The 144179-nt window shown below is 37.7% G+C and overlaps 1 protein-coding gene and 1 non-coding gene across 5 annotated transcripts; one reads left to right on the top strand and one right to left on the bottom strand.

The window, feature by feature from the left end:
- Positions 1-83944: 83944 nt before the first annotated feature.
- Positions 83945-84054, top strand: LOC123570093 (U6 spliceosomal RNA). Its single transcript, XR_006694103.1, has one exon. It is a non-coding gene; the product is annotated as a U6 spliceosomal RNA (small nuclear RNA).
- Positions 84055-90052: 5998 nt separating this feature from the next.
- DSC3 (desmocollin 3) lies at positions 90053-142883 on the bottom strand. 4 transcript variants are annotated; one of them, XM_074022195.1, is made up of 17 exons: positions 142689-142883; positions 132211-132295; positions 130976-131175; positions 129513-129632; positions 125669-125824; positions 124261-124405; positions 122224-122390; positions 118209-118343; positions 117607-117792; positions 107746-108002; positions 107491-107633; positions 106253-106477; positions 103486-103710; positions 100974-101095; positions 96681-96938; positions 94325-94367; positions 90053-94242 (listed from the first exon to the last, which is right to left on the bottom strand). In XM_074022195.1, the coding sequence occupies exons 1-16, from the start codon at positions 142755-142757 to the stop codon at positions 94341-94343; spliced, it is 2520 nt and encodes an 839-aa protein (XP_073878296.1). In that variant the 5' UTR covers positions 142758-142883; the 3' UTR covers positions 90053-94242; positions 94325-94340. The 4 variants fall into 4 exon arrangements, with proteins under 4 accessions (XP_073878296.1, XP_005587034.2, XP_065390022.1 ...); XM_065533951.2 differs by having other exon boundaries at positions 90925-94242; positions 142533-142772; XM_005586977.5 differs by lacking the exon at positions 94325-94367 and having other exon boundaries at positions 90235-94242.
- Positions 142884-144179: the final 1296 nt, after the last annotated feature.

The raw sequence follows: 144179 nt of genomic DNA, 5'->3' as shown, positions 1-144179 counted from the left end.
TACTGCACCAAGCCATGAGGGATCCTCTTCCACAGCCCAAACACTTCCCACCAGCTCCCACCTCCAGCACTGGGGATTACAATTCAACACGCGACGTGGTGGAAACATATATTCAAACTATGTCAATACTACATCAACAAAGTTTCAAAGGTAGTACACTGATGTGATGGCTAGGACAGAGACGAAATGACATTAGAGGAAGTGGTAAGAAACCAGGCTCATGGGAATCAGAGAGATTACAGACACAAGACATAAATTCAAGCAAGGCACACATTCTTATTTCCTAGCTGCTGTTTACCTCCTCTCACTTTTCTTTCTCTGCACTGAGCAACTTGTTTGAAGAGAAAACTAAAAATTTAGAAGATATTTAAATGGCAATTTGGGCTGAACTGACTTAAAGAATTTTGCATACCCTGTGACCTCTTTATTAATTTATAAGTGCATGCATTCTATTGTGCTGTCTAGAGAGAAACTTTGACTTAAAAGTACAATTTAAAAAAAATATTTATATATTTGGAGAGTACGATTGAAGATTTCTTGATGCATATATTTTGTAGTGGTGAGGTCTGGCCTTTTAGTGTGCCGATTACCCAAATGGTGAATATTGTTTCCAATAGATAATTTTTCAACCCTCATCCCACTCCCACTCTCCCACCTCTTAGAGTCTCCAATGTCTATTATTCCATTTGGCATATCCATGTGTATCCACTGTTTAGATCCCACTTACGAGTGAGAAGATGTGGTATTTGACTTTCTGTTTCTCAGTTATTTCACTTAGGAGAATAGCATCCAGTTCTATCCATGTTGTTGCAAAATACATGATCATTATTTTTTATGGCTGAAGAATCTTCCATGGTGTGTGTATATATCTCTATATCTAAGTGTCCGTCACTAAAGGACTGGATAAAGATATGTATACACCACATTTTCTTTATCCAATCCTCCAGTGACGGACACTTAGGTTGATTTCTTATCTATGTTATTGACACTTAGGCTGATTTCATATCTTTGCTATTGCAAATAATGCTGTGAGAAACATACGAATGCAGGTATTTTTTGATACAGTGATTTATTTCCCTTTGAGTATACACCCAGTAGTGAAATTGCTGGATCAAATTTTAAACATCAATAAGGTTGATCATCAAATAATATTATGCTTATACGCAATCTTCAGAATCCAGTCTAACAGTTAACAATCAAACGTATTTAATCCAATTATTTTAAAATCTAACTATAATCATCAATTTTAATAAAAATGTAAAGATTAAAATGAACAAAAAAAAAGAAAATGTGTTTCTATCAATGTTAGGATTGTATTAAAAACCAGAAAAGAAAAGAAAACTGTGCTAATGTCATTTTAAGCTTTTAGTTCAAAATCATTCATCTCTGTGTGTAAATTCAACCATTACATCTCTCTGTCAGCTAGCTGAACACTCCAAAAGTGCTGAAAATATTAAGAAATGATAAAACGTGTCTTAAATTTTTTCTTAAATATTTTCCAAAGCTCTCTATTGTACTTCATTATGTACATTTATGGTGATCATGATGACTTTGTTACCATTGATGCATATTTTATAATTTTACTTATAAAAGTGTGATAATTTTCTACAAGTATAATATGCTTATTTAAAATATTCTAGCATATGACACTGATTATACATATAATCAATTTAAATATCACCACATACTTTCATTTGCCCAAGATGGGCTTATCATTCTCCTCAAATTGACTAAACTTTAGACAGGCTTCTTCCTGGCTCTCAACTCCTGGCTTCCTGTATCTTACAGCATTTACTTAAGAAAATTATAAGTTTGTCTCTGTTCCTTTGAGCAGTAAATCTTCTATTAGTTTTACAACTCAGGAAATGTCTTTCTCAAGGACCTGGGCACCTTTCCTTTGAAATGTAATCATCGAGAAAGACAGTGCCCCTGTCTCCCAGTCTCTATGGGATAAGTGACAATTAGCTCTTCCATAACTGACAATTAGCAAACACAGATGTCGTAATCACATTGACCAACCTTCTCCCTAATGTCCACCAGTACTTTTCCACTAGCTCACCCAGTGCCTAAAAACCATCCCACTTTGTGTTTCAGTGAACATTAGTTCACTCCCTCTCTTCCATTGCAAGAGTCTTGAGTAAAGAGTTTCTTGCCTCTAGCTTGTGTTTGTGCAACTTTTCTTTGACATATTGCACTCAGTATCATTTCAATAGTGAGAAAGAGCACGTTCTCTAAAGAAGTTATGTTTTTTGTTTTTGTGTGTGTGTGTTTTGTTTTTGTTTTTGTTTTTGTTTGTTTGTTTGAGATGGAGTCTCACTCTGTTGCCCAGGCTGGAGTGCAGTGGCACAATCTCGGCTCACTGCAACCTCTGCCTCCTGGGTTCAAGTAACTCTCCTGCCTCAGCCTCCCTAGTAACTGGGATTACAGGCATGAGCCACCACGCCTGGTTAAGAAGTGATGTTTTAACATAATTTTTTTGTAGTTACATTTTATGTGCCAATTTTTATGATTATGATGAAAGATGACAGAAAAAAAAAACAATGTGGAAGCAAGACTGTGTGATTCATAGGGAACGCTCTTGATGTGCTCATTGTCACACCTAGATCTGGCCTGCACTGTACAGCGAGCTCATATGCTTGTCCCTGATGTTAGCATCTGACTATGCCTCTGTGTACACCAGAGCTCACGTGTTACTTGCTGGCAGAATCCAGCTAGGAGTCATTTTGGTTTAGACTGCATGTGAATCTGAATGCCACAGAGTTCACCATTACCCACATTTCTTACACACACTCAGCTTCATTTGTTCACATTATCTTTCTGACTTCATTTAAAATATTACACTCTTTAATATATGGCACCTTTAAAATTGAGGTGGAGCCTTTTAGTGAAAGAATCTGTTTTCCTAAAATAGAAATAACTTTCATATTTAATAACTTCAGGTTTATACACTCCTTTTTTTTTTCAAAATGTAGAATTTTGAGGATTTTTTTTTACTTATCAAAGTAACTTCAGAAGTTTTGTTTAAGGTGGTAGAGCGAGCGCATGTATTATCACCAATCATACCAAAAGTTTATTGACATGGAACTTAGAAATTACATTAAAAGATAAATAAAACAGCACTGAAAACCACAAGCAGAATGGGAAGAGGGATTTGCAGATTAGAGATTTTGGGAAGTTTTTAGAAAAACAGGTAAATCGTATTAAAAAGCAAAATGGAGAGGAAGAGCCTAAATTTAGAACATTTCCTGCAGATGGTTACAAAATATATACGATAACTTCTCGCTGGCTGCATCGTAGAAAATATCTTAGCTTATAGTTACCAAAGAACAGAATAGTTGTGGTAATTACTTTCTATCACCTTTCAAATACTCAAAGTAGGAGGTACCAGAAGTATCTCTTAAGATATGTCTATTGCTCAAGAAATTGAACAATATGCGTAAGGCTTCTGGTGAACTATGGTTAATGATGGTAAATTGAGCACACATGTTTCATTCCAGAACCCCCAAAACAAAAACAGTACCTCTAACACGGACTGTCATACTTTATTTAGCTAGTGTCTTTTTAATGAATATTCAGACTGTTTTGAACTATTTCATATTTGATACAATTTTTTAGAAAATATCATTGTATATACTTATGGTTGTTCTTTGAGATTAAATTGACAAATTCAAAATATTTCAGTAAATATTTGATTGGAAACTTTACATACTTAGATTAATTTGGAAATTGCCTATATATTTGTAAATAGGGTGTTTTGAAGTGGGGATTATCATTTGTATATTGATTTGTGAGAGCTCCAGTCCCTAAAATTAAAATGTACTGATGTTGGTGGAGAAAGGAAGGCCTTTGCTCTCTGTATATGTTATACACCAATAGTTTGAGTGGGAAACAGAACAAAGCCATATAGATAGGGGGAAAAAAACAGCACCGTAGAGCATAATTAACTGCTGAATACCTGCAATAAAATTAAAATTATGAGACTCATATATCTGCTGCCCAATAATATATCTGAGTATATAATGTTCCCTTTCCTAAGGTAGAGAGAAGACAAAAGTGTGGGAAAGAGAAACCAGCCTCTTATTTAACAAATACTGAGTCAGAAGTGAACTTTACCTTAAACAAAAGTAAACAGAGAAAAAGAAACACAAAACCAATAAGATGTGTTTTTAAGTTCTCCATTTATAAAAAGGGAAAACAATCTAAAAAAATTAAGAAAAGGATTGCCATTTGAATCATATTATTCCAGGATCCAAAGACAATGGCAGAAAACTGGTAACCATAGATTATAAATTATAGCTTCTCTGAGAAGGCAACAAGATGAAAAGGAATGTTGACAGAATGAGAAGAAAATGAGGTGAATGAAATAAGAAAGGAATACAAATAAAAGAATTAAAAGTACTTTAGAGGCTGAAAAGTTCAGAGGATATGAAGTCCCATATTCGGAACTCAATAAGTATGTGTTAAATAAATCAATCAATAAAAAATAAATCTGTGAGTGGTACATGTGTGCTTTCTTGAAATACAAAAATAAGCAGATAAAGATAATGGGAGAAAAGGTGATAGGTAGGTAGACTAAAGAATGGAAATTCTATTTACTTGCTGGTAAATTTCCTTAAGAAGAGACCAAAACAAATGACATGGAAGAAAAATTAAAGGCATTTTTTTAAAAAAAGACATTTCCTAAAGAAAAGAGACCTGAATGTGATTATTTTAAAAATTCAGCAAGTTCAAAGCAAAAAAGTATGCAAGGAAACTTAGTTTTACACATTGTTAAAATGTAATAATAACAACTAAGTTATTTCCATCAGCCAGACAGATAAGGGGAAAAAATGCAACAAACAAGTTATTCACACACAAAAAAATAGAAAGTGGCATTGAAAAAGAATGTTGATAAAAATCAATCTTCACAAATCACATAAAACTGAAACTTCATATATATACACTTTCAGGAGAAGGGCCAATAAATCGATAAAATAAATGTTTTACAAACTAAAATGTGGTTGAAACTTAAAATCTGATATTAAGTAATATAAGGGGGAGATAATTTTTGCATATCTCAGAAAAGCACAATGAATATTATCTTGTTTAATCAAATATGCATTAGATAAATATATCTTTAAATATAAAAAATTAGTAGACATAAATATGGGGATAATTGTTAACACTGAAGAGAGGATAGTGTGAAGAGTGGGATATAGCATAAAACAAGTATATATAATATTTATATATACTTATAGGTATATATTTATATATTTTATATTATATTATATATACTTATATATATATAAGTAGTCCCCAGCCTTTTTGGCACCAAGGATTGATTTCCTAGAAGACAATTGTCCCACGGACTGGGGTAGATTGGGGATGGTTTCGGGGTGAAGCTGTTCCACCTCAGATCATCAAGCATTAGTTAGATTCTCATAAGGAGCTACAACCTAGGTCCCTCACTTGCACCATTCACAATAGGGTTCACACTCCTATGAGAATCAAACGCCTCTGCTGATCTGACAGGAGGTGGAGCTTTATAATTCACATATAAATTGCATATATCTGTATGTCCCAAATATAATATTTTTAAAAATAAAGAGAAGAAACTTCCACTTCAAACAAGATGAGTAATAAGGACTGGTTTTACCCTTCCATCTAATCTAAAGTACTGAAAGACCAGATAAAATTCAAATAGCAATGATTTTCAGGATACTGGAATTAGACGAAAATAAAAGGTAGTTTCTAAGATACGGAAAACAAATGAGGTAATTCTTATGATTGCTCTAGCTTACAACCTTAAGAAAGTTTTCTGGCTGTGGTACTGAAAGGAGAACACAGATCGACAATGGAAAAGGATGGTTAGATCTCTCAGGGCAGAATACTGGAGAAGAGAAAACTGCACAGAACATGATAGCCAGAGAGTTTACCTTGGGATTCTGCAGAGTAATAATAATCAGTGCATCTGTGTGACGAAATGAACCATGGCCAGGAAGAGAATCACCTAAAAGGATTAGGGGAAACAGTACTCAGGAACTATACAGGGCAAGCAAGTTTGTCCTATTACCAAAAGTCAGACTGGGAAACTTTCTAAATCATGGGAAACTGGGTATAATGTTCAGACAAGCCTTGCCTGAGTGGTGGAGAATAATTAGCTCTAGACTAATGACTGCTCTGATCCTGCATAAGGAACCTTAAAAACAGCTACCTGATGTAACTGTTTCCAAGTAACATAGTTGTATCCCAGAACAAAGCTCAAAAGTGTTTATAGGAATACAAAAAGATCAAGCACCCAACAAGGTAAAACTCACAATAAAACACTAGCAGACATGTAAAGAAGCTTTAAAAGATTATGCAAAACAAGGAAAAAAAAAAACAGTCAAATTCAACACAAAACCTACACAGGTGTTAAAATGATCAGACAGGGATGTTGAAACAATTGTTATGAGTGAATTCATTAAATGAAATTAATGACAGACAAAACACCACAAAAGAAAAGATTAGCAAACCTGAAGACATAGCCATAAAAATGATGCAAAATGACATGCAGAGGGAAAAATGTCTGAAAAAAAAATAAACAAAGCATCAGTGAACTACAGAGAAACTTCAAGCTATCTAATAGGCAGGTAATTGAAGTCCTCAGTGGAGAGCAGTAGGGAATATTAAATATACATGTTATGTTATATATGTGTGTGTACATGTGTGTTATGTATGTATATATGTATATATGAGACACATATATAACTATATGTATATATAGAGAGAGAAAAGTCCAGACCCCTATTGTTTTATTGGTAGCTTCTACCAAACCTTTAAGGAAGAAATGACAATATGCTACACAAACTCGGTGGCACTATTGCAAAGGGAATACTCAAGTCATTCTATAAGGCCAGTGTTACCTTGACACCAAAATTGGACAAAGACATTCCCAAAGCAAACAAACAAAAACTACAACCTAAAATATCTTATGAACATATATGGAAAATTCTAAATCGAATACAATATATAAAAGTAGTAGCACGTCATGATCAAGCTCAATTTACTTCAGAAATGCAAGATTGGCTTAACATTAAGAAATCAAGCCATGTAATTCGCCATGTTAACAAGCTAAAAAAAAAACATATGATCATCTCAGCAGTCACAGGATAAGCATTTGACAAAATTCGACACCCATTCCTAAGTTTTAAAAACTCTTTCAGCACCCTGGAAATAGAAGGGAGAAATTTCAACTTAAAAAGGGGCATCGACAAACAAACAACAGCTCTCAGACATAATTGTGAAAGACTGAATGTTCTCGTGCTATGGCAACGAATAAGGCAAGAATATATTTTCTCCCTAATTCTATTTAACATGCTGGAGGTTCTAGCTAGTGGTCTCAGGGAATAAAAAGAAGTAAACATTACCCAGCTTAGAAAGGCAGAAATAATCTTTGAAATTCCCAGATGACATAGTTATCTGGTAAAATATATGATGTAATCTACTAAAAATCTGCTACAACTATTAGTGAGTTAAGTAAGATGAAAGAAGAGTAAAAGGTGGTATAAAATGAATTGTATAGTTCAATACTAGTAATAAACAACTGGAAGTTGAAATTAAAAGGTAATTTCAAAGTAAAAAGTAATTAAAAAGTGGTATTAAAATACCACTTACAAGAACATCAAATATATGTAATCCTTTAATATAGATCTGACAAAATATGTATAAGAACTATATGCTAAAAATACAAAATATTAAGAAAAATTAAAAATGCAAATAAATCAAGGCATATATGTATATCAATGGGAAGACTACATTATTAGATTATCAATTCTTCCCAAATTGATCTATAAACTCAACAAACTCTCAGTTAAAATATCAACCACCTACAACCATCTGATCTTCATCAAAGCTGCCAAAAAAAGCAATGGGGAAAGAACTCCTTATTCAATAAATGGTACTGGGATAATTAGCCATATGCAAAAGACTAAACCTGGAACTCTTACTTACACCATATACAAAAATCAACTCAAAGTGGATTAAAGACTTAAAGCTAAAATCCCAAACTACAAAAATCCTGGAAGACAACCTAGGCAATATCGTTCTGGACATAGGAACTGGCCAAGATTTTGTAATGACGACAAAAGCAATTGCAACAAAAGCAAAAATGGACAAATGAGATCTAATTAAACTTGAGCGCTTCTGCACAGCAAAGGAAACTGTCAACAGAGTAAACAGATAGACTAAAGAATGGGAGACAATATTTGCAAACTGTTCATCTGGCAAAGGTCTAATATCCAGCATCTATAAGGAACTTAAACAAATTTACAAGAAAGAATCAATCCCATTAATAAGTGGGCAAAGGATATGAACTTTTCAAAAGAAGACATACATGCAGCCAACAAGCATATGAAAACAGCTCACATCACTGATCATTAGAGAAATGCAAATCAAAACCACAATGAGATACCATCTCACAGCAGTTGAATCGCTAAAAAAAGTCAAAAAAATAACATTAATTATATTAATGTTATTAATATTTTTAATATTTTAAATATTAATATATTTAATATTATTAATAATATTAAAAAGTCAAAAAAATAACAAATGCTGGCAAGGTTGTGGAGAAAAGGGAGTGCTTATACACTGTTGGTGTGGGAGTGTAAATTAGTTCAACAATTGTGGAAAGCAGTGAGGCAATTCCTCAAAGCGCTAAAAATAGAACTACCATTTGACCCAGCAATCCTATTACTAGGTATTTACTCTAAGGAATAGAAATAGTTCTATCATAAAGACTCACGTATGCATATGTTTATTGCAGCACTATTCACAATAGCAAAGACATGGAATCAACTTAAATTCCCATCAATGATACAATGGATAATGAAATGTGTTACATATACAAATTATCATACCACGGAATAGTATGCAGACATAAAAAGAAATGAGAGCATGTCCTTTGCAGAAACATGGATGGAGAAACTAACATGGGAACAGAAAACCAAATGCCACTTGTTCTTACTTATAAGTAGGTGCTAAATGATGAGAGCACATAGACACGTAGAGGGGAACAACAGACACTAGGACCTATTTGAGGGTGGAAGGTGGGAGAAGGAAGAGGATCAGAAAAAGTAATGATTGTGTACTAGGCTTAGTACCTGGGTGATGAAACAATCTGTACAACAAATCTCCATGACACGAGTTTACCTATATAGCACATATACTACTGAACCTAAAAGTTTTTTTAAACATAAAATCTCAGCTTTTTTTTTTTTTTTTTTAGACGGAGTCCCACTCTGTCACCCAGGTGGGAGTGCAGTGGCACGATCTTGGCTCACTGCAACCTTTGCCTCTTGGGTTCAAGTGATTCTCCTGCCTCAGCCTCCCAAGCAGCTGGGATTACAGGCACGTGTCATCTATTTTTTTGTATTTTTTGTATTTTTAGTAGAGACAGAGTTTCACCATATTGGCAGGCTCGTCTCAAGCTCCTGACCTCAAGTGATCTGCCCGCCCCTGCCTCCCAAAGTGCTGGGATTACAGGCGTCAGCCACCGGGCCCAACCAGCATAATTTATTTTATAGGAATGGAAAAGTTGATTCTAAAGTTCATATGGGAAAGCAAATAACCTAGAAAGAATAAAATAACTCTGAAATAGAATGAAAAGTCGGAGGGCTAACACTACTAACAGAAATGACTACATTATTTGTGGATCCTGTGCAAAATGAAAATGCAGAGCCCTTGTTCACCTTGTGGTTCTACCAGAATTCTAATGTTCATGGGACATTGTGAATGCCATATGCAAACTGGGTAGCAAGGATCACCAGACACATATATTGCATGTACCTCCTCTGCTTATGTGCTTCCTCCATTGTCCCATCAGACTTCACCTACAATACACAAAGTTCAAAGGTAACATCGTTAAGAATTTAAGATAGCAACAGGAGAGCATTAATCCAAGCATGGGACCTTATGGGGCCCTGTGTGACTGCACAGGTTGTATGTCTATAATTTTGTCCCTGTTACCTAATTTTGACATATTATAAACCTACCCTAATCAAGATGGTTGATGATGGCATAAATATAGAGAAACTCATCAACTGAACAGAATATAGAGACCAGAATTAGATCCATGCATATACGGACAATTGATTTTTGACAAAGGTATGAAGTCAATTGAAAGGAAAAGCATATTATTTTTAACAACTGACGCTGGAAAATTGTATCTCTTACGTAAAAATAAAAGCAGCTTGATTTATAACTCACACCATATACAAAATGAAGTAAAAATGGGTCATAGATCTAAATGCAAAACCTAACACTGCAAAATCTCTGGGGAAAAAAGCACTGAAAAAAAAGCTTTATGATCTAGGATAAGATTAAGATGTCTTAGATACAACACCAAAAGTGTAGACCATAAAAGAAAAATAATAAATCAGATTGTAAAGTACTGTGAAGGGTCTGAATTTCTATCTACCTTGAAAACTAGCAGATTAGCCTGCTACAGATTTGTAGATGCTGAAAGAAGACACAAGACTAAAATGACTAAAATGACTTACTGAAGACACAAATGACAGCATGAGCTTTGTGTTTACATCAATTCTCTTTGCCACCCAAGTCCCATGGAGGCTACCCAGCACAGTCCAGGTAGCATATTGTGTGGGTTTGCAATACAACTGCAGAACAGTGTGCTTTGGAAACCCCAGTCTTTTAAAAGGGGCTGAAAGTAAACTTGCCCAACTTTTGGTCTAGAAGAGGACATTATCTCTGTGTTCTAAGGCTGTTTGTTATACAAACATCTTTGAAATTATAATCTAGATAAAAAGTTGTCAATGTGTCTGCTGAGATGTACAGATGCAAAAGAATAATAGAAAAAGTTTTATCAACATAGATTTTATCAAAATTTTGAACATTTCTGCTCGTTGAAGACACTGTTAGGAAAGTAAAATGACTAGCCACAGAAAATATATACATACACACACATATATATACACACACACATATATACACATATATATAATAAAGTCTTGTATTCAGAATATAAAAATCATTCACAACTAGGTAATAAAATAACACAATTTTTAAATGAGCAAAAGATTTAAACAGACACTTCACCAAATAAGTATATTAAAAGACCCCCAAGTTGTGTTATTAGAGAAACACACATTAAAACCACAATGAGATACCACTACATTATCCACTAAAATTGCTAAAATTAAAAAGATTGACCATCCTAAGTGTTGGTGAGAATGTGGAAGAACTAAAACCCTCGTGTACTGCTGGTAGAAACAAAAAATGCTAAAGACATTTGGGAAAACAGTTAACATACACCTACATGTTATTCAGCCACTCCACTCCTGGGAATTTACCCAAGACATATTAAAGCATTTGTCTCATACAAAGACTTATACACAAATATTCTTAGAAGCTTTATTTGTAATGCCCAGAAATCAGAACAACTCAAATGTCAATTAACATGTAAATGAATAGACAAATTATAGGATATCCACACAATGGAATACTACTCAGGAGTAAAAAAATAATAAACTATTGATGCATATGGATGAATCTCAAAAATCATGATGACTTGGTGAACTTCAAAAAGATGAGTTGAGGAAGAGAAACCAAGCAAAAAGAGTGCAGAGTGTATGATTCCTTTAATATATAATTCTAGAAAAAGCAAACAAACATGTAGTGAGAAAAAGACAGCCAGCAATTGTGTGGAGGCAGAAGAGGGTAGAAAGTATGAAAGGGCGAAATAAAAGGATCAAAGAAGCAGACAGAAACCTAGAAGGTGATGGCTCTGTTTATTATCTTGAGTGTGATGAGGTTTTCTCACACAGACACATATTATATAAATAAATATATATATATATATATAAAGTTAAGAAAGTATATGTTTCATACATGTGCATTTATTGCATGTCAGTTTACCTCAATTAAACTATAAAAAATAAAGCAAAATAAAAGAACATCCATTCATGATAAAAGCTCCCAGTTAACCATGAATTGAAAAATGCCTCAACTTGTTGAAGATCATATACAAAAAAACCTGCAGCTAACAACATAATAAGACAGAATTCTTTCCCACTAATATCTGAGAAAAGGCAAGGATGTCCACTGTTACCACTTTTATTCAATATAGGACTGAAGTGTCTACCTACTGAATAGGCAAGAAAAAGAATAACAAGCATAAATAAGGGAAAAGAAAAAAAAACCTGTCTCTTTGCAGATCATGATTGTGTATGTTGAAAATTCCAAGGAACGTGTAAAAAGATTCCTAGAACTGATAGGTGAGTTAGCAGGGTTGCAGAATATAAGATCAACACCTAAAAATCAATCACATTTCTATATACTAGAAATGCATATATAGAGACCAAAACTTAAAACATGATGCCATTTTGAGGGATGTCCCCAATGACAGTGAAATACTTGGGAATAAACTTGATAAGACAGTTATAAATCTATATGCTGATAATTTTAAAATACTGATGAAAAAAATCAAAGAAGACCTAAATAAGTGGAGAGACGTACATAAATTGGAAGACAATATAGTCAAGATGTCAATTTTCTCAAATCAGTCTTCGTTGTAATTCTTACTAAAATACCTGTAATGATTTTTGTCAACATTGACAAAATAAAGTGAGAGGAGTCACTGTACATGATACTAAGTCTTCCTATGTATCTACAGTAATCAAGGCATGTGGTATTGGTGGAGAAACAGATCAATGGATCAGAATAGAGTACCAAAAAATAGGCCCACACAAACATGCCTGATTATTGAAATGTGAAAAACCAACACAATAGAGTAAGGATAGATTTTTAAATAAATGATGCTGGGTTAATCTATAGGCAATTAATGAATCTTGACCTAAACTCAAAAGGAATGATGGGCATAAGTGTGAATTTGAAAATTATAAAACTTTTTTCATATATAAGAAAAATCTTTAAAATCTAGGGCTAGACAAGGAATTTTTAGACTTGACAGCAAAAGCACAATAAAAGGAAAAATTAATAAAAATGTGTATCATCAAAATGATAATTTTTTTCTGTTAAAGTTTATGTGAATTGTATAAAAATACAAGCTATAGACTTGGAGAAAATATTTGCAGACCATATATCTGACAAATAGCCGATATCTAGAATACATAAAGAACTATCAAAACTCAACAGTAATAAGATATGCAGTCCAGTTCGAAAGTGGGCAAAAGACGTGAACAGATAATTCAACGAAGAGGTTACACTGATGGCAAATAAGCAGTAGGGGGCAGGGGGAAAGGCTTGATGTCATCAGTCTTTACGGAAATGCGGATTAAAACTACAGTGAGATATCAGTATTCACCTATCAGTATGGCTAAGAAGAAAAATAGTAACAACACCAAATGCTGGTGAGGATGCAGAGAAACTGGATCTCACATATATTGCTGATGGGAATGTAAAATGGTACAACCTTTCTGTGAAACAGTCTGGCAGTTTCTTATAAAACTAAGTATGTAATTACCACATGAGCCAATGGTTGCACTTTTGGGCATTCATACCAGAGACATACAAACTTATGTTCAGACAAAAACCTATACAGGAATGTTTAAAGCAGCCTTATTCATAATAGCCCAAACTGAAAACAATCCAAATGTCCTTCAACAAGTTAATGATTAAACTGTGGTGTATTATACTATGAAAAATGTCTCAGCAATAAAAGGAAAATTCCACTGATACACCCAATATTCCTGATGAATCTCCAGAGAATTATGCTATAATAATTATTCTTACATTATAACATAATAATTATACCTATTAGAAGGATACATACTATATGATTCCATCTCTATAACCTTCTTGAAATGACAAAATGATAGAAATGGAGAACATATTTTTGGTTGCCAGAGTTAAGGAGAGTTGGTGTGACTATAAAAGGGGCAGCATGAAGGATCCTTGCAGTGATGGAAATACTGTTTACCTTGTCTGTATCAATGTCAGTATCCTTGTTGTAATTACAATCTATAGTTTTAGAAGATGTCATCATTGGAGGAAACAGGATAAATTGTACAGAGGATCATTCTGTAGCTTTTTTTTTTTTTTTTTTTTTTTTTTTTTTTTTTTTTTTTTTTTTTTTTTTTTGAGACGGAGTCTGGCTCTGTCGCCTGGGCTGGAGTGCAGTGGCCAGATCTCAGCTCACTGCAAGCTCCGCCTCCCGGGTTCACGCCATTCTCCTGCCTCAGCCTCCCGAGTAGCTGGGACTACAGGCGCCCGCCACCTCGCCCGGCTAGTTTTTTGTATTTTTAGTAGAGACGGGGTTTCACCGTATTAGCCAGGATGGTCTCGATCTCCTGACCTCGTGATCCGCCCGTCTCGGCCTCCCAAAGTGCTGGGACTACAGGCTTGAGCCACCGCGCCCGGCCTTCTGTAGCATTTTTTACAAGTGTTGTGAATCTACAATAAGCTCAAAACCTCAAGTTTAAAAACAAAGGAACAAAGTTTATGATCTGCATATTTCAGACTATTTGAAGTTATATCAAGTGTAAAACAATAACAAGAACAAAACTGTAAAAATATTTTTAAAATACTTGAAGATATATCAACTTCAGACAAAAAATATGAAGTAAAATTAAACTCTCAAGGATAGAAAATTCAGGATATTTTTAAAAAGTGATAAACTCTGAAATCAGTGAAACAAATACACCAGTCTAAATAAATTCTACACATCTGGTTACAAAATTGATATGTAAATATTGTAAGTTACCTTTACAAAGAAGGAATATAAATAAAAATAATTTTAACGAAAGTAACTTATTTTTAAAACAACAAATGTCCTTTTAAAAGTCAAAATACTAAAGGAGGGACACTTCAATAGCTTCTGCTCCACATTTAATTTTAAAAATAAGAGAAATGTGTATTTTACAAATTGTGGTGTTACCATAACAACTTTTAAGCCTAGGATATTTATTTTTCTTTCTTAGCCTTCTCACAATTTCTCTAAATAAGCAGCAAGCTCAGATAAAAACCAAATTACGTATCTATGTTTATTTCATTAAGTATCTGCTTAAAGTTAAGAAGAATGTTTGCAATATTTAGTTTAACTTCTGCATCCAAATATTAATCACAAGTTCATCTAGGTGACTAAGCTCAAGAAAGCATCACCTTCAATACACAACATTTATTTATGGTTGGCACTATGTGCTATTGTTTGATTCTCTTATTTGTTTATGGTTTTGCATCAGGTGCTGTGTAAAAAGTGATACATAACTCAGGTGGCATGGTGCTATGACGAACACATAAAAGCAGAGTAGTTAATTTCTTAGTTCTTCATTGTAATGCTTGCTTAAAGTGTCTATACATTATATAATAATATATAAAATTATTGTGACTTTGGCACTTGATATATTACAAGCACACATTTAAAAAACTGGTAGATGTTTTTAAATCATTTGAAGATTTTTATCAAATAATTTTTTTTAAATCCCACTATTGAAAAAATAAATATCCACAATTTAAAAAAATGCTTAGGTTTCAGGCCCTAGGTGTCTGAATACCACACCGAAGTGATAGCTGTAAAAAATGTCTTTAATTTAAAGAGAAAGAGATGAAATGGAAAAATTCAAGCCATATGTACTGTATTTGGATATGGAGGGAAACGTTGAAATAAAGCTCTGAGGTAAAGTCTAAATCCCACAACACCGTTACCAGCATTAATTGTCTCAACTATTCATGCTTTGGTAGATGTCCCTTAGTTTATACACAGCCTTTCTTTGGATTTTTAACATTCACAGTCAGAATAATCTTTTTCTTACAGCAAAGTTTCCGTAATTAATTTTCAGAGCTGAAAATAAGCCTATGAATTGACCTAAAGAAAATCTTGATTTTGTCCATTTTCTACTATGCATTTTCTATGCTGTCTTTATTTTAAAAGCTGCTCTTAGGAATGTTATACTATATCCCACAGTGTTTCCTTAGCAACTTCTATAGTGCCCTTGGGCTACAGATCTTAATTCCACCACACGTCGTAAGTACTTTTTAAAAGTATAACATGTTTAAAGCTTAAGCTTTCATATATACAAAATTCAGCACATTTTCGGGTTTTCCTGTGGGTTTTTATAATAGCATCTGTTAGTGGCTGTACACAGAAGTGAGCCAAGCTCCAAAAAAGACAATGAATGGCATGATTTCATAAGAATAACTGAATTATGGTTCTTCAGAATTTAACATCTGAAATCCTCTTAAAAAGATCCACTATGTTGGATCCACATTTAAATCTTGTTTCTGTGCTTGGTCCAAATGAAGAATTACTGTTATCTGAACAGCTTTGAGTACACTGCCTATAGATAACCCAAGGATATTGCTTTCTGAGCCCCTTAATCCCAAACCATATGAACGTTTTTGTATTTAAAGTGAGTCCAAATGTTTTCAAGCTTTAATGCGTACAGTTATGTAACAATGATTTTGCACCATTTTTGTTTAATTCAATTTCTATTCATTGCATTTCAAAAAGAAAGTGGAAAAATGCACCGAACTTTCCACTATATTATTAATGTATCATTTTGTTTATATTAATGTTATCACCTATTTTCTCCATAAAAGCAAAAGGTGTTTTATCATATTAGCAACTCAGTAGGAGTAACTGTGATAACAATAATACATTTATGTTGCCCTTCTAGTTCTTATATTAAATGTTTTTATTCTATATAAACAGAATCATTTTTAATTCTGTATAGGAGATGCTAGATGATGAAATAGAAAAATCCCAGGCTGGACACTCCAAAAAAAGTGAATTCAAATTCCAATGTCAGGCTTTACCAACCTTCTTTTTTTGGTAAATTACTTAATCTCTCGTCATCTAATGTTTCAATAGTATAACTGAGTAGTGTAAATATGTAAATATGGAGTATGTGAAATATATCTACTTCAAAAGACTAGGGGTTTTTTTTTAAAGACTTTTTTTTACATGTTATCTACAAAGATCAAGCATTGTTATTATTGGAGTAGATGTCTAGGATAATCTATTCAAGGAACACCAATTAGTCCAAATTGATGAAGCCTGTATCTCCTGCAAAGGAAGCACTAATTCCACAGATATGCAATAATCAGCAGTAATTATTGAGGCTGTATTTCCAGATCAGAATATTCCATGTAAGCAGATATAAAAAGAACATTTGCCACAATGTGGATGAACCTAAGGATGTTTACGCTAAGTCTGGCCAGGTATAGAAAAAAAAAACTATATGATTTCACTTACATGTAGAATCTGAAAACATTGACAGAGAGGCAGACAGTGGAATGGTGCTTGCCAGGGGCTGCGGTAGCCAGAGAGACAGAGAATGGAGGGATGTTGGACAAAGGGTACAAAATTCCAGTAAACAGTCTTGGAGATCTATTGTACAACATGATAACTATAGGTAATAATGATATATTCTTAAAACAATCTTGGCATGGTGTGGTGCCAATCAAAAAAAGAAAATATATATATTCTTGAAAATTGCTGAGAGTAGATTTTAAGTGTTCTCATCACACACACAAAAATATGTCGGGTGATAGATATGTTAATTTAATCATTCCACAATGTACACATATATAAAAAGATCACACTGTATACCATGTATATATATACATACACAATTTTTCAAAAAATCATGTTGTACACCATATATGTGTATATATACAATTATATATAAATATTGTGCATATATATATGAACCAAGGCTGAATTTTCATGGAGGTGATGGTGACCAGTGGAGCAAATTGTGACCCATCTTGATATCAAGGACATAAAAAGGGAAGGGATCAAGCACTGTTTTGAGAGTTAAATGAAAGAATATAATTTTTATAAGTAGCGCTATCTATAACATAGAATAGATACTTAGAATGTTAGTTGTCCTTTGCTTTGCCGCTTGAATTTTCAAATAACATCTTCTGAAAAAAATAATATTGCAAATGGGAATATTTTCTAAATTGTACCAAATATTATATACACATTTAAATAGATAGAAACAGAGACAATAAGCAGGTAATCAGATAGCTAGTAGTAGATGTTTATTCAGCACCCACCCCTGTGAAGAAATCTTTACATTAATCCTCAAAATAACCTTATTAGTGGGTACTATTACCTCACTTTACAGATGAGTAAACTAATTTCTTTTTGTATGTGGCTACAAAAGGTGAAACCAGGACTAGATACCAGCTGTCTCCAGAGCCCATTGCCTAGCAAATACCAGTAACAAACCACAGAACTATGACAACAAATTGTTTGTTTGTTTGTTTGTTTGTTTTTTGAGATGGAGTCTCGGTCTGTCACCCAGACTGGAGTGCAGTGGTGCAATCTCGGCTTACTGCAACCTCCACCTCCCGGGTTCAAACAATTCTCCTGCTTCAGCCTCCAGCGTAGCTGCGATTACAGGCACCCGCCACCATGCCCAGCTAATTTTTGTATTTTAAGTAGAGACGTTTCACCATGTTGGCCAGACTGGTCTCGAACTCCTGACATCAGGTGATCCACCCACCTCGGCCTCCCAAAGTGCTGGGATTACAAAACAGTTGTTTTTAAATATATACAGATTAAACACATATGACTCTTCAACATCTAATTTTAAATTTATTTCACAATCCTAGTGCTGATTACATAGCTGTCATAAAATTCACGTCATACTTTTAATGAAACAGAAAATATTCTGATTCAAATCCCATTTCTTTTCCTCACAGATTTTTAGTTGGAATTTACAGATTTTGTCAGGCAATAAATTGATAGGATCACAGACTACAAATATGAAAAAAAAATCTGCTTAAAAAACTTCTGGAATTATCAAATACCTACTATTAATCCCACCTCCAGATATAAACACTGACTTTTTAAAAAGTTGTACACTAGATTCTCAGAAAGATTAGGTCTCTATTGGGAAAGACAGCCTGTCTTAGAAGTCAACCCCAAACTATCTAACTCTACAGGAGATAAATGGAGATTTGCCTGGAGAGGGAAGTAAAATATTGCCATGAATCACCTTCCTCACAGCAGTTCTGAAGCTTTTAATTTTCAGCATTGCTGGTCTCCAGGTATGTGCAGTCGATTAACAGTCAACAGAAATTGAATCACCTCCATGCGGAGTCCTGGATATTAGTGTGCAACACTCTTTTAAACAGCTTCTTTCTTTCTCCTCTTTTCCTAAATCCATGCTTATTTTTCTTGTTTCATTTTCTTTAAAAGAAAATATGTGCACTATTTATCTGTCACATGGGTATCACAAATGTATTCCAGACAAATTAAGAAATTACTATATGTCAGAGTTATTGTTTAAACCCTCTTTTTCTTCTTCTTCCACTGTCACGGTCCTCTTTCCTGGACCTTATAAGGAAACTGATCAGATCTCTGAGAAATGACTCATGATAATACATGCATGCCACTGATGAGAATATTCTCTATTTTCTCTTCCTCTCCTTTGTTTCTTGTTCAGTTTTTACTTATCATTCTAGTTCCTCTTATATCAATTATCCTATCCTGTATCTGCTTCTGGTATTTGGCTTTGATAGCATTCAACAAATACTGAATGCTCAGATTTTCCAGAATTTACACTTACAGGATTTTCCCCCAAAATTGTCTTGTTTGTGTTTGTAGACAGCATAAAATGTATTAATTTTCTCTCTCTCTTTTATTTTAATTCAACTGTACAGATTTTATGAAATGCTTCTCATATATGTGGAGATCATTGCATAAATATGTTTAAGTAATTCATCGGCAACTCAAAAATTGTAGTAACAAGGATTATCTCTTAGGTGTCAGTCTTATCTCAATCCAGAAATTTCTTGGATAATAAGTCTTCTGAGCAGTCTAATACCTATTATGCTATTAACATTTATACAGTGAGAAAGAAAAATATTATTCAGAAGACAGCACCAGCACCAAATTAGGAAAACAACTATGGGAAGTAAAAGTATTATATAATAATCATTTCTCAATTGGCTGGGTGTGGTGGCTCATGCCTGTAATTTCAGCACTTTGGGAGGCCAAGATGGGTGGATCATCTGAAGTCAGGAGTTTGAGACCAGCCTGGCCAACATGGCAAAACCCCGTCTCTACGAAAAATACAAAAATTAACCAGGCATGTGGTTGGTGTCTGTAATCCCAGCTACTCAGAAGGCTGAGGCGCAAGAATAGCTTAAACCCAGGAGGTGGATGTTGCAGTGAGCTGAGATTGTGCCACTGCATTCCAGCCTGGGTGACAGAGTGAGACTCTATCTCAAAAAGATATAATAACAATAATTATTATTATTTAATAATTAATTATTATTAATAATAATTATTATTTTATTATAATTAATAATTATAATAATATTAATATTTAATAATTATAATAATTAATAATTATAATAATATTAATATATAATAATTAATAATTATAATGATTATAATTAATAATTATTAATTATTATAATAATTAATTATTATTATTATTATTATTTCTCAGTATCAATGATAAGCTGTAGGGAGAATAAAACAACATGTACATAGGGTGAGTACCTGTTCTTTGTATTCTGAATACCATACTAAACACAGGCACCGAATCTCTGTTCTCAGCCCAGACTTCCATTGTGAACCTGTTTCTGTGCCCTGCTATCTCTGTAATTCGGCTTCCTCATTGGTGGCTGTGTTGGTGATTTCTAAAGCACTGCCACCTGCTCCCATGTCTTCTTTACAGGTTGTCAATTTTTGTGTCCTTTCTTCTTTTTCATCTCTAAGGGTTGGTCATGGCCATTCCACAGAGACCAATGCTGCCTCCATTTCTCCTTGGTGGAAAGCTAAGAACTGGTCCCTCTACCTTCTGCAATAAGTTTAGCTCTTACACCAAACAACCAAAACCTAGAAAGAAGATGGGAAAAGATCCAGGAGCTGTTCTGTTTTTATACATACCCTCTCTTTGCTACATACCCCATTGACCTAATCTTTCCCAAGCCACTGTCACTCCTCTCACAGCATTTCCTTACTTACCCCTGAAGTGGGCAAAACTTGACCATCATAATGAGTCCCTTTTAACTCCCTTCAGCACAACTAGAGTTGACGCTCAAATGTTTGGTACTAGTTTATATAGCTGGAAGATAAATTCCCTTCCTCCAATATCTCAAACTATTTTATATTTGCAGCCCAATGTACAAATTCTTAAGTTAATGCATGTTAAAACCAGTGAACAAAAGGCTAAATTGTATGTACATTGGCAATGCTTTAAAACCCAGTATTATTCATTACTAACGTTTTATGTGTTAAATTTCAATTATGTGCTTTTATATGCCTAAACATTCTCTCTAATATTAATTTCTTAAGAAGGTGATTTGGAGTTAATTGCATGGCAAATGAATTTTGGTGTTGCATAATTAAGAAACCTCAAGCCATTTTCTTCCTGGGATCAATAGATATTTGACATATAATAGCTACATTTTGTAATCTAATTAAAGGATTATTTGACATATTATAGCTTTGGCACATGGAGTCAAGTCTTTCTGACAGAGAGCACTGATGTTGATTGTTTATTTTGTCAGGAAATCCTTACTTATTACACTGAGGACTTGCTTCATAATAAAAGACCTCATGTGTAACATGAACAATAATTTGTATCTTGAAGTGTATTAAATAATTTCTAGATTGCTCAATATTATGAATGTGGTAGAGATTGTATCATATGAAAAAGGAGAATCAACAATTCCACTTAAATCTGAAGATTTAAAAACCTTTTGAGGAAAAAAGGAAGTAATAGAAAAAAATTGCTTTAAGATTGCAATTTAGGTCACTTCCAGCTCTTCCAGTTAGTGTTTGATTTTGTATAATCAAACTTTATGCCCTATTTCTCATTAGCCATAATCTTTTTAATATGATTGGCTCAAATTAGAATAATAGTTATATTATTTTCAGGCTTGTTATTATTTTCGTGTCTTTTATTTGCATGTTGTTTTATAGAATACAAAGTTTAATAGTATAATTACTACTTATGATGTATATTGGATGAATCTACTTTTACAAATAGTGAAATCAAGGTTCAGATAGCTTCTCTTAGGTTACATAGCAAATAAGTGTTAGAGTTGGGACAGGAATAAAATCTTCTGACTTCAATGCAAATATTCATGACATCTCATATCCTCCTATTGTACTCTCAAAGGAAGCTTAACAGCACTAAGAGGATGAAAGACCAGTAAGAAAATATGATCATGAAGAGTTATCAACTCTTCCAGTGCTCCATTTCTTGGACATTCTTTGCAAATTGTTTTGGAGTGTTCTGAATTAAATCCTGAGGGCACTCCCAGAGATCACAAATAGATGAATACGATTTTGAAAATACTAAGTTTTTTGACTTTGAGAATTTTTTTACTTGCCAGTCATATAACTCAATCAATCACCAAATTCCTTCATTTATAATTATTAATAAGCACAGTGAGAGTAGCTACTATTTACTATCCATTCGTTCATTTATTCATTCAGCAAATATGATATTCAGAGGGAACCTACAATGTGTCAAATACTTCTCCAAGAAGGTAATGCACAGCAGTGATAAAAACAGGGCACTATAGTCATTTACATTGAATTATCTCAATCTATCAGAGATGAGATTGAGATAATTGAAAAAACCAAAGCTCAGAGTTGTTACTCCCTTAAGGTCACATATGCTTCTGTAAGGAAAGAATGTAAATCCAAATAATATGCCTCACCTAAAACAAAACTCTCTCTTTTCCTTCCTTCATGACTGTCACATCTTTGATCTCATCTTTTGACCACTGATACCAGCCATATTTAGTTCTCACTATGTCACAAATTGATTATTCATCAATTTTCCATCTGACCAGTTGGCTTCCAGCTTCCTTCTATATGAATCTATTTAACCCACCATAGTCAGATCAATCTTCTTAGGACAGCAGTTTCAGCATTTTATTCATCCAGTCAACACCCAACATTCTCTTCAGCAGGTGAAATCCAAACTGCTTAGTCAAGTATTCTAGATCCTATGCATTCAGTTACAGCATACCTACCTAAACTATTCTCTTTTGCTACTTCTTATTATAAACCATACCTTCTACCCTCTCTCTATACTACTCCTGTCCTTCAACCATATGACAGTCATTGTTGGCTTCTAGAATTTACTATGTTTTTTCTCCCACATACAGTTTGCTTCCCCTCACTTTCAGTTTTCCGTAATTTATTTCAAAGGTCATCAGAAATCCCAGTTTATTTGCTTTGGTTTTTTTCACCATTTTTAGTGCATAGTGGTGTCCCTCTTCTAAAATCTTAATGCACTTGTTTTTATCAATCTTTTTTATTGTATTCTGCCTACATATTTACTTACTTGCATCATGTCTCTATTGACTATGTTACTAAATTGTAACTCCTGGAAATCAGAAACCCTGTCTTAACATTGTATTTTAACTGCTCCTCAGCACTATATACTTAATATACATTATTAACTTAATCTATTAATATATTAGCTACAGTTCATATGCTATTGACTAGTATCTTTCTCATTAAACTAAGAATTAAAAACACACTCTATAATTTGGATAGGAGATTTTCTCTGTTATCATGCATGACATCATGCTAGTATTGAATTTGATTGAAAAGAAAATGATACTATCATTTTACCCATATCTTTGCTTTCTATTCCATTAGGTTACTGGATATTTCCTTTAAATTACCACATTTTTAATATTTTCATTTGCAATATATTTTGTATTATCTTTCCATTCACATAATTATCGCTCTAGTCTGATCCCTCTTCGTTTTATTTCTGAACTATATTTACAAATATCTGTGAGATAATGGTCTCCCTTATTAACAAAAGAAACAATTGATAAAAGCAATAGAAAACTCTCCAAAGTTCAAGCAATTAAGGGATGCGAAGTATTCCAAGAGCTTACTACAATTATTAAAAATAGTCAAATAAAATAAGCATATAATTACAATACAGGTATAATAACATATCTATAGAAGAAACATCAAAGTCAAAGTGGGTAGTGGGTAAAGAGAGTTAGAAAGTGAGATAGAAGGTTCAGAAAAGTGTAAGAGCAGAATTATTGGAGGAAGAGATGCTCAGGCTGAGTCTAGAAGGATTGCTAGGCTAATAATGGGATTGTGAAAAGATGCAGGGGAAGCATTCTGGGAAGAAATAATAGTACAAATATTCTTCTATTGTATTTAGGTTGTTTTCAGAGCCTATCTAAGGTTACACCGGGTCATTACTGAGCCATTCAGGGTCCTGGCAGAACACAGCATGCTCAAAGATGATAGGTGACTATTTACAAAGCCATGGTCAGGATTAAAAGAAACCAACAAGGAATAGTGCATTCCAGGACTAACAACAGTGGAAACTGTCACAGTCCTAAGCCTGAAGGAACAAGGGAAGGGAACAGCTACAGAAATTTAGCTCTGCAGAGAGTGTCGTCTGAAAGGAACTCTGGCCTTCTGCAGGGAAATGCAGACAGCCTGTTGCACCCAAGCACAGAAGCAGCCAGAGTTATACAAATCTTGGTATTAATTTATTCTCAATTTTTTATTTTCTCATGATATCCACCATGGCTGTATCCAAATGGAAGTCAACAAGCAAGAATTGCTGCCATTCATAGGTCTGCTTCCTGGAGTAGACAACAGAGAGGAATAATGGCAAAGTAGATCTAGAGGGGCAAAAAGTAAATACCCAATTCAGTTCTTTAATTTCTCACATCACAGAAAAAAACAAGCTATAACATTTTATATATTTTACAAAGCACTTGAGGATCTCAGCAACAACAATAAAAATCCTCAGAATTTTTTACAACTGTGTTACAGAAACATTTTTCCTGGAGCTAAAAGATATTGATCATCTTCAAGGACTGCTTAGACAGCTGTCTTTCTAACTTAGAAAGTGTTCTTTCCCCACCTTGTTCCCAACTTGTTTTCCTGTAACAGAGGTACGCTGTATTTCCCTAGTGCCCAGGAAGGCTCCAGCACATCTAGACCCTCCAGAGTCCAGCCCTAAAAGAAGAAGACCTGTGTCCCTGAGGCTTATTTACTCTCATGGGACCGCTCTTTCCACCATGACTAAAGTTAAAAATATGCACTTACTTTAGCAGATGTTTTCCCTTCTGTCTGTTACTTGAGCCTACGATCCTTGCAAAATAACAATATATCAATGAAATCGCCCAATTTCTGTACAAAGGGTAAAGTAGCCAAAGGGTAATTTCATCACAATTAACATTTTTGAATTATCAAAAGAAGGTGTAACTTTTTCTGTTTTATATTCCTCGATGTTTGAGTTATTCAACTTCAATTAACTTTGGATGTGTCCTCATTAATACCACCATTTTGAGTTTCACAAAGCAAAACAGTTGGTGGTTCCGCCCTCAAAATAAGATAAATAACATAAAGGACATGACTAATTCCTTCCTCCAGTTAGTAGGTCTCACTTTCAGGCTCTTCCAAGCTGCCTCTTAACCAAAATTATGTATCTCCAAAAACAAGCAACAATTTGCAATCACACTCTAATTAAAATCTATTTTTAAGATAGTTTTCACAGAGGAAACATTATATAGAGATGCAATTCTGCTTACATCGCAAAAACGTTATACATTGTTATTCAGGGTAATTTACCTTACGGATACAGCTTCCTACACATCTCCATTTTTGCTTGTGATGGGGGTCCCCAAGATCACCCTCAGATTTGATGATACACGCAGATTCACAGAACTCAGAAAAGTTATTATGTTGAAGATTACAGTTTATTACAAAGATAAAATACAATTTAAAATGAGCAAAGAAAAAAAGGTTTGTAACATGAAGTAAAGGAGAAATCAGGCACAAACTTCCATTTGTCCTTTCTCAATGGAACTGTACAGACAGAACTTAATTCTTCCAGCATGATGTACAACACAACATTAAAAGTGTTGCCAACTAGAGAGGCTCACTAAGGCTTGGTGTCCAAGGTTTTTATTAAGGCTCAACCATCTCTTCATGGAGCACCCACATGACTGACCTTGCTACTCTCAGTTTCCAGTGCCCCCGGAGGTCAAACCGTAATAGCACATGGCAGGACCCTAAACAAACAAAAATACACATCTGTCCTATCACACTGTTAACCTAAACTGTGTGGTCCAAGGTGCCACACAGTTTACAAAGATACTTTTATTAGGCTGAATATTCCAAGAGCTCTGAGGTTGTCTTTCAAGATTCAGCCAATGCCCAATCCTGAAGGCTTTTGGAATGTGTAGGGTTTGGACAACTTAGGCCTGCTGAGTTCACCCTTTAATGCATGCTGCTGATAGACTTTTAAAAATATATTTGCTTAAGGAAACAGTCCATTGCTTTGTTCTGTCCATTATAAAAACTATCAGCATGAAAAGTGTCTTCAGAGCTCTGTTTATAAGACAGAAAACTGTGGTAGCTTTAAAAAAAATACTTCTCTGGTATCTATTACTCCCACTCCACAGGATTTCAAAATTCTCAAGGCCATATTTTAGCCACTTTATACTTTCCTTTCCCCCAGTGTTATTAAAAGAAGAAAACATCTACCAAATATCTGCCTAGAAATATGTGTTCATATCTGGAAAAGAAAAGTTGAGCCCTTTGCATGCTGCTTTGCAGATCTTTGCCTTTTCAACTTTTAGAAGCTGAACTCTGTCTAGTCTCCATTTAGATCCAGGCAGTCAAGTGCATTCTCTTATAGAAAGCAAACAACAATATCACACCAAAGTAATAATAGGAAATCCACGTAAGCCAAAAGAGGGAGCAATTGAAAAAATACAAATAAAATTCAACACTTTTAATATTAAAAATAAGTTATATGTCAGTAGTAAACTATGGTCAATTCTTTATTATTTTGTGTTTCATAAGTATTCTTTTTGGTAAATGCTATTTTCTTTCCTACATTTATTATTATACTTATTATATTGAATACACATTGACTTTTATTGAAACTTATTTCTGAAATATTCATTTTGTAGACAAATTATTATTGAACTAAATGGCTATATAAAAAAGATGTAGCATATTAATAATTCAGTCTTTGAATTATATTCTACTGACCATAGTAAGCCATCTGTTTTTATAAACAAAACAACAACAAAAAGTAATTCAATGATTTAATGGAATGTTTCTAACAATTGAAAGAAATTTAAAGGAAAAAAAGTAAAATAGAATATAATTAAAGATAAGTGAAAGAGTCTTTAAAGAATGCCCATTCTTACATCTTTTATTTGGTGGTGGTATAGCAAAACATAATAGCATTGTATACTTTAAAAAGCAAAACTTAAGGATCACATGTAAGCACTTGGACAAAAGTAACTTATGTATGAATCTCACAAGTGCTTCAACTATCAGGTTTAGCCAGACACTGCTAGAACTGGAAATTGGCCAATAAAAGTATAAATTCAATTACATTACTTTGAAGCAATTAAACTTGCCTGATCACTTTGACTGTGATAGAGAAAACATTAGCTGTAGTAATATTAGATCAGTGAGAGGCAAGACAGTGCAGCAAGAGGTAAAAGACCGATTTAAATTTTGCCTCGAGGTCTAGAGGGACTTGCTTTCATTTGCTAGAAATAAGCAAAACACAAGAAGGTTTAGTGTCACATATAAACAGTTATCAATCAAGATCTCTAGCTAATGCCAATAGACCTTAGGGGCAAGTTAAATGGCTTGTATGCAACACAAAACCACAGCATGATAGAAAAAATAATATTTCATTTTTATTGAACCATTTATTGTAAATGATAAAATAATAGCAAAGATTTAATAGGAAAAAAAGTCTGTTGTTTGAATCAACGAATTTATCTTTCTTCTTTCAAGAAAACATAAGAAGTGTACATTTATCCTAACATTCTGAGCTCCAAAAAAGCATGTGGTCAAGTGTTTTTGGTCGAATGTCTTGGCCTGAGCTATTAGGAAATTAATTTGATAATTTATTTTTAATGATGCTTCACTAACCTGAATGCCTTTGTGCTTGGATGAACCAACATATTTCTACAAATTGAACACAGCATGATTTCCTTTTCAGATTTCCCTATATAATAACTATTTGAAAAGGTTTTTAACTCTCAATGCTTTAGCCAATGTAATGTGTAAATTATTTGACTAATTTTTCATTTTAGCATTATTATAGGTTCCTCCTCTTCTGTGAAACAATTTATTCTCCCAGTTCACTAATATCTTCACAAATGCAGCATTGACACTAAGCAAAACTGATCCCCTTGAAACAAAATCCTTCCTTCTCTGGGCTTTCACAGGAGTACTTTTGTCAAGTATTCTCCTCTTACTTAACATATTCCTTTTTACCTCTTATCCTACTTCTCTCTCTCGTCACCTTATAAAACAGTATTCTCCGCATTCTAAGACCATTCTTCTACTCTTTATTTCTCTTAGTAATGTCACAATTTTCATTTTGTGAGAATGAAAGTCAATGCCCCTATCCCACTTGCCTCCCTCATGCTTCCACGTTCCCTCTCCCAATGCCTGATAGACATTTGTCAGGAGATGGTCCTCTGGAACCTCTACTAACTAAATCATAAGCAAATTCCATTCCTAGTCCATAGCTCTTCCCTTCATTACTTCATTACTGAAGTTTGACCCCACCCCATAGGTGCTCAGTCCTGAGGCATGGTGCATTCCTTGACGTCCATCTCTCTTGCTCACACCTGGTCAGCCTCACCTTTGCAGTATGTCTAGACTCTGACCACTTCCCCCACCCCTACTGCTGTGCCTCTTCCCAGCCACTGCCATCTCCCACCCCCTCACTGGGTGGATAAAGACTCCAGTATCTCTGTCCTGTAGCCTCACAGGGGGCACTTTTTTTTTTTAAGTGTTTGTATTGTTTTTATTTTATTTTGCACAGTTCTTTTTATCCTTAAGTTATATGTCATTAAGGATATAATATCTAATGACTATTTTAAAAATTTGATTGTGGCAAAATACGTGTAATATTTTTCATCTTAACCATTGTTATATTTGGTAGTGTTAAGTACATAAACATTGTTGTGCAACCAAACTCCAGAATTCTTTTCTTTTGAGACAGAGTCTTACTCTGTGACACCCAGGCCGAAGTGCAGTGTCATGATCTCTGCTCATTACAGCCTCTGCCTCCCCGGTTCAAGCAATTCTCCCACCTCAGCCTCCCAAGAAGCTGGAGTTACAGGCATGCACCACCATGCTTGGCTAATTTTTGTGTTTTTTGGGTTTCACCATGTCGGTCAGGCTTGAACTCCAAGTCTAAATGCAAAATGTATTTATGTTTCATATATACCTCATATCATGGCCTAAAGGTAACTTTACACAATATTTTAAATAATTTTGTGCATGAAATAAAGTGTGTGTATGTTGAACCATCAGAAAGCAAAAGTGTCACTATCTCAGTCACCCATGTGAACAATTGGTGTGGTATTTTTGGTATCACCATCATTCCTGACTCTAATCATTTTATATGCTACCAAGAAGCAATTATTTTTCTCACCCTTATCTAAACATAAGCACTTAACAATGAAAAATATTGACCGGGCGTGGTGGCTCATGCCTGTAATCCCAGCACTCTGGGAGGCCGAGGCAGGTGGACAGGGTAGTATAGACACGGGTCCCTCTAGATAGACAGGGTAGTATAGACACATGTCTCTCTAGATGTACACAGTAGTATAGACACAGGTCTGTCTAGAAATACATGGTCATATAGACACAGGTCTCTCTAGACATACACAGTAATATAGACATGGGTCTCTCCAAAAATACATGACAGTATAGACAGAGGTCTCTATAGACATACACGGTAGTACAGACATGGGCCTCTCGTTAGTTGTACACAGTGACCTCTTCATCAGCCATCTGACTGTTAACTTTCTTCTGGGTCTTTTGATGACACAGAATCAGCCCTTAATGGTGATGTCTATATATTCATCCATATTTTCAACTTATAATTTGTGCTTTTAGAATGTGTCTAAGAAGCTGTCCCCTAGCATTGAGTCATGACAATATGCACCTAGATGACTTTGGATTTAGAGATTTGGGGATAACTGACACCTTTTTAATGTTAAGTGACCCATCCATTCCTGAAGTCCAGAAAAAGAAAAACAATGTTTTTAGTTGAGGGTAAGGAAGTGATAAATGATACTATAGCTGCCTCATGTGAGCGGATCAGACCGGTTCAAACCGGATCAGACTGGATGAAACCGGTTCAGACCGGATCAAACCGGATGGAACCGGATCAAACCGGATGGAACCCGATCAAACCAGCTCAAACCGGTTCAGACCGGATCAAACCGTATGGAACCGGATCAAACCGGATCAACCTGGTTCAAACCGGATCAAACCGGTTCAAACCGGCTCAAACTGGATCAAACCGGTTCCAACCGACTCAAGCCAGTTCACACCGGATCAAACCGGATGGAACCGGATCAAACCGGATGGAACCAGATCAAACAAGCTCAAACTGGTTCAAAACGGATCAAACCGGATCAAGCCGGTTCAAACCGGATCAAGCCGGATCAAACCGGTTCCAACCGGCTCAAGCCGGTACAAACCGGATCAAACCGGATCAAACCGGATCAAACTAGATCAAACCGGCTCAAAACTGATCAAACCGGATGGAACCAGATCAAACCAGCTCAAACTGGTTCAAACCGGATCAAACCGGCTCCAACCGGTTCCAACCGGCTCAAGCCGGTTTAAACCGGATCAAACTGGTTCCAACCGGATCAAACCGGTTCAAACCGGTTCAGACTGGATCAAACCGTTTCCAACCGGCTCAAGCCGGTTCCAACCGGATCAAACCGGATGGAACCGGATCAAACCGGATGGAACCCGATCAAACCAGCTCAAACCGGTTCAAACCAGATCAAACCGGCTCAAACCGGTTCAAACCGGATCAGACCGGATGAAACCGGTTAACACCGGATACAACCGGATCAAACCGGCTCAAACTGGTTCAAAGCGGTTCAAACCAGATCAAACCGGCTCAAACCGGATGTAACCGGATCTGACCGGTTCAGACCGGATCAAACCGGTTCAGACCGGCTTCAACCGGATCAAGCCGGATCGAACGGGATCAAACCGGATCAAACCGGATCAAACCGGATCAAACCCGATCAAACCGGCTCAAACCGGATCAAGCCAGATCAAACCGGTTCAGACCGGATCAAACCGGATGGAACCGGATCAAACCGGATCAAACTGGTTCAAACCGGATCAAACCGGTTCAAACCGGTTCAGACTGGATCAAGCCGGTTCCAACCGGATCAAACCGGATGGAACCGGATAAACCGGATGGAACCCGATCAAACCAGCTCAAACCGGTTCAAACCGGATCAGACCGGATGAAACTGGTTAAAACCGGATGGAACAGGATCAAACCGGCTCAAACTGGTTCAAAGCGGTTCAAACCGGGTCAAACCGGTTCAAACCGGATGTAACAGGATCTAACCGGTTCAGACTGGATCAAACCGGTTCACACCGGCTCCAACCGGATCAAGCCGGATCGAACGGGATCAAACCGGATCAAACCGGCTCGAACCGGATCAAACCAGGTCAAACCGGTTCAGATCAGGTCACACCGGTTCAGACCGGATCAAACCGGAACAAACCGGATCAGAATGGATGGAACCGGATCAAACCAGCTCCAACTGGTTCAAACCGGATCAATCCGGATCAAGCCAGTTCAAACCGGATCAAAACGGCTCAAACCGGTTCCACCGACTCAAGCCGGTTCAAACCGGATGAAACCGGATGAAACGGGCTCAAACCGCATCAAACCGGATCAAACCGGTTCAGACCGGTTCAAACCGGCTCAAACCGGTTCAAACCGGATCAAACCCGATCAAACCGGCTCAAATCGGATCAAGCCAGATCAAACCGGTTCAGACCGGATCAAACCGGATCAAACCGGATGGAACCCGATTAAACTAGCTCAAACTGGTTCAAAACGGATCAAACCGGCTCAAACCGGTTCAAACAGGATCAGACCGGATGACACCGGTTCAGACCGGATCAAACCCGATGGAATCGGATCAAACCGGATCAAACCGGATGGAACCCGATCAAACCAGCTCAAACTGGTTCAAACCGGATCAAACCGGCTCAAACCGGATCAGACTGGATGAAACCGGTTAAAACCGGATGCAACCGGATCAAACCGGCTCAAACTGGTTCAAACCGGATCAAACCGGTTCAGACTGGATCAAGCCGGTTCCAACCGGATCAAACCGGTTCAAACCGGATCAAACCGGATCAAACTAGTTCAAACCGGATCAAACCGGTACAAACCGGTTCAGACTAGATCAAGCCGGTTCCAACCGGATGGAACCGGATCAAACCGGCTCAAACTGGATCAAACCGGTTCCAACCGGATCAAACCGGATGGAACCGGAACAAACCGGATGGAACCCGATAAAACCAGCTCAAACTGCTTCAAACCGGATCAAACCGGCTCAAACCGGTTCAAACCGGATCAGGCCGGATGAAACCGGTTAAAACCGGATGCAACCGGATCAAACCGGCTCAAACTGGTTCCAACCGGATCGAACCGGATCAAACCGGCTCAAACCGGATCAAACCAGATCAAACCGGTTCAGACCGGATCAAACCGTATGGAACCGGATCAAACCGGATCAAACTGGTTCAAACCGGATCAAACCGGCTCAAACCAGTTCAAACAGGATCAAACCGGATCAAACCAGATCAAACCGGTTCAGACCGGATCAAACCGGACGGAACCGGATCAAACCGGTTCAAAGGTTCAAACCGGTTCAGACTGGATCAAACCGGTTCCAACCGGCTCAACCCGGTTCCAACCGGATCAAACCGGATGGAACCGGATCAAACCGGCTCAAACTGGATCAAACCGGTTCCAACCGGATCAAACCGGATGAAACCGGTTAAAACCGGATGCAACCGGATCAAACCGGCTCAAACTGGATGGAACCGGATCTAACCGGTTCAGACTGGATCAAACCGGTTCAGACCGGCTCCAACCGGATCAAGCCGGATCCAACGGGATCAAACCGGATCAAACCGGCTCAAACCGGATCAAACCAGGTCAAACGGGTTCAGATCAGGTCAAACCGGTTCAGACCGGATCAAACCGGAACAAACCGGATCAGAATGGATGGAACCGGATCAAACCAGCTCCAACTGGTTCAAACCGGATCAAACCGGATCAAGCCGGTTCAAACCGGATCAAAACGGCTCAAACCGGTTCCAACCGACTCAAGCCGGTTCAAACCGGATCAAACCGGATGAAAGGGGCTCAAACCGCATCAAACCGGATCAAGCAGGTTCAGACAGGTTCCATCCGGCTCAAGCCCGTTCAAACCGGATCAAACCGGTTCAAACCGAATCAAACCCGATCAAACCGGCTCAAACCGGATCAAGCCAGATCAAACCGGTTCAGACCGCATCAAACCGGATGGAACCGGATCAAACCGGATCAAACCGGATGGAACCCGATTAAACCAGCTCAAACGGGTTCAAAACGGATCAAACCGGATCAAACCGGTTCAAACAGGATCACACCGGTTGAAACCGGTTCAGACCGGATCAAACTGCATGGAACCGGATCAAACCGGATCAAACAGGCTCAACCCGATCAAACTGGCTCCAACCGGTTCTAACCGGATCAAACCGGATGGAACCGGATAAAAACGGCTCAAACTGGATCAAACCGGTTCCAACCGGATCAAACCGGATGGAACCGGATCAAACCGGTGGGAACCCGATCAAACCAGCTCAAACGGGTTCAAACCGGATCAAACCGACTCAAACCGGTTCAAACCGGATCAGACCGGATGAAACCTGTTAACACCAGATGCAACCGGATCAAACCGGCTCAAACTGGATGTAACCGGATATAACCGGTTCAGACTGGATCAAACCGGTTCCAACCGGCTCAAGCCGGTTCCAACCGGATCAAACCGGATGGAACCGGATCAAACCGGCTCAAACTGGATCAAACCGGATCAGACCGGATGAAACCGGTTAAAACCGGATGGAACCGGATCAAACCGGTTCCAACCGGATCAAACCGGATCAGACCGGATGAAACCGGTTAAAACCGGATGGAACCGGATCGAACCGGTTCAAACCGGCCCAGACCGGATGAAACCGGTTAAAACCGGATGGAACCGGATCAAACCGGCTCAAACTGGATGTAACCGGATCTAACCGGTTCAGACTGGATCAAACCGGTTCAGACCGGCTCCAACCGGATCAAGCCGGATCGAACGGGATCAAACCGGATCAAACTGGCTCAAAATGGTTCAAACCGGATGAAACCGGCTCAAACCGGTTCAAACAGGATCAGACTGGATCAAACCGGTTCAGACCGGATCAAACGGGATGGAACCGGATCAAACCGGAGCAAACTAGTTCAAACCGGATCGAACCGGTACAAACCGGTGCAGACTGGATCAAGCCGGTTCCAACCGGATCAAACCGGATGGAACCGGATCAAACCGGATGGAACCCGATCAAACCAGCTCAAACTGGTTCAAACTGGATCAAACCGGCTCAAACCGGTTCAAACCGGATCAGACCGGATGAAACCGGTTCAGACTGGATCAAAGCGGTTCAGACCGGTTCCAACCGTCTCAAGCCGGTTTAAACCATATCAAACCGGATAAAAACGGTTCAGACCTGTTCCAACCGGCTAAGGCGGTTCGAATCGGATCAAACCGGATCCAACCGGCTCAAACCGGTTCAAACTGGATCAGACCGGATGAAACCGGTTCAGACCGGATCAAACCGGATGGAACCGGATCAAACCGGCTCAAACTGGTTCAAACCGGATCAAACCGGCTCAAACCGGTTCAAACAGGATCAAACCGGATGAAACCGGTTCAGACCGGATCAAACCGGATGGAACCGGATCAAACCGGATCAAACTGGTTGAAACCAGATCAAACCGGTTCAAACCGGTTCAGACTGGATCAAACCGGTTCCAACCGGCTCAAGCCGGTTCCAACCGGATCAAACCGGATGGAACCGTATCAAACCGGACGGAACCCGATCAAACCAGCTCAAACTGGTTCAAACCGGATCAAACCGGTTCCAAACGGATCAAACCGGATCAGCCCGAATGAAACCGGTTACAACCGGATGGAACCGGATCAAACCGGTTCAAACCGGACCAGACCGGATGAAACCGGTTAAAACGGGATGGAACCGGATCAAACCGGCTCAAACTGGATGTAACCGGATCTAACCGGTTCAGACTGGATCAAACCGGTTCAGACCGGCTCCAACCGGATCAAGCCGGATCGAACGGGTTCAAAACGTATCAAACCGGCTCAAACTGGTTCAAACCGCATCAAACCGGCTCAAACCATTTCAAACAGGATCAGACCGGATGAAACCGGTTCAGACCGGATCAAACCGGATGGAACCGGATCAAACCGGATCAAACTAGTTCAAACCGGATCAAACCGGTTCAAACCGGTTCAGACTGGATCAAACCGGTTCAGACTGGATCAAGCCGGTTCCAACCGGATCAAACCGGATGGAACCGAATCAAACCGGATGGAACCCGATCAAACCAACTCAAACTGGCTCAAACCGGATCAAACTGGCTCAAACCGGTTCAAACCGGATCAGACCGGATGAAACCGGTTAAAACCGGATGGAACCGGATCAAACCGGCCCAAACTGGTTCAAACCGGATCAAACCGGCTCAAACCGGTTCAAACAGGATCAGACCGGATGAAACCGGTTCAGACTGGATCAAACCGGATGGAACCGGATCAAACTGGATCAAACAGGTTCAACCCGATCAAACTGGCTCCAACCGGTTCTAACCGGATCAAACCGGATGGAACCGGATAAAAACGGCTCAAACTGGATCAAACAGGTTCCAACCGGATCAAACCAGATGGAACCGGATCAAACCGGTGGGAACCCGATCAAACCAGCTCAAACTGGTTCAAACCGGATCAAACCGGCTCAAACCGGTTCGAACCGGATCAGACCGGATGAAACCTGTTAACACCGGATGCAACCGGATCAAACCGGCTCAAACTGGATGTAACCGGATCTAACCGGTTCAGACTGGATCAAACCGGTTCAGACCGGCTCCACCCGGATCAAGCCGGAGCGAACGGGATCAAACCGGGTCAAACCGGCTCAAACTGGTTTAAACCGCATCAAACCGGCTCAAACCAGTTCAAACAGGATCAGACCGGATGAAACCGGTTCAGACCGGATCAAACCGGATGGAACCGGATCAAACCGGATCAACCTGGTTCAAACCGGATCGAACCGGATCAAACCGGTTCCAACCGGATCAAACCGGATCAGACCGGATGAAACCGGCTCAAACTGGATCAAACCGGTTCCAACCGGATCAAACCGTACCAGACCGGATGAAACCGGTTTAAACCGGATGGAACCGGATCAAACCGGCTCAAACTGGATGTATCCGGATCTAACCGGTTCAGACTGGATCAAACCGGTTCAGACCGGCTCCAACCGGATCAAGCCGGATCGAACGGGATCAAACCGGATCAAACCGGCTCAAACCGGATCAAACCAGGTCAAACGGGTTCAGATCAGGTCAAACCGGTTCAGACCGGATCAAACCGGAACAAACCGGATCAGACCGGATGGAACCGGATCAAACCAGCTCAAACTGGTTCAAACCGGATCAAACCGGATCAAGCCGGTTCAAACCGGATCAAAACGGCTCATACCGGTTCCAACCGACTCAAGCCGGTTCAAACCGGATCAAACCGGATGAAAGGGGCTCAAACCGCATCAAACCGCATCAAACCTGTTCAGACCGGTTCCAAACGGCTCAAGCCCGTTCAAACCGGATCAAACCGGTTCAAACCGGATCAAACCCGATCAAACCGGATCAAGCCTGATCAAACCGGTTCAGACCGGATCAAACCGGATGGAACCGGATCAAACCGGATCAAACCGGCTCCAACCGGTTCAGACCGGATCAAACTGGTTCAAAACGGATCAAACCGGCTCAAACCGGTTCAAACAGGATCACACCGGATGAAACCGGTTCAGACCGGATGAAACCGGATGGAACCGGATCAAACCAGATCAAAAAGGTTCAACGCGATCAAACTGGCTCCAACCGGTTCTAACCGGATCAAACCGGATGGAACCGGATCAAGCCGGCTCAAACTGGTCAAACCGGTTCCAACCGACTCAAGCCGGTTCCATACGGATCAAAGTGGCTCAAACCGGATCAAACCGGATGGAACCGGATCACACCAGCTCAAACTGGTTCAAACCGGATCAAACCGGATCAAACCGGCTCAAACTGGATCAAACCAGATCAAACCGGTTCTGACCGGATCAAAACGGATGGAACCGGATCAAACCGGATCAAACTGGTTCAAACCGGATCAAACCGGATAAAACAGGTTCAAACCGGATGTAAACGGATCTAACCTGTCCAGACTGGATCAAACCGGTTCAGACCAGCTCCAACCGGATCAAACCAGCTCAAACCGGCTCAAACCGGATGGAACCGGATCAAACCGGTTCAGACCGGTTCCAACCAGATCAAGCCGGTTCAGACCAGGTCAAACCGGTACAGACCATGTCAAACAGGTTCAGACCGGATCAAACCGGATGGAACCGGATCAAACCGGCTCAAACCAGATCAAACCGGTTCAGACCAGGTCAAACCGGTACAGACCAGGTCAAACCGGTTCAGACCGGATGAAACCGGTTAAAACCGGAAGCAACCGGATCAAACCAGCTCAAACTGGATGTAACCGGATCTAACCGGTTCAGACTGGATCAAACCGGTTCAGACCGGCTCCAACCGGATCAAGCCGGATCGAACGGGATCAAACCGGATCAAACCGGCTCAAACTGGTTCAAACAGGATAAGACCGGATCAAACCGGTTAAAACTGGATGGAACCGGATCAAACCGGCTCAAACCGGTTCAGACCGGATCAAACCGGATGGAACCGGATCAAACCGGATCAAACTAGTTCAAACCGGATCGAACCGGTTCAAACCGGTTCAGAATGGATCAAGCCGGTTCCAACCGGATCAAACCGGATGGAACCGGATCAAACCGGATGGAACCCGATCAAACCAGCTCAAACTGGTTCAAACCGGATTAAACCGGCTCAAACCGGTTCAAACCGGATCAGACCGGATGAAACCGGTTAATACCGGATGGAACCGGATCAAACCGGCTCAAACTGGTTCAAACCGGATCAAACTGGCTCAAACCGGTTCAAACAAGATCAAACCGGATGAAGCCGGTTCAGACCGGATCAAACCGGATGGAACCGGATCAAACCGGATCAAACTGGTTCAAACCGGATCAAACCGGTTCTAACCGGTTCAGACTGGATCAAACCGGTTCAGACCGGCTCCAACCGGATCAAGCCGGATCGAACGGGATCAAACCGGATCAAACCGGCTCAAACTGGTTCAAACCGGATCAAACCGGCTCAAACCAGTTCAAACAGGATCAGACCGGATCAAACCGGTTAAAACTGGATGGAACCGGATCAAACCGGCTCAAACCGGATCAAACCAGATCAAACCGGTTCAGACCGGATCAAACCGGATGGAACCGGATCAAACCGGATCAAACTAGTTCAAACCGGATCGAACCGGTTCAAACCGGTTCAGACTGGATCAAGCGGGTTCCAACCGGATCAAACCGGAGGGAACCGGATCAAACCGGATGTAACCGGATCAAACCGGTTCAGACTGGATCAAAGCGGTTCAGACCGGTTCCAACCGTCTCAAGCCGGTTTAAACCATATCAAACCGGATAAAAACGGTTCAGACCTGTTCCAACCGGCTAAGGCGGTTCGAATCGGATCAAACCGGATCCAACCGGCTCAAACCGGTTCAAACTGGATCAGACCGGATGAAACCGGTTCAGACCGGATCAAACCAGATGGAACCGGATCAAACCGGCTCAAACTGGTTCAAACCCCATCAAACTGGCTCCAACCGGTTCAAACCGGACCAAACCGGATGAAACCGGATGTAACCGGATCAAACTGGTTCAGACTGTATCAAACCTGTTCAGACCGGTTCCAACCGGATCAAGCCGGTTCAAACCGGATCAAACCGGATCAAGCCTGTTCAAACCGGATCAAACCAGCTCAAACCGGATCGAACCGGATGGAACCGGATCAAGCCAGCTCAAACTGGTTCAAACCGGATCAAACCGGATCAAACCGGTTCAAACCGCATCAAACCGGTTCAGACCGGATCAGACCGGATGAGACCGGATCAGACCGGATGAAACCGGTTCAGACCGCATCAAACTGGTTGGTGCCAGATCAAACCGGTTCAAACCGGATGAAACCGGATCAAACCGGTTCAGACTGGATCAGACAGGATCAAGCCGGATGGAACCGGCTCCAACCGGATGGGACCGGATCAAACCGGATCAAACCGGTTCCAACCGGATCAAACTGGATGGAACCGGATCAAACCGGATCGAACCGGTTCACACCAGATCAAACCGGATCAGACCGGATTGAACCGGATCAAACCGGTTCAGACTGGATCAAACCGGATGGAACCGGATCAAAAAACCGGATCAAACCGAACGAACCGGCTGAAGCCGGATCAAACCGGATCGAACCAGAAGAAACTGGATCGAACCGGATCGAACCGAATGAATCAGAATCAAACCGGATCCAAATGGTACTAACCGGATTAAACCGGATCAAACCGGATCGGACCGGATCGAACCGGATCGAACCAGATGAAACCAGATCGAACCGGATGAAACCGGATCGAACCGGATGGAACCGGATCAAACCGGCTCGAACTGGATAAAACCGGATCGGACCGGATCGAACCGAACCAAACCCGACCAGACCAGACGAGACCAGATCAGACCAGAGCAGACCAGACCAAAACTGACTAGACTAGACGAGACCAGATCAGACCACACTGAACCGGACCAGACAAGACGAGATCAGACGAGACCAAATCAGACCAGACCAGACCAAACCGGACCAGTCCAGATGAGACCAGATCAGACCAAACCAGACCAGACCAGACTAATCCGGACCAGATCAGACTAGACCAAACCGGACCAGACCAGACCAGACCAAATCGGACCAGACCAGACCAAATCGGACCAGACCGGATAAAACCGGATCAAACCGGATCAAACCGGATCAAACCGGACCGGACCAAACCGGATCAGACTGGTCAAACCGGATAAAACTGGATCTGACCGGACCAAAACGGATGAAACCAGACCAGACTGGACCAAACCGGATAAAACCGGATCAAACTGGATAAAACCGGACCAGACAGGATCCAACTGGATCAGACCGGATCGAACTGGATCGGACAGGATAAAACCGGATCGGACCGGATAAAACCGGATCAAACCGGACCGAGCCGGACCAAACCGGATCGGACCAGATCAAACCAGATAAAACCGGATAAAAGCGGACCAAACCGGATAAAACCGGACTAAACCGGGTAAAACCGGATCAAACTGGATAAAACCGGACCAGACAGGATCGAACCGGATCAGACCGGATAAAACCAGATAAAACCGGATCAGACCAGATGAGACCAGACCAAACCAGACCACACCGGAACAGACCAGACCAAACCGGACCAAACCGGACCAAACCGGGCCACGCCGGACCAGACCAGACCAAACCGGACCAAACCGGATCAGACCAAACCGGACCAAACCAAACCGGACCAGACCAGACCAGATCAGACTAGACCAAACCGGATCAGACCAGACCAGACTAGACCAGATCAGCCTAGACCAAACCGGACCAGACCAGACCAAACCAGACCAGACTAGACCAGACCAAATCTGAGCAAAACAGACCAGATTACACCACACCAGACTGGACTAAACCAGATCAGACCAGAGCAGACTAGTCCAGACCAGATCATGCCAGACTAGACTAGACCAGACCAGACCAGGCTAGATCAGACCAGACCATACTAAATCATATTAGACCAGACCAGAGTCCCTTCTACTTAGCTCTTAGAGCCTGTGATAAGGTGCAGGACTCAGGGCAAAATCAGACCCTACATCATCATCATTATTGAACTATTGCCAATATTTACAAATCAGATTTTACCCCCAAATCTAATTTTCTAACTTCTCTAGAAACAGGAAGCCCTGGAAAAACTGAGCCCACATTTCCCCATGACAAGCATCGGCCTTAGCTGGGCAGCTGCTGTCCCTCAGCAGGCCACACTCTCTATTTCATCCTAGCCCCCGCTATTCCCTGCTGTCTGGAACCAGCTTGCTTCACTGGTCCCCACCAGCCCCCGTGGGCATGTGACATGGGGCTTCTTGCTGAAGTCAAAAGATGGATGAGAGACCCAGTAGTTCTGCTACTTCCCACTCATCATTTCAACTGCCTCTGGAAACACTCATGTGAGCCAATCCAGGTGGAACATGAGGCACCTGTGAAAATGTGAGTTGCAGGAGAAGGTGTGAACCCAGAATCCAGCCTCAAAGGCATCGGGAAAAAGCCCAGGAGCCAGGGATGGCCCAGGGTCTCCACTCCACTTGCCTCTGCTTGGGCGCACCTCTTGTGGACACATTCACCTGCCTCAAAGGCACAAAGCCAGGTCATCTCCCTCCAGGGAACCCCTTCCTCTCCTGTCACTGTCCAGAGTCATCCTTTCTCCACCTGGCTGAGCAGGGCTGGGAGGTAGGAGTGCATGGGGTGACATGGGGCTTTCTCCACCCAGTGCACTCTGTGCAGAAGGCCCACAGACAACTGTCACTTCATCAAAAGCCTCACACCTCTCCTTCCATGGACCCAGCCCCATTTTCTCCCACAAACAGCCTTTGCTCACCTGAGACCCTAGGCAGGCAGTGGCACAGGACTCTTCCCTCCTGGAAGGTGGAGGCTGCTGTTATTAGTGTGCCAGGGACTCTTCTGCTGGAAAGGGTGCCAGGTCCAGTTGGATCAAGCCCAAGCCTCCTGATCCCAGACCCCTCCCAACTGAAATCCCCTCGCCCACCAGCTGACAGCCTGTGGATCAACAGAAGGTTTGAGAATTATCCCCTGACAGCACTTCAGCTTCATAGCCACCATTACAGAGCAATGGGGAGAGCCTCCCTGTGCACGGATTTCATAACCAGTCATTGGGTTAGAGCAAATCAGTGATTTAAATATTTGGCCCTGCTGGCACTGGGAAGTGTGTGTGTCCATGGAAAACTCCATGGTAAACCCACAAAGGCTGTGGGGACCAAGCTTTGCCGCTGAGGGCTGCGAACTGGGGAGTGGAAAAGCCTGACCTGCCTGGGGAGGGCCCTAGCATTTTCTGACCTGCACCTGAACCCACAAATGATCACCCAGCATGCTGGCACAGTACCCTCACGTGTGGCCAGTGTCTGAGGGTTCAGGGCAAGGCGGGCACAGGACTGTGGGTGGGATGGCTGGGCAACAGCCACCTACATAAGAAAAAAAGCGAAAGAAAATTCATCATTTCCATCAGGCAGTGGTCAGGCCAGTTGAGTTTAGTGAATAAAAGAAGGTTTTTACCTTAAGCATCAATGTTTGTGTTTCTTTCAACACTCTTCTATATTGTGGTTTAAATTACATTTCTTTTTCAAAAGCTGTAATGATTGAATTAGTCAGTGTCATTTTGTTTGCATGTGACAGAATCCCCACTTGAACTTGCTCAGGAAAGAGGATGGCTGTTAGACTGAGGATGTTATGCTGAGTGCAATGAGGCAGCCTCCAAAGGACAAACAATGCCCAGCTCCACCGTACGAAGCACTAGCATAGCCAAACTCACAGGGACACACAGTGGAAGAGTGGGTGCCAGGGGCTGGGGAGAGGGCATGGGGAGTTTAATGGGGACAGAATTTCAGGTTTGCAAGATGAAAAGAGTTATGGAGCTAAACGGTGGTGATGTTTGCACAACAGCGTGAATGCACTAAGTGCCACTGAACTGCACACTTAAAAATTAAGATGGTGAATTTTATGTTATATGTATTTTGTGATACATGTTTTTTTTTTTTGAGACGAAATCTTGCTCCGTCACCCAAGCTGGAATGCAATGGTGCGTTCTCAGCTCACTGCAAACTCCGCCTAGTGAGTTCAAGCGATTCTCCTGCCTCAGCCTCCCGAGTGGCTGGGATTACAGGTACCCACAACCACACCCAGCTAATTTTTATATTTTTAGTAGAGACAGAGTTTCACCATGTTGGCCAGGCTGGTCTCAAACTCCTGACCTCAGGTAATCCACCTGCCTTGGCCTCCCAAAGTGCTGGGATTACAGGTGTGCACCACCACGCCCAGCCTATCACAATTTTTAAAAATTAAAAAATAAATAAGGCCAGGTTCAGTGGCTCACACCTATAATTCCAGCACTTTGTTGCTGTCGTTGTTGGGTTTTTAATTACTGACTCAACCTTATTACTTGTTACTGACCAGTTTGTATTTTCTATTTTTCATAAATCAATTTTGGTAGATAATATGTTTCTAGGACTTTATCTATTTTTTTCTGGTTAAGCAATGTGTTGTCATATAACTGTTCCAGAAGTCTAAGACCCTTTGTATTTGGGGAGTATCAGTTGTAAAATCTCCTTTTTATTTATAATTTTATCTATTTGAATCTTTTCTGTTTTTCATACACTTACTAATGATTTGTCAATTTTTTTATCTTAAAAAAAAAAAATTCTTGGCCGGGCATGGTGGCTCACACCTATACTCCCAGCAATTTGGGAGGCCAAAATGGGCAGATCACAAGGTCAAGAGATCAAGACCATCCTGGCTAATATGGTGAAACCCCGTCTCTAGGAAAAATACAAAAAATTAGCAGGGCGTTGTGGTGGGCACCTGTAGTCCCAGTTACTTGGTAGGCTGAGACAGGAGAATGGTGTGAATCCGGGAGGTGGAACTTGAAGTGAACCAAGATCGAGCCACTGCACTCTAGCCTGGGCGACAGAGCAAGACACCGTCTCAAAAAAAAAAAAACACAAAAAAAAACTCTTAGTTTTGTTAATCTTTTCTACTATTTTTCTAGCCTCTTTTCTTTGGTTTTGCTCTGCTGTTTATTATTATTTTCCTTCTGTTAATATTGGAATTAGAATGTTCCTTTTCTAGTTCCTTGGGGTAAAATAATAGGTTATTTCAGTTATTTCTTTTTTTCTTAATGTAGTCATTTATTGCTACAAAATTCCTTCTTAGTACTGATTTTACTGCATTCCCTAAGTTTTGATATGTTGTGTTTCTGTTTTCATTTGTCTCCAGTTTTTTTTTAAATTTCTTTTGTATTTCTACTTTGATTCATTTGTTCTTCAGGAGTGCATTCTTTAATTTTCACATATTTGTGAACTTTCTATTTTTCTCCTGTTATTTATTTCTAGTTTCATAGCATTGTAATTATAAGAGATACTTGATAGGATTTCAATCTTCTTAAATTGTTAAAACTTGCTGTGATCTATCACCTGGATTCCTTAGCTTTTGTGAAGGATTTTTCATGCATAAATGGTTATTCAAATTGATGGTTCTGTTAGGGAATGAGCACTGGAGAGTTTTATTCTGCCGTCTTCCTGTCACTCCAAAATCTCTTCAATTTCTCAATAATGTTTTAACAAAAGGCTCAATATTTGTATTTTATGATGAAACATGCAAATTATATAGCCAGTCCTGTCTGTGAAAGTCCTGGAGTTCTAGCCCCACCATTCAGCATACACTATTTGCATCACAACTCCTTTTATTAACGTTGCAAAGCACTTGCCTTCTATGTTTCATATTAGTCGTTTCTTTATGTTCTCCCTATGACATTAATGTTCACCAAGTTTTCACTCTGCTGTCAGATTTTATCTTTATTCTTTTGGAGAAGTCATGATACCTATCATTATTTTATTTTTAGTTCACAGACCAAGCTGATACATAACCTGAAATAGTTTGGCAACTTTATTTTTGACTTTGAGATACAGACTCTTTGGACATTTTTTAAAAGTACTCTAGCTTAGAACAAAGGCTCTCATAGTAGAAGTTTTGATCAAATATACCTTGATATTGTAAAGGTCCCTGAGGCAAAAAAAAAAAAAAAAAAAAAAAGGTGTGTAATTTCCAAGTGGAAAAGATTTCTAGCTTATAAATTTCTTTCCTATCCTAAAAAGCATCTAGTACCTTTTAGCTTTAGGAAGCACACCATTTTGTCCACAATGTATAGACATACCTCACTTCCAGAGAAGGTGCCTGCTTCAGAGTAAGTGTAGGATAATTGAAAGTTTACAAATTAGCACATTTCATTGCTTTAAAGTGTCAACTCAGACATAGGAGGTAGAATACCATAAGAAATAATTTAAACTTAATTATTTAAAAGAAGACATAATTCTACAAGTTTTTTAAAACCTTTAGACCCATGTCTCAAGATTTAATCTTCTATTTAATTTATCTGCCAACAATGCTATAGTAGAAGTGAAATAAGCCAGTTTTTAAAACTAGTGAAACTGTTCACATTAGGGGATATTTTAGACACATTAAAATCAGATTCACATTTTCTGGTCTAAAAACAAAACAAAATCCAACAGAATACTAGAAGAATTGTGAGGAAATAGTAGACATATTGTGTATTTCATAATTAGCTTAAAGTTTGCTTTAACATTTTAAGGTGTGTTTTTTTCTTTCTTCACAACATTCATTGACTCTATTTAGCCAACATTTAATACAATTATTTCAAGTTTATCAGGCAATAAACTTTGGTGAAGTTTCTTTGAATTTGAAATAAGTGAGTAAAAAATGGAGCATTAAATATGTATTATTTGTCATCTAGACTTAGAAAAACATGGAATCCTTTACTACTGGTTTTCAAATTAGACCTCTGCTAAGTAACTTCTATCAACTTGTTTTAAAACAGTGTGTAGACCTGTAAAACTTCCAAAACACTTTACTGAAAAAAAAATGAATGGAGTTACTGTTTGGGCAAACTGACCTCTTTGGTTAAACAATTAAATCCAACTTCTAGGAGTCTCTTGAATATTATAATTTTTTAAAAAATTAAGTCCATAAAATTTCACTTCAGAGTGCTTAAATTCTGCAGCCCTGAGTTAGGATCTGAAGATTAATGAGATAGTTTATCGTCACTAACTAGCCCACAAGAGAATGAATACTAATTAATTCATCATCAACAAAACTACCCCAAATGAGGACAGCCATAGAGAAAACACGTAGCTGTACTATTACCTAAAATATTAAGACAGTATAATTGAGTGTTTTCAATATTGACTGCACATCAGAGTAACCTACATATGTGTGCAGAGGTTATGGGTGTGAAGACCAGGGGTGAAAAATTACCAGTGCATGAGGAGTCCTACCCTCAGAATTTCTGATTTATTTGGTTCTGGTGGAGCTGGGAACTGGGTATATTGAAAGCATCCCAAGTATTTTTAATTGGCGCTTTGGTGGATAAAATTATTTTTTTCAATTTATCACCAAGAATGTTAATACAGCCTCAGACAAATGAGTAATGGATTCATTGTAGCTGCACCTATAGATTTGCATGAAAAGTCTCAGTATCATTTTTCCATGTGAAAGAAGTTTTGTTTTACGCTAAAATAAATGTGGGGCACTTTCCTTAAAACAGAGCCCTGAATTGTGGTGGTGAAGGTTCTGTTTGCTTTGTTTCACTTTGTGTTTCATCCGTGGGCATGATAATTACAGCTGAGTCCCAGCAGCATATGGCAGTGGGCTGGGGAGTAGAAAACCAAATGAGGACAAAAGCACAAATACAAAAATAAACATAAGTCAAGTTTGTGCTGCTGGATAGTTTTCTTTCATCTTTCTGTGAGGTTAATTAACTGCACAGTATGTCTTTGCCACTCTGATGCATCCAAAGCATCCCAGAAGGCTCCTCCTCCACAATCTAAATTATAATGATGCCTGACGGTTGCAGAATTTTTAGTTTAACTAGAATGTACCGAATCATTCTGGACAATGCAAAAGTGAACCTTAACCATTATCCATATTATAAACTGAATTTCCATTGCAGGATCTTACTGAGGCCAAGAGCTGGTGCTGACAGATTCAACAACACACGTTCTGCACTCCGGCTGTGAGAGGTCCTACCCCACACTATATCAAACCTACCAAACACCCCCATCAACCACATTAAAATTGCTTCAAAAGTTTTTACAAGGAGTATTATAAATTTGCTTTTAAAACTATCTGCCTGTGAGCCCTTCATTTCATTATAATTGACCATATTTATCTTCAACTTTGAAGAATTGAAAAAAAAATTATCCCATAGATTGTTTTCAAATTATGAAGATGAGAAGTTACCTTTTGTGAACACCTAACTAAACATTATTTGGTTTCTTTAGAGTTTTGTCCTTCCGTTTTACATCAAACATTTCTTTTCTAGTCCAAGATATTAGATATTATCATAGTCCTCTAACATCTCTTAAGCCCTAGACTTGTGCCTAAGTGTCTGATGAATAAATAAGACCTTGGTGCCTCAACTCGAAGATTCCAATGAGAGACTGAATCCACAAAAGGAGAGTGGACGGAACATATGTGACAACAGAACTCTGAGCTACAATTCCTGCAACAGCCAGCCCAGAGCAGACAGGACTAGTCATGGCCTGCCAGCTACTCTATTCCTCCTTTCCCTCCAATCAGAACTTGCTTCAAGCCTTCCCTTTTTCCTCTGTAAAGCTTATTTCCCTATCTGCCTTTGAGTCTCTGCCAAACGCCAGTGATTGTGGCTGATTCCCTTGCTACAGCAAGTACTGAGTCAATAGCTTTGCTTATTTTCATTCAACTAGTCTTCCTTTATTTCCATGCCAGCAAGGAAATATGGGAAAGGAGCTGATGACTGACTCCACATCTGACTTCTAATGATGTCTTTCATTCCAGCTTGCATTTAGAGGTCTACATGACATTATACACCTAATGAAGAGAGAGGGAATCAGCAGTTTACACTGCAGAGACTAAAGAATTTGGTAATTCAATACCATAGCAGTATAGTCCATTCTGATTGATAAAATATTGGTACAATTTTAAAATAATAAAGTTTTTAATAATCATTTTTAGAAGCAGACTAATCTGCAAAGAGGTGGCCTTTATGCAAAAGGCCACATAAGCCCTGGTCAAAGGTAAGAATCATTTAGGATCATTCAAATCCAACTAGGAGTAGCAATACAAGGAGATTTCTGTTAGTCTCATGGGTGTCAAAATTATTTCTCTTTCTTGAGAATATAAAAAAAAAAACCCTAGAGCTACAATAAGTTATGTTAGTGAACATAATTAAATAAAACTGTACAATATTGACTCCCAATAGCCTTACCTTTATTTGCTACCTTCAGCTGTAGAGTTTTTCTCTTTCCTTCACAGACGTCAACAGCATAATATAGGAAATCAGCAATTTAAAAATAGTCCATTTTATTATTGATGCAAAGACAAACCAGTGAGGACAGAAACATATATCTGAATTTCAAGTATGCAAAGCTCTCTAATTAAAATTCAAGATCATACTTAATCATCCAGATTTCCCAATTGTGTAAGTAGTGCTCTAGAATTAGGGCAGTCTCGACTCACTATAGCATCTTTTACTGTTCTCATTGGATGACTGAAATACTATGGCCAGAAACAAACAGAGGAAAATGAGTGTATGTGTATGTGTATGGATGTATGTTTGTGTGTATTCCGAAGAACCGTATTCCTATTGTTTCTACATGCCCTGATCTTAAGTGTTCTCATCTCTCTCTCTCTCTCTCACACACACACGTACACATGCACATACACACACACATGCACACACACACACAACTATAGGAGGTGATGATTATGTGAATTAGCTTGATTGTAGTAATTATTTCACAATATATATATACATCAAAACATCATGTTGAATATCTTAAATTTTTTACAATTTCAGTTTGTCAGTTGTACCTCAATAAAGCTCAGAAAAAATAAAATAAATTTATTAATATTATAAATATATGGCAGTAAAATATATAGACTATTTTCATGTATGATAAATATATATTTTAACATTTAATCATTGATAAAACATTAATAATAAATAAAGTTATGAATGAGACTGAAATAGCTACAGTCTATAAAATACAGTTTTCAATGCTACCATGTAGTTTTTAGGCAAAATTTCTATGAAGTATGCTCAAGTGTGTTAGCCAACTGCCAAGATGGCCCTCCAAGATTCACATATTCTGGAATGTACTTCCAGTTGTATGCTTTCACACATTTTACTGGGGTTGGCCTGTGTGACCAATAGAATAAGGCAGAAGTAATGAAGAATGATGATGTGTCACACCCAAGATTAAGTATGAAAGTCACTGTGATTCTCTCTCATCAATTGATGTGGGGAAAGCCAGCTGCCATGTCCTGAACATTACTATGGAGAGTTCCATTTAGCAAGAAACGGAGGCCATGATTGAGTAGTGTTGGAGATAATTTGGCAGGGTCCTAATACCAGGACTATGTTTACATTCAAGTTAAACCAAATTAATTAAATTTTATTTCTTCAAAGTAGGGATCCTTTTGTGTAAGAAAATAATTGAAATTTCTACTTATGTAAAATTTAAGTTTCTACACTTAAAACTCCTATCTTGACCATGCTAATAAGGATGCTGAATATTGGATCAACATTTTTCCCTTTTGAGTAGCACTATGTATTTATCCTTTGATTAACTTTCCCATCATTCATGTTTAATTCTAATGTCAAAATTAAAAGTATATATCTGTATGCAAAACAGAGACTATAAATCTAATTTTCATTATGATTACCAAAGTTATCTGAAACTTTTTAAAAGGAGGAGACAAATTTGTACAGTCAAAGAAAAACCCCTTCTCCAAATACACCTCTCTTCCCGCAGCCACTGTTGATACCTCCACTAAAACATGCAAATCTTCCTTAATGTCAAGTGTGATGGTGATTTGTCAGCTTTGATCTCAGCTGATCCCTTTGCAACACTGACCCCCTGACTACTCCTTAGAAAATGTTTGCTCTTTCAGCTACATTGCCTGTGCTTTCTGCAGTTTCTCCACTTATATTTTTATCTCTTCTAGATCAGTCCTCTTAGCTGGTTTCTTTTTTCTTTATCACTCACAAATTGAGTTGCTCCACAGATCTGCCTTCATCTGACATTTCTTTCCAACCTTTACTGTATAACCTCATTCCATAATTTCGACTCATTTTTGCTGGTCACCTCCATGTTTCTATCTTCCAGGATATGTTAATTATCTCCTGTGCCCCATCCTCCTCTCCTCACTCAGCAAATTTCTAGGGTTATTATCTTTGAAGGGATATCTGCTGCACATTTATAACGCCATAACCCACAAGAACTTAAATTCAGCATATCAAGCACGATCTCATTTTCATACCATACCTGTAGCATCTCCTCATCAGGAGTGTCCTGTTTTAATAAATCATGATGCCTCTTACCTAGTTACTAAATATTGAGGTTTTCTGTGTTTCTCCTCTCCCTGCACTCTCTGAATAAGAGACTATTCTGGCACTCTACTTGCTAGCATTTCTTCAAGTTATTCTCATTTTTTGCCATTGTACTTTCCTTAGTTTGTAATTTATTATTTCTTGCCAAGATCTCTAAATTAACTTTGCAGTTAGAGTCCCTACCTCCAATTAGTGTCATGGTAGGCAGAATAATGGCCCTCCAAAGATGCCCATGACCTATTTCTTGTAACTTGTGGATATGTTACCTTATATAAGAAAAGGACTTTGCCGGTGTGATTAAGGCTAAAGACTTCAGAATAAGGAGATTATCATGGATTTTCTGGATAGACTCAATCAAATCCCATGAGTCCTGAGTTTAAGCAGCAACATTTCCTGGATGCAATCAAAAGAGTTGTGAGAACATAAGAAGGGTCACGGAGATGAAATTTTGCTGTCATTGAAGAGGGAGGAAGGGGCAAGAAGCCAAGGACCATAGCTGCCTCCTAGGAGCTGGAAGTCAAGGAAGCAGATTTTTCCATAGAGCTTCCAGAAAGAAACACAGTCTGCTGACACCTTGATTTTAGCCCAGTGAGTCCTGTGTCCATCTTCTGATCTATAGAATTAAATAATAAACATAAATAAATAAAATATTTTCATATGTAATGTATATGAAATATATATACCATATTTTTAGTAAAAAATAATAAATGTGTATATTTTTAAGCAAATGAGTTTGTGGTAATTTGTTAGGGAAACAGAGAAAACTAATATATCTCTATGAATAACTTTCATTTCAAGAATAGACAATCTTTCTAAAATACCATTATGTTCATGAAAATATGTTTATAAATTTTTATGCTGTATAACAAATTACAACAAACTTAGCAGCTAAAAAAAATACATACTTTATTATCTCACAGTTTCCATGGATCAGGCACACCTTAGCTAAGTTTTCTGCTCAAGATGTCAGCAGGAGTGGTGATCTCATTTAAAGTTCATTTCCTCTCCCAAACTCACTGGTTGTTGACAGAAATTTGCTCCTCTTCCCTGTAGGACAGAAGGCTTTAGCACCTAGAAGACACTGGCAGTTCTCTTCCAGGTTCCCTTTCCACACATGGCAGATCATTTCTTCAGAGTCAACAGGAAAGCAACTCTTACTGCTTCTCCTTTCTGTGACCTCAAGACCTTCTTGTGAAGGGCTCAACTGATTAGTTTGCATCGCGATACCCAGGATAATCTCACTTTTGATTAACAGCATCCATTTATAAAGGAGCTTAATTACATTTGTAATCCTTCATTTTGCCATATAACATAATTACAGGACTAGCCTCCCATTGCATTGGTTATAAGCATGTTACAGGTTCTACCTACACTCAACAGGAGGCTCTTACAAGTGTGTGGGTCCCTTGATCACCTTAGAATTTGGCCTACTATATATGCTACCTAAAAATTCTGGCCCCTGTATTTCTTCTCTCACCTCTATGCTTTTCTACTTGTTGTCCTTCTAGAATGTCCTCCTGGAATGCATTCAACACCCCTACCAACCTTTGAGATGCTACCTCCAATCCTGTGTTTACCTCTGGCACAGCACCACTCAAATTTAACTGACATAGTAAATTATCACACTCAAAAATATTTTTTCTGAAAATAGATCTAATGCATTATAATACTGTGTGTGAGTGTGTGTGTGTAAATCCATTGGATTTCTTAAATTAATAACCCAAGAAAGCTGAGTATAGCTAACTGTACCCTTCCATTCTGTCAATGTTACAAACGTTTTCAAACAACAAATCTTCTATGATTCTGCCTGAGGTGACTGCGTTCTTCCCTGTGTGTTGTGGTCATTAATTTTATACTTTGGGAAATGGTTTTGATCCATAATTGCTGACAAAAGTTGTACAAATAATAGTGTTAGCCCTGTCACAAAGTATCAGGGAAAGACAGTCATGATGAATATTAAAATGCAAATTTTCTGTAGGAAATTGTAGTGCAAGATAAAGAATAAAAATCATCAGGCAATTAGGTAGTGACAGAAGCCATTTGATACTGTGGCAGTCACTGTGCATATCATTGTGTGAACTGGATGGAACATATCTGGAGGACCTTGATCTTAGGAGCTGAGGCCTGTCTTAACTGCAAAGGGGTTTTAGACACATTGAAGAAGCAGGATAAACCTGCACCCCAAATTTAGTTTGAATGTCAAGAATGATGTCACATACACCAAGAAAGTGCAAAAACATTTATTATTCGGCCAGGCGCGGTGGCTCACACCTGTAATCCCATCACTTTGAGAGGCCAAGGAGGGCAGACCACGTGGTCAGGAGATTGAGACCATTCTGGCTAACACGGTGAAACCCCGTCTCTACTAAAAATGCAAAACATTAGCCGGGCATGGTGGCGGGTGCCTGTAGTCCCAGCTACTCAGGAGACTGAGGCAGGAGAATGGCATGAACCCTGGAGGCGGAGTTTGCAGTGAGCCGAGATGGTGCCACTGCACTCCAGCCTGGGCAACAGAGCAAGACTCCGTCTCAAAAAAAAAAAAAAAGTTATTATTCATATAATGAGACTTTCAGGGAGAGAGTAAAGTAGGCCTCCCTCACTAGTTTGAAATGTCTTCAGAGAGTAAGGAAAGTAGCCTGGGTTGAGTTTTTATTGTAGGTAAGAGGCAGGGCCAGGGTGCGGGGTCCCACATTCAGAAAAGGACATGTGTGGTTTAGACTTCCTACTACTACCAAAAGAGGGAGAATCTGGGCTTTTCTTCCCCTGGTGTAGAGAGGAAAATGGAGGCATAAAACTTAAAAACTATTAGCATCAAACAAAAATGATAGACTTAGATTATTTATTACAAAGAAATTTGAGAGATTTGAGAAAGATTGCCAAAAATGATGCTGGGAATGCATTCGCATAGGAATATTATCATGACTTCATAGCTGAATTATTTCATGCACCATATCCAGGTCTGTAGTGCCCACCCTACTCCCAAGGGCACGCAGGAACACAAGTAATTGACTGTCGAACATCCAGATATCGCAGCAATAGATTTTGAACAACCTGAGAACAGGAAGCATATTTTACATGTCTTCATATTCCCAGACTTGAACATGGTACTCGAACGTGGAACTAGCGTACAGTAAATGTTCAATAAATGTTTACGGAATAAATGAATCTATACACTCTAATATATTTTTTAAATTTATTTTAAAATATTTGAGTGTAAATAGTGTGGTAGCAGGTATGATAATTCCTTTTGGGCAGTTAGATAAAATGTGTACTGCTTTAATCAGTATTACACACTCCAAGATGGTTGGTTATCATTTTAAATACCCTTACCAGGGATCCTCATTCCAGATGCAGCTTCTACAAAGGCTTACATTATATGTATTTATCATGAACGTAATCGAGTATGAATTGACATAGGGACTCCAGTGATAAAATAAGTAGTGTCCCAGGTATGTGGATTGACTAGAAATGCTGTGTAGCCCTTTGACCCTGGCATGAGCACGGTCTAAGAATCTAATAAGCCAAATAATCCATCTCCTCAGGAGTGATGCCAATAGTTTAGGGCTCCGTTCAGGCTTCTGCTCAGAAATATACGGAGGAGTCTGAACCCCAGGGTTCTTGAATACAACCCAAAATGGCCAAAGCCCATGAGCCAAGCCTCTCTGGTCTTGGGGTAACCTCATTCCTTCACCACAGTTGTATCAGTTGCCAAGGGTGTCAAACGATTTTTTTAAACATTGGGAGATGATACTCTATAATTTGTTTGTATCAGCCTCTTATAAGAGTTTTTAAAAATAGTGAGAGCTGACACCTCAGAGAGCTTACAAGAAAAACATACGTGGTTATACTTTTTTGCCTGTTCTCTAATATGTGCTTTTACATATTCAGAATTGTGTATGCAGAATTGGGTCTGTCTTTATCTCACCATCTTCTTAGAAGGACATATTACTCCGGTATGACCTCATATTAATTATATCCACACTGTAATTAAAAATAAAGTCACATTCTAAGGTACTGGGAGAGAGAACTTCAACATATGTGTTTCAATATAAAATCAGGCAGTGAGATTGTGTAGGAAGTCTATAGCCATAACTCACCGCCATTCATCAAAGGCTACTAATATCTGCAGCAAGAAATATCAGTGTTGGCCGGGCCCGGTGGCTCAAGCCTGTAATCCCAGCACTTTGGGAGTTCGAGGGGGGTGGATCACGAGGTCAGCAGATCAAGACCATCTGGCTAATATGGTGAAACCCCATCACTACTAAAAATACAAAAAAATTAGCCAGACATGGTGGTGGGCGCCTGTAGTCCTAGCTACAGGAGAGGCTGAGGCAGGAGAATGGGGTGAACCCGGGAGGCAGAGCTTGCAGTGAGCCGAGATCGCACCACTGCACTCCAGCCTGGGTGACAGAGCCAGACTCCGTCTCAAAAAAAAAAAAAAAAAGAAATATAATCAGTGTAAACCACTAAGCTGGTTTAGGTAGGTTCACAATAATCCCTAGTTATCATGGTTAAAAGAAAGATTCTTCAAGACTTCTTCAGACTTATAATTAAGAAATATTTCATGTGGAAGGTCTTATACTTTCCTGGGACTACCATAACAAAGTATTGCAAACCACACCGCATAAAACAACAGAAATGTATTGTTCTACAGTATTGGCGGCTACAAGCTTGAAATCAAGGTATTGGCAGGGCTGCACTCCCTCTGAAACTTGTAGGGGAGAGAGTCCTTCTTGCCTCTTCCTAGACCCTGGTAGTTGCTGGTGGTCTTTGGCATTTTTTGTCTTGTAGATGCGGCACTTTAACATTGTCCTCAGAGACTGTCACAAGGTATTTTCCCTGTGTTTCTCTTTATCCGGCCATCTTCTTAGAAGGACACCAGTCACATTAGATTAGGGGCCCATATTACTCCAGTATGGCCTCATCTTAACTAACTATATCTACAGTGTAATTAAAAACAAAGTCACATTGTAAGACACTGAGGCATAGAACTTCAACATATTTTGGGGAGAGAGATATAATTCAACCCAGAATAGAGTCTATTTATTAACTTGCACATCTGAGACCAAACGAGAGCTGTTGTTTAATTATTCATCCAAGAGATATTTGTTTAGTTTATCTTGTGTGTGAAATACTAAAATTTCAGTCCTTGTTCTCAGTCTAATGGTGTGGTAAAAGCAAGTAGATGCTGTGAAGCCACTGTTCCAATGGTGGGTTAGGCCTCATTATGGGGAAGCATAGAATTTGAGAGAGGAAAATAATTATAACAGATTCAGTTACCATTCTACTGAAAGTTTAGAAAGCAAACACACACATTCATTCTAAATTCTAAAATGTTCTAAGCTCCCATTAGGAACCTTCATTACTTCTGAAAAAAAAAGGAAAATTTTTAAATATCTTATAGAAAGAAAAGCTAATAGCATAACAAGATGATTTGGCAACTGAGAAAGCAGTTTGGGATGCAGAAAACCAGCATCCATTCATCAGCTTCTGCATTTCTTGTCTTATCAGAACTAACCAGTGCTGTCAGCCTCAAAGCAGAAAATATGACAATAGTGTTTTTGTTTTCACCAACAGGTGAAATCATTTTTCAATCCCTTCCCTGACAAAGCATTTTTGCTTTGAAATATAATAAGTTTAATACTTATGTAACTCCTTCGTTATACACTTCACATCAGAGAGTCAGAACAGCATGTCTATTTCCTGTAAAGAAACAACAACAACAACAGCAAACCTCAATTTTGCTTCTCAGTAGCACAGAAATAGGTCCAGAAAAGGATTCAGAAAAGCTCTTAACCCCAGGCTCATGTCATTGGTTACACATGTACGACATCCTCCCTAGACACAGAAATTTTGCAACTCACCCACCTGGCCTTCAACTGGTGAGCAGGCCTGGTTGTCATCCCTCAAGTGTCCTGGGTTCTCTGTAACACCCTCCCCATTGGTCTCTGAAGCTCACACTCTTTCTCTCTCTGCTTCCCGCCCACCCTTCAAGGTTCTTCCTCTTCTCTCAGCCTCTTTTTACCTTCTCTGATGCTGAAGAGGGCTTTAGATGCTTGTACTGGAGCAATTTCTTCTGTACATTGTGTTAAGTTGTCTGTCTTTCTGTTCCAAATGACATTCAGGGGCAAAAAGGCTTCTCCTCCCTTACTGTTTCTAACCTGTAAACTGCCTGATGCCAGAATTAGAATTGGCACATACCATGCCCCAGCTACGGGACGGGGTGGGAGAAAAAAATATCCTTCCATATTTAAATTTGGGGAAAAATTTAATGTCGTTAATCTTAGACAGGAGGACATAAAGAGATTCTGACCATATGCATATATACTGTAACATACTCTTAAACATGTCACAAGAAGAGGTAATGTGAAAAAGAAAGAAAAAGAAGGAAGGAAAAGGAAGGAAGGAAGGAAGGAAGGAAGGAAGGAAGGAAGGAAGGAAGGAAGGAAGGAAGGGAGGGGAAAGAGAGAGGGAGAAAGGGAGCAAGAAAAAGAGGGAAAGAGAGAAAAAGAGGAAGGGAGAAGGGAGGATGGGAGGAAGAGGAGAAAAGAAAGAAGAAAAGTACAGAAAAATAAAATTATCCCCTGAGAATGTAACAAAAAGGTCGTTACTTGTATTGATATTTTGAAGGATGGGATAAGGACAGAAATTTACTCTATGAAGTTAAGGCTTAAACTCGAAAGACTAATGATGATAGCGATAATCTTTTCCCTTTGAACCATTCATGGAGAAATTAATATGTATCATTTTTAAAATATAATAATAGATTGGGTATGTTATATTTATTTTTAGGTAACACAAACAAAAAATCCTTAAGTTACTATGTTTTCAATTCTGTAAGTATCTTCTAATACTCTAAATGTCTTCCCAACATTCTAAATACCTTCTAATTCTAAGAGGCATAAAAAACATATAAAAATTCAATTCTTTCTTGTCCTCTTACCTTAAATGACATTTTTTTCCAGAATGACTATAATTTCATAATAAAGTACACGGTCCTTACACTTGCGTTGTTTTGTATAGTAAATTTTATATGTGTGATATGACTCTAACATTTGATTATAAAACAAGTTCTCTCAGTCTGGTGAATGTAAGCTGATAGAGACTTGCCCCAGACAGATGGTGCTTGGTTGAATGCATTTGTCTGCTAGCAGGAACCTTGCATGGTAAAGCTCTAAATTCATGCTGGACAAAATATGCAAACCACAGAACCATAGAGTATAGTGATCACATTTATTCAGGTTTTCATTCATTAAAAATACCAGTTGAATTGTATCACTCCAAATAGGATATTGTACTGCCAGACATGGAGTCAGCAGCCATTCTTCCAAAACTAAAATGCATTTTTTTAATTTCAATGTGAGTGTGGTAGGCAAAATAGCGGTCCCCCACGGATGCCAATCCACAGAACCTGTGGTTATGCTACTTTATATGGTAAAATGGACTTTGCTGGTGCAACTAAATTAAGGCTCTTGAGATAAGGAGATTTTACTGGATTATGTGGGTGGACAAACTGTAATCTCAAGGGTCCTTCTAAGAAGGAGGCAAGAGGGTCATGTCAGAGAAGGAGAAGGAACACAGAAACAGAGGAATTTGGCAGCCTGTAGAAGATAGAAAGAGCAAGGAATGGATGCTCCCCTGTATCCTCCAGAAGGAACTCAGCCTCTGATTTCAACCTTATAGGACCTATTTTAGATTTCTGACCTGCAGACTCTAAAATAATAAATTTGCATTGTTTTAATCCACTAAATCTGTAGGAATTTTTTACAGCAGCTATAAGAAACAAATGCAGTGGGTCCTATTACTTGGTATAAGAGAATCAAGAAAGTGCAATATTGAAGAGCTTTGGCTCTGAGTGCAGGCACACCTGTCAGAATATGCTGCTCTGACTCTTGTGTAATAGTAGGCTAGATAATTAACACCCTGAAGACTAAATGTTTCTTATTTGTAGAATGGATATGAAAAATAGGGTTTTTATAATGATCAAAGGTGATATTTGCAATGCACTTTAAAAGGTGTCTAATTCTTGCGACAAATATTAGTCACTGTTATCACATATTAGCACATATCTTTACCAAAAATTCAGAAGTGTTTTTTACTATAATATTATCAGAGGAACACTGGAACAACCCTGTCTTGGGTAGATATTATCCTCCCCTCATTGCTGCCAGTAAAATGAAACTTTGACAGTTGAATTGAATAAAGTTATCCAGAGCCACGCTCAGAATTTTATGGTTGAATATGAAGCAGAATGTAGAAGTGCTCAATCTGGGAAATATGATCCATCTATAACTTCACAAAATGGAAGGAAGAACCAAAGATTAGATTGTAACTTGGATCACAATTTTTTAAAATATTCTCTTTTGGAAACAAAAGCATAATCAGGCAATTTGTAGTCAGCTTTCTATTATAGATACCAAATCATACTCTTGGAAAACTTGAAAGTAATTGACTTTTTATTTATTTTTAAATACCTGGAGCCATAACTTTAACCTACCTTATAAAACAAATGTGGCTTTTTATTTTCACATCAGGATATTTTTAAAAAGTTAGTGTGAAGTGGCTATAAATATGTGAAGATTTCAACAGCTAAGACAAACATCTCAGTAAATAACTTAATTGAGCTGTGAATATTTAGTGATTGAAATCCGATTACTTTGTGGCTTAATTTGTGTACTGCTTGACTGCTCTGCAGTTTCAGGCAATTTAACAATGTAGACAGCATATGAAGATGGAATGTTAAATAGCAACTGAGACTCTCAAAGTAAAAATGTCTGAGTTGTGTTCGTTTTCCTAAGCATGCCATTGGGTGAGATTGCAGCCTGGATTCAAAGACTCCTAATGGGCAGAACATATAAGTCACCGAAAGCACAGATTCTTTCCCCCCACATCTTTGGATAATTAGTTTTACTCTCTTGCTGAATTTTGATGCTCATTGGGCTCATAAAGATTAATAGCATAACATGAAAAATCACCTTCACCTCTGTAAAATACAGTTCTCTCTATGATAATAATTAAGTAGGGTCAGTGAGTTCTCGTGATGACCTTATGCTTTTAGAAGACATTTAAGGTAGAGGCTCTTCTGATGGATGTTTTTGATATTCTAAAATCCAACTAAGGAATTTCTGATATTTTGCAATGCTGTATACTTAGACACACTGAGCTTTAAGAGATTCATAGTAAGCTGGGTCAATAGAGAGAGCAAACTTGGACACTGCGTGCTGAACGAACTGTTTTCCTCGGTCTATCTTTCTATAAGTACATTTCGGATTAGTGTTTATATAAAGATTCTCCAAAGAAACAGAAGCAATAGGCTGTTTATATGTGTTTGTGTGTGTATAAAATGTATTATATCTAGGGAATTGGCTCTCATGATCATGGAGGCCAGAAAGTCCCAAGGTCTGCAGGGTGCGTCGGCAAGCTGGAGACCCAGAAAGTCAATGGGTTAATTTCAGCCCACAGCTTAGAAAGCCCAAGGTCCAGGAAGAATTGATGTTAAGTCTAAAGGCAGAAAAAAGCTGATATCCCAGTTTGAAGGCGGTCTAGAAGGAAGAATTCTCTCCTACCTGGGGAAGGTCAGCCTTTCGGTTCTGTTCAAACCTTCAGCTGATTGGATGAAACCTACCCAACATTAAGGAGGGCAATCTGTGTTACTCAGTCTTCCAATTCAAATACAAATCTTATCCAAAAACACCCTCACAGACACACCCAGAATCACGTGTGATGAAATATCTGGGCACTCCATGGACCAGTCAAGCTGACACATAAAATTCACCATCACATTGCTTCTGTCATTAGTTCCTTTCATTCCACCTTCAAAATAAAGCTGTAAGTTGTATTCATCTCCACCCCTGGACTGACACAACAGTCTCAGTTTCTTTACATTGATCTCACCCCTGTCCCTTTCTATTCTTCTCACAGAAATCAGATGCCTTCTTTAGAAACTGATGCTGTTACAATCTTCTCAAAACCTGTCAATGTCTTCTTAGTTAAGAAAAAATTAACTCACCATGGTGCCGCATGCCTGTAATCCAGCATTTTGGGAGGCCAAGGTGGGAGAATCCCTTGGGCTCAGGAGTTCGAGACCAGCCTGGGCAATATAGTGAGACCTCATCTTCACCAAGAATCAAAGAAAATAGCCGGGTGTGGTTGTGCGTACCTATAGTCCCAGCTACTTGGAGGCTGAGGCAGGAGGATCCCTTGAGTCCATGAAGTGCAGGCTCTAGGGAGCTGTGATTGTGCCACTGCACTCCAACCTGGACAAAAGAATAAGACCCTGTCTCAAAATATAAAAAACTTGAAAATCCTTCCCATGACTCTCAGGTCCTGTTCTGACTGCTGCCCACCTCTGCAGGCTTGTTCTCATCTTTATTTACATCAATATATCAACATATTATTATTTCAACATGAAATCAACATAACAATAGGAATAAGAGATTTTACATCCCTTTTGCCATGCTGTCTTCAAAACAACCTGGAGCAGCATTTCTTGATTTGGACTGGCCAGATGCTGAGTACTCAAAGTCACATGTGGCACTAGTGTTGGTCAGGGCAGTTCTAGACTATAGATTAGTTACTGTCAATGGGAATATTATATCAGGAGAAACACAGATAATTTAATACAGGGGTCCCCAAACCCCAGGCCACAGACAGCAAGTGATCTGTGGCCTGTCAGGAGCCTGGTTGCACAGCAGGAGGTAAGCTGCAGGCAGCAAGCTAAGCTTCATCTGCATTTGCAGCCACTCCTCATTGCTTGCATTACCACCTGAGCTCTGCCTCCTGTCAGATTAGTGGCAGCATTAGATTCTCGTAGGAGCACAAGCCCTACTGTGAACCACATATGTGAGCGATCTAGTTTGCATGTTCCTTATAAGAACTTAATGCCTGATGATCTGTCACTGATCTGTCACTGTCTCCCATCACCCATAGATGGGACTGTCTAGTTGCAGGAAACAAGCTCAGGACTCCCACTGATTCTACACTATGATGAGTTATATAATTACTTCATTATATGTCGCCATGTAATAATAATGGAAATAAAGTGCACAATAAATGCAATGTGTTTGAGTCATCCTGAAACCATCCTCCTTCACTGGTCCGTGGAAAAACTGTCTTCCACAAAACTGGCCCCGGTGCCAAAAATGTTGGGGACTGCTGATACAATACATTATTTCCTTCACAAACAAAAAAGCATTTTTTTCTAGAGTAAAAAAAAAAAATTCTGAGAAGTAAAATCTTTTCTTCAAATGAATAAGTAGTAATTTCTAAGCTAAATTATTTCATGTCAATGTAAATTATAGTTATCCATCTAATAAATTCTAATACCTTAGATTTAATTGTTGTTCATTTTCTTAGTATTAACTTTTCACTTTTATAATGATTATATATTAACGTTGTGACAAATTATGATGTTTCAATATACTCATATGAAATGTTTCCTTACCAACAAAGAAGTATTTCATAAAACCATTTTTGGCATTTATAATCAAATTAATCAACAGTAAACACAATAGCATGTTCATAATTACTGTGATAAATGTGGTATAATTGTAGGAGCTACTAGCATCTATCCTTGACACATTGTAATATTGCTATTAAGGAAACAAAAGATATCTTAAAAACTTTCTAATTTTTAATTTCAATAATGTTAAAAGACTGAAAACTACTAAAATTGATTGTACTGTGAGCAAAACTACACTCCATTAGTTCTGCCCTGAATTAACTTTTATCCAGTTGATTAAACTTTTTCAGCTTTTATATCACTGAGAACTAAGCAATTGTTCAGTCATGAAAGACCGTTTAAATTTAGTGATTTCAAATGGTCATTTGTACTTACTAAATACAATTCTGAGTGTCTGTGTATAAATTGCACTGATCATTTAGCAGCTGACTGGTGGGTCATCTATGCCCATAGCAGAAACAAACTCTTCAAATTAATCAACAGTCACAAGCACAGCCAGAAATAGAAGTTTAAACATAGTTCGCTTAAACTGTCTATATCTCAATCATAAAATTAATATGAATCATTACACCCTGAAGTGAGAAGTTGTCATTCATCTCCAAGTATCCTAAATGTTGTCTACAAAATAAAAAAATTGGATATTCCAAAATCTTCAAAACAATGGTTCTTCCTAGCCTATAGATGCCATGGTCATCCAAAGAAATAGAGGAAGTTCTATTTAGTTTCACCCTGGATTTCAGCTTACTATTTCAACATTTCCCATTACTCTTTCATTAGGAGTAACTAACCATAAGGAGTGGAGGATTTATCTTTGTCAATGAAGTAGGCATTCAGGGTACAAAGATATATGTTGGCAAATTATTAGAAAAGAACTAGGTGATAAGGATTTGAAAAACCTTGCTTTCTCCTTCCTAACATGGTTTAGCTCCAGCCTGAATATTTCTTGAGTTCTTGATGAAAGCAAAATTGTATCAGTATGTGATTCAGATATAACTTCATGTTTGGAGGAGAGTTGTTTTTTCCTAACAGCCACCTAAGCTAATTTGCTTCTCGCTATTATAAATATGGAATTCTACAAAATCATCTATCTCCCCTGGACCCCTATCCTAGCTACAGTTTCACTGTCACTCTTCCAGCTCCTTGTGGTTTGACACTAGTATCTTTCCAAGCTTCTGTTTAGTCTCTTCAATCTTCAGACATTGTTTCCAGACGTTTCCCTCATTTCCGCCTCCTGTCTTAATTCACACTTCCTTCCAGGAATTATCCTAGCCGTACACTTTCTGTTTATAATCATTCTGTCTTCCTTCAATAAGTTTTTGTGACATTATAAAAATAACATTCCTAAGATCAATATGTTCATGTAGATATAGATGAAGAAATCTGTTAACTTGGTTAAAATAGGTATTTTGGTTTTCTTCAAATTGTGCAGAAGAAACAACGTTCCACTGCCTATAAAGCAGTGCTTCTCAAACCTAATTGTGTAGAGGGGAACAGATTTATTTCTCACCCATCCTAAGGTGCATGACTGACTCCTCACGTCAAGAGGCAGTTGTTCATGTCATGGGAGCCTTCAAAAATGAAGACAGAAAGACCCAGGGAAAAGCATGCATTGTTATGGACAGTCATGTGGAAGTATGAATGGTAAGAAATGAAGGGAAGTTGACAAGATTTGTTTGTCCAGATCCTTCTCGGTGTTTTTGAGTGACGTGCCTTTCCTCCGGTTTTAGGGCAGGACACCTTTCAAATGAGGCCGTTCAGAGGAGAAGCAGCGGAGTAGATGGGAGAGGTTTCCTAGGTCTTATGACCTGCTTCAGGGGATAATGGAGGAGGAAGAGTGAGAGTGACCTTCCTGCTTCTGCTGGTTCCTCAAATGCCAAAGAGCCCTATTTTGGGGTAGCACTTTCTGTACCACATCAACCACACATGAGAAATACATGCTGGGGCCCACAGAGACTCTGATTTAAATGACTTCGGGCGAAGCCGAGTCATCTGTATTTTTAAAGTGATTCTGATGTACAATCAAGGACAAAAATCTGTTCTAATGTGTTAGATTATAGAACTCTGGGTAAAAGGAGCAGTCCTGAGTAAGGAAATTACTACCAGCTCAGGTTCAGTAGAGACGAAGAAGGTACTGAGAACAGATGTTGTGAGGTGGACTTGCATGAGAAGAGAAATAAAAAATAGGGAAGCTGGGAACCAGGGAATGGGGTAGACTGTCAATGTTGAAAGAATTTAAAGGCCACTTGTGAACAATTTATACTCGGAACTAAGGACAGAATTAGTAACAGGAAGATGTTAAGGATGTATTTAATGACTTCAACTAGGAGCAGAGTGTAAACTAAGATAATGAGTCAGGCCAAAATCAAATAAAAATGTATTTTTGATATGTTAAAAAGAGATAATAAACCTACTCTTAGAAAGAGAGATGATCAAAATTAATGCCAAATCTAGTTGGTAAAAGAAAAAAAAAAAAACAAGAAAGTAAATAGAAACCTTCCTTAGCCCTAGCTGCCCGAGACTACCTCTACCATCTATCTCTTCCTCTTCCCTCCACATCCCAGGCAGCATGGCTAAGAAATATTGTCCTATTTTTAACACTTCTTTGCCTCCAGATACTCATCCACTTGTTCACTTACAGTGGTCAGCTTTCCAGAACAGCTATCTGGAGCCACTCTCACCAGGTTCATCTGTGACCTCTTTATTGAGATATTGCATGAGCCTCTTTCAGTAATCTTATGGGGACTCTCAAGAAGACTTTATCTGAGTTGATTGCTGTCTTATTGAATTCCTCTCTCTTCCCTTGGCTTCTATGACATGTTATCCTCCTATATCCTGGAAAATCTTATTTTTTCACCTTAGTGTTCTCTTCTTACTTTTCTCAGGATCTGCCTTTAGCCCACCTCACACTCCACACTATACCCAGGCATTTTGATCAACTCCTGTGGTTCAACTACTCTCAGAAGGCTGATGATGCACACATCTTTGTCTCCTGTACAGACACCTCCTCCAAGCTCTAGAACTTGCATATTCTCTCAGATTTTTCATGGGCACAGTTACATTCAACATGTTCAAAACTGAGTTCATGATCTTTCTCCAAATTCTTATGATCAGATTCCCTTAGTCACCAAAGTCAGAATTAATAAATCATTCTTAAAGTTTGTACTCCCTCTCTCCCCTATGCAAAATGCATAATCCTCCTCCATAAGATATGGTCTGAGGACCAGAAGTTTTGACATCACCTGGGAGCTTGTTAGAAATGCAGAAACTCAGGCCTCACTTCAGACCTATTGACTCAGAATCTATAGTTTTGAAGATCTTCTGGGTATTCTTATATACAGTAATGTATATACACTGCTCTGAAATTCACACCTCAAAAATGCCTCAAATTCAACTCCCACTCTTTATCTCTGCTGTAACTATCATAAGCCAAGCCGTGGGTTCTCAAAACTTGCTGCATATTACAATCCCTTGGATTTTTTTTTTTTTTTTTTTAAATACCAATGCCAGGTTCTGCCCATGCAGATTCTGATTTAATTCATCCAGAGTGGAGCCCAGGAATCAGTAATTTTAAAAAGATCCCCAAGGCATTTCATTATGTAGCCAGAACAAAGAACCATTTATCTAAGCCAAAATCACCCTTTAACTACATGATTATAATAGTCCTTAAACTAGTTCCTCTGTCTTCAGTCTTTCCAACCCTCCTTATTTGCAATAGAGTGATCTTGCTTAAAATCTGTATGTAAGAACTTTCACTGCCTAATGTTGTCTCCAACACTGAGTCTGCACAGTTCAACATCTGCCCCCTGCTTGTTTACCCAAGGCCATTTCTTTCCATAACCTGTACTCCCCTTGTACTCTTCTGTGTCACAACCAATTGAGTTATTTGCAGTTCATCAAATGGACCATGGGATTTTGTGCCATCGTCTTTGATTTTAATGCTCTCTCTCTCCACAGTGGCCTTCTTGGTCCTGATGCTGAAGATCTACTCTTTGCATACTCAATTTAAGCATCACCTTCTCTGTTACGCCTGTCCAGACCTTACCCTTACCTCCCCGTGGTAGACCTCATCACTCCATCTCTTTGCCACTTTTATATTTAGTGCATATCTACAATACCACATTATAGTTGTATTCTAATTATTTGTTGTTATGCCTGCCTCTTTCTATCAGTCTACAAATTGGAAGCAAGAAGCATGTAATTCCCTTCTGCATCTCCAGAGCTTCAGAGACTATAAGTTCATATGGAATGCATACATGAAGGAATAAAGTAAAATTCATACATATTTTTCTTAAACTTGGTTAAAATGATATGTTCTATAACCTAGAAGATGTGCCTTTGCCATAAAATGTGATACTTTATAAATATCAAAATTTTCATCAAAAGACTGACTAAATTTTTATCTTAAGATAATTAGTTTCTCGCCTGATTGTAAGACTGAAGAATTATTATGCCATTAATCATGTGTCGCTCAGATGACTTTTAGCCATCACTTCTTGATTATGAGGTATTAATAGAGGCCAGGAGTTAAAGTAGAGCCTTCGGGAGTTAGACAACACCTAGTTCACATCCCACTTCTATTTCTTATCAGGGCAACTTTCAGCAAATTTCTAACCCCCACTGTTCTCATCGACAGTGGAAAGACTTTTATCCACAGTAATAGAAAGTAAAATGAACTATTTTGACATTGTTTTTAATTTTGAGACTGAAAATTTTTGAGTTTTCTCAACTACTCTTCTAAAAGATGTGTCTGCTATGACTTTCTTATCTAAAGAAGACACCACTAATCAGTTTATGGAAGCTCTCAGAGGTGGAACTTGGAGGACTTAAAAACCTAATCTATATTGAAAGGAGTAACTGATGTAACATAGCATTGTATTACACTTATTCATCAAATATGACAAATATTTACTGAGTACTTTCTGCATATTAGGCACTGTGGAACATATCAAATTAGTCCTTGCCATTTAAAACATTAATATAGGTGGATAATAAAAAATGCATTCACTCTTGGATGCAATGTACACTATGTGGGTGATGGATATACTAAAAACTCCAATATCACCACTGTGACATATATCCATGTAACACAGCTACACTCATACCCCTAAATCTATACACATAAAAAAGCCAATGCATACAATAATTATACCTCATATTTAATACTTTATGCCAGATGATGCCTATATTGCATTAAGTCTCATATCCACTCTAGAAGGTATTCATGATTAAAATCTTTGTACTGTACATTTTTCATAATTTGAAGAGTGAAGTTGCATAGCCTGCTCAAAGGTACCCAGCTAACAGGTGAGACAAGTGGGATTCAAGCCAGGTGTTGTCTAACTCCCAAGGCCCCACTCTTAGTGGCTCTCTACCAACTCTTTACGATCAAGGGATGATGGCTAAATGTCACCTGAGAGATGCACACCATTGACGGTGTAATAATCCTCTAATCTAACAGTCAGGCAAGAAGCTAATTAACTGTCAGTCTTTTGATGCTGCAAATTCAGATATTCGGACACATCTGGTTAATTCACAGAACTTCTACTTTTTATCCAGATGGCTTGTCATTATAAATGTCAGAACATAAACACAACCAAACTTGAACTGCTCAAGCTTTCCTAAATGAACCTCAAAGCACTCATTGCTCTTTCAGAAGCATAATGTTGGTTTTGATATGCTATCATCATCTTTTGTGTGGTGCCCCATAATTAAAAACTTTTGATGCTTCATTTCAGGACTACCAAGCTGGAAAATAGAAAGTTGTATTGATGAGAAATGTGGAAGTTTCTTTCTAAAAAATGGAGACAAGTGAGAAATATCACTGGTGTTACAGTTACCTCTGTAGAGCGGAGCTTCTGTTGATTCAAAGAATGCTGGCCTGCTCTAAGAAGAGTAAGATGGAAAGAGACTCAGAGCCCAGTGATGGCTAAACGTAACCTTCATAGGAGCAGTAGCAATGAAGTCTTTCCACTAGGTAAATCACAAGATGGAAAAGCTACAAGATATTTTTAGCTGTTTTAGTGCCTGTGCCTTTCCATAAAAATCTTATATTAATAAGTTTGTCTGTCTACACACACAAACACACACACACACACAGATGTATACATATGTGAGAGCTGGAATTTTGATAGGAATTGCATTAAATCCATTGATTTTATTTGAAAACTGCCAAGTAAAACAACTTCAGTTATCAGTAAATACTGGTACTTAAGCAACACATACCCACTAACTAATACAGGTATCTGGAGAATGTGTTCCTGTTCAGATACTCCACAGATTATATCAGGGTATGCTCAGGCTTTGTCTCTGGAGGAAGACTATTTCATGATGTCATGTGTAAAGTAATTCAGTAACCAACATATTTCGTTTCCAGGTAGACAGCAATGATACGTAAACAAAATGAGTTGTGTCACTCTTTTTCACATACCCTTTTTTTTTTTTTTTGATACGGAGTCTCACTCTGTTGCCCAGGCTGGAGTTGCAGTGGCACAATCTTGGCTCACTGCAACCTCCGCCTCCCGGGTTCAAGCAATTCTCCTGCCTCAGCCTCCCGAGCAGGGTAACTGGAACCGCAAGTGCGCACCACAATGCCTGGCTAATTTTTTTTTTTTTTTTTTTTTGGTAGAGATGGATTTTCACCCTGTTGGCCAGGCTAGTCTCAAACTCCTGATATCGGTGATCTGCCTGCCTTGGCCTCCCAAAATGCTGGAATTACAAGCATCAGCCACTGCACCCAGCCTCGGGTACCCTTTTAAGAATTGTAGGCCCTACATCTCGTGGAAATTGAATGGTAATACCTGCCTGCGTTCATACTCTTGTAGAACTAAGACTAGCATGACTTTTTCTGTCCTCTTACTTCTTTGGAGAGGAAACTGACATCTCAGCTAATAGTCATTTATTTTACACTGATGAATTTTAAGCTTTTCTCCAAATTCATCATAATTCGAATCAGATAATAGAGTTCTGTTTGAGGCACCTGTAGCGTCCTTTAGAAAATCAAGCGGATTGTAATTAAGAATTGATGTGATACTTGGCAGAACCACAGAATCTTCTGGGTCACTTTCTGCGTGTTCTCTGTGAAGAGCCTTCACAGGAAGCAGCTGGAGCTCCAAAAGGACATTTGACTGGTAAATTGACTTGATTGATTCAAATTTGATTACATACTGGAAACACATTTAGTTCAAGGTAAGCACATTAATATCTATCAGTTAGAATAAAGACCCAATTCCTTCTTTGTTATTCATTAATAAAACTTAATTACTTCAACAAAACATTAATGAAGAAAAAATATTGGCTTGCATAATTCATTTGGAAAAATTAATTAATTGTTTTATTCAGGGCAGCCTGCTCCACCAAGTAATTACTGAGGCTTTGATAGAGAATTGCTTTATGTTATTTACTTAGCAAGTCGTTGTTTACCTCTTTCATTTGTTATGTATATAACTTTTTCCTCCGAGAGGGAAATTAAATATAACTTGAAGTCATGATTGTAACTATGTACTTATAATTGATAAGGTGACTGCATTTTAATATGATGTTTACTAAATTCAACCTGTATTCCAAAGATAGAAGGCTTATTTAGTGGCAATATTCTTCCCAGCTAGATTTTCAACACAGTAGTATTTAACAAATAATGTCCTCATTTAGTAGGTAACTAGAAGGCATAAATGAGGGAAAATAAATTTGAGCAAGCTTGTATCACGGCTTTCCTTTCAATCAGGCAAAGTCGTGGTTTGTTAATATTTTAACATAAAAGTGCCAGGAATAAATATTTAATATGAAAATTACAATAATTAATGTTTTCTGAAATGTAATATCCAGGGTTGTATGAATGAGTAATTAAACATAAAACTGAATCGATAGTTCAGAATCCTACCTTTCTTTCCACTTATTTCCTTTATGACTTTGAGCTACATACTAAACCTCATCATAGCTATGTAAAATAGAACTATCAACAGGAAACTTCCTGGTATATACTAATGACTTTAATTGGTTTAACAATTAATACAATGACAAATATTAATATGATTTAAGTTAATTGTTAACATAGTGTTTTAAAATTACTTTTTCATTAAATGCAACTGTGAAAGAGCGAGTCATTTGTTTTAAATTATAAATAGGTGATGAGAAGCTATCCTTCTTTTAGAAGATAATTCATTATCTGCTGTGAATAAGGGAAAGTATTTCTACATTGGATTGCCTAAAAGAGACTTTCATTCCATTACAGGGTAGATGATTCTGCAGGTAATAGCAAGAACACTTGCATAATAGCAGCATGTTTCATTAAGATAAAAAAAGATAAAACCTGCAGTAGTGGCATTCCAAAATAAATCACCCCAGCACTGCGCTGATGAGCATTCACTTTTTCATTACTATGTGGATATGATGGATATTTTTCAAAGCTTAGTTTAGACAAACTGTTCAGAAAGGAATGAGTTCTCCTGATGAAATGAAAATTAAGGTGAAAATAAATGTCCTTCCTCCCTCCCCCCCATGGAAATATGTAAGAATAAGAGACAATTATTTCTCAGAGCGGTTAAGTCCTCTCAGGATTTTTCTCCTTCATACATTATGCAGCAACTGTTTCAAACTCAGCCTATCTCTGAGGGGCGGAAGATAGAGAAAAATAAATGAAGGAATGCCAGTGAATGTCATTCTTTCTAGAGACAGAAGGCACATGTCTGCTTGAGTCTCTTTTTTCTATTATGCCGCGGAAGCAGATGGCTCAAACCATTTTTTTAAACATTGGATTTCTCCACTTTATTCATTTCTCAGGTAACCACAGGATGGCAGCATAGGACGATAAATCAAAATTGATTGCTAAATTCAAAAACATCCACCAGCAGTTATTAATCAGACTTCAATCCTTTCCTGCCTACCACATGGAAGTGGTGGCAAATTCATTCATGGGGAAAGTGTGGGTGATATTTACTTCTCCCCGTGCGTGTGGTTGCAATGACACCTCACCAAGAAATTTCTCAATTTAGTCCAGTAAAACGGGCATAACAGAATCTGCCTTTCATGCTATAGTATCCTGTAGCGTCACAGTTTTATCAATCTGAACATGATTTGTAGTGAGAAATCGTATAGCTTTAGAGAAGATGTAAAAGATCTATCCATGACAGCCTTAGAGCTTCTCTTTTAGGAAGCAATACCCAGTTTCTTGTCTCTGTTCCCATTTCCCTCATTTATAATGATAAAATTAAAATGTGCAAAACTTCATCCTGATTATATTAAGTTATTTCGGCTCATTAATACAGGCTTTTCTATTTCCCCATTATTCACTGCAGAACAGGATATAATTTATTTCAAAGCTGGATGAACTATCCAATTAATTTTAGGTACTTTTCAAAGTTTAAAAATTATTATCTTTCAAAAATTACTTTGGATTTGAAATATCCCTATTCCATATACATTTTTAACTTTATATTTCCTGTTTCCTCATGGGGCTACAAATACTTCAAATGATATTATCTGTCATGCTTAAACATCCTCACTTAGAACAGCACTTGACCTAAAAAATGTGCTGTATGGAAATGTTTTATAAAGAGTTCCATTTGGGAAGTTCTACACACTCTTCCTTTTGAAGAGAAGGGATATAGACATTAATATTAGGCTTTTAAACCCTGCTATTAACATACACTAATAAATACTCATTTAGTACATATAAGCCAAAATGTTCCTATTACTTTTCAAGATCCATAATATCTCACATGCAACAGACATGCTAACATCTCAAATACTGACTTTTCAATCTACTTTGCTGTCTACTCATAATATTTGTTAATCAAAAAACTCCTCAAAAATTCCAAAATTCCTGAAATAATTTTTAACTCTATTTTTAAAGTCTCTCATACATTCTAACTAATGTGAGTCCTTCTATTTATTTTTAAATGATTTTTGTGAAGATTGTGCATCGTATAACTTTGACCCATGAAAATGATTGAATGTATCAATATATATTGCCATCTAGTGGCCATTTCTTAAATCACACTTTGGATATGAAAATGGAGTGGACTTTTGCCTCAAAAGAGCCACACTGCAGTGATTACATCCAGAAAGATAATTGTAGAGTAGATAATCTCTGAATTCAAACTAACTTATTACAATTCCATTAAGATAACAGTTCAATTTGTTGGGACCACTTTCTTTAGGAAACCTATTTAATTTTCATTTCCTTTATCCATCTTTTCAAAATTTACTGCATACATCTTAAGAGTAAATAATAATTAACCACTACTTCTAAGAGGTCTAATGTCAGACTGCCTTCGAATTGCCTACCCATACACATTCCCACTTGGCTGTTTACATGCAATTTAATTTATAAATGTTCTAATCATTTCAATTTGATGATAGTCACACTGCCTTTTACAAGAAATAATAGTTGTAATATCAGCTAATTGTGACTAACTAGAATTAAGCTTGTGGTCAGCTCCAAAAGTGATAAAATATTCCAACGCCAAGCCCTAAATGTAGTTACTGTTTCATTAATTTAACAAATACTTTTGTAAAAAGCTATTTGGTGTCTTTTATGCTGGTAAGTAGAAATAAATGATAAATGATACATCTAACTTCTGCTTCATGGGACATCTATGGGAAAAAATAAATGGTAAACACATAATTATATGCAAAAAAAATTTTCACTGGAGTATGAGAATCAGTTCTACTCATTCAAAAACCACCCTCCTGGCCGGGCGCGGTGGCTCAAGCCTGTAATCCCAGCACTTTGGGAGGCCGAGACGGGCGGATCACGAGGTCAGGAGATCAAGACCATCCTGGCTAACCCGGTGAAACCCCGTCTCTAGTAAAAAATACAAAAAAAAAATAGCCGGGCGAGGTGGCGGGCGCCTGTAGTCCCAGCTACTCGGGAGGCTGAGGCAGGAGAATGGCGTAAACCCGGGAGGCGGAGCTTGCAGTGAGCCGAGATCCGGCCACTGCACTCCAGTCTCGGCGACAGAGCAAGACTCCGTCTCAAAAAAACAAACAAACAAACAAACAAACAAACAAAAAAAACACCACCCTCCTTTAACATACTAGGGAGGAGAAGTTTTCACATGTCTACCCACTTCTGCACCAGCAGCTGCTTCTCCAAGTCTATTCCCTGCTGGTCACTGCACGAATCACCCACCACCACTCAATATGGTGTTGCTGCTCCACGAAGAACTCAGTAAATGTGGGAGGACCCACTTTACTGCCTTCCTCCTTTGTGGCTCAAAATTCCAAACCAAAAGACCACAAGGGCACGTAAGATAGTACTAAGTGTCTGGGGGATAGAGAAAAAGGAGTTACAACCTAGAGGAGAAAACTGCATGTTAACTATGATCATTACCATAGTAATAAAAAATTTTTGCCAAGAATTACATCCTTCAGAGCAGACACCTCTGGATGCACCTCAATTCCTAGCAGTTCCTCCCTGTCCTTGGATCCATGTTTCTCTAAGAAAACTCCTGACTTTTCAAATCTTCCCATAGCAGTTAAGACTGTCTACCTGGGAGGTATTCAAAGACGCTTCCTTCTTCCTAGTTATTCATCCAGCTGGTAACTATTCAACCCAACAAGCAGGTGCATCACACATACATACGCACGCGCGCACACACACACACACACACACAATTTTTCAGGGGCATAAAGCTTAAATTGACAATAAGAAAAATACGTATTTTCCTAAAACAACCCCTTCCACTGTTCATAGAGGCAGCATTCTTTGTCTCCCAAAGAATAGTGGTGGTTTCCCTTTGTTACTTTTCATTTTTCTTTTTTTTCTTTTTGAGATGAAGTCTTGTCCTGTCGCCCAGGCTGGAGTGCAATGGTGTGATCTCAGCTCACTGCAACCTCCACCTCCCGGGTTCAAACGATCTCCTGCCTCAGCCTCCTGAGTAGCTGGGATTACAGGTGCCCACCACCACACCCAGTTAATTTTTGTATTTTTAGTAGAGACGGGGTTTCACCATGTTGGCCAGGGTGGTTTCGAACTCCTGACCTTGTGATCCATCCACCTCAGCCTCCCAAAGTGCTGGGATTACAGGCGTGAGCCACCATGCCCAGCCTCTTTTTCTTTATTTTTTTAGACAGGGTCTTGGTCTGCTGCCCAGGCTGGGGGGCAGTGGCACGATCATAGCTCACTGCAGCTTCTACCTTCTGGGGTCAAGGGATCCTCCCACCTGAGTCTCCCAAGTAGCTGAGGTGCTCACCACCACGCCCAGCTGGTTTTTTATTTATTATTATTATTTTGTTTTTTGTAGAAACAGGGACCTGCTATGTTACCAGGCTAGTCTCAAACCCTTGGCCTCAAGGGATCCTTCTGCCTGAGTCTCCCAAAGTGTTGGGATTACAGGAGCCACCATGCCTGGCTACATTTTCTTTTTTATAAGCCTATGTTCCAAGGCTTCCTGACACATATAAAACAAATAATAAATTAGGTACATTACAGAGCCATACACCCTTTGATGACTGTCTTAGCTACATAAAGACAACAGCAGACATTCTGAAATTAAAATTACTGGGAGGTCTTCCCTTTGGATGTGAGGTTAGGTTTGTGAACATGGAATTTTTGATTTTTTTTCTTACATAAAAGGGAGTCAGAATAAGTCTTTTATTCTTCTACTTTTTCTTCTAACCAAGCAACACACCTGGAAGTGAGCGATAGGTAGCGATGGTGATGGTATTGAAGGAAACGATGGTGAATTTTCTCCACTTACACAGTTTGAGTAACTGCTCACAGGAGAATAAAACCTAGGATTAAAGGTTTGGAAGACAATAAAGTTAAGATGATTCTTCAATAATTAATATAAATTAGCTCGAATAAAAGGCTGGTAAAGAGAATGGGAAGAATTCCAAGTAGAAGAAAAACCGTACGCAAAGTCGTCTGTGCAGAGAGGAGCTTGACCCCTCATAAGGCTAGGTTAGCAGAACACTAGTATCATCATTCCTTAGCAGTCCACTGGGACTATTTCAGTGAGAACACTTTCGGATATGTATTTCTTTCCAGTCAATTGTGTTAACTATGTTATATCTCATCATGGAATTCAGGCTTGGTTATCTTCCAGCCTACTTTCTCTTTTCCCTAGGCTGAGGATGTCAAACTACCCAGTTCAACCCCAAAAGTACAGATGAGAGTCCATTTTCAACCACATACCCACTTCACCAGGTGTCCAGGAGTCTTCTAAGAGATTCAGATGTTGCAACCATTATGGAGCAGAAATCTTCATAAGATAACCAAAAACTGTCAAGAAAACTTAAGACATTTGTAGCTCCCCCTCACACGTTGGAACTGGAATGCAGGTACTTTGGAGCAAGCAGTGCAACATCTCCTCTTAAATGGGAACTAAACAGCAGACAGTTGGGGACTCTGGATATAATTACATGACCTCCCTATGCTGACACTGTGCACAGCTGGCACCTGGAAGTCTCTCCTCATAAATCCCAAACACCTGAGGTCAGCTCTTCAGTCTCACAATGGTCCCACTCAAAATGATGCTGGCCTGCTACGGATGCTTTTATCCTGGCTTAGAGTGACTCTCCCTTCAAGGACTAAGGTATCTTCTTTCCTTGCAGCCAGAGATGGGAGAAATGGGCACAGAGTGCAAGAGCCAGAGACAGGGGGAGACAGAAAGTGGCAGGTGGGGTAGAAAAGTAGAGTTTTCATAACTTGTTCAGTTGGAAAGAAGTTAAAAAGCAGCTGGGGAAATATAAGCATAGTTATCATGTGAAAGCAGAAAAGATATTTCAGAAAATAATGATTAAAAATAATGCTAACATACCACTGACAATTTTGAGATAGTTGACCTGAGAGACCAGCGGAAATGAGAGAGAAAGAGAATGGTCTTTTTCAAAGTGAATATTCTTCACCAATCCTTAACCAATAGAGCTTACAATTTTCAAATGCTTCGCTAAAATGACAGAAGCCTCTCCATCTTGTTTCAAATATTTTTAATCTTTGCAATTCTAAACTAAGACGGTTGGAAGTGATCACACTCCCTGCTTGCCAGCACAGACATCAGGTGCTTTTCCAATGAACACACTACCAATTTAGTACAGCTAAATAAAACTGAGCCACAAGTATCCATTACCGAGTAACGAATCACGGCAAAACTTAGGGCTTAAAAGAAGACATATTTATTATCTCACAGTTCCTTTCAGTTAGAAATCTGTTCTATTTCAGGGTCTCTCACAGGCTATAATAATGGTGTCAGTGGCCTATAATCATTGCAAGGATCAACCAGGTAAGGAACTTCTCCCAAGCTAGCATGGTTGCGGGTAGGACTCAGTTCTTCATGGGTTCTCGGGGTAGGGCCTCAGTTTCTCTCTTACTTGTTGGCTGGAGGGAGTCCTCAGATTTTTGCTGTATGAGCATCCTCAACATAGAAACTTGCTTCATCAAATAGTAGAAGCTGAAAAAGCAGTAAAGTCAACAAACAACATGGAAATTGCAATATTTTGTAACCAAATTACAGAAGTCACACCTCCTTAACTTTGCCATGCTCTGTTGGTTAGAATAGAGTCCCAATGTCCAGACTGCGTTCAAAGAGAGATTACACAGGAGTCTAAATTCTAGGATATTGGGATCACTGAGGACCATCTTAGAGGTCTTCCTGTCACAAAAGGAATAGGTTTCTTGATGAGACTTGTAGTTATCATAAATGCCTATTTTAACCACCTACTGCACACATTCATACACACAAGAGAGCTTGCAATCTGACATCTGAACTGGAATAACACATCAACCATGTCTTTGAAACCTGAGAAATTGTCCTGTGTCTCAATCCAAAGCAGTAGCTGGGAAATGGTTTAGCAGTGGACACTGTTATCTCGCTGCCAGCCATGCACACTAGTAATACCTGCCAATGCACACATTTCAGCAGCCAGCTTTTCAATGCTATGAACATTTTAGCCAGTATTTAATACCGTCAATATTTAACTGTACTGTTTGAACCAGTGTTAGATATTTGAACTCACCAATGAATAGGAGACAGTATGGGTCAGGGTTCAAGGAGAACAGATTATACTTCAAGTAGTTTTAGCAAAAGTATTAATTAAGAGTATTAATTGTTTACAGACTTGTTGAGAAGTCTGAGGAAACACATTCTAAGTTGAATATGTAGGAAGTAACTGAGCCACACTGCAGAACAATGTCACCATGGGAATAGTTCTACAGCAACTAGCTCCAGGAGTAAACCACTACTACTACACTTATGAAACTACCCCCATCGGGACAAAGTCACAACCAAGAAGCATAAATTAGCAGGAAACAATTGCAGAAAAATAAGGCACCTCCAAAATAGTTCTTTTCAGAAGCACATGAGAAACACAAACCAGATGTCTGCCTCACTTCTGACTTCTAGGGCATGTACAAAGGCACCTGATGGATGGAACCTAAATTGCGGCCAAAACCCTAAATGCGAATGAGGCTGAGAAATTTAGATATTACATTTCTGGCTTATAAACTACAGGAAGGTCCATGAGAAGGAATAGGGAATTGATGTTTTCAGTGCTGGATCAATTTGAGTGATAGTTTTTCAGACATTTGAATTTGACTCAAAGTAACTCTTGGCATGACCAGACGAAGAACTGTGTGGCCACGTCCCTTCACCATCACTGTACCAGCTTCTCACCTCCTTTTTCTAGTTGCATTCCTAGAGAAGATGCTGGATCATTAATTTCCATATAGCAAATAGCAAGACAGAGGAGTATAAAATGGGACTGTGATGACACAGATCCATTCCTGCTAACTTTAGGTTAATTTTTTTAAAAGTCACATTTTGTTTAAATTACAGGTGGTTGCAATTGTTACTTTTGCCTTCAGCAAATTTACAAGAAGAAGAGAAAATCAATGTGACCTGGAGAAGAGGTTACTGGTCCAATATAGAGATACATATCTTGTCCTTCAGCTGCTGAGACACAAATTGAAGAAGCATTTGCAATCAGTATCACAAATAGGATGCAGCATCCTCATCTGATTTGTCGACTAGATTAATTTGCTTCCTTTTCTTATCCACACTGAATAAGGTCTTGCCACTGGATTCCATACTTTTTCCATACTTGGATTTTATGACAGCTGTACCTGTTTCTCCTCACCTTGTTTTCTGATTCAAGTAGACACAAGCACATCAACACATGAGTACACAGTTATCATTTTAAGGTTCCGGAAAATCATCTTATTTTAAATTATAGTTGGTATTACCTCTCGTTTTCTCATATTTTTGTCATTTTGCCTCTCTTGATAAATGTTTTTCCTTGGTGTCTCAGTAAAACCTTCCTTTTCTCCAGTAAATTCCACCATGATATAAAATAATCTAAATCCTTAGTTTGAATACTGTTCGCTTGAATGCTTTTGCTTCTAGAGCTCTGGTTTTTCTTTCCTTTCTCCAAATTCTGACATAGACTTTCTTCTTTCTAGGTAAGAATTTTGCCTAGTTTATTTTGATGTCTATATGTATTAGGTTACTTAATAAATTTTTGACTACAGTTTTGGTTTACAGAATCATTTTTTAGGATATTTGTCTGCCATTTCCCTTGCCTTCAGGTATGGTGCCTTTTTTTTTTTTTCCTGAAGATCTTGGCCACATCCTCGTATCAAAAAAAAAAAAAAAAAAAAAAAAATCCAAGTCATATAATGATTCACTACTCATTAATATGGAAAGAATGTCTAGACATTCTTTCCCTCTTCACTATTCTCACACAGAAATTAAAAATCCATACTTTCATGGAAAAGAAAACTCCTGCATTACACAAAAAATCTTAAGTACACTTTTAAAATATTTACAATTATTTATATTAATGTTTTTTAAACATTTTCTTTGGTATTCTCTAATGGAAACAAATCCTGTCTAAATTTGCAATTAATTTTGGAAGAAAATATTTATTATATAGAAATATTGTTGTAACATTAAGATTTTTGTCATTATTTTCTCCAGCTAGAACATCTGTATATAAATTAGAGACAGTAAGTAAGAAGAAAAAAAAATAAAAGACTAAGTAGGTGCTAAATAAGTGTATAATTCATCCTTGATATATTTTAAAAATTGTCTGGGGTAATTTTTTTAGTACTACTATTGTTTTCATGAACTGAAGACAGATAATTCTTAATGTCTAGTATTGAAAACATATGGATTCTTGACATGATATCAATAAAATATATGTGGTTAAGGTAAGAGGTAAAAGATTAGCTTTTACTTTTACCACCCAGATTTTTGATGTTGATACACAAAGCTAGAGTATAACAGCCTAATATGTATGCATCTAGATAAATCTATAATGATTTTATCTCAAGCTGAATTCATCATAATGTAGACTAAAACCAGTTAAAATAAATTTACCAGTTGCAATCAAACAAGAAATGAAGCCTGGTCGTGTGCAACCTCCCCCCCAAACTTTGAAAAGAAACAAACACCAAAATAAATAAACAAAGTCTTGTGGTTTTACATGTAGCACAGCTTCTGACCTCCATCCCACCTCAAAGAGAGAGTACTGAGGAAAGAATAGAAATTATTTTTTAAATCGTGAATATTCCTACCAATAGCCTTCAATTCTGAGATAAGCTGACAGCTGCTGTGAGGAAAATTACAAAGATAAAACCACCGAGAGTAGGAAACTGCTGGAAGCAGAAGTTTTCAAGGTTCACCTTGAGACCTCAGCTTAGGTAGGAAGATCATACATAGCTTTTCATCTTTCAAGGCACTAGGCTGAGTGGAGGATGAAACTTTGCTACCATAAGAATGCAAAGGATCCCCAACTGGGATAGTTCAGATTGGTGGAACTTGGGGATGATACATGTTTTGTTATTTATACTAGTTTTCAATGTTTACATTTTTAATAATAAGTATATATCATTTTTATTATAATAATATCTTTTTAAAAAAAACAGAAACATAATGATTATCTCCTTATACCTTTTAAAAAACAGGAACATTATGATTATCTCGTTACACATTTTTATCTTCCTGTTTTTTATAAAAGACACATGTAGAAAGATTTATCATGATATTAAGTGGTTATTGACTTGGTTGGGCACTGACATTCTAGCATACTCCCATGGGCAGTCAACACCGTAGAGCGGCTCGCCTCTCTCTAATGTTTACCCTTGTGTCATTATTAAAATAATCCTTTGAAAGTGCTTGGTTGACATTCTCCAAAATGACCCCTTTATTTTCAAAGGTCTTATTTGGACACATTTTTATCCACAAAGCACTTCTTAGTTAATTGAAAATGTAATTGGAAGCAAAACCAACTTTAAAGCCTACTTGTGAGGATATTTCATAATTACAACATTAATTGAGTTGATTAAGTCAACATGATTTTGAAAATTACCTTCACAAAGACAGTTCCTATGTCCACACATTATAGTTCCTCAGAAAAAGAGTGTCATTTCTTCTAAAAGAAAAAATACAAGAAATCCTTAAAAACATAAAAAAGGATTTTAAACATAAAGTCAACACTACTAGGTATTTTAAAATATATTTTTTTAAAGCCAACAGATATATATATATATTTGTAAATAAAAGCAAATAGTTTTATGACTTGAAATAAATATAAGTGATATTTGAAGTATATATAAAGTATTTGAAGTATATTTACCAACTCTACAGGGAAATCAAGCACAGCAATGTAAGCTGTTTTACATAACTATTACCAAAATCAGGAAATACTTTATAAATAATTTCCACAGACAAATGTTATCATTGAGCCTGAGTCATTAGGATTTAACATTCTACTCATGGCTCAGTGGGGAATAAAGCTAAACTTCTAGACGATAAACAATGCATTCTTTGATTATTTTATTCCGATCACATCTTTTTACACATAAAATACCAGAAGATGCATATAAACATGAAAACAAATGGAATTATTTGGAAAGTTAAGAATTCTGTAGAATCCAACATCAGCAGAATGGCAGACTAAAAAGCTCCAAATGCTTTTCCTCCAAAGAAACGTTGAATAACAACAACAACAACAAAACACCCTCAAATGATCTTAACCAACTTTGAATGAGCTCTGAAAACAAAGGTTTATAGCAACCAAGCAAACACCAAATCAATAAGGTATCTCCAAAACAGTAGGAGACCTTTTGTGGTGTTTTTACTTTCTCCACTCTGTCCCTGGCCCAGTGGTAATCTTGGTCATGGAAAAAGCAACTCAGTTTCTAGTTCCTCTCATCCTCAAATTGAAGGGAGCAGAACATACCTTATTTGCAAATTACTGGGCATATCTGTTCTAACGTTTTGGAGGTTATTTGAAGAACTGATGCACTAGTCTCTCTCATAATTTGGAATACAGGCAAAGAACGAGATCCTCGTAAAAGCTGTAAGGAACTACAAACCCACACATGCCTGGGATAAGAGATCACGCATAATAGACCATCTAAGGCCCAGAGGAGAAGCTGGGGTAAGACTCTGGGAAATTAGGACATTGAAAAGCAACTGTTTACATACATAGGGGATTTTAGAGAATCACAAGTGCATGTCCAGCCAAGATTCACACTCAGAAATGTCCTGAGAAGACCTTAAGCTTTCACCTCAAGGTGAGGCCTAGGCTCAGGGCGAGCCTAGCTAACCGATGAAAGGCTGACCCTGCGTGAAGTCAGTTTGTGTAGACTGGGAGAGGTAGTTGTTCTTTCTTTTCAGTCCTCTGTGTGTGTGTCTGTGTGTGTGTGTGTGTGTGTGTGTGTGTGTGTGTGGCAGGGTGACGTTTTTGTTTATTTGTCTATTTCGACTCCTGGCATTCAAGGAAATCTCTTTCAAAGCACTTGCTGAACATGAGCTAAAGGAACAGAGGCTTCAATGAGTCCATATAGAAGAATAATTGCTGCATAGTTTAAAAATGTCTCAAAACAGATGGATTACTGAAGCTTTTAACAATTAAAAAATAGAAAGTCTTGAAGAATGAGGAAAATCTGATTTTCAGAGTTACTACATTATAATAACGAAATGCCCGATTTGCAATGACAGCAAAATAATCACAAGGTAAATAAGGAACAGGAAAACATGACTCATTCAAAGGAACAAAATAAATTGACGTAAACTGGCTGGGAGGAAGCCTAGACAGCACATTTACCAGACAAAAAAATTTAAAACAACTGTCTTAAATGTGCCCAAAGAGCTAAAGGAAAATTACAAATCTGTTTTAAAACATGGAAGTGAAAAAGGGAAATAGGAGGAAAATAAAACATACATTCCAATTCCCTTATCTATAGTAGCTGAGACTCAAAATATTTAATATATCGTGTAAAGAGGACAATTCAAGTAACAGAAGTCTCAGCATATTTAAAAGTACAGAGGTAAACACTATGAAAGACAATACTATCGACTAAAATTGTGTAGTGAAGAGATGTAAAAAACGAGAGAGAGAGAAGAGGTAATAGGCTAATTTTACCACCACCTGACAACATTACTTGAATATCCACAAGTGAAAAAAGCATTAGAGTAAGTTTTGCCATCAGAAAGTGTGATCTTCCAAATTCATTCTTCTTTTTCATTTGGTTTGGCTGTTGTTAAGTCCCTTGAGTTTCCTTATCAATTTTAGTATCAGTTTGTCAAATTCTACAAAGAAACCAGCTAGGATTCTGATAGGAATTGTGTTGAATCTGAAATCAATCTAGGGTTTATTGCCATTTTAACAATATTATGTATTTTTCAAAAAGTCGCCTAGATCAGTCTCTATCCTGAAATCTTAACCTCATCAACTTTACAGAAGTTTTAACAGAATTAAAAAAAAAAAATAGGCCGTAATCCCAAACTGGGATTTTTCGTCTAGTGTTGACAAGCTATGGAAAATAAATAAATCTTATCATGGAAATTATCTCAAGTACATTTATTTATGTATGTATGTATGTATTTATTTATTTATTTATTTATTTATTTTGAGATGGATCCTTGCTGTTACCCAGGCTGGAGTGCAATGGCGCGATCTTGGCTCACTGCAACCTACACCTCCCAGGTTCAAGCCATTCTCCTGGCTCAGCCTCCCAGGTAGCTGGGACTACAGGCATGCGCCATCACGCCGGCTAATGTTTTTGTATTTTTAGTAGAGATGGGGTTTCACCACGCTGGACAGGCTGATCTCGAACTCCTGACCTCAACTGATCCATCCACCTCTGCCTCCCAAAGTGCTGTGATTACAGACGTGAGCCACTGCGCCTGGCCAATTCGTGTAAAAGCAGCAGGAAGAAAGCACTTACAAATATCTACCTACCACACCTAAATTGCACTGAGCTTTTATGGTGTGTAAAATAAAGCATCTGGTTTTAAATAAAGAAGGGAAAAGTAAAGAAAATAAAACAGTGTATTAACTATGAATTAAGGTACAGCTGAAGTAATTAATAATAAATGGATCAATAATTACCATATCATACATTAGTCATGTTTGACTCCTTCCAAAAACTATCTAAAATATGTTACTTAGACACATACCTAAACTCAGGGGTAGAATTAACTCCCTAGTAAAACAATTTGACAAGTGACCTTACGTCTATTTATAGAGAATGTCAGTAGACACAATTGATACGATTTTTATTATAAAAGTTACACAAATTTCCAAATTTAATCACCTTGAAAACTTTGTTTTAATCTGCTTAATCATAAGGAAGATTGATCCATATATTTGTTTCACAGGCTCCTCGGAGCCTAAATATTTACATCTTTTGCCTTTCTTACCACCGTGTAAATTGTAGAACTGTTGGTGCAAAGATCAAAAGGAAACCTAGACTGAGGGACCAAAAGATGGCATAAAGTTTGGAAGGCTATGTGGGCTCTGTGTGAAGGGGATGTTTTCCAAGCATTGTAACAAGAGTGGATTGACTTGAGGTGGAGTCAAAACATTCACAGGTAATGTAAGCTGGCTGGAGGGAAGACATCAGATCTGAAATCAGATCAGGTTCCTTGCTGTGAAGATATGTTAGAAGGCAAGTTAGAGTTCCATTGTTAGAACAAGATGCCAAATGTTGATCCTGGCAGCTTAGGTTCTCAAGAACACTTGCTGGTTCAGGTCTTTTTATATATTCCCTGTGATATTCCAGAGTCACTCACATAGGGCCTCCACTGTGACATGCAAATAAGGCATCTGGCAGGTGGCAAAGCCGGGATGCAAACTCAGTTCTAACTGTGGGTTAGAACAATGAAGCAGAAAAAATAACACAAAAGAAGGAGGAAGGAGAAGGTGGAGGGAGGCGGATGGTGGGGGAAGAAAATAAAAAGAGTGTTGGCTTCTGCAACACGTGTACTAAAATTTTACATCAATGACACAGAGATTAGCATGACCCCTGCACAGGGATAACATGCAAACTTTGTGAAACATTTCATATAAATTGAAGAATGGGATGGGCATGGTGGCTCACGCCTGTAATCCCAATAACAGACTGGAGTTTGAGACCAGCCTGGTCAACACGGTGAAATCTTGTCTCTACTAAAAATACAAATACGAAAATTACCCAGGTGTGGTGTGTGCCTGTAATCCCACCTGCTTGGGAGGCTGAGGCAGGAGAATCACGTGAACTTGGGAGATGGAGGTTACAGTGAGCCGAGATCACACCGCTTCACTCCAGATTGGGCGACAGAATGAGACTCCATCTCAAAAAAAATAAATAAATAAAAGAATGTTTTAAAAAGCAGAGAAGGCAAAGAAAGAAGATGAAAAGGAAGAGAAGGGAAAAAACAAGAAAACATGTGTACTAACATTTAACCTATGGTGCAGAAACTATGAGAGCTCATGTCTCTCCTCTGCTCAAAACCATCCAATAGATCTTACTTGAAGTGAGATCCCATATCATTATTACTTTTTAAATTTTATTTGTTTGTCTGTTTTGAGACAAGATCTCACTCTGTCACCCAGGCTGGAGTGCAGTAACACAATCATAGCTCACTGCAGCCTCCAACTACTGGGCTCAAGTGATCCTCCTGCCTCAGCCTCCGAAGTAAATGGGCCTACAGGCATGTGCCACCACACTAGCTAATGTATTCAATTTTTTGTAGAGATGAGGTCTCACTATGTTGCCCAGACTGGTCTTGAACTCCTGATCTCAGGCAATCCTCTCATCTCAGCCTTCCAAAGCACTAGGATTATTCGTGAGCCACCATGCCTGGCCTCCCATCTGCTATCATAGTCAATGACCCTACAGACCCTGGCTTCCCACTGTTGCCTTCTTGTCATCTCCTCTCACTCTTCCTCGCTCTCAATCAAGTTCAGTTGCATCCACTTTATTGAACATATCAAGCAAAATAGCACCTCAGGGCCCTTGAGTTAGCTGTTTCCTTTCCCCAGAAATTCTCTGCCCATTTTTACCCCATGCCCACATGGCTTGCTCCCTCACGTCCTTTCACTTCCTTCAGGTCTCTACTCAAATGCCACCTTTTCATAAGGGCATCCTTCAACCATTCTTAATAAAATAAAAACCTGCCATTGTTCTCTATGCCCCTCACTCTGCTTTATTTTTCTTCATATTATTTATTGCTACACGATGTATTATACATGTATTTGTATATTTGTTTATTACCTGTCTCTCCTTTGTTTCTGGGATGCATTCGACAAGAGAACACAGATTTTGACCATTTTATTCACTGCTACATCTTTAGCCTCTAGAACTGCGTGTGCTTGGCATGTGATAGTTCACCAAGACATATTTGTCAAAAGTCGAATGCCTGAATAACTGAGCAATTGAACGAAGAGCCCTGTTTTAGACAACCAACTGAAACTCAGAGAAACTGAGTCGCTTACCCAGGTCACTTGGAAAGTTAAACATTTTTCTCATGATGAGCCAAACAGCTATTGTATCTGTTTAGAACATAACTTGCACTCAAACTTGGTTTATATTTTGTGTGTGTGTATGTGTGTGTGTGCATGTGTGTGCATGTGTGCATGTGTCTGTGTGTGTGCATGTGTGCATGAGTCTGCATGTGTGTGCCTGTGTGTGTGCATGTGTGTGCATGTGTGCATGTGTCTGTGTGTGTGCATGTGTGTGCGTGTGCATGTGTGTGCGTCTGTGTGTGCATGTCTGTGCGCATGTGTGCGTGTGTGCACCTGTATGTGTGCATCTGTGGGCCTGTGTCTGTGTGTGTGTGCATGTGTGTGCACATGTATGCATGTGTCTCTGTGTGTGCGTGTGTGTGAGTGTGTGTGTGTGCATGTGTGTTTATGTGTTGTTCTTCTCTTTGGATCATTGTTCTTTTGTTGCCTTGTCCTCATCTATCAAGACAATAATCTGATTCTGTTGTTAATATGTTTGGTATGCATGTGGATGTATAGACTGGAGATAGGAAATTACTCCAGATCACTGACATAATTTGTTTAATTGAATTACCAGGAAAATCTAGTGAGAAAGATTGGTTAGATTCAAAAATCACAACTTTTTGAAGTACTAGTATAAAATAGCATTTAAAAAAATGTGACAAGTCCTCCATCTGAAGATCTCAAGAGCAGAAATCCTTCACTCTGATTTCCAATTAGTTGAAGGGGCATATAATCCTTGAAATTCAGACACAATCTGTGGATAGAAGAATGAGGAGAATCCTAATTTTAACCTAATAAAATTGTATTTTTATTTCACTCTTGCCACCTGCCTAAATGGGGAGGATGTCAAGATAAAGACAAAAGTTATGAAAAAATAATGGCATATTTTCTACATCGGAATTTGTGATTGATGATGTGATTTGTAGTCTAAGTTAATACATAAATACAATCTAATTCCTTCTAAATTATATGTGATCTTTCTGGATCAAGAGCATGAGGTGACTTGCTTTCTTTTGAAGAGTACAGCATTTCAAGGTTACACTGAGAAAGGGATTCATGTGACACTACTCTGAGACATGGCTTTGTGGATCAGAGATATCCCACTTCACTAAGGTAGAACCACAGAATAAAAATGTGACTAAACCAATATGATTCTAAGAAAATTCATGTCACTTCTTTCTTCTCTACTTTTGTTTTCGCTTTCTATGCCTTATATGCTTAAGACCTTTTTTTATCTTTCCCCAAATAAACTTATATAATATGTATCTGCTTTAAGGTGTCTGTGATGATTCACATTAAGAAAAAAAAAACTGAGAGCTCTCAACATATTAGAAATTTCTGTGAAAGTCTTCTTTAGCTTGGAACACATCACATTATGTCACAGAAACTTGAAAAGTCTATGAGCCATAATTTTAATGTCACAACACAATTCTATAACGGGTAATGCAATTTATATAGAATCAGATTACATATGTACAGGGAGTGAATCTATTAAGGTTAAAACTAAAATCTATCTTTTAATAAAATAAATTATACATTTGTATTGCACAACACACATTTACCTTAAGGTATCTGGAAAATAAAACAACAAAATCAATATAAATTACATGAGAATTCAGTAGCAGAATACTCAGATTCCTTGTGGAATCATATTGCATCTATTAGTTTGAACCAATAAAAAACACTGGTTTACAGCGTTCACAGTGCGCATGCTCCTCCCACTATGGTTGCATTGTGCATGGGAGGCAGAGGCATATTCTCGAACGGGTAAGTTGCAGCTGTAGCTTTCTTCAAATTGGTTTCTGAAGACTCTTTTCTCTTTGAAGTCATCTTTAGTAACAACAGTCCTGGCACTGTCAATGTGTCTGTCCAGCCCCATGTGTCTATTCCTGTTTGTTCATGGGCATGGGAGAGGTCTGAGTCACTGAAGGGTGTGTTCCCCACTTTCTTGTAGAAACTTGAAAAGGAGCCATGCACACTGGTGCCCAGAGGCAAAGGCAGAACAACAAGGCCCTGCCACCTGGAGGACTCACGTGGAACTTACATAACCCACCCCCGTCCAAAAATAAAAAAAAACAACAACAAAAAGTGCAAACCAGTTTATCGCGAAAGGAAATGTTTCTGCCTCTCTGTCATTAATTTCCAGTTGTTCTCTTGTTTGACTAGTGGGTAAGAATCTCAGTTCACTTCTCCTACGTTCCAGAAATTTAGCTTCCTTTATTTTTCTATTGGTCGATTTCTATTTAGAGTCCTAATTGAATCAAAGTAGTGGAGATAAATCTCAGTCTTTTGGGATTTTATTTTCACCCCGATGTTTCTGAGACTGAGTGTAAATTTTGCCTACTCTTATGGGGTAATAAGAGTTCTGGGTAAGGACAGCACCTGGTGTTTGGTCATAAACTTACACAGGTGATCACTGAGGCAGCACTTACTCTGGTCAGGGTCACCTGGGAGCTTCAGACCAGGAATTTCCACGTTAATTTTATGGTTTACTTACATAGTAGCTAACAAGCACTGAGAGGCATAGTTGCTTAAATGGGATGGGAGCTGGGCAATAAGAACAAATCAAACACCAGAAAAGGAAAAAAAAAAAGTGTTACAGGATATTTGTGTGTATTACAATCTCATGCTTTCAGGAGAAAACTAATTTCTTCCCCATCTTCCCAGGTCTACCCCATTGCCCATACTAAATCCTGTGGTCTCTCTGTTCTCTGGAAGGTAAAATGTTGGGCAGCCAACAGACAGGGACAGAAGCTGCTGGGGCGGGGGGTAGTGGGGGGCTCTTGAGATTCAGTAAAGCACAGTCTGGGAGAAAGATCATCTTATATAGAGGCAAATGTGATCATTTCTAAGTAGATTTGATGCTGCTACTTTTTTGGTGAATTTATTTTAGAGCAGAGGCTAGTATTTTAGTGCAAGTCACTCTCAGTCATGAATGTAAAAAGTCTAGGCAAGAACTCCCTAAAGATGTTCAGTGGTGTTACACAGAACGCGTTCTGGCACAGGAATGTAGCATGTTATTTTCAGCAGACATTAACCTCCAGAATGGATTCTATTTTAGACAGCATGCTGACTAACGTATAGAGCACGTTGACAGAAAGATGGATCCATTTAGATAGTTCAGATGTGAACAACAGCAGATTTTCAACTCAAGTTTCAACTTTTTAGAAGGTTTTACCCTTTTGAGTACAGATATCATAATTAGAATTATGCCTGGATTTATAAATTTTTATCCATAAGGTATTTTAAGCTTAAATAAAATTAAACAATTTTAATTTTTCCAAAGCAAAGTTAAACTAATTTTTTAAATTATTTCATTAATATTATTTGAATAGGAATTATTTTCTGCTTATATTTTACAATAAAAACTGAATCATTTGATTGATTGGCCCCTTATATAAAATTAAACCATTTATAGTATTTGCATTGTCAGGTTTCTTTGTGATCATTTATGCTAACCAATTTTTATAGCTGAAAAATTTTTGCCAAGAAGATATGATACTTGTACAAATAACAAGTATTTGTACATGCTGTTATACTTATTGTCAGATCAATTTTTGCTTTACCTCATTTGACGTTCCTTTTAAAAATACGCATTTTGAATTTGAGAGATGACTGATAATCATATTTGTTCCTAAGAAAAGCCTGAACAAGTCCTTTAAGATATTCTAGGATTTCATTCCCAAGTAAAGAGATGCATGAAACGTCCTCATTTCAGTGAAAGAAGCCAGACACACAAAGCCACATATGTATGATTTCATTTATATGAATGTCCAGAATAGGCAAATCCATAGAGACAGAAAAGATATTAGTGATTGCCAGGGAATAATACAGGGAGGGGAAGAGGGGAATGACGGCTTAAAAGGTTTCCTCTTTGGGTGATGAAAATGTTCCAAAACTAGATAGTGGTAACAGTCGCACAGCATTTCAAATGTACTAAAGTCACCGAATTATACACTTTAAAATGGTGAAAATGATGAATTTTAACCACTCATAACCATGTTTTACTAATTTTACCACTTTTTTTAAGTAAAGGGAAAAGAAGGTTCTGAGATTCAAACCTTTGCAATCAAAATAATCTGTCAAATAGAGAAGCCTGTAAACATATTCTGAATACTATTTAATTTTTCTGTCCAATTAGAAACTGAGCCTAATTCTAAATAGTATAAGAGCCAAGAGAAACTGTCTAGGCTGGTATTAACCTTTTTCTTAAATTTAAGAAACATGTATCCTGGAACTTAAAATAAAATAAGTGTTATCAGTGTTCATTGTGAAAAAATCAATACAGAAAGAATAAATTATCAATTCCATTGTCTGGAAATCATGTTTTGGGATTATATATATATATATACACACACACACACACACATATGTGTATATTTGTGTGTATACATGTATGTATATGTATATATATGCACAAACTGTATTTCCCTAAAAAGAGATTAGATATTGTTCGGTAGTATATCCAACTACATAATTTTACCAACTACTCACACTTGTAATTATTTTACTATGTGCAGGCAGGGTTCTATGTACTTTAAGTATATTAACTAATTTAATCATCCAATGACCCCATGAGGCTGGCATTGTTCATTGATTTTAATGAGAAAGCTAAGAGAAGAAATAAGTAGCCTTTCAAAGGTCACACAGAAAGTAAGTGACAGATCCAGGATTCATATCCAAGCATTCTGGCTCTAGCATCCATGCTTCTCAACCATTATGACCCAACATTCAACCAAATCAATACTGAGGGACATGTGAAATTTATCCAATATTTTGCTATTACAAACAAAAATCCAATGAACATTCTTGAAGCCATACACAAAAATAATGGTTACAATAGAAGTTACTGGAATTGAAATTTTGGTTCAACCTATATTAAATTTTAAGGCTTTTGATATAACTAATACATTTTTGAAATGATCAGTCTTATGCTTGTGGGGGAGCACACTCCTGCATTGGGAAAAGATTCACTGTGAAGCACAGAGCACCTTTATGGTTGGATCATCTTGCGATTAAAGTTCAGGCATTATCTATCCTGTAAGTGGCAGAATCAAGACTGCAATATTGACTGCTTTTCTTTTTAACTCATGTTTTCCATTGACTACACTGCTCCTCAAAGTAAAACCCCTGTGTCAGTGTACTATTCATGGAATACTCTGCAATTGTAACCACCTTCTAATACTTTTAATACCCAATCAAAATTTATTATACATATGTATACATAGATACTCATTTGTAGAGTTGTGCTTCAAAATAGTGATCTCTTCCCAACATTACAATATATATTAATGATGCCGACAATTTGATAATGACCCATTGTCCAAAATATTCCCCATTAGTATAACAAAGACATAATTGAGTATTTCTATTTCCATGCCAGCCATAAGCACAATTTTGCAATGTGATCATCTTAGAATTATTTAATCTCTAAATACAGCAAAAACAAGAAACCAAGTTAATGTTGTTTTATTACATCCCCCCATATCTGTAAATATTACTTTCCACATCCAATTTCTGCTTATTTTAAGCAGCCACGTTTCTTTAAAAGCAAAGGAACTTCTTTTAACAGCAATATTAAAGCTCTGTTTAAAACGTTGCAAAACAAACCCCACTGCATTTTAGACAGCTGCTTCCTTATAAAAATAAGAAAAAACCAATCTGTACATTTACATAAAAATTCCAAATCATTCACTGGGGGAGAAATGAAAGCTTTAAAAATATATTTTCTTGCACACTGAAATACCATAAATTTCACCTTACACATATAAGGAAATAATAATACTACATATGGGAAAGTCAAATAAAACATAGAAATGAATCCCTGAAATTAAATTTTCATTTGAGATAAAAGAATTGCAAATTAGGGCATACATGCAGACCAGGTGGTTTTCGGCATGTTCAAAGAACAAAGACAAGGTTAGAGGTTTTATAAACAGGGAAGTGATACTGGTTGCTCTTTGAGAAAGTTTGTCGGCCCTAGTAAGGTCTTGGGGAGGTGGCACGTTTTGATTGGCGAGTGAGGGAGTGCGCAAACCACAGTGGGTGTTTCAGTAGCCATTAGATAAAACTGGCTTCTGGTTACAGTAGACAATTTCATCAACGAGGCTTGCAGAGAACTCCATTCTCAGAGCAATATTTTGTGCCCTGAGTTTTCTCCCCCTGGCTTCTCTACTGTCTTTTGGTTGAGTATTTCAAGATTGATCCAATTCACATGATCAACTTTCACACATGTTCAAAATGATTACATTAAAATAAGAAAACTTTAAACGGAAAATAAAGCCAAGCGCGGCGGCTCACGCCTGTAATCCCAGCACTTTGGGAGGCCGAGGTGGGCGGATCACGAGCTCAGGAGATCGAGACCATCCTGGCTAACACGGTGAAACCCCGTCTCTACTAAAAATACAAAAAATTAGCCAGGTGTGGTGGCGGGCGCCTGCAGTCCCAGCTACTCGGGAGGCTGATGCAGGAGAATGGCGTGAACCGGCAAGCGGAGTTTGCAGTGAGCCGAGATCGCGCCACTGCACTCCAGCCTGGGCGACAGAGCGAGACTCTGTCTCAAAAAAAAAGGAAAATAAAAAGTATAAATCTAAAACACATATACTTCAGGGTCAAATTAGAAAACAAAAAATGTAGGAATAAATCAGAATTTTAGATACCCATTTAATTCATAGACCTTCTTAGTGCCCAGAGGGAGGGCTACAGAAGGAATACAGCAATTCCCATGAATGCCTTTTTTGTTCTGCACAACCAGTTCAGGCTCATCCTGCAAATGCCTTCAGACTCATCATTCAGTCAGCTCTGTCTCCTTGATTTCTCACTCCAAATAAGGTTAGCCATAGAGAAGAGGTTGGCTGATCCCTCAGCAGACTCAAATGGCAGTTGCCATTGGCCTGGGAAAGGAAAAGGCAGTGCCAAGCCTAGGAAAAAGTATGAAGTAGATGATGTTGCCTTTACTCTCACCCATAGTCCTTGTGTCCTCTCCTTGCCCTAGAAGGCCTGCATCTTCATGTTGCCCTCTGACTTCCAAATGCCTTACTTAGGCTGCTTTCTCCTAAAGTTCCCTCTGTTCTAAAATGACAACTTGATCTTTTTCTTTTATACATTCAAAGTTTCTATTTCTTCTATTATTTTAAAATTTCTCTGGAGAAAGCAAACTGATTAAAAATTAATTCGCACTGAAGGATGGTGGAAAACCTGGAGTATTTGTCACTTAAGGGAATCTCTGCTGGAGGTGTTGCTGACAATGTTAGCAGAAAGCTGAAAGAAGGGGGCCCACGAGGCCTAGCTCTCCTTGATTCACGCCAATACCACTCAGAAGAAGGGTGGTAAGGAGAAAAATGAAATTTTGTAGCTCTCAGGCCCTGATCAGGTGTCAAGTTTGTGGGGCTTAGGCCTAAGGACACTCAATCTCCCCAGGGTGCTTTCAGTGAGATCCGCCCCTCAGCTGCCCCTAGCCTCTATACTCTGGGAGGACATGGTTATTTGGTTCTAAATTAAAAAGATGTTGGTCAATATAAGAGAGAACAGAAACAGCAATAGAGGATTTAACTTCAGTAAAGGTAAGTTTTAAAATGTTTTTGTTATTAGCTCCCCAAAAAAACACCTCATCTCTGGACCCTTGCTACCAAAAATCAGGGAACCCTAGCTACAGCGAGTATTCCCAAGTTTGCTACTAACTTGTGGATACAGAAATCTTGAAACAGACTGCAAAGCAAACCTACTGTTCCATCAGGTTCCCTCTTTCCTTTCCACAGAAACCAGAAAAGTTTAATTTGTTTACAATTTTAAACAAATTACACAAATTGGACAGGAACTATTTCCTGACAGACTCAGTTATAATGCAGCATTTAAGAGCTAGGCCTAGGAAGCTCTCTCTTTTTTCTATTGCAGGACAAACTATACCCCAGCCTCATTTCAAGTTTTTACAATTTTCCTCTTTGTTTTCATTTCATTTTAAATGTTGCATTGATTAATAATAATATATGTACACACATTTTTTTCCAACTATATTCCTATGGAAAATTGCTACTTCATGGGGCGCTTCAACAAATTTTGCCTCCAAAGTCAAATGAATTTGGTAGTGCGGTAGAGGTGAGTCCCTATTCTTTATGAGCTGCAACATTTTTAAGTTAATTCAGTCTTCAGTGTTTCTTTTCCAAATTTTTCTTCACATAGTAATACTCAATATTTCTTGTTTATTTTTTAAACTATCACTCTAAGTGAATATATAATAATGTGATATTAGCATAACTTAGCTATTGTTGGACTAATATTTATCTAACATATTTATTACTAAAATATCTGTTTAAAAAAAAAAAAGAGCAGATGCTTTAGAGACCTTAATTTCAATGCTGCAGCTTGAGATTTACTAGTTGTCTGTTTTAACATTTTTCACTTTTTGGAAAAGATAAGCAACAACATGCTTAAAAAATATAAATTGGTGAGTAGCATAATTCAAAATTGAGAAAAAAATAGTCATCATCTACATACATGTTGAAATTGAACTTTACAATATTATTTTTGGAAACCTCCAGAATGTCTGGCAAAGACCTAATTGTAGCACTGTGACATTATCTCTTTGTGCATGCTTCTGCTAATGTAATAAATTTGGGTTCCAAATTATTTAAAAAGTCAAGGCCGTCTTCTTCCTGTTTTTCACTGCAGCAACCCACAGAACCAGCTGGAGATCCTCTTCCCTCGTAGTTATAAGTAAGGACATAATCTTGGGATGGCATGTGGTCTTCATTCCGATTACATCGATGCAATTTCTGTAAAATTTTTTTAAAAAATGAATTGTATTATAGTTTTAAACAACTTAAATATATGAACATAAAATTTATTTTTATTTACCTTTTATGTTTAATTTTTAACCAGTGTGTCCTCTAATGGATTCCTACACACAAAAAATGCACATGATTGGTCTATATTACAACCATACCATAAAGTCAGTATAGTTTACATTTCTAATAATCCATATAAGTAAAAAATTATGTATACAAGTGTTATATTTAAGTACATTCAAGTTATCATTAAACGCTTATCCCTAAATTTTATACACAGAGGTCAGGTTAGTCCAAAAAATAGAGACAATAGTCATACTGGTTGGGAGTTTGAGATTGGATGTCAAACAGTCTTGGTTGTGAGTCAAAGCTCTGGCTTTACCAACTAGCTGTATGATTTTGGACAAGTCACCAAATATCCTTTAGTCTCAGTGACCACCTAACGAGATTATTTTAGAAATTAATGACAAAATAATAATGCATAATACACATATTATGCCCAGCACATATTAAATGTAAAATACATTTTAACTAGAATCACTATTATATGCAGTCATAAAGTAGGTAGGATTTACCAATTTAACTTCAGAATCAAGTTTCCAAGATACCCAAAACATGGCAAAATATATATATGCACCAAAAAGTTCAATGAAATTAAAAAGAATGAACATAACCCATATTGCAAAAACGGGGCTTCTGTAATAAAGAAGCCAGGCATTCAGCCACACCTACCCTGTCTGCCACTGGCCTGTCTGCCAACTCATCAACTGCCATGTCTCCTCCTTTTCCTCACCTGGGTGCCCACTCCTTGCCTATGTGGAGCTCATTGGCATGACTTACGTTCTTTCTTCATGACGTTGTTAGCCTTACCTCCCATTACCTGGTGTGCAATTGAGGAACCCTCCTAAGACTATGTCTTAAGCTTCACTCCATCTCAACCTGATCTTACATGAATACTGACTGTCTAGAAGTAGAAAAAGAATTAACACTTGAATTTGACCCTCCAAAATGCTATGGATACATAACCTACAGCCCTATACCAGAGTATCACCCATTTGCATTCTATCCAAGGATGAAAGGTCCACTGTTTGTCCTGCAATGGCACTGGTATCCTCTGATAAAAGAGGTAAAAATTTAGTTCAGAAGAGTGTCTAATCCAGTGGCTTTCTATCTAGCTGCACATTTGAATCATCTCAGAAATGTAAAACAAAAACAAAACAAACAAGAAAACCCAAATTCATTAAATAGGAATCTTTTAGAGTAGAATACAGACATCAGTATATTTTAAAAACTTCGTAGTGGATTTTGCCAGACCCAGTGGCTCATGCCTATAATCCCAGCACTTTGGGAGGCCAAGGTGGATGGATCACTTGAGACTGGGAATTGGAGACCAACCTGGGCAGCATGGCAAAACCCCCTCTCCACAAAACATGCAAAATTTAGCCAGGTGTGGTGGTCTACACCTATAGTCCAAGCTACTCAGGGGGCTGACATAGGAGGATCACCTGAGCCCAGGAAGTCAAGGCTGCAGTGAGCGGAGATTGCACCACTGAACTCCAGCCTCAGCGACAGATCAAGACCCTGTCTTTTTTTTAAAAAAAAAAAAAAAGAAAGAAAGAAAGAAAAGAAAGAAAAAAGCTTCCACTTCATAGGGGATTTTGGTATGAACAGAAAATTCCTTATTTTAATTCCTTCTTTCTTTCACATTCTTGTTTTCCTTAAAATAAAAGCACTTTACATTTGCATGGTGCTTTGTATATTTAAAACATGCCCTGCAATGGTGATGATAGTTAATAATAGTATATTGTATATTTCAAAATTGCAAAGAAAGTACACTTCAAATGTTCTCACCACAAAAAAATAAGTATTTGAGGTGATGTGTATGTTAAGTGTGATTTAGTCATTCTACATTGCAGACATAAATCATAATATCACTTTGTGCCCCATAAACACATTCAGTTATATTTTGTCAATTTGCAATAAAATAAAAAATATATAAATCTTGCTATTTAATCTTTATGCTAAAACTGCATTCAAATGTTTCTGTTTTCACAGAGAAATACAGATTTCATTTGAAAAGTTTATCATTGTGAGGAAGTAGAATTGCTTTCACATTCTTCTATGTCAAAAGGGTTCATGAGGTAAATACACAACTAAAAGTGAGATGTTAGTGAAGAATACTAAAAACCTCCAATATTTATGGGATTCTATAAATTAAGTGAAATATGACAAGTGAAATAAAATCTCTTTTAAATTAAATAATGTAACAAAATCAAAGAGCACAGGAAAATGAACAGAGCAAGCAAGAGAGGGCCCACAGAAAAATACGGAAAAGCAGTTTCTGAAAATATATGTTAATTTGAATTTTCTACTTTTCTCCATTCAGAAGTTTAAATTTTAGAGTCAAAACACCTAAGGAAACTCACTTCACCGAGACGGGGCTGAGTAAAACTGTGCCACTCCGAGTAGGTGTATCTGCAGTTGTCCACCTCCGTGTGTCCTCCCCTGCAGGAGTCCAGGGTGTGATGGTGCCCAGCCCCCCGGCAGGATTCCAAGGTCTGATGTCCTCCTTTCATCATTTCAATGGTTTCCTGTCCTCCATTTTTCATTCCTGATCCCACGGTGCCACAAAAACCTTGGCTAGAGTTGTTGGCAGTCTGGGTCATAAATCCATTGGCAGAGCACTGAAATAATAAAATAAAATAATTCATGTTGAGAGCAAATGGATTCTAAGTTGTCATGAGAAGGCAAAGGAGAGAGGACATTTATTCAACCTTTTTATTCATTCATTCATTCAACAGACATTCATCAGTTTCTGATTATGCGCCCAGATGCTGTCTTCATTCATTTTGTGCTGCTATAACAGAATACCCAAGACTGGGTAATTTTTAAAGAACAGAGGTTTATTTCTTACAGTTATGAAGTCTGGGAAGTCCAAGATCAAGGAGTTCACATTAAGCGAGGGCCCATCCCATGGCAGAATGTGGAAGGGCAAAAGAGCAAGAGTGAGAGGGAGAGGGAGAGAGAAAGAGGAGCAACAGGGGACTGAACTTGTTTTACAATAAGCTTTCATGATAATAAACCCATTCCCACGATAAGGACAGTAATCCATTAGTAAGAGCAGAGCCCTCATGATCTAATCACCTGCTAAAGGTCTCACCTCTCAACACTGTTGCATTGGGGATTAAGTTTCCAACACATCAGCTTTTAGGGACAAATTTCACCCATAGCAAATGCAAAAGCCTAGGGATATAAACATAGGCATAGTCTCTCGATGGCTCCAAGAAGCTCTTATTCCAAGGAGAGAGAAAAACAAATACTTTAAGAATGTGATTACTCTACTATGTAGGTGAGCACAAAATGTTACAGGAGCACAGAAGTAGAGCATTAAAATTCAAATCCAAACAGGGTAAGTGAAGTAGACTGGAAAAACTCTGAGCTAAGAGACTAGGGACTACGAGGAGTGGGACAAACAAGGCAACCACTGCAGAAGGTTCTGGAGGCAAAAGGCAAACAATGTCCTTCAGGGGTCCCCAACTTCAGTCAGTTGAGAACAGCTACCACATAAGATTGGCGTTGGGGGGAGGCTAGAGAGATTATAAAAGGCCATAATATATAAAGATCTATATGCCATGCTAAAAAAAATACTTTATTATGAGGATTATAGGGACTGTGAAGAATTTTAACTCATTACAGAGAGAAACACGTTTCAAAAATATCATTCTCGGCAATAATGTGGAAGAAAAATAAGACAAATTTAGTGTCATGGAGGTCAGATGGCGGTCACTGCATCTGATCTGATCTGATATTCCAGGTGAAAATGATAAGGATCGGCCGGGCGCGGTGGCTCAAGCCTGTAATCCCAGCACTTTGGGAGGCCAAGACGGGCGGATCACGAGGTCAGGAGATCGAGACCATCCTGGCTAACACGGTGAAACCCCGTCTCTACTAAAAATACAAAAAACTAGCCGGGCGAGGTGGCGGGCGCCTGTAGTCCCAGCTACTCGGGAGGCTGAGGCAGGAGAATGGCGTGAACCCGGGAGGCGGAGCTTGCAGTGAGCTGAGATCAGGCCACTGCACTCCAGTCTGGGTGACAGAGCGAGACTCCGTCTCAAAAAAAAAAAAAAAAAAAAGAAAAAAAAAAGAAAATGATAAGGATCTAAGCCAAGGTAGAAGCAGTCATGATTGAAAGAAGTAGGTGGACTCCACAGAGAGTCTACAAGTATCTAGATTGATGAGGCAATCAAGGACAGAGTCAGAAATTATTCTTTTGTGTTCCATGAAGGCAAATAGGTAGATGGTACAACTCACTGAAACAGGGAGGAAAGATGTGCTTGTGGGCAAGAGGAGAGTGAGCAACTAAAGTTTAGATACGGTAAACTTTAGAAACATGTGGGATGTCCAAGATGAATATATGAATATGCGGATTTGGAACTCAGATGAGAGCTTTGAGCTGGAGATATAATTCTGGGAGTCACTCCCAAATAGGTGATAGTTGAGGCCATGGGAATAGAAGACCAATCCCGAGAAAATTGTCAACCAAAAGAAAGAAGGGCTAAGGATAGAACCACAAGAAAAATCACATGTTAAGGGGTGGGTAAGAGACAGCTGTGACAGGCCAGATCTGAGTAGCCACTGAGACAACAGAGAAAACCAAAGAGGCAGGATTCTGAAGCCATGAAGAGAGAATATGATAAGGAGTGGGAGCAGCCAATGGTGTTAACAACAACAGAAAAATCACAGCAAGGTAAGAATGGGTTCAATTAAAGTATAAGTGTCCATTGGATTTAAGTGAAAGAACAGCCATTGATCATCTTTGTCGAAAGAATTTCCAAGGAGTGCTGGGTAAGCAGGAAGTAGTATCATAGAGAAATCAAATATAGTTTTTTCTTTCCAAAAGTTCAGTTTGAAAAAAAAAGAGAGATTTGGAAGGAATTAGAGGATGACAAAGAGTCAAGGAAATGCTTTAAAATGAAAATGTCTTCATTGAACATTAGCTTAATACTGGAACTTCACTCCAACCCTCTGAGCTATAGGACAGAAGTTTAGTTACAGTGGTAACCTCGACATGTCAGTTTTCATTACAAACAGTTACATTACTTTCAGGGCAAGAACCTCCATTACATTCAGGTTCCTTTGTGCCACCTTCTTATCAATTTAAATATTTTTCTACTTAAAATGCAGTCTTTAACTAAATTGAAAGATTTTTCAAGTGCAGATGATTTAATGAACCTGAAATATATCTACAAAGTCATATTTATATTGCCTTAGAAAAAAATACCAGAAAAAAAAATTGAAAAGTAGCCATTTGGTGGCAGTGCTACCCTATATTTTTTTACTTAGGTTGCTGTTACAATAAAATTCAATTACAAAAAAGGAAAAAAGCTCTCCTCATTATTAAATCTTCTTGATGGTACAGTTTTGTTGTAATAAACACAAGTTCAAAGATCATATTTCTAAGTGGATAAAAGAGGAATTTAAAACAAACTAAAGCAATGCTGAACCTACAGAGCCAGCTTTCATATTTTCTATTCTCTGCTCCTTTCTGTCCTCCTACAGCCGCATTTCCCAAAGTTCATTCTCACAGGGTATCAACAACTGCTTATCCATGTCAATAATTTCCAAGTTTACTTTTCCAGCCCTGATTATTCACCCAACTCCTAACCCCATGTGCATGCCTTCAAATGAAATTCAGATCCAAAGCTAAAATGATCACTTTTACTCATTGTATTAAAGCAAGTTTATAGATTCAAGAAGAAATTTTATGTTTTTGTATAAATTAATATTTCCAAGCTCCTTTTAGAAGTGTTCCTAACACAGAACAGGTAAATATTGTGAAGTGGCCACTCAATATAATCAGCTCTAACATTAAATGGCAAAGAACAAATATTAAGTAAAAGTCTTATAGGTTATGCTGTTTTCCTCTCCTTTAGCTATTCTCACCATCTCTTCACTTTCAAACCCTTCTTATTCTTTAAGTTACCAAATAAGCTGTACCTCTTGTCACTAGCCTTTCTGGTTGATCCAAACCACATGAGTACACTTAGGTATCACAGGAATTTTTGAACGCTGACAGTGCTTTATCATATTGGTTTATTGTCATGTTCCTATTTTGCTTTTCCATAAAAGTGGGATCTATTTCTCATAAATAAGTTGACATATTTTTGAGGAGAGAACATGCCTTGTAAGTACTTTTGTGTATATATATATACACTTCACACAAAACAAGAAGCATAAAAGCACCTCAGAAGTCCTAAGAAATATATAAGGAAAGAGTGGCAGTAGTCTTCCAAACCCCTCTCCCTTTCTTTTAGAAATATCTCATTGATATTTTCCTAGTTAACTTGAGAACTTTTAGCAAGCTTTTTTCCCCATTATAAATGGTTAACAAGTTACATGAACAAATTATATCTGGAAATATACATTGTAGGGTGCAGGCAAAACAAATTATTGCTATAATAAATTCTCACCATCAAAGAACAAGTTGAAACTATAACACTAGAGTGCAAAAAAGATAACTAAAACAATACGTCTGGATCACGAAGTTTAATAAATTACCACTATATAAACATTTGCATATTGACAGACAATATTTATGCCTACTAAATCTGATTCAATTAAAAATATAAATTAACTCCTAAATTCTGAAATGAGTTTATGAGGATGAATTAAATAAATTATCAGAGATACAAATACATATTTATTTAAAAGTTACTTACCACTCTATCATCTCCAGGTGCTTCTGTGTTTGATATAATTAAGTTTTGCTGTGCTAAATCTTCAGGAAAACGTTTGCCTTTAGTTGCACCCAAAACTCCACATACTAAAGTTAGCAATACAGCTGAATTTAAAAATAAAAATAAAAATAACTTATTTTAGCATACATAGAATAAAATCATCATCATTTATTTCTTACGACCTAAGGATCAAAGTAGAAGATAAAGCCACTAAGCATGGCTTCCCATGAATTATCTTGGCTGTTCTAAGTTAACATGTCACTAGCTAGCTTAGATTTTAGAATCAGAAGCAATCATCTGTATTTTTTTTATTATATCTCTCTAATTGCTTGAATTCTGCCCATCAAAATAAAGTACTTAGAATTATGAGTTAAACAGTACATAAAGAAAAGAAATCACCAACATTTAAGACAAAGACTTGGAAAAAATTTACTGATTCCCCCCAAAATAATTTCCCCACATGAAAATGTAAAAAGAGAATTGTGTACAAAAAAACATGAAAAAGACAGACTGCTTTCCTAGAAAAGATTTATCTTACTTGAACCTACTTTGCATCTTGCCTATTAAGAATTCTTATTCTAAATCATAATTGTGGGAGATTGAAAATACATGATAATTAAACTAAGAATAATAACAACAATTCTTTCAGTCTAAAAGACCCTATAGTGCATTGGCAAAATCCCCAAACTCAGACCACTACATATTTTTGCATGGCCTATGAGCTAAGACTTTGTATTTTTAAATGGTTGAAAAAATTCAGAAGAATAAGAGTTTATAATGTGAAAATTACATGAAATTCAAATTTTACAGTCCATATGTATTGTTCTATTGGAACACAGTAATGCCCATAATTTATATATTTTTATAGCAATGTTATTGTTTCAGGGACAGATTTGATTGGATACAATGGAAAACACATGGCCTGCAAAGCTTGACATATATACTACCTGGTCCTTTACAGAAAAAGCGTGACAACTCTTGCCTATCCTACATGGCCCCACACTACCTTTCTGGCTCCATTTCCTAATCCTCTTCCCTTTGTCCACTCTCACCACACTGGTTTCCCTGCCACTCCTTGGTTTCTCCAGACATAATCACAAATTAGGGTCTTTCCATTGACTTCCCTCTCTGACTGAAAGTTCTTGCCCCAGGCATTCCACCTGGCTAACTCTTTCACCTCTTCCAAAAATCATTAAAAATAATCTTCTCAGGTCTGACCTCTGTATTGAAAATTGCAATCACTGGCACCAATACCCCCCTCACCAACACACTCCATGGCACTACAGATCCTAATTATTTCCCTCTCTTTTTTTCCTCCATAGCATTTAATTTATTCATTAACTGTCACAAGGCAGATTGATTGTTTTTGCTTGTTCGTTTGTTTGTTTGACCTTCCCTATTTTTCCTAAGCACCTAGAACAGTTTCCCGCCTACAGTAGGTATTTGATATATGTTTATTTTTTGACTTGATGAAAAATAATGAACACATTAGAAATTTACTATGTACTGTTCTAAGCACTTCACATGCATTACCTTATTTAATACTCAGTGCTACACCATATGGTAGGCTACTACAATTATTCCTTTTACAGATGAGAAAATTGAAGCACAGCTAAGTAATTTGTCCCAGGTCACATGGCTTACAAGCGATGAAGCCGGGATACAAACCCAGGCAGTCTGATTCCTGAGTTTTTTGCGCTTAACTTCTACTCTTACCGCAAAACAAAGCTAATCTAGGCTGGAGGAGGTTAACAGAATTTAAAATTGGCAAGATATACCCAAGAAGAGATACTGCTGAGAACAGAACATCTCCCATAACTCTGCGGCTGAATGGTAAAAAGATACGGAATGAAGCCTGTAATCCCAGCACTTTGGGAGGCCGAGACGGGCGGATCACGAGGTCAGGAGATCGACACCATCCTGTCTAACACAGTGAAACCCCGTCTCTACTAAAAAATACAAAAAAACTAGCCGGGCGAGGTGGCGGGCCCCTGTAGTCCCAGCTGCTTGGGAGGCTGAGGCAGGAGAATGGCGTAAACCCGGGAGGCGGAGCTTGCAGTGAGCTGAGATCCGGCCACTGCACTCCAGCCTGGGCCACAGAGCGAGACTCCGTCCCCCCCCCCCCCCCCAAAAAAAAGATACGGAATGAAAGTAGTTTTTAGTGGACTTTCCTAAGGCAGAAATTTTAGATTATTCTATTTAGCCCTAAAAGGAATGGCACTGGAACCAAGAAATAAAGGCTATCTGTTTGTCAGATTCTGTGAAATCTAAGGAATTTTCAAAAATTATGTCTAAGCATAAAGTCTTTTATCTCAAGAAGGATCATGTTCCCTTCACAGAAAATATTCAAACAGAACTCAGGTAATAACACAAAAGGAACTTGGAAAGAGACTCACACCTGACGGATGCTTGGACAAGATTATTTTTTAAAGATCTTTTCCCGCACCTAGATTTGTTATATATATTTTAAGTTCAAGAAAGTGAAAATACTTACAAAAGAGCAGTGCTATACCCAGTAGTATTGCGAGGATTGCCCATTTTCCAAGTACTACTCCTGCACTCCTTGAAGTCACACGACACTGAGCTGGATGAGTACACTCACATAGATTAACTCTCAATAATTTTGTTGCAGCTTGGCCGGCCCTGTCTTTTACAGTAATAGGAATGGTATATTCTTGAAATCCAGCATTTTTCTGATATGAAAGACGGGCAGCTGTGTCTGAAAGAAAATAAAAGAAGTTTATTTTTTAATGATCATTTATCATTTAGCATTTGTTTCATCACGCTTGTTTTTGAAGGCATCATTCTCAAGGAACTGCCTGCCACATGAAAGTAAATAAAAATGGAGGACTATCTTCAACCCTTTCAAACTCTAATATTATCTTATATATGTTGTCCCTTGTAATTCCTTAGAAAGGAGCCCTTAAGAAATAATTTGGCATTGGAGTGGCCCAGTAGTGTTCTAGTAATGTTTATCTATACCAACTAATAATGTTAGGTTGGCTGTTAACATACGCTTCAAGCATTTTTCTCCAGTACCAATGTATCTACAGAAACAAATAGTTTCTGAAGTTCACATTCTCTTATCCACTGACCTTCTAGAATTTGCACATTATTCATATGGATAAGGTAATTTTTTCAAAGCACAATAGATTGTTTACAATTAACGCCTTGTATCTGGAAGTAATCTTAGTACCAGAAGCTAATTAATGTCACTCAGGCTACTTATAAGACTTACACAAAACAGAAGTGTCTATATAATAATTCACTTTTACCAACTGTGATAGTCAATTTTCCCCAATAGTCTTGGTCTGTTATTTTAATGACCATATTATCAACTAACCAAAAGCTCCACAGAATTTCAATGGCAGTTACAACCTCCTTGAGTTTTTATAATAGAATAAGTAAAATGAAAAAGTAGCATAAAACACACCCTGGAAGTCATCTGGAATTCCTAAGCCTTAATTAAATGCTCTGCTGTAGCTGTAAGAATTTCAAAGATTTTGGCTGCACCTCGTACCTGAAGGCTCCCTAGAGGAATATGAATTACCACTTGGGTTTACTTAGGACCACTCAATACCACACTGTATCTAAGGTAAGATCCTTGAAATCCCTCCACTCCCTCAAGACAACAAGTGGAGCCATAGTAATGTCTTATTCACAGTAGTGTATTTGCCTCTGATTTTCCTTCACTCACCTATGCTCCCTTCATATTGTCCTCCTGTCACCAGTGTCACCTTTAAAAGATGTAAATCCTGGGATGGCATTGCCTTACTTGCACATTCCCAATGCATAACTGCTGTTGCCTACTGTACCAAGGTTAGTCCTCTCAGCCTGGCACACAAGGCCCTTCACCACCAGATTCCACCCTTTCTTCCACCCAACCTCTTGGCATTCTTACTAAAACCTTCTAAACTCTAATGACATGGATGTACTAATTCTTCTGGTATGTTTCTCCTTTTATGCACATTACTAATCAATTATTGAACAAGCAAACATTTATGAAGCAGTTAGTATCTACTAAGCATTAGGCTAGGTGCTGGAAGTACAAAGACGAATTGCAAACGCTCTAGGAAACTCATGTATTGGAAGGGAGAGGTAATCAGATGTTAATACAACAGGAAAGGCACTGCAATGCAGGTAGCAAAGGGTCATGGTGCCACTCCTTCCAATTCAAGACAAACTTCAGAGGTGGAGCATCTCAGCTGGGATTGTGTCTGTCTTGTTCATCTCTATATAAATCCTCAGGATCTGGACTAGTGCTTAATAGATAGTAGGTGTTCATAAATATCATGAAAAAAATATCATGCTCAAAAATATCAAGCTAAGAATCGGAAAAAGAGGTATTCTATGTAGATAGGGCTATCCACACAAAAGCCCAGTTGCATGAAAGAACATGGCAGTAACAACAGAGTGAAGTATGGATGAAGTACAGAACATGACACCCCCCATAAACTGCTACAATAGGCAGCAGCCCCTCAACAGTCCTTCTCATATCCCTTCCCATATCCCGCCAAGTTCACTTCCAGGATACCCTAGAGTGCTTAGTCTATACACCTGAGCTCCTCACTTCCAGAGTCAGCTTACAATACAATTTAAACTACACATCTTCTGCTCTCTCCTCACCTCACGGGTGAGAAGAGAGCAGATGCAATCTCCCTCTGTGCCCCAGGCTAGAATGCAGTGGCACCATCTCTCAACTCACTGCAACTTCGGCCTACTGGGTTTAAGCGATTCTCCTGCCTCAGCCTCCCCGGTAGCTTGGATTACAGGTGCCCGCCATCACGCCCAGATAATTTATGTATTTTTAACAGAAAGGGGGTTTCACCATGTTGGCCAGGCTGGTCTTGAACTCCTGACCTCAAGTCATCCACCCACCTAGGGCTCCCAAAGTGCTGGGATTAGAGGCATGAGTCACCGTGCCCAGCCACCGGTATTATTTTTAAAAACATACACACACACACACACAAACACACACACATACACACACAGTTTGTCTTAATGATAAGCTGCCCAACATTTTTAACAAAGCTTTTCTTTGTTGTAAATGTAAATTTTGCCTTCATAAAAATTACAACTTCTTTCATTTTATATATAACAGAGCCCCCATACAATATTTATAAAAGGTTAGTTTATCCTTCTAAAATATATTAATGAGACTCAGTTTTACTTAATGCTTTGTGTAGGTAAGCAAGTCAATCTATCCTCCAGTTATTCTCAGTTATTTCAGAGTTTATAAATCATTATTTTTTATTAAATACCATTAACTTTGGTGAGGCTCCACAGTCTACTGATTTCTGGAGAAGTATTTGGCAAACTGAAATAAAATGGAGCTCCATGGACAGGTTCATCAGGATCAACAGCTAAAATGTCGGTATAACCCATTTTTGGTTTGCAAATGACTACATATTCTTGAAGTATTTCTGGTGGATTATCATTTATGTCTTCAATGTCCACAGCAAGTGTTCCAGTACATGACCTATTATCTAAGGACAGAGGAATAAGGTTTAGTGTTATTTTAAAATTCTTTTATAGTTTCTTAAAGAATAAAAAGTCAATTCAAAGTCAATTCAATTATATTCTTGTTTTTTGTTGTTGTTGTTGTTGTTTTTTGAGACGGAGTCTTGCTCTGTTGCCCAGGCTGGAGTGCAGTGGCACAATTCCGGTTCACTGCAAACTCCGCCTCCCAGGTTCATTCTACATAGGATATCTGTTTTTAAATAAAGTGATTATTAAAGGAAATGATAAATAAATAAGAACATAGATGGATAAATAGAATCTGCAGCTAGTCTGAAATGACTATTGCTACTGATAATATCAGATACAACTGCCAATAAATCTTTTACCAGAATTACTACCAAATAAAAATAAATGTCTCAATTTCAATCTCTATTTTTGGGGGTTCCAGGTGCCAGGTGTTAATGAGCAGTAAAGTGGTTACAGATAAGATTTCCAATCCCAGGATATATTCAAACCACTAGGAAGATTTTTTTTAATATAAGATTCCCAGGCTCCACAACCAGAGATTCTGATTCAGTTATTCTAACAAAGTATCTACAGAGTATTATTTTTATTTTAATGTGAAGACAAGGTTGAAAAACTCTGAGTTACTTTAAGGAACAGAATTCAAGAAAAGGATCACTTTGACGTAATATTTGGCTGAACAGATAGTTCAATTTAAAGCTCAATTTAAAGTGGCACAAACAGATGTGGAAGTCTGATGAGACCATTTTATCTAGTTTTAGATTTCAGTTTTATTTTTGTCCTCTAGCACAGAAATATATAAAAATGTAAGGTCCTGCCCTATTGGGAATATAAAGATAAATAAAACATGGCTTCTTGCCACCAGTTTCACCTTGTTAGATAATTAAGAGAGACAGAAAGGGTCTTTAATTTCAAAGAATTCCATATACTTACCACCAAAAAAACTGCATAAGAATAATTATATTTTATTCTCTAATTCCTTTATAAAATACCAGATTAAAACTTCATTTTTTACCTTTGTCTATTGCCAAGACTGTAATATTATACAATTCATTTTTGGGAGTTTCAACCTCCCTATCCAGGATTTTGGAAGTTATGATTGACCCTGAAATTTCATCAATGGTGATCCAACCTTTAGGATCACGCAATTTTTTGTACCTGTTAATAAAAAAAAATAATAATCTTTAGCATTAGAAAATGTTTTCAAATAAGTTACTATCTCAATGATTACAAATACATTATTAGTATGTGGTTATAGATTTATTTTTACCTTAAACCATTGCCATTTCTAGTTTCGGGGTCATATGCCTTATAGCCATTGATCTTTGACCCCACTGCTAAGTTTTCTTTAATCCGCACATATTGGGCTGCAGGGGTGCATTCAGGCCCCTCATCCAGATCCCTCACATGAACTGTAACCAAGGCTCTGTTCAACGCTGTCACTCTGGGTATATCTCTAGTAAATGGTGCTTCATTGTTTACTCCAATTTCCAGGTTCACTTGATGGTTTTCTTCATAATTCAGTGGCTTTAAAATAAAGTCCATGTATGTCATTATCAGTGTAAAATACATTTGGTACTTCAAATGGCAAGTGAACATTTGTCATTCTGACCAGTGTTGCATAAATTCTATGTTCACATTTTGTTAATACTGACTGTTATCCCTTGCTAGAAAGAGAGTGAATCCTGTGCTAAGCCTTTACCAAGAATGTTCCAAAAGCTTCTGCAGGTGGTTTTATAGAGTTGGACAAAAGAAATTCCTGAAGTATTTTTATATTTCACTCTTACTAAGGAAAATGATTCTGATTCAAAAAATAATGCAAACAGATGACAGTATTCTTATGGCCCTCCTTGGAGCACTGTCTAACAGGCTGGGCTAAGGGTCATCTGAGTATGGGAAGGTGCCTTTATTTGGCTTATCAGTTACTACTGACTATGGCCCAGGCATTTTATAATTCTTGTAAAGTTTGATGTTGACTTTCACAAAACCAAAAGGTGCAATGATTTCATTTTCGGTCTCATAGAAAAGATATTCCCAATGTCTGGGTGTTTTTTTATTTTATTTTATTTTATTTTATTTTATTTCATTTTTGAGACAGAGTCTTGCCTTGTTTTGTCACCCAGGCTGGAGAGCAGTGGCACAATCTTGGCTCACTGCAACCTCCACTTCTTTGGTTCAAGTAATTCTCCTGCCTCAGCCTCCCATGTAGCTGGGACTACAGGCACGTGCCACTGTACTCAGCTAATTTTTGTATTTTTTTCTTTAGTAGAGATGGGGTTCTGCCATCTTAGTCAGGCTGGTCTCCAACTCCTGAACTCAGGTGATCCACCTCCCTTGGCATCCCAAAATGCTGGGATTACAGGCGTGAACCACCATGCCTGGGCCCAGATGTCTGTTTTAATTGCCCTCTAAGGCATCTAACTGAGCCATCTAATTTCTGCTTTTGCTTTTATCAAAATCCATCCAGAGGCTCATTTCTTCTTAGGAATCAACTTGTCTTTTTTCTGGTTCCTTCATGAATGAGTGAAAACCTTTATCCATCCATGCCCACTACCTATTTTTATGAAAATTAAATTTTTGAAAATTTGAGAATTATACTTTGTTTTTGTCTATAATTCATCCAATGAAATTTTCACAGTAGATACACAGAGGAATAAGGGAAATACAATGTGATAATTTCAATGACATTGAATCTCAGGCACTGCTCTAACAGTGAAAATAAACTCACTAAATCCTCATGACATTATGAACTAAGTATTATTGGCCTCATCCTCATTTTACAGAGCAGAAAATGGGAAAAGGAGATAAACTTATTTTTTTAAGGCCAAAAGATAATCATTTGAGCTTGAGTTTGAAGCCAGGTAGGCTGACCTAAGCCCATTTCCTTAGCCCACGCTATAATCCCTATGCTATCGTGTGCTGCTTAATTGGCTCACTGGTCTCTAAAAGATTTCCAAATCAATCTTTGATTAAATTCAGTTTCAGATAACAAATCAAGTTAAACCCATAAAACATTATGTTACACTGTATTATAAAGTTGAAGCACTTTTTCTTCAATTTCTCTTTCTGCTTATCAGAACAATCACTGGCTAAACATTGAACATAATCAAAACTGGTGAATAAAATTATTTTAAATCTTTCTCCACACCTAGGTATTAACGGAGTAAGACACGAATATCACGAGTCCACTAAAAAGTCAAGAAAGTTTCTGAATCTTAGAATCTACAAAATGTATGTAAAATCTTTTATATTTTGTTTGAGTATCCCAGAAAGTGGAGAGTCAAGGAAAAAAAAATTAATATCTGTTCATTTGATGCTGATGAACACTGCTTCACAAATTTCATGCGCTGGTGTGATCACATGGAGAGTAAGAGCAACTGCTGGCAATGAGAAATGGATGGAAATGTAGAGAACAGCGGCTGCACTGGAGGAGGTGCAACTATTCAATCCAAAAACACTCACTGAAGCCTTGGAGCTTCTTTGTCCCATTTTTCAACGCTTAAGATGGATATTGTCTTAGTAGCTTAAAACTCTCCAAAATTAAAAATCTGGTGAGATGAAATCCCAAAGATTAACGAGATTAGTTAATCCCATTAATTAATAGGAAAGCATGTAAATTCTTTTCCACCTCAGGGTACGTTTTTGTTTCACCATTTAAAAAAAGTATTTAAAAATATCCCACATCTGCACTGAGATGACAACTCCCTAGAAAATGGATAGCTGTGGAAATGGAGCTGAGGACTCTCCATGTTGAGAATGACCAAGAATAATATCATCCTCACTCAAGCCCATATGCATCACTGCTGCTGCTCAAATGGACAGAAGCTACTGAGATGGAATGAGTTTACCCAGAACTCAGCAAAAGGCCGTATCACTCATGCTTTGTGGTTACAGAAAAGTTATCTATTATGGAACAGTATAACACTAGTCTCAAGGACATCGTATAACTTTTTAAAATAAAATAATAATATCCTACAGTTTACCAAGTGCTTTTACATTCAATATTATATTTGAAAAGCTATTAGGGAGGCAGAGAGAAGTATTGTTCCCATTTTACAGATAACACAGAGGCTAACTTTCCAAGATCACACAGCTGTGGAAAACAATTTAACATAGTGCTTGACAGCGTATACTTAAGAGTCAAAGAGCTAGGTTCAAATTCTGTCTACACTACATCCTAGCTGTGTGGCACTGGGAAAGTTATTTAGTCTCTTTAACTTTTCTCTTCTGTGAAATTGTTGTAAGAATGACATTTAACACTACAGCATAAAATAAGTGCTTTACACTAAATTCTGAGTAATCTCTCAAGCTGTCGCAGAGGCAAATGAAGGGAGTAAATGATGTATGTTTTTGTTAACAGCCAATGTAATGCGATAAAAAGAGACGCTAACTAACAAGAAAATGTTTGCAAGCTTTATTCAGCTAAAAGAAGTATACCAGAGCAATTCTTGGTTTGGCCTACTGATTACTTAATTCTTTGAGGCATAAAGGAATGAATAAGGTGCTCTCTTTCCCTGAATACAATTCTCACTAGCAAGGAAGAACCAGGGCATTGGAAGAGGAAGATTCCTTTCGAGTTAACAACATAGTGATGTCATTCCTTAATCAGTACGCAAAAGGTTACTCATCATTAGGTACATAGCCTACATGACAGAAAGATGGGTTTTGAACACCCTGATTACATAGGGTTTGATTTTCAAATAAAAGGTGACTCACTGAGATTAAAAAGTACTTAAAGATGCCAGGCGCGGTGGCTCACGCCTGTAATCCTAGCACTTTGGGAGGTCAAGGCGAGCGGATTGCCGGAGCTCAGGAGTTCAAGACCAGCCTGGACAAGGCGGTGAAACCCCATCTCTACTAAAATACAAAAAATTAGCCGGGCATGGAGGTGTGCACCTGTAGTCCCAGCTGCTTGGGAGGCTGAGACAGGAGAATTGCTTGAACCTGGGAGGTGGGGAGGCAGAGGTCGCAGTGAGCCAAGATCACACTACTGCATTCCGGCCTGGGAGACAGAGTGAGACTCCATCTCCAAAAAAAAAAAGTACTTAAAGACATGATTTAACCACACAATCACAACTGTTTCCCAAGGAAAAGAATAAGATACTTTCAAAGACTAGTATGGCTATCAAAGGAGCCCTGTGATAATTCAGCTTTTCTAAGGGTTTGGATAAAATATGAAAAGGATAACATAACATGGCAAAAGCAAATTTTATTAATCAAAATGTTAGCAAATAATATGAATGACTCAAAGGAAAAGAGAAGGTACGATTAGCAAAGGAGCTAGTAACGTCAGAAGAAGAATATAATTTAAAAAGGAAACACCCAAAAGTAGAAATGAATTAAGGTTCCAAAAAGAGAAGATCCTCTTGTGCAAATGAAGTAATGGCTTTATCAAGCTAAGTAACTCAGGTATGGAAAAGAGGCGACATAAGGGAAGCAAGGATACCAAGACAGAAGGAGAATAGCCCAGGAATTATGAGTAAGAGCTCTGCATCAGACAGATCCGGATTTGTATCTTGGATGTACGAACAGAGTTATCTCTCCTAGATAGTTTGGACATTCAACACCTGATTGTGGAGTACAAATCACCCATCCTAGCTGTATGGGCTGCAGCATGTTATTTCTCTTTGATTCAGTCTACTCATCTGCAAATGAGAAGAATGAGAGTAATAACCACATGGCTTGTTTTGGAAGGATAAATAAATCTTTTAATTCAATGTTTTTGGGGGGTTTTGTGGGACACTGTTTCAGAGCATGAAAAAAAATAAGGAAAATAAATTATTTTTATGAAGCAAGCAAAAACTAGATAGTAAAAACTTAATAGCAATTATACAAAAGGAAAAACTATGGATAAATCATTTTTGTGGATATGGATGTAAATCCTAGACAGATATTAGGCACAACAGCTGAAAAAATGAAATTATGATCTTGGGTATGACTTATGAGAAACATGCTAATTCTCCCCAACTCTTTCTACAAAATTAATATAATTGTAAAAACATCAAAAGGAATATTTTTAAACTTGGGATGTGATCTGAAAGTTCACATGGAACAACAAACAAGCAAGATATTCATAAGAACAAAATCCACAAAGGAAGATCACTAGGTAAGAATGGCATGGAACACTGCAAATACTAAAATGCATATTATACATTTGATATTCTTAAATACCTAGCAATAATACAGCAGTGTATAGATGCTAACTAATAAACAATGAATTAATGGTACAAAAGAGAAAGTCAAGAACAAACTCAAATATACATGTATCTTATTTTATGACAATGAAAATATGTCAAAACAAGAATTGTGTTGGAACAGATAGAAAAACTAAAATTGGATTCATATCACATTTGCTCTAGGATAAATTTCATACAGATCAAAAATTTAACTGGATAGATAGATAATTAAACAATAATAAATTAGAAGAATTTCAGATAAAATACTTTCATAATGTCAATACCATCATAATGACACAAATCTCATAACCATAGAAGCCTCTGATAAATCGTGACCTTGAACAAGCAAACCCTGCCAACAAAACAAATCCTAGAGGTCAAAAACCAACACAAGCAAACTTACACAACAATAAAAATGGGTAAAAATATTTGCAAGAATATTTCCTACCATAAAACTCTTATAAATGAATAGTTAATAGATGAGAAGAGCAAAACATAGAAAGTGGCTAAAAGACAGGACTAGTGAGCTTGAAGATATAAAATACATTCAATGGTGTCTTCATATAAAAGGAATGCTCAGCTACACTGAAACACCTTTTTTTTGCTATTTGACTGATAAATATCAAAACTTGAAAATATCATTGGCAATTATTGTACAACAGGCATGTGTGTACATTTCTGGTGAGCATGTCAACATGCACCACCTCTCGGGAGGACAATCAGGCAATAAATTCACCACAGAAAAAATAGCCATGTCCTTGACTAAACCATTCCATTTCTAGAAAATTATCCTGCATTTACATTGTAGTATATTCATTGTAGTATATTTTGAAATAATGAAAATAAATTAGAATTTCAATTGATATGGTCTAAATTTCCATTTATAATGAACTAGTTAAATAATAATTTATATTCATATGATGGATATTTTACTGTAATGTCTAAAATAGATAGCTGTAAAAAATAGCAAAGCTATTTACATACCAATACGTAATGACTTGAGAGAAAGGTTGTTGAATGAAGAAGAGCACAGAATAAGGAATACAGACTATCCATGGGTGTGGTCTAAACGTCCATAGATATGGAACTGGTTAAAAAAGTATGATACGTCCATACCATACCATGAAATATTACCAATGTATATGTAATGAGCTCAAGAGATATGCTAATTGAAGTGAAATGTATTTGTTTTTTAAAAAGAGACATGATAAGATTACCTAAACATGTTTGTGTGTATAGATAATATCTTTTGAATAATATACAGGAAACAGGTGGCATGTATTAATTCTTCCAAGGAGAGCTGAGTGGCTGACAGAGCAAGTAAAAGTGAGACGTTTTACACCATGCTTTTTGTTTTTTTGAACTTTGAATTTTTGTTTCTTTTGAACTTTGAACTAATGAACTGCTTACTGAAAAATTTAAAATTACTGGCTTTATTATTGAATAAATGTAATAAATAATCTATTGACATTTAAAACAATTAAATGAGATACTACAGGTTAAGCACTTGGCATAGTGTCTGGCATTTAGTAAATAATAAATGTTAGCCATTATTGTTAATTTGCATTTAATATGAAGTATGAATCTGAGAACATAATTGGATTTCATGATAAGGGGCTGCAGATATAATAGATTCTGTGACATACTGAATACAAACTGCCATGTGGGCTTAATGAGACATGGCACACGGTAATGGAAAGATAATTAATTTGGGAACAAAACAGATCACGTTTGTACTCCAGGGTGGACAGTTAATATATGCTTGACTTTGAGGAAGTTATTTACCTTCATCAGCCTTAGGTGGTTGTTGTGTTTTGGGGGTTTGCTTTTTTTTTTAGTCAATGTAAAATAGGGATAATAACACCTTGTCATATAGGGGATGTGAAAACTACGTACAACTTATGTAAAGTGCTTAGCATTTTCTGTGACATAAAAGGAACTTGATTCATGGTAACTTCTTTTAAAATTCTAAAAATATTAAAAGTATTTCCTTGATGCAGAAATTAAGATGTAATATCAAATATAAGGGCAACTATCTAATGTTTTAAAATAATGGAAACAAACGTATATAAATGTATTAGGGAAATTTTTGATATTCTCCAGATGTGAAATTAGGTTAATCTGAACCAGAAACAAAGCAAAGTATTATTTATCTAACTGCTCCCCATTCTGGAGAATCCTGGAGTGCTACCCAGAAACGAAACAAATGTGTATCAGTCACATGGAATGAGAAATATTCCATGATATAGGTTATAATTTCCAATCATCTTTGGAAATATTTTCTTAATACCTCTACGGTCAGAACTCCTTGGACAAAAAAACATACAAAAGACCATTGAGTACATATACTCATTGATTAGGCCTTTCTAAAAATTAGAGTATATTCTTTTGAAAAAGTTTACTAGAGCTCATGTTGTATTGGTCAAAAAAACTTACAAATAGAAATTTAATTCCTAATGGTATTTAAATTTTATCTCCTCTAAGCAAGACAAAACCACTGATATTAAATAATAATGATAATAATAGAGTTTCTCCATATGGCTCTTGAGTAACAGCCTTGAGAGAGACTGGAGGAGCTGCCTTCTGACCAAGGAACAGATGGACAGCATACCAAAAGGTCTGAGCTTGGGTCTCTGACAGAAGCTACTGTAGTTAGCATCATCCACCCTCCCCAAATCTTAAACTATTCCTTTGACTTATTTACAGGAGAAGCCCAGGCTTGGTGGGGGCGAGGTAGGCGATCAGCAGGACTTGTTTTCTGAGCACCAGTCATGACCCTGCTGATTAAAACAGAATCTCATCAAAACAGTATGCAGTCAAGAAACCAGCCACAGTCAGTTAAAGCAAGAAGATGATGAACGAGACCTCTAGTTGGCTCAATGCTCATTATATGCTCATAATAATGCATTAGCATGCTAAAAGACATTCCCACCAGTGCCTTGAAGGTTTACAGATGCCATGGTAATATCCAGAAGTTACTTTATATGATCTAAAAGGGAAGAAACCCTCAGTTCCAGGAACTCCTGCCCGTTTTTTAGAAAATTCATCAATAACCCACCCCTTATTTAGCATATAATTAAGGAGTAGCTATAAATAGAGCTAGTCAGCAATCCACAATTGCTACTCTGCCTAGGGAGTAGCCCTGCTCTGTCTGTGGAGTCACCAATTTCCTTTGTCTGTTGCTCTAATAAGCTTGCTTTGCTTTCACTTTACTCCGTTGTCTTGCTCTTAAATTCTTTTCTGGGTGAAGCCAGGAATGGGCTGAGGCCCAATTTTGGGATTCGCCTGCATCAGGAGGAAGAGGGGAGAAGGGTGTCCAGGAGAACACTTAACAAAACATCTGTTGCAATCACATCAATTCGAAACAAATGCCTGTACTACCTAAGTGTTCAGCCTTGAAAACTATGAGATACACGGTAGCCCTTTTCAGAACAATTATACACCACAGCCCCTCAGCCAGTTCCCATGAGTGCTGACAGATTTACATCTCAAGCACTGAAAGATTTGGCTCTTCAGATTCAGGGTCCCCCTAAAACCAGAGGACTCCCTCAGCAGACAGCAGGCACAGCCCAATCCAGAAGTGCGGTGAATTTAAGGATCCCTGGGGGAAACCTTCAACCAGTGGGGTCTGGGTACTGAGAAGGGATGTGAGGGGTAAATGCCCTAAGTATCCATCTTTGAGGGGATAATTATGAGGCAAGTTCTACATGGTTTCTAGAATGGATGAACACCAAAGATGACGAGCTCAATAACACAGACTGGATTGGCTTTTCCTCCTTTCTTGTCTTATTTCCCCATTTTAACATTGGCTTCCTGGGACCCACTTCGTAAATATCTACCCATGTTCAGGTCTTTGTCTTGCATTCTGCTTTCTGGAGAGCTCAAATAAAGACTAGATTGATTTAGACTAATAAAAAACAAAAGCAGTAAGCGGTATTTTCTTATTTCCTTTCCTATTACTGTCAACTGTAAAGCATAGTGGTTTTTTTAAGTACTTGGTTTTTAGTATTCAATTTGAGCAGATCATATTATAAAAAAATGAAATAGGGAGGTTTGATGTCAAGAGTTGATATTTGACTCTTCACATCTGGACAGAACTTGCCAAGTCTTAGTATATGAGCCTTGGAAATTTTTATGGAGGAATAACTGCAAATAGAGGGGTTTATGTACCAAAGATGCCACTATACTATTTTTGGCAGATAAGCCTCTTTCACTCAATGAATGACCCTTATTCTTGTCCATAGGACAATATTAATTTTTTTTTTTGCTCTGGGCAGGAAGTATAAAACCAATCATCCTTTTCAAATAGATCCCTTCCTACCCTCTTCCTACCCTGGACCCTAGAATGTACCAGCACAACCAAATATACAACATATTGAACAAAAAATAAGTTCGTTCATTGCTGTCTGAGATAACACTAAATTTCATTGTCAATATCACCTTTAAAAGGATCAAATACAACCAGGCATATATTATAGAGAAAACGAGAAGAATATGGGCTTGTATGTCACATCATGTAAGAATTAAGAAACTGAGAATATTTATCTTACAGAAGGTAAGTCTCAAATGAACATAGCAGCCTTTTCAAAAGAATTATACCTGTTCTGAATAGCATTAGAGGAAGAATCAGAACCAAATATATGAGTTATAAGAAAAATAACCTGGGCACAGTAGAAGAAAGAACTTCTGAGAACCAAAGCATTTCAAATGTGGAATAAGTGGCCAATGGAGCTATGGAGATCCTTATAAATGAGAGTGTTCAAGCAAAAGCTAGGTGACTGGCAATCGGCAATAAAATTACAGAAGACAGACAAGCATGAGATTGGAATAGTGGTTTAAATAGATTTTAAATTCTCTTCCAACTTGCAGAGTCTATGATCTGAAACTAGTTGATTAAATTATTAGTTAACTAAAATCTGTTAATTTGCTAAGTTGTCAATTACACATTACTGTACCTTTACAACACAAAGAACACCTTCATTAGTTTCTTTGTCTGTGCTGATTTTGAAATGTCCGTTTTCGTTTCCCTTTAAAATGGTAAAATTGACTCTCCAATTGGCAGTATTAATTAAATCCTTATCTTCTACAGGTATTCGTAAGATTTCCACATTGAATGCATTTTCCTCTACAAATGCCTCATACTGAAACAGAAAGAAGTCATTGAAAATTTAAATTTTACTTTATAGACAACTTTTACAAAAAAAAAATAAAGTTTCTTCTATTCCAAAAATACTTTCCATTATAATTTTATATAGATTATTTTAAAACTATGAATCATAAACACTATTGTTTCGTTAAGGGTTATCTTGTAAATAAAAGAAGTTTCATTACAAATGAAGACTGATGTTACTGCCCTTTAACAGAAGGGAGATAATAGGAGCACTAATATGAATAAATAAAATAAATTTACATATCATTTGTTTCAACTTTAATTTTACTCATAAAATATACATACTTCAAAGTATGATACTTTATGAAGTATTAATTTTATTAATTCAGTTTAAATAAAAAATGACAGCAGATAAGACAGAGGTAGATTTTGATATTATATACTTACAGCATTTTGTCTGAAAGTGGGTGCATTATCATTTGAATCTGTTACTGTTATGATACAAGTTGATGTGCCTATCAATCCAAAAAACTGGCCGTCCATGTCTTGTACTTTCATTATCAATGAGTACTTGTCTACAACCTGAAAACAAAGCAAATATTTAACTAGTCTTGAAAAATTTTTGTTAGATTTATGAGTGAAACCTAATTGCACTCACTCACTCACATGCACACACATCTGTGTGTGTCTGTGCTTTCCATATTTGCACAGACTCTAGCAATGTGGTAGACAAGGATAAAACTGAAGAGGCAGGCAGAGATTAAATTACAAAGACCCATGGCCGGGTGCGGTGGCTCAAGCCTGTAATCTCAGCACTTTGGGAGCCCAGACGGGCGGATCACGAGGTCACGAGATCGAGACCATCCTGGCTAACACGGTGAAACCCCGTCTCTACTAAAAAATACAAAAAACCAGCCGGGCGAGGTGGCGGGCGCCTGTAGTCCCAGCTACTCGGGAGGCTGAGGCAGGAGAATGGCGGGAACCCGGGAGGCGGAGCTTGCAGTGAGCTGAGATCCGCCCACTGCACTCCAGCCTGGGCGACAGAGCGAGACTCCATCTCAAAAAAAATAAATAAATAAATAAATAAATAAATAAATAAATAAATAAAAAATTACAAAGACCCGTACTCAGAAATAGTACTTATGCTTTAAGTAACAGGTAATAGCTAAAAGGTTTTTGGAAGTCGTAGGGGCAACACAAAATAAGAACATTTTAGCTTGGTTTAGTTTAGTTTTGTTTTGTTTTGAGACAGTCTCACACTGTCACCCAGGCTGGAGTAGAGTGGCGTCATCTCGGCTCACTGCAACCTCCGCCTCCTGAGTTCAAAGGATTCTCCTGCCTCAGCCTCCCTAGTATCTAGGATTACAGGTGCCCACCACAACGCCCGGCTAATTTTTTGTATTTTTGTAGAGTCGGAGTTTCACCATGTTGGCCAGGCTGGTCTCAAACTCTTGACCTCATGATTCACCCGCCTCGGCCTCCCAAAGTGCTGGGATTACAGACATGAGACACCACGCCCAGCCAGAACATTTGAGTGTTTAAAAAATATACTCTTAACGAAGTTTTGGCATAATTTGGAGTAAGCTGAAAAATCTAAGCAATTAGTCGAAACTCGCCTGCAGACATCGTCTAAAACAGATGGCTTGGGCCAGCGCAGTGGCTAACGCCTGTAATACCAGCACTTTGGGAGGCCAACGTAGAAGAATCGCTTGAGGCCACGAGTGCGACTCAGGCCTGGGCAATATAGCTCATCTCTACAAAAAAATAAAAGTTTAGCTGGGCACGGTGATGTGTCTGTACTCCCAAGCTACTTGAGAGGCTGAAGTGGATGGACCCTTGAGTGGGAGTTTGAGGTAACAGTGAGTTATGATCACGCCACAGCACTAAAGCCTGAGCGACAGAGCAAGATCTCTTCTCTAAACAACAAACAAATAAATAAATAGGGCAGGTGTCCCAAATCTGAGGCAGTAGCAACCAGGACAAAGAGAAAGGATGGCAGGAAAGTTACTTGGGAGTTAAAATGGAGTAGGACTTAACAGTAAATTCTACATACAAATCAAGAGAGAAAGAAGGGATCGAGAATGATTTTCAGGTGTCCCATTTGGAGAGATAGGAAGACAGGGGCACCACCAAACAATACAGGAAATTCAGGAGAACAATTCTCAGAGGAAGTAAACACTACTGAGGTTGGCAAAGGGGTAGAAATACTGAGTTTTGTTTTGCGTATGTTGAATCTTATGTGCCAAAAGGAAATCTAAGGAGTAAAGTCCAAAAGACACCTGGATATATGGCCTCATATGTACCAAAGAGATCATGGCCAGAAATGTCTATCCAGAAGTCATCAGTATGTAGATGATGGTTGAAATTATGGCAGGAATCAGATTATTCAATTCAGCAGAGGTTGCAGATTAGAAGAACCTAGGATATAAGGACCTACAGCATTCCTACCATGAAGGGAATAAGAAGACTATGCAAAGGCCACTAAAAAGGAAAGATCACAGAAGCAGGAGGAAGACCAGAAATCTAAGGGAAGAGAGAGTGTTAACAAGTGTCAGCAATAGACAGGGACTTAAGGTTGCTGTTAGATTTGGCAATGAAATTTTGCAGATGGTGTGGTGATAGTGAATTGAAGTCATTAATTTGTGGTACAATCATCTTTGTGTCCTTCTTCTTTTGTCTTACTATTCTTTAGTCACGTTTTTATTCTTTTATTTTTCTTCATTTTTTGTTTCCTTCTATCTCTTCCCTCAGTCTTTATTTTACTTGAACTCCCTTCCATATTGAAAATCAATATTCTGGCCATGGCTCACACCTGTAAATTCCAACACTTTGGGAGGCTGAGGCAGGCTTATTGCTTGAGCACAAGAGTCTAGACCAGCGTGGGCAGCATGGCAAAACCCTGTCTCCACAAACAATAAAAAAATAGCCATTTTTTTTTACAGGACCATGTGCGTCCTGTAATCCCAGCTACACAGGAGGCTGAGGTGGGAGGACTGTTTGAGCCCAGGAGGTAGAGGTTGCAGTACACCATGATTGTGCCATTGCACTTCAGCCTGGGCAACAGAGCGAGACCCCCTCTCAAAAAAAAAAAATACAAACAGAGAAAGTAAACCAATATTCCCAACTTAAAACGCTCTTCCCATATGCTTTAAGAATCCCTGATATTCTGTTTATCTTCCTCTAAATTCATTTTTTTTAATTTCCCATGATTTTTACTTCTCATGTTGTTCCCCTCAACGCTCCATGGTTATTGCCCATAAAATCCTGGTAGGTTTTTTCTTCATCAGGAAAGTAGCAGACCTGGGTTTAATCCTAAAACTGTATCTTACAAGTTGTAGACCCCTAAATTTAATTTTTCTAAACTTCATTTTAAAAAATGTGATGACTAAAATCTGTTAACTTGCAAAGTTTCGATTATTCACTTGATTACCACATCATCTCTACATACTCCACAGACACAAAAGCACATTTGGATTTTCTCCTTAAAACTTTCCCACTTATTATTATCCTTATGTATTTTATCTATAACATAAAATGCTCCAGCCCCACAGAAAATAAAAAGAACGATAATTAAAACGTTTGTACTACTTCTCAGGGATTCCCACCATCCCTCCCTGTTTCTTTGTCATCAAATCCCATTGATTTCTTCCTTATATTTTCCAGTGATATTGACTCTTCTGTATAAGGTATTCTAGTTGTAGTGGGAAACATTGAACTATTCCAATAAAGCTATTTTGTGCATATAAAATTGATTCATCTGCCTTAGTCAATAATGCATGATTGCTGACAAAATAGAACAATAAAAACTAAAGATAAGATTCAGTGCAATAATTTGACTTGAGCAAGTCAATCAAGGTTTCTGTCACATTTTTCCTTTATATATTGGATATAACACCTATCTAGTCAAACAAAAATATTCTAAAGGGCAAATAAAAGTATGCATTAAGAAGTTCAACATATAAAGTACTAGATACATGACAATATGCTATTACAATCATCCAAAAAAGTGTTACATATTTTTAATAATCCATCAATTTTATTTCAACTAATCCTTTTCCCACTAAAAAAAATATATATATCTATAATAATTAAAGTAGAAATCAGGGCATGATCTACACTCATAGAACAAGCAAAACTGATTGTCCTACAAGAAAATTGAGACCTTTGCTGAATTGGAACCAACTAGCCACACATAAGAAAAAAAAAATTTATAATGAAATTTTTTCTTTTCTCATCCCTTCTAAATGCCAATTGATCTGCATTTCTAGTCCTTATGGCTACTCTAACATAAGGAAATAGAAACAATATTTTTTTAAAAAAACAGAAAATATGTTAAGAATTCTTACTGTCTTATGCCTAAAATAAAATTAAAGTATTAATCCACAGGATAGCAAGTTATAATAAATGGGGGAGGGAAGCGTAATCCTCAGCGAAATGAAATTCTATGGAGTGTGTGAGCTACCTCTCTGTCCAAATAATGAGAGACTGTGGTGATTACACCTGTGCTGGGATGCACAGAAAACAGCCCAGGGGATCTTGGTGTCTGCTGCAAAATGCTGTATTTCAGGCGCGTATGCATTGTGTCCGGTTCATCTCTGTCTGTGGCACAAACCACGCCCACTGTAGTACCTACACATTAAAAAATAAAAGAGCCTTTAATTTTCAGAATTGCTAAATATGCTTTCAAAATTCTTAAAATGCTAACAATGATGGTGGAAACCTAATTTAAAATGTATTTATTACCAGAGTATTATTTCATCTTTAGATAGGACTGATGAAGATAACTTCAAATTCATCACACAAAACACTCTGATGCTGAAAATGAAGGTATACTTTTGTTTTGCTCACAGTTTAACACATTTGATCATAAATTACTAAAGAAATTAGTTAAATGGCAGTCAAAAATAATTTGAATACATATCTGCACATATTTCAATAACAAACCTAGCTGGAGGAATAAACCATGTGTCCTTAATAATCAGATTTTTAAAAAATTGGACTTTTGATTGATAGCTAAATCAAGACTGATTAGGGGTATGCAGTAATAATATAGATGATCGATCGACCTTTAGTAGTCCAGCCTCTCCTTTCTATAATCTTTTTGCTACTTCCTGATTTGATTTGTTCTAATAAACCAGTTTAGTATCACAGCCTCAACTGATCTGAACCTACTGATAAAATGTACTTAAAGTACCTTGGGTTAAGCTGCGCATCAATGTGTTTGTCCTTTATTTTTCTCTGTTACTAGGGAAGAGAACAGAATCCTCAAGAAAGCCTGAAACCAATTACCCCTTTTGGAAAAAGGGAAAGCATACCCCATTGCTAATTAATTAAAGGCAATACATTATATTGCCTTTAATATATAATGTAATGTCATAGAATTGTGAGGCTAAAAACATTATAGGTCATCTAATGTAATGAGCTCCTTTTACATGTAAGAAACCTCAGAGGGACTTCCATGAGTTTCCACAGTGAGTTAGTAACAGACCCTACATTAAAAACTATGTTTTCTATGCTATAGTGGCCATTTTATTATCTGTGTGTATTCCATAACATCATGTTGTAAACCTTCACTATACACAATAGTGTATACACAATAAAATTTATTTAAAAAGAAACAAAACTAAGTTTCCTAAACTCCAAACCAATAATTTTAAAAAAATTTTTAAACTGTACCATAGAAGTTAACATCTATGACATCAAGTTAACAAAGGAAAACGTGGACGGAAAAAGCAGATATAATATTGCAGTGAAGATCTAAGCAACTACTGAAAACTTTAAAAAGCAAATTGGCAAAGTCATCCTTTATGACTGAATCCTCCTCCTTTAAACTTTATTGTGAGTAGTTATTCTCCATATTACAAGTCTCAGAAGCCATCATAAGTGCCACATTTTAAGGGCCAGGTAAACTAAAATACTTCAGTTTTCCACAGGTAAGAGCAAGTGTTTAGAATGGAGAACATTTGATGTAAGTTTCTCTGAAGTTATTCTGGTATTCATTCTAAATTGGAAGTAGTGAGGTAGTAGTTTTAAAAGAAGAGAATATGAATAGGAACATAAAAAAATTGTACCCTCAGTGGAAACCATTTAACACCTTCCTAAATAAAAGCCCCCCCCCCAAAAAAAAAAAACATACCGATTTTAGTTTTATTGTTCATTCCACCCTGCATGTCCTCTCTTGGAGTTGAGAATAATGAAACACTCACATAATGAGGAAATGAAATAAAATACATAAACTAAGTATCATACAAAGCTTGAATAACTGTTAGCTGCCTTTACAGTTAATTAGTATCATATTGACAACGACAAAAACTTCTGTACTATCTGGGTAAGGCACATATTGATTGAAAGTGATGGGATTAAGTGTTTTCTGGTAAGTAGATACTAGTTCAACGTTATCTCAGGCTGATCTGGCCTTGAGTATAAAAAGCTCAATGTCTTTTAAAATGTACACAGACATGTTTAAAATGATTCTTTTTATTCTTAAAAGCAGACTTACCAAGTCTACTACTTTCTGAAACTTCAAAATTATAAATTGCTTCTGTGAAAACAGGGTGGTTGTCATTTTCATCCTCAACTCTGATGGGTAGTGGGAGAGGCAGATCTGCTGAATATCCATCTGCAGTTGACGCATAAGCAATCAACTGCAAAACAGCAAGAAGAAAGTTCCATTAATATCAGATTCTGGCAAGACAGAATAAGATGCTTTCTCTACTAACTGCTTTGAAATCTTTTCAATAATAAACTACTTTGAAGTTTTTGTATTCACTAGGTTTTTAATTATCAAAGCACCAAATAGAGAAACACTTTACTGCAAAGATCATTCAGTATGTGGTGGAAATGGCTATCACAAATAAAACCGAGGTCAGAGTACAGTGAAGTCGGGGCTGACTCTGTCCATTAGACTGAGGAATTAAATGTGAATATAAATCCTCTCTGTAATCAGAAAATTATGCTGGAGAGAACAATTAAACTCACTGCAATGGGAAAAATTCCTACTACATTATCTAAATAAAGCAGCAATGCCCAATTTGTAACTACTGAGCTGTTATTATTTTACCTAATAGACCACATATTTGTAAGAATTTTTCTGAGGAAATACATGTACTAATTTCCCCATTGATGATTAAAGGCAATGTAATGTCAAATAGAATATATTTCTATTCAACATGTGATTACAACACTGAATTGAAAATTTTCTAAGCAAATGCAAAGCATGTCACATGGGGGACATCAGTCATGTTTGTTTACACAGCATCTCTTCTCTCTTTTTGTAGGAACAGAATCTCTCTTTCCAATAATCATTCCATCAGAGTCACAGGAATGACACATGACCTCCCAGCGTTTACCATATTATACTGAAAATTATCTGAGTTATTTCCCATTGACTATAAGCTCATCTATATCAGAATACTGGCTTATTAACCCTTATTTGAGTTTGGTCTCCCACTTTCACTTTCTTATGTAGTTCTCAGATGTGATCAAATAATCATCTGTGTGGAAGAAAGGCAAAAATGGAAGTAAGAGCAGTATAGAAAGAGGATTCTTCCAATCAACTGTAGACACGCCTTGAAGTGAAGAAAAGGTGCCAGTAACCAGTGAGAAAGAGAGAGAGATTATCTCATAAGCAAAACCAACTGTTTGGAAATTTACTGACATTTACATCTAAATACATTGAAATTTACGTTCCAGTATTGAACCTCTTTGCTTCATTTCAGGCTTACCTAACAGCAGTTGAGACAAAGAGCTGACCAAGTATTCCAAAATGTTGCACATTCTATTTCCCCTTGATTCTAAGATACCCTCTAAGAAGGGAGTGCAAGGAGACAGGAAAGAGTAGCTGGAGTAAGCATCAGAAGAAACATAGTTTAATAATTTAAAGTCAAGCATATCAATAAAAGTCCTACATCAAAAACATCATATTCTTCACGATCCACAGGCTGAGTGCAAAATAGATTTCCAGTGTCTCTTTCTATATAAAACAAATTTAAAGGTTCTTGATCAACTCCACGTCCACTTATTGAGTAGAAGACAGTATAGTTCTGTGCTGCATCAGATTCAACCTAAAAGTGGAAAAAAAATATGAAAACAATTAAAACTAAATTCAGTTACAATTTTTAAAAATGCAGCCGATGTATCTTTTCATTTTAAAGAGATAATTTCAATAGAAAAGGTAGAAAAGAACAATAATAACCATTGTTGGCAAGAGTAAGGCAAACAGGGATTCTCATATGAAGAAGGGAATCCCAATTGGAATGTACCTTAGGAAGAAAACTGACAAAAATTAAAAGAATAAGCTATGAAGATAAATAGGGAAGGATCCTTCTAGCAGAGAAAATAGGAAGTGCAAGGGAACAAGCCAGCGTTTTGCCTAGCATGTTCAAGGAGTAGCAAGAAAGTCACTGTGATTGGAATAGAAAGAGCATGGAAAAAAGAAGCAGCAGATAAAGAGGTAGTGAGGTAATAGGGGCCACATCACATTGGAGAATTCGAGGATGCTGGCTTTTCCTTAGAGTCAAATGGAAAACCACTGGAGAATTTAGACAAGAGTAACATCATCTGATTTATATCCTGAAAGGTACTACCTGCTGTTTTGTCAAGCATGACTAGATGTGGTTGGATGGGTAAGGGGAAAAGCAGGTAGACCACTGAGGAAGTTACCGCAAAAACCCAGAGAAGAGACTGTAGTTAGTTAGACTAACATGATAGCCATAGGGGTGGTGAGAAGTGGTTAGATTCTGGACATAATTTAAAGGTACAGCCATCAGAATTTGCTGATGGGTTGGATGTGTGGTATAAAGATGAAAGTCAAGGATGCTATGTTGGAGGGTGCTAGTATCTCTTAATATCACGAACAAAAATGATATGTGCAAAATCCAGTTGTGCTCTAGAAGGTGAGAGAGTGTCTTCTCCCTGTTGGACACAGAGGGGAGTCATCTGGAACCTGCAGGGACAGCCAAGCTAAAAAGTAAAGAAACCTGTGTCCTTGGTGTTTTCTCAAATTAGAGCGTTTTTACCAGATCACACTTTTACAAGAAAGGAATAAACTTCTGTCTTGCTTAAGCCACTATTATTTGGGATCTCAGTAAAATGTACCTATGCCAATAATGTACAATATAGAAATCAAATAACTATAAGAAGAATAGACATATAGGCTAAATTGAAGCTCAATATCTGTTTCATTTTCCTTCTACAGTGTCTTCTCATAGTGCAGATGCTAGAAATGTTCAAACAAAAATAAACCAAAATCCCCAAATTTTGCAGAATCTCTTGAAACCAGAGTTCTGGATTTAAACATGGATGGTCAGATGTGCTTGAACAAGATCAGAAAGCCAAAAGTGAGGTAGGCAGGTGTCTCATTTTTGCTGCTTCTGTTATTTTTGCTGGCATCACAGTTTACATTTCTTTCTTTCTTTCTTTCTTTCTTTCTTTCTTTCTTTCTTTCTTTCTTTCTTTCTTTCTTTCTTTCTTTCTTTCTTTCTTTTCTTTCTTTTTTTCTTTCTTTCTTTTCTTTCTTTTCTTCTTTCTTTCTTTCTTTCTTTCTTTCTTTCTTTCTTTCATTCTTTTTCTTTCTTTCTTTCTTTCAGGTAGGCAGGTGTCTCATTTCTGCTACTTCTGCTATTTTTTCTGACATCTCAGTTCAGATGCATTTGTTTTCCTTCCTTCCTTCTTTCCTTCCTTCCCTCCTCCCTCTCTCCCTCCATCCCTCCCTCCCTCCCTCACTCCCCTCCTCCCTCCCTCCCTCCCTTCCTTCCTTCCTTCTTTCCTTCCTTTTCTGCAATAGCATATGTACTACTAGATATTTGCCAACTTTGTGTTACAAAATAAGATACAGATCAATCTTTTCACTGATGCTGGTTGGCACAGTTCAGAGACTGTTCTGAAGTTGCATGAGGAGGAATATGGCTATGGTGTTTTCCTCACTGTGCCAGTGGCACTTTGGTTCTTGAAATAATGTCTTCTCTATCCTGGAGAAGGCAATATGTCCCTTGGTTGTAGATTCTGTGGTGTAGCTAGCTTGAGGATTTTTTTCCTGAAAGTTCAACTAAAGTTTGTTTCTTCAGCCCTCTGGACAATTCTGTAAACTCTTTAATAAATGGTAATAAATCCTTATCTGTTAAGAACTTAGACAGAACTATGTTTTCTGCAGCTTAAACCTTATGAATCAGACTCCAATGCCCAGAGATTTAGAAGGATTGAACTCTGCTAATTGAGATGGCTATTTTTAGGAGAAATAACAAGCATTTTATTTCCATAAGTTTAGTTTGAAACCCTATTAAACTTCCAAGTGTTAATATCAATTAGATAGTTTGGACTGGAAATGCCAAGTTTTAAGTATTCAGTGTATAAATAGTACGTAGAGTTAGGAGATCTGATGAGATCACTGAGAGAGTAAATATCAAGAAACAAGAGATAAGATTCATTGACTGAGCCCTGGAGCTCTCCAAAGTTTAGAGACTGGGACAGCAGGCTGGGAGGATGGATGAGGAAGATCCAACCAAACCTACTAAGGAGTGATCAACGAAGTAAGTGGAAAACTAGATGAGTGGTGTCCTAGGAGCCAAATAAAGAAACATTTCCAAAATAAGGGAAAGGTCAGGTATGTCAAATGTAAATATGTCAAGGAAATGAGGACTGAGATGGTGACTGGTTTTGTAAAGCAAAGGGTAAAACTAGCTATGATTGGCACAGCTTTGGCAATTAGAAATCATTTCTTAACATGCTTCATCAGTGTTCAAGTTATAATATTCATGGATAATAAACAAATATCTAGCACTGGGGTAGAATAAAAAGTAAGTGTGAATGACAGTGGAAGGATAGTTAAAAACTGAAACAATTAGTACACAGGTTACACCATTAGTATTAAATATCAAGTACACTATTGGAAATTTAAGGGGAAAAAGGCAAGCAGAAGGCCACAGCCCTACTTCAGTAATGGTTTCAGTTGTACATGTTCCATTTGGATCTTAATGAGAAAAGTAAACCTGATCATGTCAGTAATCTGCTTAAGAATTTCTCCTTGTTATTAAGATAAACTTACTAGTAGAATGCACATAGTCCATAGTGGTTTGACCCCTACCTCCTTCTTCAGCCTCATCTACCTGCTCCATTCCATCACAACTTGGAAGCCTAAGCCACCCAGAGCTCCTCTAAGGAGCTCTCACTTCTGTACTTCCCTCTTCTTCTACAGTTATTCACCTGCAGAAAAGTTTTCCATTCTTCAGGACTCAACTCAGTTGTCTCCTTCTCTAAGCCTTCTCTTGTTTTTTACCACCTTACCTCAGGGTTTCATGTTCATCTCATTTGTTACCAAATCACCAAATAGCTCTATACTAGAATCATAGCACTCATCACTAAAGTTGTAATTACAACTAAAAGTTGTAATTATTATCCTACTTTTGTCTCCTTCACGAGGCCAGTAAACCACATGAGAGCAAGGGCCATGACTAAATTTACTTCTATCTTTAGGACCTAGAGCAGTACCTCCCACAGGATATAGTAAGTGCTCAGTAACTCCCTGCTAAATGAATGAATAAACAAATAGAGATCATTCAATGGCTTTAGAGCCTTTCTCAGTGGAAACCTATTATTAGGTTTTTAGTGATTTTATTTCTCATTTTACTTTTGTTACACCTCATGAACATCTTTAATCAGATCTGTTTATTTTTATATGTTTAAAGAGGTATTAAATCTCAATGAAACAGACTCTTAGAATTAAAGCAATCCTAACCAGAAAAGATGTAAACCTACTTGTTGAAGAAACAAAGGGAAAGGGCCCAAGGAATTCTCTTGCATAGAGCAAGGAATAGGTGCCCATCTCCTCTTGGCACGCCTGAGAACAGTTTCTCTAGTGTGTCTTGTCTTCAGTACCTGAATTTAGAGAAAAACAAATACATAAATAAACAAAAGCATCACAGTCTACATTGTGTAAAATAGTGGACAGCTCATAAACCTAACCCTTCTTTAGAGGTTCAGTGTCAGGCATTTCCATGCTGAAGCTAAACCAGTTAATAAAGTCTTTCTGCATTAGAAGGGTAAGAAAGAATATATCCAGATTTTATAGGTTTCAAGAAACAGAGAATTTCTTTTTGTACACCATTCTAATGCTGACTATACTTTCATGTTAGGAAAATCACCATTATATGCTTAGCTCTTCTTGCTTTGTCCCAAATAGAGATATAGAACACATTCTCTCTACAACAATCTCCAGATAGCACTTACCTGTTCTTTTAGTTAAAAGCTCATGCCCTTAGGTCAGAGAAAGAAAATATATGTCCTTCACTGCCACAGTGCTCTATATACACTGTCTGATACGGTAGCCCTTGGCCACCATAAGTCATGTGATTATTTAAATTTAAATTAACTGGCATTAAATAACATAAGAAGCTCTATCCTTCGGTTGCACTAGCCACATGCCAAGTGCAGAGTAGCCATTAATATTGAGCTACCATATCAAACAGTGCGGACAGTGCACGTCTCTATCACGGGAGAAAGTTCTATTAGACTTTTTAGTGATGTCCATCTCATTTCATGATGCAGCAAGGGAGATATTTTATTTCATGAGAATTAATTAATAAATAATTGCATTAAACATTTAGCAAAGTGCTAAGCTGTAACTTAAATTAGCTTTATTGTTGATACAGTTAACACAGATTAGGTGTAATCCAGCCTAAACTTTTCATCATTTTGTGACTACTTTCATAATGGCATTCCTCACTGTAAAGGCTTTGCATTAAAAAAATTCTGAATTCTATAATAGAGGGATAATCAAACCGACACCAGTGCACAAAAGACCATAGTTAGAGTTTAGAGGTGGAAGAAGCCCTCACAGAGGAGAAATAATTTAGGTTTAATAAAGTAAAACCAAAACCAGAGTTCAACAAGTGTTAAGAAAGAGAGAGAGGGAGAGACGAGAGTGAGGTAGAGAGAAAGATAGAAAAAGGGAGAGAGGGAAGGTGACAGGGAGGGAAGAAAGGGAAGGGGAAAGAGAAGGGGAAGGAAAGGAGAAGGAAAAGGGAAGGAATGAAAGGGACAGGGTGAAAAAATGGAAGGGAAGGAAAAGGGTAAGAAAATGGAAGCGAAGTGAAAGGAAAGGAAACAAAATGAAAACAAAAGGGGAAAATACCCTATTTATCCTTGTTTCTCTTTGTAATTTTTAATGAGAGTATTTTAATGAAAAAAATGCCTGAAAATATTTAATGTACTTTAAATACCTTCTTCTGATGTTCTAACAGCACAGTAACCTCTTTCTGTGTCTGTTTCCTTTTGTCAGAAAGCCTTATGGCAAATGATCTTTTCTCATCAGACAGTACAACAGCCCTGGCTGTGTACACTGACCCGTCACTTAGAACTCTGAAATCAGGATCACTTGACTGGATGAGGTCTGCAGATCTGAAGCACTCTTCCAAATTAACTGCAAGTAAAAATTTCCAAGTTATAAGGTGGAAACACATGAGAAGAAAAAATGTGTTAAAATAATGTATATAATCTTTTTAAAAACCATGAAGTGGGATGAAATCAGCCAATCACTTTGCATTTACCAGATATCTAAACCTGTTTTTTACATTACTTAAAAAATAATCATTTTCTTTCAGTTAAAAAATAATTATCGACTGTATATTTCTATTAAATAAACCTTTTATTAAATAAAGTTTTAAACCTTTATATGCTTCTAATAGACTTATGAAAATGACCTTCCAGATAAAGATGTGGGCATGTTATAATCATGACAAAACTTAGCTACATGCCCCCAACACACCAGAATAAACATATAGAAGAGTTTCCCTAACAATACAATCTGAGGGTTTAAGATACACCTATATTTAGTGAGAAGTCATGAGCCAAAGAGCGATGGAGTGTATGAGTTTGGTAAAGAGTCACATAAGAAAAATCTGATCTCCGAATTTTTCTTCCCACTGGCACTTTTCTGTACACAATTTCCCCTGCAGGCCCACGATACTCTGTGTGTTCCAAGCTTCTCAAGGCCCCACACTGAAACTCCACATTGAGTCTTTCTTCCCTGGGATTTCTGGCCTCTAGTAACGGGTAATAAAATGCATATAAACATCAAAATGTACCTGTCATCCATCCCATTCTTCAACTATTTGTCTTAACAGAAAGCAAGTGGATAAATTACTACTCATATAAGTAACAACCTTTCAAAGGATTCATTTGCTCAGTCCATGAGTCGTGTTTACACATTAATTCAAATCTGTCACAGGTGGAAATATTTAGCAAAAAAGTAAAATAAACATCTTTAGGGCTGATAACATATTTCTCTCATCTTCACATTTTTAGAAGAATGAGAACTTCTGGTTTACTCCCTGGAGGGACATCCCTTGTTAGTAGATTCAGGCTACCTCCAAAAGGCAAAGGTATGCTCTTTCATGCTCTTTCCAGCCTATGTAAACTAAATTTCTGCTTTAAACAGACTTTTAAAATTTCTCACCTCTGCCAATTATTTTGTCTGCCTCTAGTTTAGAAGGTACATTAAGTATCACCTTTTTGCAGGCTTCACCAGCAAGACTGAAGATCTAGAATTTAAAAGGTCACATTAATACAGTAGAAAATAAAGATTAAAAAACATAATCATATAAATAGATATAAAACAAGCAACTGACAAAGTCCAACACCCATTTATAACAAACCCCCAGCAAACTAGGAATAGAAAGGGACTTGCTCAATATGATAAAGTTCATTTATGGCAAACAACAACTAATTTCACATTTAAAGGAGAAAGATTGAATTATTTCTTCTAGCATCAGGAATAAGACAATGATGTCTGCTCTGCTCTAACTGCTTCTTTGTTTATATTTATTTATTTATTTATTTATTTATTTATTTATTTTTGTGACTGAGTCTCACACTATCGCCTAGGCTGGAGTGCAATGGCATGCTCTCAGCTCATGGCACCCTCCACCTCCCAGCTTCAAGCAATTCTCCCGCCTCAGCCTCCCAAGTAGCTGGGATTACAGGCACCCACCACCATGAGCAGCTAATTTTTATAGTTTTAGTAGGGATGGGGTTTCACCATGCTTCTATTTAACATTATACTGCAGCTTCTAGCCAGGAAAATTACACAAGAAAATAAAATCAAAGGCATCCAAATTGGAAAGGAAAAGGTAAAATTGTTTCTATTCACAGATGACATAAATTTGTAGATAGAAAATCCTAGGAATCCACTAAAAAACTGTCTAAATAAATGAGTTCAGTAAGGCTACTAGATACAAGATGAACATGTGACTGCATTCCTGTACACTAGCATTGAAAAATTTGAAAACTAAGCAAGAAAATTGATTTGTAGAGTATTAAGAAGAATAAAATACTTAGGAATAAAGGTCATCAAAGAAATAAAATATTATACACTGAAAACCATAAAACATTGCTGAAGGAAAATTTTAAAGACCTAGATAAATAGAGAGATAGCCCATCTTCATGGATCAGAATACACATTCCCAAAATTAATTTACAGATTCAATACAATCTCTGTAAAAATCCCAGATAACTTTTTTGAATAAATTGAAAATTAGTCTTTATAGAAATACAAGGTACCCAAATAAAATTGAAAAACAAAAAAAAAATTGAAAGACATATTTACCAATTTCAAAACTTAGTACAAAGCTACAATAATCAAAACAGAGTGGTACTGGCAATAGAATAAATATATAGATGAATGGAATAGAACTTAAATGCCAGAAACAAGGCCTTACATTTATGGTTAGCTTGCAGAAATTTCAAGAGAAATAAATAGTCTATTCAACAAATGGTATTGGGATGATTTGATATCTTCCTGAAAAAAAAAAAGTGAATTTGAACCTCTACCTCATACTATACATGAAAATTAGCTCAAAATGAACCACAGACATAAATGTAAGAAATAAATTATTTAGAGGTAAACTTGAGAGCAAATCTTTATGATGTTGGGTTAGGAAATGATTTATTATACACAACACCAAAAACACAGTGATAAAAAAAGTTGTTAAATAATACTTATTCAAAGTAAAAACTTCTGCTCTCCAGAAAAATACCACTTTCTTTACAAAAGTGAAAAATATAACTCATGGGATAGAAGAAAATAGTTTCAAACCAATAAAGGACTGGTATCAAAAATATTTAGAGAATTCCTGCAACACAATAATAAAAAGGCAAATAACACAGAAAAATGGGCAAAGGATTGGAATAGGTATTATCCCAAAAAAGATATCAAAATGGCCAAAAAGTAGATGAAAAGATGCCCAACATCATTAGGTTTTAGGGAAATGGTTATCTAAATCACAATGCAATACCTACTTGCTAGGATAACTAAAATAAATATGACAGAAAATAACAAGTATTGGTGAGGATGTCGAGAAACTGAAACCTCTACACATTGCTGGAGGAAATGTAAAGTGGTGCAGACACTTTGGAAAATAGTTTTGCAATTTCTCAAAAAGTTAAAAATAAACTTAAATGATCCATCAATTCCACTCTTCCTAAATGAAATAAAAACCTATGTCCACACAAAAACTTGTCATGAATATTCACAGTACATACCATTATTCACAACAGGCAAAAAGTAAAAACAATCCATACAATGAAATTTACTTTGTTAAGTACTATGCTTGCTACAACAAGGATAAACCTATAAAACATACTCAGTCAAAGAAACTAGAACAAAACAACACATACTGTATGATTTCATTTACATAAAATGTCCACGATAGGTAAATAGGCAGGAACAAAGTAAATTTCCATGGGAAGTGCTTGTAAATGGGCATGAGGCTTATTTTTAAAGTGATGAAAAACTTCTAAAATCAGATTGTAGTAATGATTGCACATTCTTCAAATTTACTAAAATTCACTGAATTGTACACTTAACGAAGGTGAATTTTACGAATGTAAATTATATTTCAATAATGCAGTTTAAAACAAAAAAGGGCACTAACGTTGATCAAAAAATGACTCTTTCCAGTTACTTCTACAAATTGGTAGTGAAAGGCCTTGTCAAATTTACAAATTCACAGAAGTAATTTCAACACAATAAAATGGAATAATAACCACAAAGAAGTATTTTATTTCTGATACAATCAAATATAAAATGGATTTCTACACAAATTAAAAGATTTTAACTCATAGTAACATAACAACTGTAAATATATCTATATACAAATATATACATTATCAAAATTATTCTAATATGTGATCTAAAATTATTGTACTTCTCAAAAATTCACCTCACCCTCACTTGAATTAGTCAGAATAAATAAAATATCTCAAAAATATGGACAAATAGGGCCAACATGTAACAATGCTGTTTAATTTAGGTATAATAAGCCAAGAAGTCGTTTTCAGAAAATCCTAACCAGATTGCAAACTGGGACAATGAAGTAATACGTTGTTTGCCCTTTAAAAAAAAATCATACGTATGCTTAATTTAATATTTTCCTTAAGCATATAGTTGCCACCTTGGGATGGAAAATGGTTTCCTTCAACAAACCACCCATTGGTTGAAATATATTGTAACTCTATAGTTGCTATTTTTGAATCCCAAAAAAACGCTACGCCCAATATATACTTATTCACATCTCTTTTCAAAATATTTCAGCTAACTGAAATATTTAAATCAATTAGAACATAATAAATGCTCTGTGTCCATCTAGATCTTTTAAAAAATGAATATTTTGCAATTTTTGCTCCATTTTTTAATTAAAATTTACAGATGTGGCTAAAGTCTTATGCTCTATTATATTTCCAACTCTTCTCCAGGGAATAGTTTTTTCAGAAGTTAGAATTTATACTTCCTCAGTAGGATTTTATACTTTTATTATATAGTATATGCTTGGGCCTATAAAATATAAGCTGGTATTGGGTAGTATGTGTTCATATGCACCCCTTTGCCATTTGCTTTTTTCACCCAACAGTATGTTTGAGATTTTTCCATAAATGTACCACAGTTTATTACTAGTCATTTTCTATTGATGGTTATTTAGATTGTTTTTCATTTCTTCTATTACAAATGATGCTATGTGAGCAGCACTGCCTACAGCGGAAATTACTGTGCCATACATGAACATCTTCAATTTTATTAGCTACTGCGAAGTTGCTCTCCAAAGTACTAATATCAATTTCTATTAATGCCCCCAGCATATTAAATCTCTCTATTTCCCATATCCTCCCTTACAAATAATTTTATGACTTCTTCCATGTTGCCAACCTAACGGCTGTTTTAATTTGCATTTTATTAATTTTTAGTGAGATTGACTGTATTTTCTTGTGTTTATCTGCCATTTATTTTCTGTAAATTGTCTATTCTTCTCCTTTAATCACTTAAGTTTGCATTTTTTAAATTTATTTTTTTCTTATAGCTTTACATAGCTTGCTTTTTACCTTTTATTACAAAATCTTTTGATAAACAGAGTGCTTCAATTTTGTTTTTTTATTTGACACATCTTTATTAAAATTTTATGTATACCAGATACTCAAAAATATCGAAGTCCCCATTGCTCAATCTTCTTTTTTAAAGTAGTATTTTTGCTCTTTTTAGACTTTGACTTTCAAAACAATTTTATGATCAGCTGCCCAAGTTCTGTAAAAATTTCTTTTAGGATGTTGATGACATTCCATTTCATTTAAATGTTAATTTAAAGAGGATTTGACATTTAGGGCTCTTGAGACTTTCCATTCATGAACATGATTCATTCTCAATTACTTATGAATTATGTTTCCTTTTTGCTCTTTTTTTCTCCGCCCCCCCCCCCCCCAATTTGAGATGGAGTCTCGCTCTGTCACCCAGGCTGGAGTGCAGTGGCATGATCTCGGCTCACTACAATATCTGCCCTGGGGTTCAAGCAGTTCTCCTGCCTCAGCCTCCTGAGTAGCTGAGATTACAGGCGCGCACCACCACACCCGGCTAATTTTTGTATTTTTAGTAGAGATGGGGTTTCATCATGTTGGCCAGGCTGGTCTCGAACTCCTGACCTCATGATCCACCTGCCTTAGCCTCCCAAAGTGCTGGGATTACAGGCATGAGCCACTGCGCTCAGCCGAATTATGTTTGCTTTTCAATAAAGCTTTGTAATTTTTGCTATAAAGGTCTTTCACATTTCTTATTACATTTATCTTAGATACATTGATTTGTTGTTGTATGAATGGGATTCCTCTTAACATATTTTTGAGTTGTCCCTTGATAATATATGCAATCACGTAAAAATATTAAGCTTCTATTCATGAAACTTGCTTACTTTTATTAGTTCTAGTATCTGTCAATAGATAGTGTTGGATTTTCTATGTAGTTAAACCTGTCGCTGGCAAAATGACAATTAGGTTTATTTTCTTCTAATCCTACAAGTCTTTCATTATTGCTATTTTTTATCTAATATGCTTGTTAGGACCTCTTCTGGAATGCTGAATAGAAACACCTATACTGACCATTATGGATTTGTTTCTAACTTAAAGAGAATATTTTTTATAATTTTGCCATTAATTATGAGTCTTTTTCTTTTTTCCTTATAACATTCATTCATTACATTAAGAGAATGAATGTACTCATTACATTAAGAGAGTTCACTATTGGCCAGGTGCAGTGGCTCACACCTGTAATCCCAGCATGCTGGAAGTCCGAGGCAGGCAGATCATGAGGTCAGGAGTTCGAGACCAGCTTGACTAACATGGTGAAACCCCGTCTCTACTAAAAATACAAAAATTAGCTGGGCATGGTGGCGCGAGCCTGTAATCCCAGCTACTCAGGAAGCTGAGGCAGGAGAATCACTTGAACCTGGGAAGCAGAGGTTGCAGTGAGTCAAGATCATGCCATTGCACTACAGCCTGGGTGACAGAGAGATACTCCATCTCAAAAAAAAAAAAAAAAAAAAAGTTCATTCTCTATATTCTGAGTGTACTATGAATTATATGAATTCTTTTAAAACGAACTGTTTCCACTTATTTTGAAATAATTAGTTTTTCTCTGTTGATACATTTTCTCTGTTGATACTATGTTAAAATACAGTAATAGATGTTCTAATGTGAAACCATGCTTCCTTTCCTGAGATAAGCCTTATAGGAACATCATATATTTATGCTTACGAATATATCGGTTTGCTTTCAATTTATCTCAACATTTCACATATTTGTAAGTAAGATCAGGCTACTATTTTTCAACTTCATACAATCCTCATAAAATGAGTTAAGAAGAGTACTGTATTTTTCTGTTGTTTGAAACAATTTACAGAAAGTACAGACTCTCTGTTCCATATAATTTTGAAAGAATTAACTTATCATAAGCCCGGGCCTGGTGGATCTAAAGAAGTGTGTGTGGAGCTCTCTGGCTTCTAATTCAGTTTATTTAATGGTTATAGGTCTATTTAGATTTTGTATACCTACTCAAGTCAATGTTGGTTATGTGTATTTTGTAAGAAGTTGTCTGTTTTGTCTGTATTTTCAAATTAATTGGAATTATCTATTAATATTATTATTTTACTTTTTAACATTTGTTCTCTCCAAAACTGTACTTTCTTTTCATTTCTAATATTGTTTTATCTATGCCTTTTCTTTTATTACTTGATCAATTAGAGCAGGGTTTCTCTATACTCAAGAGGTTTGGTTTAGTTCATACTCTCTACTGCTCATTTCTTTCCTTTTTTAAAAATGTTCTTCCTAAAATATGAATTATAAATACCAAAGATTACATATAGCATACGTGTGTATTTTAATAAATAATAAAATGAACATTAGGGTACTCACATTCAAGGTTAAGAAATGGAACATTACTAATATTTTCAAAGTTCCTAACTATATAGCAGTAGTTCATTCATTTTCATTGCCACATAGGACATTATTAGAAAGAATGTACAGTTAATTCATTAATACAACTTTTGAAAGGGATAATATTCAATATAGACTTCAGTTATAGTATGTTTCTTGAAACTATGAATTCAATTGAGATTATGTTTTTGTGAGGTTTGGATGCATTATTGAAAATAAAATAAAGTAAAAAATGTAAACACACTAGTATATTAATGATAATGAACTAATGACCTTTAAAGTTATTTTATAATAAAAATAACTTCTGTATACAAGAGTGCCCATATTTTAAATTAAAATATAAAAAACTAAGCTTAAAAATGATAATGTAAAGTATTACCTACTGCAGCCTAAGCAAAATAAATTGGTTTGTTGCATTTTACAGTACTAAGCAAATTGTATTAATTGCATGATAGAAAGCTTATCAGACAAATCACTAAATCCTGATTGAAAAATTTAATGCCAAAGAGAGAATGAAAATTAAAGGTGTTATCTGCAGTTGTTTCACTTTTATGCTAGTGTTTAATTTTATAGTAAATACACAAAGTAGGCTTTCTAAAATGACACCCTGCTTCAGTAGAGAAAGAAGAAAAAGAATGGAAATTTATGGTATGTCTTAAATGTGAAGAGGATCTTCTGGGTTGAACACAATAATTACAGAATTTTAAACTCTTCATCTCTCCTGTGGCCATAAGTCTTCTCAGAATGGAAATATTACCTTTACAATTCTTACCACTTCAAAAAGTAAATTGCAAGATTTACTGCTCTGCATTCTCAGTACTTAGATGAGTATAATAAATTTGTTTCTACCCAAACTCATTGTAAGATGGGAATTCCAGCTATCACACTTTCAATGGAAAGTATGATTAACTACAGGTCACCACAGATACCATCTATGGAACAGGACTGCCACATGGGAATTACAACAGGACCAAAAAATGTGCATGAGTTTACATTTATTTATTCAGAACGTGCTTCCGTATCTAGCTGTATCTCAATAGGAACATCAACAATCTCCTTTTAGTAAGGTAGCTGATAATGCATCAATCTAAATATATGTATACTACAATTTTGACTTTTTTAAGCTTGCAGTTTTAAAACTAGTTTTCCTCTACTTCCTTTATTTGCCATAATCTTCTTTTCATGAATGTAAAAGTCTTTAGAAATTACTATAGTACCTTTCATTTTAAAATGATGATTATATCAACTATTATCAAGAGCAAAACAATCACACAAGTTTTTCTGGTACGGACTCACATTATTCACATTAACCCTATAAAATATAAAAATTTGGATGCCTATTTATCAACATAGGTTGCAGGCAGAGTTCATAAACTCCAAAGAGGAAAAGTACAGGTTTGAGGGGAGTTATTTCAAAAGTTTCAACTATTTTAGTTCCTTTAGAAAAGGAGCCCGTTTAACAAAATGATGGATTAGCTGTGTCCAAGTATGTGCCATTTATAATGTATAATAGATAACATAATTCTTAAAGTGGATTTGGTAACAGTATCAACACATTTTTTTATTTTTTTATTTTTTTTATTTTATTATTTTTTTTTTTTTTGAGACGGAGTCATGCTCTGTCGCCCAGGCTGGAGTGCAGTGGCCAGATCTCAGCTCACTGAAAGCTCCGCCTCCCGGGTTCACGCCATTCTCCTGCCTCAGCCTCCCAAGTAGCTGGGACTACAGGCGCCCGCCACCTCGCCCGGCTAGTTTTTTGTATTTTTTAGTAGAGACGGGGTTTCACCGTGTTAGCCAGGATGGTCTCGATCTCCTGACCTCGTGATCCGCCCGTCTGGGCCTCCCAAAGTGCTGGGATTACAGGCTTGAGCCACCGCGCCCGGCCTCAACACATATTTTTAAAAGAATCGTATTATTTGTAACAGGCAGAAGACAACTGATCTCATGAAAATGAGCTTCCACCATCCCTAACAATTCTGGTTACATTAAGAAGAAAATACACTTTCTGAGGCAATCAAAAACTTAACAATAGTGAGATGCTCTGATATACTTCTTTTTTAGTATTCCCCTCTCATTTTTTTCTTTCTGCGTGTGATTATTAGAAATTGTATTTACACTTCAGAGTGTGGTGGGGCACAGGGTGGAAAGGAGATACAGGAAAAGTGCAGAATGGGAAAATTCCTCAACCTGTTGGGCTGCTTACTGGGAAGACTAAAATTTAACAAGTCTCAGATTCTTGTTAAAGACTTGCTTTGAAAAGCTGTCTCCTTAGAACAAGCAATGTTTTAAAGATAAATAATGGTTTAAAGATACCCATTAAAGTCTCTATAAAATGAAAAGTGTTTCTAAAATGCGATGTCATTAATATTATAGTGAAAAGTTGAGAGTCGTATGAGTCAAAAGGAAGGAAATACAGACATGAGATGGTCAAGAGAAGTGTAAATTTACCCATTCGGTCCGAAACTGCAAGTGTTTGTAAATTGACAATTGCAGATGAAAGCAACTGTCATTTTATGTACACTTTCGGATATTTAAGTCTCCAGATATAGCATTTAATCTAAACTCAATGGAATTATTTTTTTTTAAAGAAAATCTTAAACCAGTATGTCCTAGATCAAAGCTGAAGCTTCCTCCATTTAGATTTACGCCCACCTTCTTCCTTGCCACAGCCCGACACCCCCACCCATGCCTTGCCAGGACATCTCCTGGTCTTCTATGGCCTCCAGAAGCCATGAGCGAATGCGAGAAAATCTGAGAGCAGCACCCGCAGTTTCGTTCCCCATCCTCAATCCCTTTGTAAAGGAAACACAAAACCCCAAATGCATGCTTGTAAACTGAAAAGCTGAAAAAGCTTTTAAATATGTTACAAAAGAACACATTTTGCAAGCAGTTTGCATTTGTAGTCATTTCATAAGCTCAGATACTTTGTCGGAACAGTTCCCGGGCAAATAGATGCGCTTATTTGTCCAATTCCTTCTGCATAAACATATCGTAGATCATAACTACCAATCCCATATTCATATCTCGCTGACCTAAAGGGAGGACAACCCTTAGACCCACTCCCACTTGCCAGGGTGGAGGGCCAGGAAGCAGTAAGAATCCGCGAGACCAGATTCGACTCACTGCCGACGCGGATACTATACACCTCGCTTCCATCGGACCCCACGCACATCCGTGGATGCCGGGAAGTCGCAGGTCCGCGGATCCTTTCTGAGCGTGCGGAACGAAACTCTGTTGAAGCCTGAAGCTTCGCGTGCAACCGCGCCGCCAGAGTTCCGAACACTTCAAGTCTCCCATGTTCTCAGAGCATTGTCTCTAACTTCCTCTCCTAGAGGATTTGGTCCTGGGCAGCAGGGTTCCGGAGACTCGAAACCCCAGGCTGTGCTCTGATCGCGCACTCCTCCAAGTACTACCCAACCCCACCGCATCCATCATCCCGCACCACTGTCACTCTCTACCCGTCTCCCCACCTCGGCCGCATCCCCCAAACACAACACAACCCCAACCCCCATTCTGGCCCAGGCTTCCCACACCTTCGCGCCCCGGGCACATCCCGCCCCCGGCTGGGAGGCTGGCGGGGGTAGACCGCATGCGTGAGCTTCTGAATACCCTTTAGGGGAGATACCGAGAAACCCGCTTCTCAGCGGCAGCCCCACAAAGGGACCGAGGGACACAGCCCCGGCTGCACACACTAACGAACCCATCCAGGTCAACTGGGACCCGGAGCGGGGGAGGGGACAGCCCCTAAATCCCATTTCAGGTCTGTGCTTTGAGCTCTCGGGGTCCTAAAATACTGACCAACAAGCTCTCTTCCTCCCTCTCCACCCAAAGGCGCCCTCCAACCACCACCACCAGCAGCTCCACCACCTGGGGAGGAGCGTGAATCCCAACCCCCTGCCCAACCCGCGACTGCGCCCGCCAGAGCGCAGCGAAGCCTGAGCGCGACTCAGAATTCCAACAATCGAACGCGGTGTCTCAAAACAAAAAGCTGAGTCCAGAGTCGACCCGCAAGCACGCGTTTTCTCTCCTCACTCTTGCAGGCCCGAACTTGGGGCGGCTACCAGACCCGCAGCATTGATCTGAGCCGCGGTGGTCACGTTTCGGCCCGCTTTGGCCCCAGCTCCGCGCAGCGTCCAGAGCGGATCCACCCGTCCCCATCCCAGCCCTATCCGGCGAGGTCTGGCTCACCACGAGGGTCAGCAGCAGCTGCCAGCAGGCGGCTCCGCGCACGGAGCGCCGGAGCCCAGCGGCGGCCATCGGGATGCGGGACAGGGCCAGGAGAACGCGGGCGCCAGGAGGGTGCCGAGAGCGAGACCTGCTGAGGTGTGGGGCGCGGAGGTGCTTTTCTCGCCGCTGCTTGTCTTTAAGTGTCTTTGGCCTCTCTCAGGCTTGCCTGCCCGGGAGCAACTTCACTCCTGAAACCAGATTGGACCCAGAGGACGCGGAGAGGCCACTCCTTGTTATTTCTCAAGTTTTATCATCGCCGGCACAGCTGAGGAGCTGCCCGAGCCTGCCCCTTTGCTCCCCAGCAGCCACCGGGGCGATCGCGCTCGGGAAAGCGGTCTCTGGCGCACCCTCTGCCAGCTCTCCCACGCCCCTCGTCTGCCCCGCGGCGCTGCCGCCCCGCCCGGCCTGCAGAGAGGCCCTGGCAGGCCAGATCGTCCCAGGGCGGCACCATCGCCGGCGCTGCGCGGTGCATCTCAATGCAGAACCCCAATCCGCCCGCAGGGATCCCTGCCTCGACAGGGACCCTGCTGGATGCCAGGAACACCCTTGTCATTGGATCAGCGGATCTGCCCTTCGACGTCTGAACAAATTCTGCCAATGTTTTCAGATTAAAGCAAAATACATGTACAGTATTCTCTCCAGATTTGACTAACATGACAAAACACACGACAGAAGGAATTTATGCCAAATGGCATGAATAAACAGGTTTTGGCATGTCAGAAATTAAAACCAAATATAAGAAATTCGAATCTAACCATTTTTACCCAACCAAAATACGAGTCATTACACTCAGTGCTCTATTAACTGACAGTTTGGGGGACTTATATGCACCTTCTAAAAACGACTTTGTTGTTAGATGTAAATTATTGGTTTACTAATTACTGGTACCAAAATGAAGTTTTTCAGGTGGTCAAAGGAATATCTACCACACGAAACCTTCTAAAACGAGGCTTACAGATTCTACATCATGCAACGACTATTTATCAGGGCCCAAAGTCGGCCAAGCTTTGTGTGAGGGGCTGAAAGAAAGGAAATGCATAAAATCCAGTTCCTATCGGAAACAATTCCAAATCAGAAAGGGACGAAAGGCAATCATTCCTAGCCCACTAGGCTACACTTTTTCATAGAGATGTCGTTTGTAACACTAGGGGGATATTCTCTTATTTCTCTCTAAACTGACTTTTATGTCCCCCGAGCTCCCACCTATGGATTCCGGAGGAAATTCCCCTCAGATATGTGATGCTACTCCTCGAGGTCCATTCAAAAGTTTCAAGGTCAAGAATTTCAGACAGCCAAGTAATCACGAAAGGGTGGTATGAGCTTCATTCATCTCACTCTGGTTCAAGTCTAATAGACTCCTCATCGTCTAAGCCATGTATTCCCTGAAATCTGGGGCTTCCCTGAAATTCATGAGGCTCAGCTTTAAGGGCTCAGACACTCTAAGTTGAGATT

The sequence above is a fragment of the Macaca fascicularis genome, chromosome 18 (genome assembly GCF_037993035.2).
Source record: "Macaca fascicularis isolate 582-1 chromosome 18, T2T-MFA8v1.1".
Lineage (NCBI taxonomy): Eukaryota > Metazoa > Chordata > Mammalia > Primates > Cercopithecidae > Macaca > Macaca fascicularis.
Note: the sequence above shows the minus strand (reverse complement) of the source record. Positions and strands in the feature narration are given on the sequence as shown.

What these genes read in the sequence shown, in the direction of transcription:
- DSC3 (XM_065533950.2), bottom strand. Translation starts at nt 142,757, where the DNA reads ATGGCCGCCGCTGGGCTCCGGCGCTCCGTGCGCGGAGCCGCCTGCTGG. An exon ending in GTGTTCTTTGTGTTGTAAAG is followed by an intron (nt 108,003 to 117,606) that starts GTACAGTAATGT and finishes TTTATTTTAAAG; the next exon opens with CCACTGAATTATGAAGAAAA. An exon ending in GGGTATAGCACTGCTCTTTT is followed by an intron (nt 101,096 to 103,485) that starts GTAAGTATTTTC and finishes TTTTAAATTCAG; the next exon opens with CTGTATTGCTAACTTTAGTA.